This window comes from Diorhabda carinulata, chromosome 2 (assembly GCF_026250575.1).
Source record: "Diorhabda carinulata isolate Delta chromosome 2, icDioCari1.1, whole genome shotgun sequence".
Lineage (NCBI taxonomy): Eukaryota > Metazoa > Arthropoda > Insecta > Coleoptera > Chrysomelidae > Diorhabda > Diorhabda carinulata.
This window is the reverse complement of record NC_079461.1, coordinates 28,425,385-28,547,280: the sequence shown is the minus strand read 5'-3', so window position 1 is coordinate 28,547,280 and position 121,896 is coordinate 28,425,385. Positions and strand designations below refer to the sequence as shown.

Here is a 121,896-nt window from a genome sequence, read left to right as displayed (position 1 = left end):
AGCGATAACATATTTATTCTAGTCGTAACTAACATTTGATTGTGACTTCAAATATCGATATTTCGAAAATTGAGCTAAATTCATTGTCAGATTGCGGCGTCGCGAAAATCGTACTCTCTCCTTAATTAATATCAAATGCCACCGAAAAAATATCACTCTTAATATTTTTTACTACAGATTTGAAATAATTGAAGATATATTACTTAAAAAACTTTTTGTGTATTATAAACCAAATATACAAAATATACGTCTTCAAGAAAACCAATTAACATGAACATTCGTAGCTTTGTTAGAACAATCCTTCCTCTAATTCTTAATTCAATTATTGTTATTCAGACAGATCTACTCATATAGATCAACTGTCGTATATATTTCTCAAAAAAAGAAGACAATTCTAACCTATTTTGATTTGGTAGTTAATGTTTTAGATTGTATGTAGTGTTGATATAATTTCAATAATTATATTTAACGACTTAAACGAATTATGAGTAATACTACTGAGAAAGCTCTGAGTCTTCTTCGTTATTTACCGAGAGTATGTATCGGTAATATCAGAGATAATCCTGGATCTAAACAGGTAAGTGTATTGGAAAATAAATTTGCACACACATAAGACCATATTAAATTATAGCGAAGTAAAAGAGGTAGAGCTCAACATGGAGGAGATTATCATGGAGACGGTAATAAAGGTTCAAAAGCAAGACAAAATTTTACAAGATTAGGTTACGAAACGGGAAATAATCCTTTCTATTTACGTTTTCCTTGGGAACCATATTATAAAGGACATCAGTAAGTTTTCTGTAATATATCAATATTCATCAAATAAACTTCATTTCATACTATAGCTTAAAACGAGAATATCCTCCTTTATCAATGTTAGATCTTCAAAAACTGATTGATACAAACAGAATTGATAGCACAAAACCAGTGGACCTAGTAACAATATTAAATACTGGTCTCTTTAAACTCTTCCCAGATCAAAGACAATTTGGTGTGCAATTAACAGATGAAGGTGCTGATATATTTGAAGCAAAGATAAATTTGGAAGTTCAATGGGCGAGTGAAAATGTTATTGCTGCAATTGAAAGAAGGGGAGGGATAATCACTACTGCTTATTATGATCCCCATAGTTTGCAAGCAATGGTTAATAGTAAGAAATTTTTTGAAAGAGGTAAGTTTTTGATAAAATGACATTTATTTCTTATGAAATAAAAAATCTGTTATTTATATTTTTTACTTCGTCATTCCAATAATTTGAAAATATAATTCAGTCCTTCTTTTGTCTAATACATATAGAGGTGATACTGGAATTTGCCTATTTATAATTGTTAAGAAATACCTTTTAAGTTTATTCACATTAAAAAATTTCAAAGGGAATATTTTGATGTTGTCTGTATAACTATCAATTATAATAGAGTAGTGGTAAATAGAATAGAATGATTTTTCTCAACTTTTTAGATTTTACACGTTTTCATATGTTTTTTTTATGATTTATTATTATTTTAGGTTGTTTTTGATAGAAAATCAGTTTAAAATAATAGGTAAAAATTGATTTGCTAAAAACCGAAATAAGTCGAAACATCAATTTTCACATGTTATTTGAAACTAATTTTCTATCAAAAGGAACCTAAAATCAAGGTGATTGATAACGAAAAACAAAATATAATGTATGATAATTTCTAGGAATTCCAATTCCACGTAGAATGATGCCTCCTCCCGATGCAATTGAGTATTACTCAGATGCTTCCAAAAGAGGATACTTAGCAGATCCTGATAAAATATCAGAAGAACGTTTAGTATTGGCACAAAAATATGGATATACATTACCAAAAATAGAAGACGACCCTCAATATGATATGTTAATGGAAAGAAAGGATCCTCGTCAGATATTTTATGGCTTGCATCCTGGTTGGGTAGTGAATTTGAAGGATAAAGTAATACTTAAACCCCTTGAAGAAGAATTAAAAGAATATTATGCTTCATAGATCATTCTTGTTACTAACTAGTTTGTATATAGAGCAATAAATTTTAAATAATTATTCATAACTAACTAGTGTAACCTTAAATTATCCTGAAATGTTCAAGTGTAGTCCTACAATATCTTAGAATAACCAAATAAAAACTTTATAAGTTTCTAGTGAATGAGGATCACCTTTGACACCTGAGTTCCTTCATTCCGATTTCACTTTTCTTTGATTTTTTAACCATATGCCACCATTCCATCAAAATGAGCTGAATCAACATGTTTATTAGGTAATATTTGTGGTGCCCACAAAAAAGAAATTTAAGACCACACTAATGAGCAGAAGAGGCTAGGATGGGGTTTCCAAAGATGCTACCAAGATTGGTGCAGCAAACCGCATGCTCCTTGCAAGAGATAGGAAAGAATGGCGTTCAAGACTAGAGAAAGTCGATGCCCCCATATCAAGCTGTAGCTCTAGTTATGATGTATACAGGATTTTTTGAAGATGTCATTTTAGTTTTCTTGACAGTTTTGTTCTTTTGAATGCAATACTCAGTTATGGCAGCATTTTCAGAATCTATGATGAAATTACCTATATCCTCATTTAAAATATATATGAAAGGTGTAGTTCACAAATAACTTTTTTGAAAAGTTTGTATAGGAAATTATACCTACAGGAGAGGAATCTGATCTACTAGTTTTTCAGAACTGGATTAGAAAAAGTTTATTAAATTAATACGGAGAGATCTATGAAATCTCCGCGCCCCGATAATTGATAAAAACAATCAGCCTACATTGGGCGAATTAAATGTAACCACGAATGTGTCATTAATAGATATTTGTGGGTATTGCATTGTCTACTGATAATATAAAATGTTTATTTGGTTTGTCCAACTTGTGGAAAAATATTGGATTTGATGCAAAAAAAAGAAACTTCATTTGAATGTGGCTATATATGTTTTTTCGGAATATTTCGGTGAACTAATAAAACTATTATTTCGCTCCTATTTTTCTATTTCAAAGTTATCTGTTGTATTTCTGTGGTTTCATAATTTGTAGTCCTCTATCTTTCTTTCCTTTTACAAAGTTTAAAACTATCGTCAGATATCCTAGGGATTTGGATGCAGTTGTGTTGAAAGTACTACAGTTATATTTGTGCGGAGAGAGCATGTTCTCTTGTATGTGTGCAAGAGCTCATGCGCACGACGTTTGCCTTGAGAGGTCCTAGTTCTATGTAAAATGTTCTATTGTACAGATGCACAGAACATACCACAAATTTAGTTCTGCCACCTACTAATCGTAATATATACTGTTTACACCACAACTGTGAGTGTTGGTGTAAACAGTGTATTCATTATAATATGTCATTTGTCATCAGATTCTGATTTTCCGCCACATTTCATTCAGATTTCGGTATACAGTAATTTATAATTATGATTTTCTTCTTGAAATTCAGTTTGATTGGAGAATATATGTTTCTCAGCTTACGGTCAGATTGTAATTTTATATTATTGAGAATTTAGTTTAGAGCCAGCCAAATGAAAAATTAACATCTAAGTATTGTTTTCTGTAATTTTCCTTTGAATATTTCAGAATGGACTTGTAGGTGTCAAAGTAAAGGATAGTTGTGAATTTCCAGGCTGCAATGCATATATGGAAAGAAAGATAAACATTTTTTTCAATTACCCAAATGCTTTATTGGTATGTGTTCTAAATGGGAAAAATTTTGTAAAATCCAATGCTTAAATTATCGCTTATGTGAAAATCATTTTCTGGAGAGTGATTTTACAAATTGCAATAAAAACATTTGAAGTATAAAGCTATTCCATCTATTCCTACCTCTCATCTGCCTTCATTGTCTACATCCATTTATGGCTAAGTTCATGATTGTATACAAAACCAAGAACATTCATATGCTATTAATACAGTTATAAAGGACACTGATATGATTGTCGAGAACCATCAAGTTGATAGCTCGAGTGTTCAAACCATAACATTTACTTACTTAGGGTATGTTCTGTGTACAGATGTTTCTTTTATTGTTCTTATTAACAGACAATAAAACTTTTTTTATTACGAGTGATTTGTTTGATTAACCATGTACATTAACAAGTTGTACTATAATATCTTCAAGTCCTACATTTTTACATCATCTAGGACGGACGAGATTAAAAAGAGTTTCATATCAACTAGATCTTTGCTTCGCCTGTAGGTTTATAATTGTATTTTGTTAGTCTCTTAAGTAATATCCTTTTAAGGGAATGGTTATTAACAAGTTTGATAGTACTGTCGATATGTCTCTAGTCTTCACTATATTCAGCGAAATAGAAATGTAAAAGTTCTTGAATCTACAATTTTAAACTCCGTGTAGTTTTTTTACACATCAACTAGACGGATCTTGTCAACAGGCTGAACTTTCTAAGTCAATTTATCAATAAAAATTATACTATTTTCATTAAATTAGTAATAAAAAAATTATTTATGTATAAAAACTTTTTATTTTTACTCGTTTATCATTACAGTCTTTTTAATTTCAAGCAATTTTATTATAAAAAGTATATTCAAGTCAAAAATAGTCAAATTAAAATAAAACTTCCATTATGAAGTTTAATAAAAAAAAGTGGATCTAAAATCCTTTTAAAACAGCTTCCGGAATAAGATCCATGTGCATGACTGATCTCTTGGATCTTCTTATACATTCATTGCTACCTTTAGCTCTCTTCACAAATCCTGGATTACATATGCAGAAATTTGGTGCAGCACAATTACCATTTGGACAACCTTGTGGACAATGAGCTACACAAGTCTGGCTGTTGATAGATCCTGGTGATTCGATGTAACCTATTAAAAATCATATTGTTATTAAATATACCTATTTCCATTGTATAAAATTGTGGAAATTTTTATTATAAAAAATTTGGAGTCCAGAATGTTTACCTTGTTTACACGCGCACTTGTTAGGTGCAACACAATCTCCATTAAGACATGGCTGATTACAATGTGGTGAACAAACGGTTCCAGTGTTATCTAGAGACCATCCAGTTTTACAAGAACATCTGAAATAATAACCATGATTAACAATTAAAAAAACACTTTCTAAAATAAACTTTTGTCTTCATTTACACTCTCTTTTAAATTTAATTCAGAAATAATTGAGAACAACAATTAATTATGCTATTATTGTAATTACACAAGTTTTTTTTCCATAATTGTTTTATAAGTATGAAAAAATTGCTTTACCTATTAGGTTCTATGCATTCTCCATTATGGCATCCTCTTGGACAATCTGGAACACATGTGTGTCCAATTTGTTTATATCCCGATTTACAAGAACACTGATTCGGTGCTATACAGGTACCTTCACCGCAACCTCCTTCACAGTAGTAACCACATTTGTTGGTTTTTTTGTCTAGAGCATATCTATAAAATAAAGAAAATATTATGAGCTTGCTTTATGGAATTTGTTCAACAAATACTAAACGATATAAGATATACCTATTTATGGAACCAAAAATTGAGATTGAGAACCATACTTTTAGTCAAATTTCACAATTTGTTATAAAATTGCAATTGATGAGATAATAATTTTAGTATACTTAATAAAAACTACAGCAACAGATAATTATACAATTCTTAACATTTTTTGTAAATATAAAGGGTGGCGCAAAAAGAACGCAATAATTTGAGTTAAGTAGTGGAAGGAGCGGAGGGGCGGGGGTTGGTCATTTTGTTTTGTGGGTTAGGTTATGTTAGGTTTTAGTAGCAATGGCATAATAGACCGTTGCGCATCGCGTTTTCGTTGTTGAACATTTTTTTTTAAATAATGAATCTGAAATTACTGTTCAACGGCTTTTCCGTAAAGAGGTCAATGTTACACGAAATGGTTCGATACCTGATCGGAACACAATACTTCGTTGGGTTGCCTATTTTCGCACAACTGGATCAGTTATGAAGCAGAGGTCGTCTGGTCGTCCTCGCACTGTGCGAACTCCACAAAATGTCGACAGAGTTAGGACATAGGTTCTTCAAAGTCCTCGCCACTCCACTAGGCTCCAATGAACTAAGTCATAAATTGGATAATCTAAACATTGTATTCATGTGAGTCCATTTTGTATGTAACCAAAATAAAGTAGATTATACTGGTTTGAAATTCATATGTTTTTTTGCGCCACCTTGTAGAAGCGCAAAACTTCATACATCATACATTTTGAACAATACAAAGAAATACTTGTACAATGATTCATCCACTTTCAAATAGCATTATAGCCAAATAAAATTATTGTCACCTTACACAAAATCATGATCAATATTTGTAAAAATAATATTGGAAAAGTCAATATTTCCAAGGTCATTTACTTCGCTAAAAGAATTGCTAGGCTTTACATGAAGATGTTGAGTGATGTTAATTACATACCCTGCCTCACATGTGCATACTTCTGGTCCAGTGCAGGTACCTCCTAGTCCGCAACCCCCAGTACAGTGAGGTACACAATATTTTCCGTTTGCACTGAGTACGTTACCAGCATTACACGAACATGAGCCACTTATTGTACAAACTCCGTTTAAACATCTTTCCGGGCATGTTGGAATACAGTCTCCGTGAAAATCATCATGAATCCATCCTCTCTTACATTGACAAACACCTGGTGATGTACAGTTACCTAAAACAATATTGTTTTAAAAATGAAGATAGGTGAAATGAGGGCGTACCTACCATTTTCGCAATGGTCGCAAACAGGATGACATAGTAGATGCGTGTGTGGCACTTTTTCATATCCAGAACAACAAATTTCGATTTTACTGTAACCAGTTCTAGACTAAAAATGATATAATTTCGGTAATTATTATTGAAGAAGATAGAATCAATTTTATATCAACTTTTATTACCTTCAACTTTCAATTAACAATAAATAAATATTCATAATTCTTACCCCATTTCCACGAGGGATTGCTCCACGTCTATCTTCGGGTGACAATAAGTCAATGGTACTGAAAACAAAAATTACATGGAGAAAACAGAACATATTAATTATAACGATTTGTTAAAGATACGATATTACAGTACATTCCAATATATGAAAATTAGATCTCAAAGAAACCCTAAGATGAATTATATAGAAAAAATAGTGGATGGACGTGTTACTATCATTTGAAAGTACAAATATCAACGACTTCCAGAGCATCTCTTATCTTTTATTGGCTGCATGTCGTAAAATTAAGTATATAATAGCAAGTTATTCGACGACGAAATCAAAAATTGAAATATACGCTAAAAAAAGTTTTGATACATTTATTTGCGGTTATTTTTCTACTCCCCGATTCTGCAGAGGAAACAAATTGGATTTCAGGGCTATCTAGGTTAGATTAAGTTGGTACGGGCAACCTCGAACTAGATTGGTCGTGGTTCACTCGGGTGCCCGAGGTCTATTGTGGTACCCTTTATTTTTCACTATTTGAAAGCTCAGTTATCTACCTAACCATCCTAACATCTTTTTCGCCAGCTATAGCTTACTTTTAAGCATTCCCTATCCAAAATAACGGTATTAACTTTTTCGATTTATTATTTTACTATATCATTGATGGTATTTGCTAGCATTTGATACCGTTCTTTACAGTAGTTGTCAGTTGTCACTCCTCATTTCTGAAATCTTGTTCCAACATATGGAGGAGGTATAGAGAAGGAGGAGTAGCTTTTATGGGAGAAAAAACGAAAAAGTGTCCGGCTATATACGATAAATAACAGTTCAAAAACCTTTCAGAATAGCGCTGGTGTAGTCAAAGGGTATGGTATGTATGTAGCAATTGTAGATGAATTGAAGTATACCGAGTTAAAAAAATATAATATCATATTTGACTCAAGCAGTTCATTATTGAAAATTTTAAAGACTTATGTTCTACAAAATAATGTAGTGAATATAACCTAAAAGATATTTATCCTTACGCTAATGTGGCGCTACTCTTATTAAACACATTTCGACGAACCCTTTTCATATACACAAATTTCAATGGTCTTCTGGGTTGTGTTTTGTAACTAAATATTATGTTTTGTTTCTTCTTAATAGATCTTTAACCAAACCCCTTTGGATATCTTCTGTTGGATCATTTGTCCTAATATTTGACTCTGGTTCCTTATTCGATAGTATATTCTATCTAATCACAAAACCAAATTCAGAAGAAAAGCCTTCCAATTATAATAATGTTAACCTTCTTTTATAAGTCATAAGGATAAAAATTTCAATTCAATATATACCTTTAGTCATTTAGCATTGAATTATAGAATTTTTTCATTTATATCTAAAGCTATAACGGTATTCGTTTTCATAGTAATAATGTCAAAGTGCGCACAAAATAATTCATACTAATGCGTTTTTTAAGGATTCTAACCAACTAAAGGAAGACGAATAAAAAATATAAAAATGAGGAAATATCAACTGACGGATTGATTCGTTTTTTTATATTTTATTTTGAACTTTAAAAATTATTAATATGATTAGTTATGAGCAACATAATTAAGGCTTGCGGTTTTTTTACTTTTTAGTTTTCCAACATAAAAATAACTTATTGATGTTGAACTGTGAACTACACATAAAAACTTGAATCATATAATTGAACAAAGGTATATATACAAATAAAAACTAGAGAGGTATAAACAATAAATATAGAAAAATTAATATACGAAACTGAAGTAAGAAAGTGAAAGGATTTCTATTTCAAAAGTTGAGTTTTAACTTTGCTATGTATATCTAAAGGGAAAACGAAGTTCTGAAACTGTGCTACACTATACAGAGCCCAGTCGTTAGTGTTGACGGGGTAGCTCGAGTGCGTCGTGATTTACTCGTTCTCCAATAAAATAGCACGACCTTTAGTTGTCAAGATATCGGTGAGACTTCTTTGTGTTGGATAAAAATAAATTAATTTTTTTCTGCAAAATGGTCCATCAGTTTTTAAATGAGATTGCATAGCTTATTCAAAGTATGCATGTGTCCACTTGAGCCAATGCATACGCCCAGTATTCAGAGTTTCTTCTTGCGCCATTCTATATAATTTTTTAAAATAAACTAAATCGATGAGTAATGTTGTTCTTTGCTTACTTAGCAAATTACAACACTATTTCAATTTGAGCATTGAACTCAAAATACAGTAGCACAGTTATCACATGAGTAGAATTGTTTTTTTATAAATATATTTATATAAAGACATTTTTCATGAATTAAAATGTTTTCCTACATAATTCCAATAGGTGCAATCGTTTAATTTGAAAAAGAAAAAAATTAATCAATGGTTGCATACTCGTCATTTCTTTTAACAGTTATATGTCCAAATACTTTAAAATGATACTTATAGTGTTTTTGTCTTGGACAGGAAAAAAAACTTTCATTTTGGCCAGCGCTTAAAAGTATTTGCCCACCCTTGCCTAGACCCCTCCCTAAATTCGACGCTGGTGAAACCTTACAAGAAACTCATTGTGTTGAAGCTTTTTCTCACTTCGAATGCTTTGATTCGGTCCAAAAACCGACAATTATCGGAATTTGGGAGAGGCGAAGCAAAGTAGCATGAATCGGAGTATGTCTCTCGAAATTAAGCACTACCTAGAACTGTGTATAAATTTTGTACATCGCAAGAAATAAAAACGACTTGGTTATTTATGACAAGTGATCTCATCGACTGATTTAACAACAATAGCGGCCAAGGTTATTGTAATATTAAAATTTCAAACGCGTGTTTCTCCTGAAATTTTTAACGACATTAATGGTTTTTTTTAAACGTTGGACTACTAAGGTTACTGATTGGTATACGGCGTAGAACAGCTGAATAGAATAGATTCGTTAATAAATATATGATGGCGTGTTGGGAAAACACGTCAATTTGTATTTGTATATACGCATTTTTCTCAAGAAAAAAAATATGTGTGTCAAGTGATAGAAACCATACAAACTTTCCTATTTTAAATGCTTCCCCTATATTGGTTTTGAGAATCTTCACTGGATAAGATGTTAATGGACAAGAATTGTCGGAAAACATAGCGTAGGTCCTGTTTTCATTGATGGTAACTTAAGTGGAGTTAAATATTTAGAACTGTTGCGTGCCAATTTTAAAAAACTTATAAATCAAACCCAAAAGTTCGTGCGAATAAAATATGGTTTCATCAATATGTCCGACAGTGTTTGAACCAAATTTATCCAAATCGGCAGATAGGGAGGCGCGGAACGATACAAAAGCCAACAAGATCTCCTGATCTGACACCATTCATTAGACTTCTTTATATATTATGTCAAAAGTTTTGTATACAAAACTAAGCCCCTAAATTGAGATAACTAAAAAAGATTAGTCACGCTTGCGATTAGATCAGTTACGCCTGAGATGTTGAGAAACATTTCTATACCATATTAGCATGTTGCCAAGACATTCGTTGAGAGTATTTTGATCAAATTCTATTTTGACATTAATGTTTGTTATTATTTTATAAAATGTTTTCTTTCTCTTATCCTATGGAATAGTTTTAGTTTAATGGTTTATTTTATGGACTATAAAAAGTTGTTACAAACAGTTGATATCTCTTATATAGTCGTCACGCTAGACCATTAGAGAACTTAATATTTTTCTCGTATATCACTTTATACGTTTTTGCAATTCATCATTTTACAGTACTACATTACTGTTATACAACTTTAATGTACGATGTATGTTACAAATCGTACGTTTTTTTATTAATATTTTCAAAAATATGTATAAAAATATAATTGTCAAATCATATCAATATTATTTCATTAAGAATATTTAGATATCAAATTTAATGTCATTAAGTTATCATTAAGAAAGAGTAGATAAAAAACAATTTTAGAAAAGATCAAACATATTTATTGCTTATGGTCGTAATTTTTGATACAATACATTATTATGACCTTCCATATTTATAGATAAATATTAGTTTACAGAAATCATAATGTTAATATATAATTAGCTGTCTTGATAACATTTCAAATATACATAAATAAATACAGAATCTCCAAAAAAAAACTACTAGACTTAATCAGATTTGTTAAAGACAAAATTTCCCGTTAACAGCATGTAGTACATAAAATCCCTTGGTTAGATTTCCCCGTTCCTACATAGGCCAAACATATCGACGTATTCCCGGTAGAACAAAAAACACTAATTTTCTGTTACATATTCCGATATTACCTCTACCCTATCTCAACATCGTGTCCATAACGAACACATAATTTTATTAGAACCAAAATCATCGTCCCAATTCACTCCTTTGAGTCCAGCACAATTCAAAAAGCTATAGAGTACCAACCTGAAAAAATCCTCTTAATCCACCCCTTTCCAATATCACCAGTAACAATAATAATAACAACTTTTAGACCAAAACTTCTCGAAAAGACCCAATCAGCCAATAAAACATTTCCCGCGCGTACCAGAAAAAACAAAACATGCCAATAGTTCCCCTAAATTCACATAATTCAAACGGGTCGAAACCAGCACTAATAATATTAATGTCACGATTTTGTCGATGGTGAGCATTTTATCTTTTACTTTTATTCTAATAATTATTTTTTAGCTACATTTCCTTGGTTAAATTCCAAGTAGTTAGGCTTTAAAATTAACTGAAAGGGATGACTCGTTGCATAAAGTAAGTAGATTCACACCCCCAAATCGGATGACTTCTTGATAACGAACGAATATCCACCCTATTCTTCTTTGAAAGTAGAGGCCGGAACTTCGATAAGTTTCAAATTTCACAGTGCAACCCGTCAACCTAGTTCACTTTTTCATATATCATACAGAAATTGGTATTATATCCAATGGAGTGTCTTATCCACTTATCACGTAGGATCAGCTTTTTTATGTCTACGTATTGCAATGCGATTTAGTTCTTTTATCATTGTTATGCTTCTACAGTCTTTTCTACTATCTTTTGAAACTCCTTAAATCCGTTTTTGCATGGTCCTCCCTGGCTTTATCTACAACTCGGTTCAATTCTGTTAGGTTTCTTATTATTTTTTCTTCATCCGATTGTATGCATTTTTCTATTTTCACTGATTTCTCCTAATTTATGCATCATTATTCCTCCTCCATTTTAATTAATCTATAAATCTATAATTTTTCTCTTTAACATCTTATTTCCCAAAGGATCTATTGGGTCACACTTTCTTGCTGCGATACTGGGGTACCAAAAGCTTACATCTGATCTGTTAATCCCACTCCTTTGAGAAAATCCAGAATGTGGGATGGCTGTAGCTGCCAAAGAGCTTCGTCTTCTATTTCATACAATTTCACACAGAATACGGAGGTTTCGTCCTCTGTGCAACAAAATCTGCGAGCCGCATTATCTACTAGGTCTATCGTCTTTAGGTGTTTGTTGAGGTGACAATGCCCCGATAGAACTCCTTAGTATTTGTGGATTGTTGTGGTTATAGTTTCCCAGGATAGTCTTTGCCTGTCTCGGCCCTTGTAGGTTTCCTCAATAATTTGTTTTGTTCCTATCGACCGCCGACGTTTCCCCATGCATTTCTATTTTTTGTGCGTACTTTTTTAGTATGGTTTCTATTTGAAGAAAGATCTGTCTCCTAATTGGACTTTCCAACAAAGTTCTCTCATTATTTCCTTTAAAGAAAAATCTCATACTTGAAACTTATTACTATTACGTATTCGTTTCCTCATTTATTTATTTTTTCTGGTTGAACACTTTCCGTGACAATCATTTTCTGATTTTACCTTAGTTTTCTTTTTTCAGCTATTGTCAACAATTTATCATCATCTAGGGGCTACAATTTGTTTCTATTATTAGCATTTCTTTATAAACTCATAAATGTAATTACTCAATTATATTGATATAATAATCAAAAGTTATCTATTTTTTGTGAAGACGAAAAACATGATTACTTAGTAATTTGTTCATAAATTCCCCGAATCTGTAAAACTTGGTATTTTAACTTATGTTTTTATTGCGAGAGCTCATGGATCAAGTACTTACACCTTTAATCAATTTACTTCTAAAGAGATTAGGTTGAAAATTTTAGCAATATTTCTAGACTGCTCATTTTAGATGGCGAGCTAATTTGGAATTGTTGGACGTTGATTCTTATTAAAGAATTCTGGGGCTGTCAGTTAGTGTTATTTGGTTATATAATAGAGAGATCAGGGATTTGGTATTAACATAATTACAAGGAGACGTAGCATGAAATATAAATATATGTTAAGCAGCGTGATTTGATTTGCCTACGCATATATTTATCATAAGTATCACTCATGTTCTAGAATTTGGAGGAAATAATAGACTACCAAATGAGTAATGATAAGAAATTTATGCAAAAGAGATAAAATATACTAAATTCAAGGTCTGTTCTCATTTAGACATTTTGAAACGTTTGTTTAAATGATTAAAAAACCGTTTTTCTCTTTAAATATACGACATTAAGACAATATGTAAAATATAGCAGATAACAAACCGATATAATAGGTACACAAAAAGACACAAACTAAGTTGTACACGTTATATAAAATAACTGAGTTGTGAAAAATACCTAATAACATAATATAAAGGAAAATTGGTGCAAAAAAGAAAAAGGGTAGATTAAAAATTAGTTGTATCGATTAGGTGGTAAAATGAAACGAAAGAATTAAGAATTGAATATGGAAGAACCAGTGCTAAAGATTGAAGAAATACCTTATTTTTCAAGAAAATTTTACTGCGTAAATATCTAATTTCAGAATATACTAATAACAATAACAGGCTAGGAATTTGATGAAACTCGCAACGTACCAACCGAAACGGCAACACTGGTGGCATGCAACTTGGAGTGGCTACAGTTGGACATGGTTTCAGAATTGGAAACGAGACAGATCTACGCAATTCGAAAAAACGTGAATTTAGGCTATAAAAACATTCATTGGGTCCTTATTCACCTGACGAGATTCCTACTAATCTGTACGTCATTCTTGTGGAACATAGAAAACATTCACATAGTTGTAATCGACCAGATAAAAGCTAGATCCAGCATTGCTATGAGGAGTGAAAGGATTATCTTCAAAACTATGTGGTTCCCCAATGGAAATACTTCGAATTTTTGGCCTTATAAAGTTATTAGAGTGGGTTCGCAAAATCGTTTTGTAAGCATCTTTGACAAGTCTCAATAGGATTTATCACAAAATTTGAATTTGTTACTACGATTCATTTCATTATTGTAGACCTCGAACGACCTCTCAGTCAAGTTGAACTTCTAAAATGTCTCAAAATTAATATCTTTTTGACGAAAGAAGGATTAACACCAACACAAATCAAAAACAGAATGTGGATTGTTTACGGTGACTTTTGTCCATCATCATTCTTTCGCTGGTAAAGACATTTATTAGAAGATGATCCACATGTGGGAGATGCTGTGGCAGTAAATACTCCAGAAAACATTAAATTAGCGGAAGGAATTGTTCTAAGTGACAGGCGTCTAAAAACAAAAGAAATTGCAGAAAGTGTAATCCGATCAAATTTTAACAGATTATGAAAAAATGATCTCTTAATCTGAAATCCAAAAGAGATTCCATGGATGTGCATCAGAAAGGAGACCCCGTGCCAAAAAAGCATAGTTCACGAAATGCAACAAAAAAGTGGTGGATACAATATTTTGGGATTCTGAGGGTAACCTTTTGATTGACTTTATGGAATCAAATACAATCGCGAACGCGGCATATCACTCTAACTAAGGCAGTTTTGTAAAAATATTATCTAAGCAAGTACAGAAAATCAGCCCAATTGTGCGGTTTCTTCATAACAATACTCTAGTCCACAATGCTCCGCTTTCCATAGCTACTGTACACGAATATGGCCTCATAGGCATTGAACACCCGCCATACAGCCTTCATCTGGCTACGTCCAATTATGTTTTGTCCGCAAAGTGGAAGATCAAGTTAAGCGGTAAAGGATTAAACTTGAAATTAAACAGACGGTGTAGGAACTTTTGGTCTCTAATTATATAGTTTTATAGTGATATAGAATCTTCAGTCAGACGTTCTGAAAAGTATGTGGAAGTGGAATATATTGAAACATAATTTCAGTTTTTCCATTTATGACCCCTTTTTCTATGTTAAGATGAGTAGATTAGATAACTCATAGAGCACAGTGTGTATATTTAATTCTTTTCACTTGAATTTTATATTATAATTCAAAATATTATAACGGAACAATGGTCTACAAAAACTTGTGGGTAATATTTTCAAAATAAATTGAATTAACCATATTTTCAGAAGATTTTTCCAACCGAAAAAATTTAAAAATTTCCCAAATATATTTTTCCAAACAAATAATATATTTAGTCGTTAAAAAGTATTGTATATGTTTAATTTGCAGTTTTCTAATATATTTATGAATTAAAAAAAATTAATATTGTATTTTATAGATCGGCTTGTTTAAAAAAATAGATTAATAAGTAGCTTTACGCAAAGTGGCCTTCATAAAAAGCAGTTCTATTTAAAAAAGTTAAGCTCTACCCTCTATCTCTAAATTGCCTGATAGAATCCAAAATAAAAGAAAAATAACAATCATCATCTGAAGTTTCCAACAATCCTACGTATTTTTCACAAAAGCCAAGTCACTAACCCACTAAATTATTGAAAATATTTCCTCAAACTCTGGCGCTTGTCTACTTTGAACTGTGCACGTCTTATCTTATTTGTAATTATTATTCAGTTTAATTTCTATTTATCCAAATAATGCAGTCGATAAGTCATCATTTATTTCTTAATATTTGTTAATATTTACTTACACTTTATCTACACTGTTAATCATGCAAATTATCATTAGAAGTTAAAAGTTATCCAATAACAATTTTAGTGAAATTTGTAGTTAGATTATTCTTTACATTGACTTCTCTAAAGCATTTAATTCATTTCATTTCATATTCATATAATAAATGTATTTTGAGAGTCTACAATTTCTTTCATTTATGAAATAATTTTGACGTGGAAGCGATCCAGAACTACTTTAAAACCAAGTTTTTATACTTTGGAAGTTCAAAATTTTATACGTCGGTTCAAATGTTTTAAATAAAAATAAAGATAATACAAAAATAAAATAAGAGTAAATTAGTTTTTAGTTACGTGAATTGGTTATCTTAATTTTTTTATATTCAGAATGAAAATTAGCAGCGTGTTACTATCTTCGCCACAATTAAAACAAGTACGAATAAAAAAAGAAGTTTTTATTAGACATTCACGATATGTAGATAGAATTTTTAACTATAGTGCTAAGTTATTCACACTTTTACTAATCTTATAACACTGGTCATTACATACCTTCAGTTTTTATGATTTTACCTAATAAGCAAATAGCGCCTCCAGTGAAGTTTTCATTACTTTAAATTGTTAGTAAATTTTAATTCACTATTCGACAAATTGTATGGCCTGTAATAGAAATAATTGGCTGTCGGTTTCATTTGAACCATTCATGGTTTCGAAAAATCTATTTTTTGTGCTTGTTTCGATTCTCTGATAAAGTTTATTATTGTTCACACAAAATAATTAAAATAATCTCTTATTTAAAATTATTTGTTATTTATTGATTTATTACATTGCTGCGTTAAAGGTGAACTAGAGAAATTGAAAAAGAAAGTAAGTATATGAGTTATGTATAATATTTAAGAAAGCCCCATTCTAGTTTCCTCATGTTACATAACTAATTATATTCTTTTTAAAAAAATATTTTTTTGGTAAGTAATATAACGTTCCATTAATATACATAAGTTACTTTTTAAAATAAAAATTTAAACTTACGGTACTTCCAACGTACATATTCCTCTTCTAGTTTGGTTCAAAACTCCCCTTGAGTGACCCTGAAGTTGAGCTGAATCAACAAATATGAGCGAAATTGCGAAAATCGCGCTAACGCTTATTATTACTTTATGCCACATGTTCAGTCTTTTTGGTCTTATTCGGAGAACGAGTCCGATATCACCGGATGTCACTATTCTATTTATAAAATGTTCTTCGTTGTTACTTAGCCGTCTGCTTGTTGATATCTGCTGTTGCTTGTTAGCCGATGTTGAATTACAATCTTTTTTGTATATATCTAATAAGTGGGAGTGAACTGAAAGTTATAGTCCAGCACTGTTCGAAAATTTTTGTTTATTAAATGGACAGGTCATCGTTGATGTGACATTCATATTATATTTTGCCAAATTATCAACCAATAACCTTTACAAAAAAGTTGTATAGTTGATTATTTTATAGTTTTTTTCGAGAATAACTTTGATTTTTGATTTATTTCAATCAATGTCGCTAGTTTTTAAAAAATAATTATGATTATGATTCGATTTTTAGGAATATTGAGATATAACATCATACGAATCTGAATTTAGGAACATTTTCTTTCAATAATACGTCGCATTGTGGGCGAAAATACCAAAAAGCTGGTCAAAATTAGAAAAACCGGATATCTTATTGAAAATTGGTTTTTGGGATTGCTGATTACGAATTAGGCAATAGTTTTTCGAAAACAAAAAATTGCGGATCCAATATGGCGACCAGAAAATGACGAAATTTACAAAATAGAAAATAAACTAAACTTAGCCTACCAGTCGCACTCACATTCTTATCGCTGAAGTTTTTTCGGTAATTTCATACTTACGGGTTCCCCTCGTTATTTGGCTTTAGAAAATCGAAAAATTATCCGATTTCGTTGGATTTTTTTTTTAAATCTTTGTTTCTACGGCGGATTTATGAAAAAAATATGGGAATAAAAAAAATGAAAATTTATATTGGTTAGGTTAGGTTAAGTTAGGTTAGGGGGGGGTGTTAAAAATTCAGAACAAATGTTCACAATTGGTCTACTTTTCAAACACCTCCCCCCTTGCCCCTCGCCGCGGTCCTAATTCTCTTTAACAGTCAAGTACGATACCATTTTTTTAATAGTGAACATTTTCAATTTTTCAAAGTTAATTTTCAATATTGTATACTTGATTACAATAAGTGATTTTAAGAATGTTTTTGTTCAAAAACTTTAATGATTACTTAATAAAAAAAGGTACAAACGATTATATGTGAGAAAAGGTCAATTTTTAATTGTAAAAAGATGATAAATCAACATTTTTGAATAATTTTGTTTTCAATTTGTTCATTTTCTTGTTTAGATTATGAAAAAATGATACAACTTCATTTGATTATTTGGAAAAAAGTTATCATCAATTATACGTGACTGAGTGTATTTTCAGGAACAATCAAAGCCCTGAAACCAATAAAAGTTTTCTTTTTTTTAATCTCATAATTTTTTTCGTAAATCCTCGTAAAGATTTGAAACAAAAAATTCATCGAAATCGGATGATTCTTCATTTTCTAGAGCCAAAAGTGAGGGGACCGTGAAAGTATAAAATTACCATTTTTTCTTTACGGAGAGTCAATTTGACTGACGCAGTTCCTCGGAAAGGTAATTTTCAACAATGTTAACATGACTCATACTTATAAAAAGTATACACTTCCGAGTCATTAACACTGTTTCTGCCATCATCAATACAGCTTTCGTAAACAGATCAACCGTGTACCTTCTGGTCTATATTACTAACGTATGAACTGAGCCTATAGAGAAACATGGAAAATCCAGAGAGGGAGGACTGGGGAAAGACGTGCGCTTTTCAGATGTGTACTCATTACAAGAGTTGGCAAATACCGAAAGAGCTAAAAAGCATTAAAAATAGAGTGAGCTCTTCTAGTATTTTTGTATTCAGGGAGGAAGGTATAATGGTCTCCTACGTGCCTCAGAATGAGAACAATAAAAAAATGTGTGTGTCAGCTCCGACGCACGACTGGAATTTACTCGTTAAGTTCGATAGTCTAACCAGACGCAAAAAGAGTTTATTTAACTTAAAAAAGATTGATACTGTATAAAAGGGTAAAATTGTTAATTGATGAAAATAATATACATATATAAATATATATTTATTCAATTTATTCATTTCATATACATTTATTATAACTAATCGACGAAATATTTTACATTAAACTTTTTACAATAGTCAATAATCTCGATAATTCATATTGGGTTGATTATCTAATTTTATGTGTTGTTTTCAAATATATATTTATATGAACTACATCGATAATTATTAAAATATTTAATAAATACAAATTGCACATGCTCATACATATAATACATGAATTATAACGTACCTTGCAACCACGTGTTTGTTAGATGTTCCGGCAATATCATCTACACCTCTTTCTGCCATAGTTATTTGAAAATACTTTCAGTTCACTTTAGTGGAACACAATGATAAAAATTAAAACGTCACAATAACAATATTAATTATTGACATTTATAATAAAAACAGCAATATAAGTATGTCGACACTAACAAATTAGAAAGTTGCGCATCATAGGGTGCGCACCAAAAACGTAACGAGGTCATTCATTTATAGATTTTACTCCTCACATTTTTCTCATACCGGGCCCCTTATATATGCAAATCAATTCTTAAGAAGTAAACTCCAAAAATTAGAAAATTTATAAATGCATAATTATAAAAATTTTAACCGACTTTAAGAAAATTGATAAAAAAAGGTTTTTATAAACATTTTTTTTTAAATTTAAAATATAATATTATCTTAATAATTAACAAAAATGGTTATAAAAAGATAATTATGTCACTAAATCTTTTACATACAATAATAAATAGTACATGAAAATTATTTAAATAAGCTAAAAAATAACTTTTCGAAAGAAAATTATATAAAAACATTATAATGAAAAAATATTGTCGATTTTTCTGATAATATTATCGAATTATTGACTACAGTTTTTAATATTTAAAAATTATTTATAAAATAAATCATAATAACGTGGAAGAATTTATAGACATCGACAAAAAAATTAATTTCACCTCTTTCTGCCATAGTTATTGAAAATACTTTCAGTTCATTTTAGCGGAACACAATGATAAAAATTAAAACGTCACAATAACAATATTAATTATTGACATTTATAATAAAAACAGCAATATGTTGACACTGACAACTTAGAAAGTTGCGCATCATAGGGTGCGCACCAAAAACGTAACGAGGTCATTCATCGATAGATTTTACTCCTCACAGAATGAGCTTGTGCTGAAACTCATTAAAAACCAGGTAGAAAGGCAAAAGTTGGTGCCGAATTTACAACTCACAATACTTATGAAGCTTCAGAAAATCCTCTAAATCCTCTAATCCAGAATCCTCTAAATTGTTGCCGCCCATGTTTCCAAACAAAAAAAATGACTAAAAAAGTACTTCTTCAAACTTATGATGGTTATACTTATGACTTCAGTACTGTGGTTTTGATTGTTCAGACTAGGGATGTTACGGAGATTCGATTCCGATTCCAAAAAGTGGGAATATTTTGAGTGAACTAATTTCGAATGTATCGTTATTAAGTCTAACAGCGCATGGCATGAAAGAAGAATTTAATAGATTGAAAGTCACACATTCAATGAAAAACATACAGAAGATCTAATCCAAGAAAAAATTAATGGAATTTTAACGGAATGGAAAATCACAAATGAGAAAATCCACTGTTTTGTTTGTTAAATATGATTTGCTTTTTCTGGAATCATTTCATATGATTTAATTTACAACCTATATAAGATTCAATTTTTCATGTATTTCCTAGTTCTGAAATTGAAGATGCTAAAATATCTTTGTATATTTCATTTTATTGAACCGGCTCATAAATGTGCAGTCATGGAAAATGATTTTTTAGCAGTTTATCAACATTTTCAAACAGATCGTGTTACTATTTTCCAATAATATTGAAGCTTCATGAAGGATTTTGATATTATAATTATGTATTACTAGAATTCGAACATACAACGATGACAATTAAATTGCTTAACCTTCATTTTCCTCGCCTTTCCATTATTTCATTCACTTTTTTTAGGGTGAAAACAACAATTATATTCTAAGGTAGCTGTCAAGAAGATAATAAACAATGGACAAAGTACAGAAAATCTCTCATCTGCCTCCGACTCCGACAACTCAATTTTCAAAACCCCGACTCCGACTCCGATATAACCATTTCCGTTATATACCTGGTTCAGACGGTTGTGAAACCAACAAAAAGTTGCTTATGATGTGGAAGAGACATTTTTAAAAATCATTTTTCAGTTTGCAAGTTGAGAAAGTCTTATTTCACCTTTTAAAGGAAAAATTCAGTGCAAAATGCAGTTTTAGGATGTCAGTATGGAGCTAGTAAAGCAATGTCATCGCCATTTGTTACACTGGGTGTTCTCTGATGTGGGTAAATTAGATTAATTTAGCGGATCCAAAACGGTACCTTAATAAGCACTTGCGTTCATTAAATGAATCGTTGAATTCAAGGTAGAATTAAAGAATAAGGAAATAAAGTAGAGGAAAGAATTTTCTGATTTTGTAAAGTAGTCCCAAGTACCAGATTTTATCAAAGGCCCGACTTGTATCGAGGAATATCTCGGAGTAGTACTTTTTGTCTTCAAGATATTGCATGATTTCATTTGTTATTCTTTGTACTTGTTCGTTGGTAGCGTGTTCCTCTCGGAATCCAAATTGATGTTTCGGAATAACTTGGTTTTGATTAAGAATGAGGCCTCTCTAAAAGCCAGTATTGGAAGTAAACTGACTGGTCTATTTGAATTAACCTCTTCAGCCGGTTTTCCAGGTATGAGGATTATTCCAGCTAATTTACACTCGCTATTACTTCTCAACCAATGACCTCCAGAGTTGCGGATGGAGGGATTCGGAATTTGGTGATGATCTAATTTTTTAGAGCCTTCCATAATAAATTTTATGTTATTACTCTCTCATTTATAAAAATATATTAAGAGTAAATATTTATAATTTGAAAAAGATTTGATATCTTCAAGTTCCTTAAAATTGATATCAAAATTGTTTTGTGAGATTTGAAAACAAATAACGAAGCAAAATGACGAAGACAACAATTAATCGTGTCAATTTTATCTCACATTTATTTCTGTTTTGACTGCCGACAAAAACAATTCAGCAACTCACCTTTTTACCTAAAATATCATCTAATTTCGAAATGTCAACTTCCCCAATAAAAAAATAAACACACAATACTAAAAATAAATTTAATTACAATTTTGTCCGTCCAAGTGTATTAACATATATAGCGGAATTAGTGTCCTTAGAGCTTTGCTCAAATTCTTTGTACGGTATTTCATCGTATATTGGTTCCGAGCTTTGTTCGATGTTTTGGTGATCTTTTAATTCAATAGGTTTAAATACTGATGCTGCACTTGACACAGGATGATCGTATTCATATTCTCTCACAGCTGCAAAGTTAAGAATCGATATTTCGACAAATAATGAAATAACAATAGTTTAATCAAATATAATACGAATAATTGGTAATTATTAAGTGTAGTTTAATAAAAACTTCGTTTAAAATAATGAAGTTCTAGCTTTTTTTTCTTGGGCTGTATGAAGAGCATCTAAAATATGTGTTTATTGCTGAAAACATCGAAGCTATGCTTGAATAAATTAATTGACATGTGAACTTGAGATTAAGCCACCTTTGGACGTTAATATGAGTAGCAGATGTAAAAAATGTCTTTTCTGAAGCGTCGAGTAGATCTATGCAATGAAATATTCACAATATTTGTTAAAGGTGTGAATTATCTTCCATGTATATCTCCAGCTATACAATAGAAGTAAAGACTATCGATGAAGAAATTAAAACTTAAGTTCTGATTAAATCACCAATTGATTGATAAAACATCGTCTTGAACGGTTTCTTACCCTTATATTGTTTTGATAGTAAACAAATCGTTACTCTGAGATATCTTCTACTACTCAAATTTTCGCGCGGGGACACCGGAACTCGTAATTATAAAAAGGGACGTCTGGTCAGTTTTGTAAGCACTAGACCGATGGGAACAGGGAGCTGAAGACATAAAAGCATCATGATCAAAAATTGAAAATACGAAATTAAATAGAAAAAGTTATGAAAGAGGCATGAACATGCTTAGAATGACCCCAGACTTATTTCAAAGTCAAGGGCACAAGAGTAAATTAACTGAATCCTCCAAAAGCTTACAGATAATACTGTTCACCAGCTGCTCCAACTTGTTCTACCTATTTAAGTCGATCTCGATTTTTTTAGATACTAACTTTCTGTTATTTATTTCAATAGATTAACTGCTTAATAAAATTTTTAATTCAACGATGGAAGTTTAGTTATTTTGATATACTTCTTTCATAACCGATGACAACGAATATTCCTCATATAACTAATACCTTGACCAGTTTTAATAATGTCAAGAATTCACACCATATTGATGACTTATTTTGTAATATGCTTATCAGCGTGTTGACGTCATACGCGTGTAAAATGGGATCGTGTTTGCTTCAAACATTTAACATTCAACATTTAAATAATCATAAAGTAACATATAGAGTTCGTTGTCTCTATTAGTATTAAATTTGAGCCCCGGTGTTGTGAAGTTAATTAGTAAAGTGGCTGCCGATATTGATAACAACTTGTGACAAGTGGTTGATATTGATTATTTCTATATCATTAATAGTATCTTAGTGATAAATATTAGAGACACTGAGTTTCGCAACTAGAATTCAATAATCAGCCCCAGATCCTTAATCTTTCCAAAAACCGGACTGGTGCTACTCTTCTAATGTTAATTTAACAAATTCTTCGTAATCCCCTTGAATTGAAGAGTTATTATATAAAGTGTGCCTCATAAATAATGCCTATTTTCTTTGTTTACGTTGTTTAATAAAGAATCATACAAAAAGAAAGCCCCTCAAATTACATGGCTTAACTCACGTTCAGCAAGCTCTTGATAAAATCATTCTTAGGGCTTAAATGAAAAAAAATGTCACACTGTTTTCACCATATATTTTATTAAATAACAATCTGATGGTGCAAGGTCCTGACTAAATGCTGGATGTGGTAGGACTTCAATTCGACCACGATCTTATTTCATGTAAATTTCGCAGTATGTGGCTTAGCATTTTTTTGTAAGAAAGCCCGTTTTCGGTTGACTAAACCTGGATATTTCTCCGATAAAACCTCTGGAACGATTTTGAAGTAAACTAAATCGTCATAATTTCACCAGACACAACAAGACTTTACGCTCGAATCAACTTCTCTTTGCGACGGGTATTGGTAATTGTCCTTTGTCTGATCACTGATTTTCCGTACCCTGGGTGTTTAGATTAACCCATTTTACATCGCAAGTGACAATGCGTCTAATAAAATAATCATCTTTCGGCAGGGCAAGGAGATGTTTACACACCTCTACTCGACATTTCGCTTGATCTCAGTTAATACGTGTTATACTATTTAACAACTTTTATAGGTCTTATCTAATGATTTCAAATAGCGACGTATGGTAACTTTGGAACGTCCAAGGGAGTCCGATAATAGGCGAATGCACGTAGTTGGATGACCTGGGCCGGTATTCACAGGTTTTCGCTTGGAGCGATATCGATTCATTGAAATCTCGATTCTCATGCTTTCTCCTCGCAATAGGAACGCTTTCGCCAAATAGACAATTCTAACCTATCATTTTTATTGAAACAGTGTTTTAATTTTATATAAAACTTTCATGTTTTGATACGATAACAAAATATCTGGAAGAATCTGTAAAAACTATAGTAGTAAGAACTAGTTTACTTTTTATTTGGTTTTAATTTATACAAACTTATAACAAATATGTAGCTGCTAAAAAAGTTGTTAATGCTCTCTAGATTTTAAAATGAAATTATTTCATTCAGTTATTGGCAGCATTTTTTGGTACTGGTAGTTACCTGCAAGGTGTAGGAAATAATTGTTGTTTGGGTATCTCCCAATCATCAGTGAGTCGCTGCATTCACAAAATTATTGAGGTATTCATAAAATTTCCCCATACAATTTCTGAGTTAAATGATATTAGAAGAAAGGAACGAAAAAATTACTTATGATTTATTTTCAGTTGAATATGAATTTGGAATGTTTGAGGTTCTTTTGAAAATATAATGTATCGGGGTGATTGGATGCATTGACTACACTCATGTTCCTCTACGAGGTTACGAAAAACGGTTTTATTATACAAATTATTCTACATTCGATGCTCTCCTTCAATATAATCCACTATCCTCGCCACACACCTTTCCATACGTTTTTTTCCATTGATCGAAGCAGTGCTGGAAGTCTTCTTTGGTAAGCGCCTTTAAGAGCTCTGCCATTTTTTGCTTCACCACTATCATGGACTCAAATCTGGTCCCAAGCAGATCTTTTTCTAACCTTTCAAGTAAATCTGAGCTGATCTAGATTTTTGGCACCAACTTCGCAAAGACTGTCATGTGTAATTCCTCGTATAAATTTTTTCTAACCGTGTTTTTATCGGCAATCATCCGGATACTCACTCGACGATCTGTACGCATAATTTGGTTGATTTTGGTCACTGTTTCCGGAGTTGAAACAGTCACAGAGCGACCTGGGTGCTGGTCATCTTCAGTGCTCTCTCGGCTCTCATTAAAGCGATTACACTACTCAAAAATTTATAGCACTCAATCGGATCTTTTTTTTATTTTAACGAGAAATTTGAGATTGATACGTTACTCTTGTTTTTCGTCACACATGGATTTCGGCACGAGAAAAAAACACGTTCGTTTCAAACCACTACTGTATAAAAACTATAATAGTGACGGAAACTTGTTTTGAGATGTGCATCGACAAGATATCTAACTACCCAACGCATTACTCGTTTTTTATCCTACCCGTCTAGGGCGCACAGTCTTGTTATCTAATAGCCAATCCTCGAATTTCACAGTTCATAAACTTTTACTATTAGAAAAATGGTTTTACGTTAGCGTTCAATTGACAGCACAAGCACAGGACTATTTTGACAAAATACGCCTATATACCGGTGATGCCGTAACTAGTCGCTCGTGTTACAAACTTGCGAGCGGATGGGTACATGGGAATCTAAAACTTTCATTTCGCTACCAATAAAACCACTCCCTTTGGTGGTCGCTCGCTTGAGAGAGGAGTGAATTAAGAATACCCGCCCTAAGCGGAAACGATCTTCAAGCGTCAAATTCCCAATATAATAATAATAAGTAAATCAATGTTGACCCTTTCGCCTAATCAACTGTGTCTTCCCTTTCAATTCCATAGATTTTCCTTATTGCTACGGCTGCTTTAAACTTTTGATTCCAATAATGTACTAATTAATATAAGAATTTCATCTTTATCGCACCCCATAAAAACGTAAGCGGTCGTCAATAAACAAAGACATCATGATTAGAAGGAAGTTAACCAATTCATAGAATTAGAGACAGCGTTAACAACTTTTGTGTAAATTAAGTTGTAGGAATTTTCTATTATGAAAACTGATATTCCTTATAAGACACCCCCTGTACTATTATTTCTACTATAATACACACAATAATCAAATTTAAAAAACTTAGAACAAAATTCTTATTACTTCTAAATTAAAACCAAAAATTGCTTAAATAGAATATATAAGCTAATAATTTATATTAACATGACTCACCTGGTAACGGCGAGTGGAAAATACTCGTCGAAAAAACCGCAACTTGATTATTTTCGTGTTGAAGAGTTTGATTGAGTTTTCTTTTTTTCATAATATTAATAGACAGAATAGCAAGCACCCCAACGAAAATCGCAATAATTGCAATCGTGAATAAAATTACATCTTTAGAAGGATAATCATTCGTTCTGTTCAAATACTCTTCGTTGCCGAACAATCTCGTTTCGTTAGATGAGGCCGTTTGAAGTTTACCATACTGTATTTCAACTGGAATAAGCAAACCTACTTTCGTCGCTATTGTACCATTCGGAAAAGTTTTTATCGGAAATATATTTTCCGCGGGAAATTGTTTCTCAAGTAATTGATTCATCTGTTTACTTGAATGTTTCGTTGTATTTTTCAAATTTGCAATATCGGTGCTTGATGTACCATTCAGTTTTATTCCATTTGTGAGGTTCGTATTAAATATTGATTCTGTAGTTGGAGATCTAAACTCGTTCTTATCTATTACAATTTCAGGATTATTTGTTAAACTGTAGACCGAAGTTACTGCCTCATTTGGGGTAAATTTGATAGTTTTTACTTCTGCTATTTCGTTGAGCTTCGTCACGACATGTGTAACTTGTGGTATATTATTTTGAACATCCGTAACTGGAGATTCTTCAGTCGTAATCATATTTGTACTATTTGTTATACATAACCCTGTCATATAATCACATGAATTATTGTTACAATCGCACGCTTTTGAACAATTTGGACCCCATTCATTGAAACCGCACTCTGTAAAATATTTACATACATATCAAATATATATGTTACGGTAATAGTAGATATTTACATATGTACATTTGCCTCCTCGTTTCGGTAATGTGCATTCAACTAAAATTTACAATTTCAAATAAGGGAAAATGTACATTGAATTGTGTAAATGTGAGCATTTTTGAAAAACAATGGTACAAAAAGAAAAATGTAAGAACCAACTAGAACAGATTGTATCACAAAAAAACAATTCATTTAAACCAGCATCAGTATGAAAAAATATTATTGGAAGTAAAGGCAGCAAAATTAAATGAAAAGAACAAAAGTGATGTAGATTACCGCCGGCTGAAAAGATACGATATAATAGTGGTAGGGAAGAAAGAAAAATTAATAAGTCCATTTGAAGAAGAAGGTAGAATGAAATATTTTGCAAAAATTGAAGAAACTCGTGGAATTATACACGATGCTCATTTGGCAACTGGCCATGGTGGCCGAAACAGATTAGTGAAAGAAATTAATAACAAATACAACAACATTACTACTGAAGCAGTTGTTGTATTTATCTTTATGTGAAGCATGTCAAAAAAAAAACAGCAAGAAAAAAGGAATTGTGATAAAACCAATATTGACGAGTGAAATGTGTTAAGTGAATCTTATGGATTTACAGACACAACCAGATATTGAATTTAAATTTATTTTAAATTATCAAATCATTCAACTAAATTTGTTGCAAATAAAATTATCCAAGAATTAGCAAATATGTGGGATGGTGCGAAATAATACACGTGAAGCCTCACCATTCCCAAAGCCAGGTCTCGATAGAGATGTTCAAAATATGCTTGCAACCTGGCTAGGACGAAAACTGTATTTAAGAATATTGGGATCATAACCTACGATATATTATATAATATGCTAAGAAAAGTATGCTTTGTTTGTCATTTAGATTTTTTAGTTAAAATAATTTTCGTTATTAAAGCCTTTTGTATTATGTTTATTTAAATAAATATTTTTTACTGCAACATTTTTAATTTTTTTTTTGTATTCCAACTTTTATTAAAACATAAAGGCAAGAGTACACATTTGTCGAGAAATGTACATACATTATATTCAGTTCACATATACCTAAATTTTTGGGAAATGTACACATTTTACGGAAAGAGTGCACATTTCTCAAGAGTGTACATTCACCGTAACATAAACAAAGAATGATTTAAAAGTTTAGTGTAGAAATTAATAATTTGGGGAACAGGAAATGAACGAAAGTCTTACTTTAGAAGTTAGTCCGAGGATACAAACAGATTGAAACTTTTACAACAACAACAACAACAATTAATTACACAATTGAAGCAGATATACAAGGGTTGTCTGAAAAGTTTCCGACATAAAAAAGAAACAAAACTTTTTGTCTATAATCATTTTTATTTTTCAGCATAGTCTCCTTTTAAGTCTATACATTTATTCCATGGTCCAATGGTCTAACCTTTTTAACCTCTCCAAATAATAGTTGCCATCATTATCCACAAAATAGCCGTAGCGATTACGTCTCCATCTGGTGAAAATCCCTCTTCTGCAAGTGAAACTTTGAAGTTAGGAAAGAGGAAGAAGTCGCCGAGGGCCAGTTCTGGTGAAACGGTCGCTTTCTTGCAATTTTTCCCTTTACCTTATCAAATAATGATACGGAAAGCTCTCCTATTATTTTTTAACGTTTTTGAAAATAGTCGATGAGCTCAATCCCAAGATTATCCCAAAAATCGGTTGCCATCACTTTACAGGACCATGAAACCGTGTTTGCCTTGTTCGAAATGGATTCACCCTTTACAATCCACTGTTTTCAGATTTCAGGAGTGTAGTGGTGGATCTAGATTGTTGTAGGGTGAGACATTATTGGAAACAGAAGTTTTAAGCAGCCGTAATCGTTTTTTTAGTGGAAATATAACTTTGAAGATTGATCGCGCTCAGGTCGTTCACCTATGTGGGATATTTAGAAATTTATAATCAAGCAGTAAATCGTGTGACTGACACACAGATGGCGCTGAAATTGTCAAATCCACATGACGTTTGTGAAGTATTAGCCTTCAAAAGACTATGTGTAACATTTCATGACATTTCGTTTAGTAAGTAACAGCCATTTAAGTGAAGCTACTTTTGTTACTTTCAAAACAATTTCGTGTGTTAATTTATCATAGCTTCTTGATGAAAAACAATACTGTACAAGCTAAGTAATAGCTTCAAGAATGTTATCCGGACTCTGCTCCATCGAAAAGAACCATTTGTTATTGGTTTGCTGAATTTAAACGTGGTCGTACAGACGCCGATGATGGTGAACGTTCTGGTCGTCCAATCGAGGTGGTTACTTCAGAAAACACAAATTAATCGATTTTTGACAAAAAAATGTGTTTTTCACGACTTATTGAGTGATATGCTATGATCGTTTTATTAGATGCATTCTTACGCAAGTAACAATTATCAAAAAGGTATCTATTGCCCTTGACGACGGATTGTAGGTCAAATTACTATCCTTGAGTGATAATAATTTATGTTATATGAAACATGTAAACTATTAAAGGTGTTTTCTATATTTGTAGTTGAAATTTAATAAGTACACGGTAGTTTTTTATAAACAACGTTAAACTAATAGTATAATTATTAGAATTATGAACATTATTTAAAAAATTTGTATAAACGTTTTTTTTGTTCACAGTCTTTGTTTGGCACTATTATTCATACGTATTGTTAAGAACTTACGTAGATGGTGAGACCGGTCCTGTTCTAGTATGGCAATTCCTGGAAGGACTTTACATTATGTGTATATTTCTAAGAAGCCTTTTTGTTTCCTTACATCCTAGAAATCCGAATTTTCGAAAAATCTGTTGTGTATAAATATGCGCTTGTTTATTAGCGAGTAGTCAGTAAATAATCTGATGTCATTCCGAACACCACGGGATAGATAAGTAAAGAACGAATTTAAATTAATTATAAAGTGTTTAGTAATAATTTAGTAATTTGTTTGGTGCATAAATAAATAGAGTATTTAAGTATTAAACACCGTGTGTATAAATTGACTCCACGGTATGAAAACTATCGAAATGAATGTGAAAAACATTACAGTATTGATACGTTTCTTCCTTTCCTCTATGTTTTCAGCAGCAGCGCCAATCAATAAGTTTCTCTCAATCTTTGATAATAAACCGTCAGCGTTGTTGATAAAAAAGCAATGCTTATAATTCTATAGATACCGGAGAAAGTTGTACAAGAATAAATTCTGCGGGAAGGAGAAAATTTTATATACTTCACAAGAAGTTAGTATATTTATTGAAAACAAATATTTTAAATACCAACCTTGGTCACAATGTTCTCCTTTGAAACCGGTTAGACAAGTACAAGTACCATTTTCGCAAATACCATGATTACAGTTTATACACGGAGTTACACATTCATTTTGATATTCGATAAAACCTGGACAACATTCTTCTACGGAGCGTGTTTCATTCTTTTCCTAGAAATATGCGACTTTGAATAATATTTAATTTATAATTAGAGAGGTTATAAACTTCATATAACTACCACAAGGATGGTCCTAGAATTACTTGACCTGACCTAGAGTCTATATATTAAGGCAAGTACTTAAACTTGAACCAAGTTGACATGGAGTAGGTTATGGTCACATTCAAAATGATGGCACGCATGTATGGGTAATATAGAGATGTCATTTTCCCTGTACTACTAATAATACTACTCATAATGTATGTGCTGTGACCCGATTTCTTTAATCAGTTTTCGGAAAAGAGCGAGCGTGAACCGGATTAATTTTCCAACATCAGACCAAGATAGTTTCCAAAAATCATCTAATATATAGATGTTGAGCCGAAGTGGTAAAAAAGGAAAATAAGTAGATTATAAAAATTAACATGGTATAAAGTACTTGATAGGAAATGGTTGAGGAGTGTAAAAAAAGCCCCTTTCTATCAACTTGACATTTTCATTATTAATAGCACTGTTAAACAAATTTTGGAGCTCTGGAAACTGTTGTGCAGTGTCAATTTACAAGTTTGCATTCGAATGGCATGTGCTCCAGGAAGAGTAGAACTGTCAATATGTCAAGCTGAATTCGAGGTGTGATCATTAAAAATAAAGTGAACTATTACATTATGAATGGAAGAATTTCTGAAAGCTTCTTTCGAAATAACTTTCATCTGCTTTGTCGTGGTTTTCTTATTATCGGAAATGTTGTCAAAACACTTCCCTTTCAGCACATTTTGATTTGTATTTTGATTGAGTATATAAGGCAAATTTAATACAAACGCATTTACACATTTTCATCTTTTTTTGAGATCAAAATATGTTCCGACATTGCTCGTACTACTATGACTCATTTCCACTTGAAAATATCCCATACCATCTACGAGGATGATCCCAGAAAAACCTGAGCCAATAAAGAAAACACAAAAATTTTGGAAAAAATTATATTTATTTTTCAACGCAATCTCCTTTTAGCTCCATACACTTTTCCCAGTGATGTTCAATAGGTTTCATACCATTTTTATAATAAGAATCGTCAAGCTCCTCAGAATAGCCAGTAACTGCCTACATCACCGATTCATTGTTTTTAAATATCTGGTCTCCGAGAAGTATGGGAATAGAAAATAATCCGAAGGGGCTAAATCTGGTAGATAGGGTGCATGAGGTAGCAATTCCAGTTTTTATTCATCAATTTTGGCCATTGCAATAACGGATGTGTGAGCTGGTGCATTGTCTTGATGAAACAACACTTCTTGGCCAAATGCGGCTTGATTTGTTCGCTCAAACAATGCAATAATTTCGCATAATACTCGCCATTCATAATTTTTCTTTTTTCAAGATAGTCAATGACAATTATCCCACGCACATCCCAAAAAAACGACGCTAGGACTTTGGCTTTATTGGAGCCGGTTTTTCCCTTTCAGTCCATTGTTTTGATTCTTCTTTTGTTTCGGATGTGAAGTGATAAACGGCTCAAAAATTCGGCTTTATTTCTGTGAAACATTGCCAAACACTTTACAACGCTGTTTTTGTTCCATTGTGTCCAGACGCGGCACCCTTCTTGCGCACAACTTTCTTATGTCCAAATTTTCAGTTAATATGCGATGTACTCCCCTTTTTGAAATGCCTACTATGTCTACTAAGTCATCCAGTATCGCTTTGTGGATTTTTTTTTAATATTTCTGGATTCGTCACCTCATTTGATCGACCACTGCGATTCTGGTCTTCGGTGGTCGTACGGCCTTGTTTAAACATTGCTATCCAATATTATCCATATATATCCAATAGCCAGGTACTTCTGGGTCCATCCTCGTATAAATAATCTTCAAATGCATCAACACAATAACATTGTTATTAATGCTGAAGACTGAATGGGTGAAACTTACCACTGCTTATCTCAACATATGTAGACATAGTAGTTGAAATAGATTCATAAATTCTGGACACACTTTTTACACTACCACTACACCAACACTCACAATTACACTGTCTAATACGCGTTTCGATATAAGATGATGAATTCTAACGAATTCTTCACCGAAAATCTTTCAAGTTTGATGGGTATATTCTGAAACCCCTTCGTTAATCATCTGGAAATATTATAACTAGGTGCACAAATTGTTGAATGGGTTTGTGAATTTTAAAGGCAATACAGCTTTCACAATGTTGGGCTATTTACCTATAGCTTATAACTGTGTGTACCGGTTCTTGCAATTTTTAAGTAAAGAAGTTTAATTGTTGGGAAAATTTAGTATGAAACAGGTAAGTCGAGTTAAGACGATAACTTGGTTATCGAAACGTGAGTGTTTAGTATATTTTTTAACATACCTCGTATAATATATAAGTGCTACAGAAATAAAAAAAAATTACTTACAATAACTCTAGAAGCGTTCACTTTGTTGATAGTATAAAATGAACATCTAGGTGGATAATTAAAGCACCATTTGTATTGTCTAATTGTCAGGTTTTTTATATAAAATTCTGTCGAATTAACTAAAAACCTGAAAAATATGAGAAACAATAGAGATTTAATTATAATTTTAAGTCAGAATGAGAAAGTAGTGAACAATATCTAACTGTCGATCGATGTACATAATTTGTACTCACGTTTTTTCTGTGACGCATATATGATCTCCACTCAATTTTCCGTGGATCAACTTCACTTCTATTAGAGTAAAAAATAATAAAGCGTTCCACAATCCAATCTAAAAGTATCAAAAATTTAATAAGGATACAAGATTAACACGTTGAGCTTCGGTGCGGTCCATTGGCCCGCAACTGCACTTTCCCCACTGCCCAGAGAGGTGCTATGGACCGCACGATGTTTTCATTTCGAACCTTATCCACAGCCCAAGGAAACATATTTAAATGTGTTTTTCAGTTTGGTTGAACTGTTCTGGGTCCTTGAAACATTATCTTATACTTATGCCTTTTGTTTTATTTATTATTTTTTTACTGTACCCTACACAATCTCTTCTTATCTTGTGAGTGACTTGGACCTTCTTTTTTCACTACGAAATGCAGTTAGCAATAGTTTTTTTCGTCAGTAACTTTTTGCTTCTGTACCAAATAACAGCTCAAAAGCAATTTTCCTATGCCCCTTCAAGGGCCTTCTCAAAAAAGTGTTGTAACTTGCCATTTGATCAGACAGATCTATATAAGATTTGCCTGTCAATGCTTATTGTCTAATTAGCACACTTTGTTGAAAGCATCATTATCCTTTCATTTCAATATTGTTATTGCCTTATCATTTTCTTTATTATTAATTTCATTTCTTCAGCTTCTTTTGTACAATTTCTATTTCTCCTCAATAAATGGGGTTGGTTTTCTGGCAGCTTTACGGCTAACTCCAAATTTGTATAATATACACAAAATCATTTTTTGCACTTTTTATTCGAAGTAAATCATTTCATAATTTTTCCTTGGATCTACACCCCATATGCAGTGTAAAAACACAAAACAAATTTTGGGCACTGGGGAAAGTTTATCAATTTTGGTTGGGGCTCAAAGTGTTGAATAATAAAAACAAATTTAGGAGTTTTTTAAAGTATCCTGTATAATGTGATCTTTTGTACAATTTATAATATCGTACAACTGGGGTAAGTAGCTGAATAAACTTTTATAAGGGTAAAATTTTTGGCTTACCATTGAAAAGAATAAAAAAACGTTAAAATAATAATTTAAGAAAAAGAACGCTTATTAGTTCGGTCACGCCTCAGAAGTTGATTAAGAATAAAACACTTTTTATAAACCCTGTTAATTATCAAGCTTTCAGTTGAATTAATTAATTTTCTTTATTTGTAGTTAACTTTTATTTACGAAAGGATTTAACATGACAAGATCTTATAAAACCGTTCTATATGTACAGACTATATGCAAACCATTCTTAGTTATTAGAATTTTAGAAAGCATAAATATTAATAATATTTAAACTGAAGTGATTATTTATACACTAAATTCAAAAAGTGTTGAACCCTGTCAAATTATTGTTAAAAACATTTAAAATTACCAATTACTATAAATACTTTCACCACGTATTGTATTTTGTATCAATTAATTTTAGTAAAATTTATTTTTTATTAGTACTTACCATTTTACATATTAAGTCCAGTGACAAGTGATGTAATACAAACTTTTCAAATTCACACTAATTTATTTTATAAAACTACAAAGCGATGAGAAAACATAAATTCAACACATACTTTATTGACCCTAAAACAGTAAGCAAACACAGAGTTCAATTGCAGGACCGACCGCTTCAATCCCGCAGAGGGTCATGTGTTTTTGTTATTAAGAGATCTATTATTTTTATTAAGTGCAGACATTATTCTACACACACATGATTATACATAAACATACACCCACTCCCGCATAACATCTTCCATCTTAATATTTCGGTCGATTAAGGGAATAAAGCGGAATAATTTTATTATAAACATGATTTTGATCAAACCATATTTTTCACTATAAATAAACTGACATTGATTATGATCTATAAATTTATTATTCTTATAGAAAATAGGATATAAAAAAGTAACCAGTGTTTATCTATTATAATAAATTTGTTATGGATCTGAGATTGTATATTATTAAATAGCGAAAACTCAACAAAATATACAATAATTACCTAACTACATTAGAAATGTGTTTAAGATAAGATTGGAATTGAAATAGAATTAGCATTTTCTTCTACTGTATCATGATATTACAACTAATAATTGTTAAATGATATGCATATGTGACCCTAATCATAAGCATAAATTTTACATTCAAAACGTTTACTAAAGTAGTAGTAGTTACATATTTTTTTACTGTCTTGTGAAAAGAATATAAACTCAACTCATCATCATCAAATCGAAGAATTTATGAAAAAAAAAGGATTTAATTGCGTAATAATGTTTCAGCTTTAAGTGGCATTTGATTTGTTTGATAATTTACAGTAATCAGATTTTGTGAACTAACTACACTCGTGGGGAAAAAACTGATTGGGTAATTTTTTGGCAAAGAAAAAATATCAAATGTAAAGGAATGTTAAACAATAAAAAGGGTTATAATTAAAGGGAAAACAAAATACAAGCTCAAATCCATCGAAGTAATAATTTATTGGAAAATAAACATATTTATATTTAGTGTTCCCTCCCCTGGCCATAAGAGAAGCTTCAATCGCTTTTTCACGGATCGAATAAGTTTCTTTACTCGATCTTTTTCGATTCTATCCCATTCTGCAATGAGCGCCGTTTTGAGATCCGATTTCGTGGCTGGTGCACGATTTCCAACGCGAACTTTTCTCTTGAGTTTATCTCATGAATACTCGACAGGATTTAAGTTCGGGTTACGCGCTAGCCAATCCAAAGCGGCAATATCGACCTCCTGTAAGTACTGCCGTACGGAACCTGCCATATATGGACAAGCATTTTTCTACATTACGATGAAGTTTTCACTCATTTATCCCCCAACTCCACCGCCAGTTTCAATAAAAACCAACTCGGCTTTTGCTTCCATTGAAATGACCACTAAAACCATCTAAAAACCTCCTCGAAAAGCAATAGTGTACGCATCCTACTACAGATCTTCTGTAGACTCGTCCTTTTCTATCGCTACCATGCAGGCATACTCTGTTTCCTCTAGCAAATTCTAGTCGGGCTGCTAGGTGGGCTGGGGCTAATTTGGGGCCAGTAGCTAGTTTTGTTTTGTCAAGCCACTTACAGCCAATCCTCTGTGCTCTTGTATGACTTGAATGAACACCAGCCCAATGTACTGACAATGAATCGGCCATCTTTCTCGGGTTTGCACCTTTTTCTTCCGAAGCTGCGTCTTCGATAAAAAAGTTCCCAGTTTCTTGGTTAAGTCGGAAAACAGTTTTATCACTGGTTATGTCCGTGTTAAGGTAGAATTTTTTGTTAACGGAGATGTGTTAACGGATATCAGTTGACGTTTGATGGCTAACTGGTAATGGTGGGTCAGATAGATAACCTTTTATAAGTATCAATTACACCTAATTAGCAATATTTTAAACAATCATAAAAAGGGTGGTTACAGATCGTAGCATATTGTTGAAATGTGAGAACAGACACATTACAATATTTTAAATTATGTTGAAGCTAATACCATTAGCTTTAAGATTTTACAAAGGTCGTCTGACTCAATTTTTTGGCTCACAAGTGTATAAACATTCAACAGATAATACAGAGTAATGCGACAGATGAAGCACAGTAAAAGATCGCAATGGACCGAACGCTTTGTCTCTAAGATAAGGGGTGTAACCATACTAATTAATAAAATTGAGATACGATTTTGTACATCTTTATTACCTGTTACCGGCCAATCGAACCACGATCCAGCTTTCATGGGTGGGCATCATTCTTACCTGTGTTAGGGACACACAAGGAAGAACTTTCACATTTACGAACGATAGGAAGGTCTGGCCCTCACAGGCTGTTGCTCTATATATTTAACCTGTTAATAAGTATGAACTCAATTTTTATTTTCTATTCTCAGGTGTATTAAAGGATTATTACCGCTTTAGTTTTTTAACTGTCGAAGGGAAAGTTTGATTTTTATACAGTGACTGTTGGTGTAAATTATTTTTTTTTAAACAATGCCACGTGGATTTCAACTAACGGAATTAGAGCAGCTAGAACTGTGGACTTGAGAAGAAGTGAGTTGACCTAAATACAATATGAAGCTAATAACTCATAGACAGCATATGGCAACTTTTATTTATATATTGTTGCTCAGTCTGGATGTATTTTACCTTTCAACATTCTCCAAAAGTACGGGCTTGTGGCAACACTGTTTGTCAAACTGAAGTATATACAATTGGAAACAAATACACTTGTGGTTTTAAGCATTTTGAATTCACAGTTTTAAGTACATAATTACGGTACAAATAACTATGTGATTTTTTACTTGTTTATAAATGGAAAGAATCGAGATTAACACAGATTACGACAGTAACAGTAGCTCTAGCACAATAATTGACGAAGCTAACAGTTCAATTGTCAATGTTAATTTTAGAGGCTCATTTAATGGGGTTAGTAAGAACATTTACGATTTAAGCGAATTTGAAGAGACTTCAGAAATTTGTGAAAAATCCTATATAAACAATGAAACTTGTAGTGAACTTTTAAAAGGACTCTCTCAAAAATATTCTCCTGTTGCAACCTCTATTTCATCACAAGCAAATTCAAATCCAATTATAGTTTTATCTGATTCTTCTTCAAACGAGGGTACATATAGCGAAGATATTTTAAATGGAAATGAAATATTTGAAAATCAACAAAATAACTTCATGTCCGATGATAATAACGATGAATTACAAAATAAATCTTATTCAAAAACCAAAAGATTGATCAACAAATGCATTGCTCAAGAAAAAGATATAGAAACTGACAATGGGATTAATAAAATTAAAAATGGGTATGTAATAATCACTATTTATGCATGCTAAAGTTATATCTTTTTTAACTTCTGTAATACCATAAGAAAACTTGACTCTTCACCTATAAACTATCTCAAAACTTCTGTATAAATGCAAATTAGAATAGTTTTACTATTTTCCTTAATTTTTAGGGTTATATATTTCTAATCTCTGATTTATTTGTGAATTAGTGAATTGAAATATATAGTGTGTTTAAAAAGTAAGGTAATTGTACAGGCAAACCACTTTTTCCCCATTCTTTGATAATCTATTCAGTGGTGGATTTACCAGCAGGCTGAAGCCTAGGGGGCGGATTTTAAGGGGTGACAAATGCTTGTTCAAATTTTTTTATTGTTCACACTGAGACAAGTTTAGAAATTATCACAGAAATATGTTATTCATTAAAAATTTTAATATAGCATTATATGCTTTATGAAATATACCATTATGATCATGAATATAGCAGCAACAATCTGATTATTATTGAAATTAACACTTATTCACACCATCCAATCATCTTCAAATATTCATGGTCTAATCATTAAATTAATTCGATTTAAAAAAATTTTTTAGTTATTTGTAAAAAGTGATTCACATTAATTAATTTTTTATTTTAAATATTAAACTGGAGAATTCCCGTCGCCCTAGAGAGGGCAAAAAGAAAAATGAGAAGAAAAAGAACCAGAGTGTAATTAGGATCTTACACAAAATAGTTCTCAAATTATAAATTTGTAATTTTATTGAAAAAAAATAAATAAAATATAAATAATTTAGATATATAGAATTGTAGAGGTGACAAAATATGAACAGCCTGTAGACGGCTTATCTGTAAATCCGCCACTGACCACCTATTAATTTATATACACTGAAAACTGCTTTTTGTTCATTTAAAAGTTATGCAGACATGAAATAATTCAATGAGACTTGTTTGACCAAATTTATTTCTCTAAACCGCAGTTTTAATTGGGTTCGGATTTGGAAACCTATTATTAAAAAGCTCCGATTGTAATTACATTGAGCTCTCATCATTTACTTAGTTATTCTTCCCTATATAAATACTACAAAATATTTTCTATTATTCTTATGAAATGCAAATTCAAATTTGTATCCCATGTTATAGTCTCAAAAGAACTATAAACTACAATGAGAATGATATTGAAGAAGATGTAAGAAAAAAGTGTGACAAAAAGAAGCAGAAAGATCAAAAATTGTCTAAAGAAAAACAAAGAAACATTAAAAAATCAAGTAATCCTGAAAAATTACTAGAAGTAAGTGTTTACAAATAACCTCTTGGTAGATGTTTTTAAAAATTATATTGTTTTAGGATATTATAGTTAATATAGATGAATTAACATTTAATAATGTTGAATATGGAAGTACCATTTTACAACAATTGGAAAATTGTGGAGTTGCTTACAGAAAACATTCTTCACTAACTGGTGTAATTTCATGGAGTAGAAAGATTTATTCAAATGATAATTCAGTAAGTTGATTAATCATGAAAAATCATCATATATATAAGTTTATATATATATATATATATATATATATATATATATATATATATATATATATATATATATATAGGCACAAGACTTGGAGTGACTCTACTGCTTTCCCCCTTTTATTTTTGTTCATGACAGCTTCACACCAGTTCTCTATTACTAATCTTTCTAGATCTTCCTTCAACCATCTTTGTCAATTCTGGCTATATACACCATCCAACAGAGTCTTTTTGCCTCTGATAACATGTCCCATCTTTGTTTGACTATACAGTGCTCTTTGATCTCTGCATTCGTTCTTCTCCTCCACTTCTTCTTAGTACCTTCCTCTCCTATATGTTTATTTTGTTTTCTCCTTTTTTGTTTATAGTCCAACACTCACTGCCATAAAGCTTTGTTAGTTGTAAAACTATCTTGTAAATGTGTATGAAATATCTTTTGATCTTAATAGTTCTCTTAGGGTCCAAATATTTTGTCAGGTATTCGAATTCCTGGACTTGATCAAATATATACTTCCTATGTGCTCTGTCATCACTTTTAATTGATTGAAGATATTCATATTCTTTTCTATATCCATAAATTTGGTCTTTTGTTCATTTATGAGTAGTCCATAATCTTCTGCTTTCTTTTTAAATGGTAGAAACATTTTCTCTTCTTACTTTTTCGTTCTACTTCTATTTATCTACCACATCATCTGTATCAGCGTCATTTATATTAAACATAGTATTTCCTTAAGTATTTTAAGTGTTACTAGCGCCTGAAACAAATTTTTCTACTTATTGGATTATACACTTACTTGGAATTCACAAAGAGGAGCTTCAGTTTTAATCGTTATCATAGCTATTGTTCTTGATTACCTTTAAAATAAAAATTTCATCACTAGTTGAATTCCCCTTTTTGAAATCTTCCTGGTATTCACCCATTTGTTCAGCCAAGTATTTGCCCAATCTATTTCTTATGATTCTAGTTGGGTCTTTGTATATGACATCGAACAAAGTAATCCTCCTATAATTCATATAATCTGGAACATCCCCTGTCCATCTTATGTACTGAGTAAATTATTGCCTTATCCCATTGGTTTGGCATCTGCTGTTCCCATGAATTACTAATCAAATTGTGGTTTTTAGTGAAATATTATTTTAGATACCTGAAGTTACTGAACAGAAAGAGACACATTATTTAATTATTTTACTGCCACACCACTTTGGTTCTCTTCTTCAGTTAATACTAAACATCAAAGAACATACAAATTTTCATCATCTAACTGTACTTATATATAGTCCGAATAAACCAACTTCGTCTCAAGAAGAAGAGATGATCCAATTGGATATTAATTTTCCTATTTTCTGGCAGTATGTTCCAACAAAAGAAGATTTAGCTTCCTTTGTATTTATGGCAACAAAGTCTGTAGCTCAAATTCCTCATAAGTAAGTTTAACTTTTTATAGTAAAAAAATTATTTTTACCTAATAAAAGTACTGACAATCATTCAAATGAGGATTTTTATTATTTGAATATTATTTTTATACTGAAAACACTTTTACTACCACAATACTTGAAATTACACTGTTTGATGCCCGTTTTTATAACCAAGTTATGATCTTCAGGGATCAAAGGTAAAACTAATTTTTATTTTCATACATGCTACACTCACTTGAATTTAATAGAATGAAAAAATTTTGCTTACTTACCTGAAATGCTCAATCTCACAAAATTTTGTAAGATGTTATTTAAAACATGTTAATTTATATGGACTTCTGTCTCTCTTTTATCAAAAAATCACATTTCTAACAAACTGCCACATGGTAGTCGAATTATCTTAGGCCAAATTAGGTGAATATCTCAGAAAATCGACATACCCAGTATATTACATGTAAAAACTTGTATTTTGGCAACCTAAAACTGTTCTCATAATTCAGATATAATTGGATGGTCGCAAGTTTTAAAGTCAGGGGTGAAAGGTCACAAAAGTTGATTTTTTTCACATTTTTACAAATTTCTCGTTTTCTATGGGTTTTACGCTATTATATTGTAGAGAGTTTAATTCTCTACAACTTTTGTATTTAACATTTTTTTATACCTTGAACCGTTTTCGAGATAGGGGGCGTAGAGCGCGCAGTCAGAGAATATTCTCAGGTCAACTGGTAGTCCCGATCAAAAACTCGTAATATTAAGGTTATAATTTATTGCTAAATGTATAATTATCATTTTTTATTAACTTTTAGATTCAGAACTTGGGACTATCTAATTATATGTGAATTTTGAGAATAGTTTTACGATGCCAAAATACAAGTTTTTACGTGGTTGATTTTCCGTCAACTCCCTATAATAACACTGGACTATGGACCTTTCGATATCTTAAGAAAATATATCTATTTCCTCTTTTTTCACTAAATGGTTAGATTTAAAAAGCTAATATTTCTCATAATTAATTTGCATTGTGCTAATAAGTGAACTTAAAGTTTGTAAATAATTCATCAGAATTAAATAGTTGGAGAAATTTGAAAGATTTCATATTATTCACTACTGTATAACCAATTTTCACGAGAAAAAAATCAATGTAATGATGATACCTCGAAGAGAAATTTGTAAAGGTTTACTTTTATGTGAACCAAAATATGTTACCGAGGTAAATCGAACTAGTCCAGGTTAAAATTACATCCCACCATAAAATATAGTATATCAAACAATTTTGTAGCACAGAAACCTCCGACAATTCTTTACAAACAGTTCCAAAAATTCATACTTCATTATACTGTCCATTACTACCTCTTTCCGTTTTTTAGAAAACAACAAGAAGAAAAGTATAAGCTTCAAAGTGAATATTTTAACGATGCCAATAAAGATGTTGTTAAAGTTGATAAAAAAGGCAATGGATTAAGTCGACTTTGGTGTCAGATGTTAACAATGTTTCCTTTAGCTCGATTAGAAACAGCTGAAGCTATAATGGCCGAGTATCCTACTATGTCTTCATTTTTTCAGGTAAAATGATTGTTATCATATAAAGGTTTCCAAATTTTGTATATTACATGGCCTTATCTCCTTATGGTGATTTATATAGAATTTCTTTACCACGTTGAAATTGTAGATTATTTTGTTGTTTCTATTTTAGGCTTATAAAGACTGCGCGGATACAGGTGAAGTGCTTATTCAAAATTTACCTATTAGGAGAGCACTGGGTCCGACTGCAACTGTTAAAAAACTTGGCCCAGAACTCAGTCGCAAGTGTTACCGTCATTTTACCTCGGAAGAAAATATATTTTTATGACTGAATTTTTCAAAAAATATTTTATTCAAATACATCTTTATACAATTATAACGATTGGATTTTTTTCTGTGAAAACCAGGTACAAATTCGACATTGGTCTAATTTAAAAAATTAATAAAAGTATTTAAAATAATGTTAAATCGAAACAATCGATAACTCAATTAATATTGTCGTGATGGCATGAGGCTGACTACCCGTCATAATATTTATACTGTTTGCATTTAGTAATAGTGTAATTGAGAAGGAGAACAACTTTAATTCCTTTCGGTTCTTATCACAAATTGACAAGGTAAGTGCCAATAAGAGACGGAGCAAATATAACCGGCCGGCCATGAACCAATTATGATTTCAAAGTAGATGAAATTGTTGAAAACTCAAATTTATTAAAACCATTATTAACGCAAATACAATTAGTTTGAGGAAATTGTAGTTTGGATTTGTTTTGTGGAGCTCTAATAACATTAGTCATATAACAGTTAACAAGCTCCACTGGAGTAAACTTTTCGAGTGAGAACTTTAGTATGAAATGTTGTAGCTTGAAATACTTTTTAAAAAATTAATTTCAAATAATTAATTGGATATATAAGCCAAATGAGCCCAATTTTTGGGAATCAGTCATTCCAGAAACACCTCATGTCCATTTTGGGCCAAAATGAATTAGACATATTAAATTGATGATGAAGGCTAGATAAATTTAAAATTTCAACTTTATAGTTTTATAACAAGTAGTATGTAAAAAACTTTTTTGGTGTACTCAATGTACAAACTTTTGACTTGAAAAAACCAAAAACTGGTTCTTGGTTTATTCAAGTTTTCAATTTTTCCAAAAAATAGTGCCAAAATGTGTACCAATCAAATAAATCAAGGATATCCAAAAAGTCAAAGTCTACATAACCTGACATTCTTGGTAAATTTTATTCAAAATTTTATGACTGGCAAATTATCAATATAAATGACAACAAACTGAATTGAGAAACAAAGTTTGGAAAATGCATGTATAGCATTTTGAAAAAATATTTTTTTAAATATGACAAAATATCTTTTAATCAGTATTTTGAGAAGCAATACATCATTCCATATATTGTCATACTATCGCAAAAATCAGCTTCAACTAGAATTTCGTAACAATTATTATTGCCTCCGAAGTAACTTTTTTATTTCACGGAAGTGAATTTCGAAAGGTCATTGTTCTTGTTAGTTAGAAAAGCGAAATATCTTCTTTAAAAGGAAATCGGATACTGAGAACTACGAATCGGAAAATGGAAAAATATCAGATCAATAGCCGTTTATATTTTTAAATATAAAGATAAAATTTTATTTTGGTGGAATTAGCTTACCAAATTATTGTAGGAACATAAAAAAATCACAAAAATATGTGATTTTGAATTATGGACCAGCCGGATTTTTTTTGATTTCTTGAAAATTAATTTTTCGGTTATAAATTGTTTCTCAATTGACCGATTCAAGTGGTGCTAGTTTTATGAAAATAAATAAAACAAACAACAAATAAAAAAATTTTATTAGTTACAATATTTTAATGAAATTAAATTTGGTATATAAAGTATCGAAAAGAAAATGTACATTGCTATTGAATTGTCTCACTATAATGGGAATAAATAATAAAAATGTAACCTAAAATTGTATTTCATTTATATTTATAGTTACATCTATTTCAAATTATGAAGATTTTGGTAGAATTATCTTATAAAACCCTTGGAGAAACAAAAAAATTCAATATATATAATATGAGGTTAAATTATGAATCAACGGGATATTTTTTTGATTACATGAAAATTAATTTTTTTGCATACAAATTGTTTCTCAATTGACCGATTCAACTGGTGCATTTTATAAAAATAAATAAAACAAACAACAAATCAAAAATTTTTATTAGTTACAATGTTTAATAAAATTATATTCGGTAAAAGTATCGAAAAGAAAATGTAAATTGCTATTGAATTGTATCACTATAATGGGAATAAATAATAAAAATGTAACCTAAAATCGTATTTCAATTATATTTATAGTTACACCTCTTTAAAATTATGGAGATTATCTAGACTAACGTCGAACGCATAATTTATAAATGTCAATATTTTTTGCTTATAGTGAATTTCGCCATTCAATTTTCAAGTTTGACAAATTACCGTTAGCAAATGAGAAAAAAAATTATAATATGAAATAGTATAAGCGTATAGAAGTTCCTTAGTAGCGCTAAGCTAACAAAAAAATTTATATGTATACGAAAGCATTTTTTATAAAATAATCACAAACTGAGCCATTTTAACATTAGTTTAGCGGTTTTACAAAAAAAATAATATCATTTTTTTAAGTACGGTTAAAGTTCGATATTTACAAAACTTAATTGTTCCAGATTTAAATTATGTTGATTCCTTTCTTAATGTATACAATATAGAAGAAACATGTAACATATAAATAAAATTTCTTATGTCACATTGAAAAATATAACCACTAATAATCTTGACTGAATTATAATTTCCAAAACAGGAAACTAGTTCTTTTTTAAATGAGGGAAATTTAAATATACACTTTCCATCAATAATCTATATGTTTTGACTATACCTCTCAGCTTGGTCGATAACACAGGTAGATATACACAAGGAAAATATTTCAATTGATTCAATACTTTTAAACTTTCAATTTTTTTTGGTTCACTAAAAAAATGATATTCTCAGTACGTCGAGTTCTATTTGATGAAAAAAATAACTTATAATTGTAAAGACAACTATGAAATAAAAATATGTCAAAATACAAACCAAAGATATTTAGTTAGGAAACTTTAAACCACTCAATATAGAGAGATATAACTGTTTACATTTAAAAGCAATTTTCATAAAAGTATAAATTTGTAATTGTGACGGTACACTACATATAATAAAGTACGCCACTTAGTTAACGACCATTTTGGAAAAAAACGACTCTAATGCCAAAAGGAACTGGCTATGACAATACTGTTTTAAATTTTCTATTTTTAGGTAGTCTTTCAAATTTTACCATCACTGTTGCCTATAAGTTTTTTTATTTGAATAAAGACTTTGCTGTGTTAATTTTTAAAAAAATTATTTTAATAGGAGAGGAAAAGCTAATTAATTTTTATGTTTAACTGGTTTCTCAAATAAATGTGTATAAACTTATTGTATCTTTTATATACTGGCCTAGAGTTCAAATTTTCTGTTTTTCCCATTCTTTATTGACAAATTGATGAATTGATATAATGATAGCTGAATGACTGACTATTGGCATTCGAATGTCGATTTAATTGAAAGTTTTTAGGTTAAGAAAATTATATTTCTGGGCATCCTGAGGAAAAATAAATAGACTTCCAAAAAGGGGTTGACAATAGTTTCATATACAACGCAGAAAAATAAATGTGTAGTTTTTATTTCAACTAGTTATGCAGAATAATGATTACACAAGTCAACAAAAAAATGTTCGCTCTTTGTCCTAAAGTTTATATTATATTTTTCGGTCAAGTATACACAAAAACAAGAAGAAAATATCTTTTTTTGATATTAAGTTTGCTTTTGTGATAGTTATAGAAATAATACTCATTTTCCAAATTTTTTTATAAATTTCAATTATTTATAATACATTTATTAATACTGCGAGATCAGAGTAGGGTGCCTCAATATGGCACTCGATTTATAAACAACGATCAGATGTTTAGAAAATGTTAAAATGTCAAAATATAATGCTGATGCATTCTGATTCATTTGTGGTCATAAAATATGAACAAGAGACATCTTACGTTCTCTGTGAACTCTACGAAGCATGTTTTGACTGTCCTGTTCGGTATAAAGACAAGTCATGACCTCCTCATGTTGGTTGTGATTATTGTAAAAGATGTTTGGAAGGAGAGCAATTTTTAATTTATCATTAAATCAAATCTTATATACATATCAATTTTTATTTCTCTATTCCAGGTTGGTATCGAAGTGAAAAAAGGTCTATGAATTTTGCAATACCAAGAATCTGTCGAGAACACAAAAACCAGATCCATAACTGCTATTTTTGCATTGTAAATTCGAGTAAAAGACGTAAAGGAAAAAATGCAAAATCTATCGAATATCCATCTCTCTTAATTCTAACAGAAGTAATTTAGATAACGAATTTTCACCTACACCAGAACCACCACAATACCATCTTAACACTACAGAAGATTTTAACGACTTGATAATAGATATGATTATGCCGAAAAATGAAGTAGAGATTTAAGGCTCTCGTTTAAAACAGTGGAATTTATTTACTGATGTTAATATCACAGATCAGCAAACTAGGCATGAAACGTTTTTAACGTTATTTACAAAATAAGATGGACTTTGGTTTTTTTAACGACATAAAAAGTATTTTCGAAGAAATTGGCATACCTTGTATTCCTAGCGAATGGCGTTTATTCATTGACGGCTCTACATAAAGCTTAAAACCAGTTTTATTACACACCGGAAATAAATTCCTATCTCTTCCAATTTCTCGTTCAGTACATTTAAAAGAAGATGATGAAAGTGTTAAAATTTTGCTTACATAGTAAAGTATCACGATTGGAGATTTCGAAATGACTGGACAACAGAGCGGACATACACTTGCGTTTTGAGAAGAAAACTTAAACTTCTTGGTTAAATTAAATTAAAAATTTTTATTTACGTAAGACTTTATTTGGTCTATTTGCACAAATTTAGTCAATTAAAAAACATAAACACTTTTAGCATTAACGAGATATATTTAGGATTGAAAGAGTGCTGCCCCTAAATGTAGGCAGCACATTATGCAATTTCTTTAAAAATAGGACCCGTTTCCTTAAGTAGCATGTTTTTTATTTAATGGAAAAAAATGAATGGGCATAGAAAAGGTATAGTACGTAACACAAGTTGTAATCCCATTACGCACTCATGAAATTTATGCACTCGCCTCTGCGCGGCTTCGTGCATAAAATTTTTAACTTCGTGAGTAATGGGTTACTTACAACTCTTGTTATATAATATTCTATTTCCTAAGGTATTAGAAGCAAAGGTTAAAGTTGGGGTTTTTCTTGGTCCGCAAATTAGACAAATTGAAGATGAAGAATTTCCAAAGTTACTGAATCGTATTCAAAAAGCAAGTCGGAACAGTTTTAAAGTAGTCGTTTCTGGATTTTTAAGAAACAAAAAAAGTGAAAGCTACGAAAAGTTAGTTGAAGATATGCTAAAAAATGTTAATGCCATGAGCTGCTGGAAGTCAGTGAATATTCATATGCTTCATAACCATTTCGATAAATTTAAAAATATATATGGGAGCGTATTCAGAAGAGCAAGGAGAATGTTTTCATCAGAAAATTATGAACTTCGAAAAGCGTTATCAAGGCCAATACAATGAAAACATGATGGGAGACTTTATATGGAGTTTATTGAGAGAAAGTATTTATAAATATAAAAGAAAAAGTGAACGTGTACACTTATGAAAGTATTTTTTACTTTTTATATTTATTTGTATGGGTCTATCTTCAATTAAACATTAAAACCACAAATTTTGAAAAATATGGTTTAGTTGGTCTTCTAAATACAAAAGCAAACTATTCTCTTTTATATATATATATATTTTATATTTTCGTGTAATTACGAAAAATTACGAAACTATCGAAATTTACATTAGAGTCAAAGTAAAATTTTGTGTTGACACGTGTTATGGTTTAAAATACAACCAAAGGAAGAGTGGATACTATCGACAAATTATGCCCCAATTACTCGGAGAAAAGACTAACAAGATGGCCGAACGTAACTGAGATCAACATGCGGATGTTGTTTACTTCAAGATTGCCAGCAGAAGCTCCTGATTGGAGTAATATTCCTAAAAAAGATTCAATAAAAAAACAGACAATGCCAGATTTAAAAAGCCTTCCCGTAGATGTGGAAGCTTTTCTAAGGATCGTTATCAGAAAAAAGCTGTTGAAGACGTTGAAAAGTCTTCTATATCTTCAGATGCAGTGAAAATTAAACAATACAAAACTGCGTGAAAAGAATTCAGTATTTTTGTATTGGAAACATTCCAAAAAAATATGATTTTTTTTTAAATAAATTAATTACATTTTTTTGTTAATTTATATTTTTTTCGCCTATAAATAAACAATCTTTTTAATAATAGCAAATAGAATCATCATTAAGAGTGAATTGGGAAATGAACAAGAGTTTTACACTGTCCAGAATACGGCTAGCGTATGGTCGTGATACAAAAGCCTGGAAAAAAATAGTTTCACCAAACAGATTAGGGTTGTGAAACTTTTTGTCTTTCAGTCATTTTCTATTCTAATATTGAAAGGTAACAAATAGTTTTTGGATAATTTAAATCTAGATCAATAAACAATCATGACACTTTTAAAGATATTTTGTATAAAAATATTTTTTTAATAAACCCAATTATTTTTTTTTGTAGGAAAAAGATGAACAAAAAATATTAAGCAAATTTATATGTTACATGGAGTATCCCTCCAACAAATATACAATCAATTTATGTTATCATTTAATGATATATATTTAAAATTAGGTTAATTCGAGCAGGGACACTCTATGAATCTTTCCAACAAAATATAATATTTTTTTATACTTGAATAGGCGTTTTAGATATTTGAATAATTAGACTATTTTCATATTCTTATTAGTATTTCATCGAAGTGGAGTCAAAGATAAAGAACTCATGCTACCTAACGATGTATTCGGTACTGACATATTTAATTTTTCCAATTCGTCGTCGACTTGATTATTTCTTAATTCTTGTGTTGTATAAAGAAATTTATTCCATTCATCGTGCCTCGGATGTGCGAAAGTCTAAAAAAAACGAATAAACAAAAATAATCGCAAAATTTTAAGATTACGTAAGATGCAGAGTTTAATGATTATATGGGCTAAAGAAATACAAGAATGGAAGTAAATACCTGTAAAATCAATCTAAAACTCATAACAAGATCAAATTACAAATGAGGTAAGACGCAAAGGTGAGACACAAAAAAGAGTAACGACGTCAAGAAACTAAATTGACAGAGGATGAGCAGATTAAGGTAATACTAGCAAATTGGGAGAATAAATCAATGAAAAAGTAGTAAACATTAAACAAGACCATACTGAGACAAAGAAATATTGGAGGTGAAAATAAAGATCGATATTAGAAAGACGATGCCACTAGTAGTATGAGTTTAATATTGAGAGAGGACAAAGCCAGGATCAACACAGTTGATATGAAGCAACTAAGAAGAACAGCAGGAAAACGAAGTAAGACAAATGGAGGCATGAAGACATAAGACAATAATAAGAGCCACAAAGAGAAAGCAATTGGTTGGTGACATATCTCTAGAATGGAAACAGTGAGATTAACAAGAAAAGTAACGGAAGCAGGAAGTACTATCAAGAGTTGAGAAAAAGTGAATAGACTAAAAAAAGAAGATATAAGATAGAAAGTAAAAGCGCTAATTGAAATGATAAGATCAGCAGCAGATTGGAAGAAATGGATAACACTGGGTACAAGAGGAACGGGAATATTCTTCAAACACGTAAACAGGTAAAATGATGGGAAAATGGAGATTAGTATAAGAAAAGCAATGCCAATAGTAATATATGCAAGTTTGAAATTGCGAAAGAAGATCGAAGCAAAGATTAACACAGTTGAAATGAAGCAACTAAGAAGAGCAGCAGTAAAACGAAGTAAGATAAATGGAGGCATGAGGACATAAGACAGCAATAAGTGCCAAAAAGAGAAAAAAAATTAATTGTTATGGACATATTCTCAGAATGGAAACTGTGATATTAACCCAAACCTAAAGATCAGCAGGAGATGGGAAAAATGGAAACTTAGGTTACAAGAAGGTTCCGCTTACAAATTATTTAATTTTTCTTTGAGTCTAAAGTATAAAATTACCTCTGCTACATCAAAGACCCATATCTTCCCTTGATTATCACCAACTGTAACCTGCAATCCGTTTGGTGTCCAAGATATTTTATTTAAGGCCGGATTTCCTTCTACATTTATACTAGCTGCTGGCACTTCTGTATCTTGATTTAAATTCCACAAATCTAATCGGCCACTTCCGTCAACGGCAGCGAATAAAGCCGGATGCGTCGGGGACCATTTTACATCGAGAACATAATCTCCATTATCTTCAAATGAGTAGATTGGTTTAGAATCCTGAAATTAGAAAAAAAAAATTGCCATATAACAAAAGATAAGAAAAAACTTAAAACTATATCCGCGTTTTGTATTTAATCTGTTGATCTCCTATTTTGTTTCATCTAATAGTTTTGAATTTAAAATTGTTCAAATGAAAATGATTGATTTAGTCGACAGATGACTAACTGCATATTGAGTTTTGAATTTAATTATAATTATTATAAGTATCTAATTACCAAATGGACATTTTCAAATTGTGATTAAGATAAATAAAAATGTGGAAAACAGCTGAGCAGTATTCGAAGAACAAGTATACTTGAATTGACTTTAAACTGAATATTTTTACATATGTAATTTATATGATTGATAAAGTAGAATTTGAACCATTCACAATTTCTCTGTTTCATCCTTCGATTGGTATATCGACCAGGCTTGAAGGACTCAAGGAATCAAGTACCAAACATAATTAATAGAAAATCAATTTCACTTTCTGCTATATAAATGTCAAAACCAATAAAAATAAAATAATTAACTATAAAAGTATTAACCTTAAGGCTCCAAAGTTTAATTGTCCAATCTATTGATGATGTAAGGAACATGTGAGAAAAGTCGATACCTCCTTGAACACCATTTACACTAATTCCAGTAACAGGTCCTTGATGACCATCGTATGTGTCGGTGATACCGGCTTTATTCCCATGTCGGTATGCAGAATATGCTGAACCCTCTTCGCTTCCCACCTAAAAATATATCTATTGTTTTTATCTAGTTTTTCATGAAATTATAATTTTTTATACAATCAAATTAAGATATAGGGAGATATCCCCTCCGCTTAAATCATTTATACTTACCACAAAATTGTTAACGTCCGAATGGGGAAAGTCTAGACAAGTAACTGCAACTGGTTTAGATTGCATTCGATGGAGTTCTAGAATTTCTTGAGGTTGGCCGAGCATATCGAGAGACCACGAACAAAGTCGACCATCAGTAGAAATGCTTATAAGATTATGTGCGTTTTGGGTGCCAACAACGTTCATGCAATATACAGGATGCTAAATAATTACAAATAAATAAATAAAACTATATTAAATTTTGGTTAATGATGACTTACAGTATGTGCTGACGCCGATAATGGCGTTCTTTGTATGGGTGTCCTTTTTTGCACTCTATTGTCCCACAACACTATTTGTCCGGAATAAGTTCCACCTAATATCAAATTGGGATGAAATCTAGCGAACGTGGCTGACAGTACAGCACTTTGACAGTGAAAAACGTACTCTGGTGTAGTTTTCTTAAATTTAGTATTCCAAATAAGAACTACGCCATCCGGATCGTTCGGAGACTCTTCGTTATTATTATAAGCTGCCAGGAGAAGTTCGGGATATTGAGGTGACCAATCCAGTGAGGTAACAGTACGGTTACGTGACCATCGTTCGTCAAAGAAATTTCGATGGAATGAAATACGTTGATGTGATTTTTCGTCCCTATCAATTAAGAACAAGTTTATTATACAACAAAATATATGATGACTGACATTCATATAAAATTAACAAATTTTAAAAAAATGACACAAATTAGAATATTATAGAATAATTATGAAAATAGTTTATAAAGTGAATATAGTAATTTATATTGAATCAGTTTTGAGTCATGTATCCTTTAATATAGTGGTCAAGTTTAATAAAATGGAATAGTTGCGCTGCCATTGTCAAATCCATATGGAGTACTAACTTTCAAAAGACTATGTGCCAAATTTCATGATATTTGGATTAGGTAGTGACAGTCATTTAAATGAAGCTACTTTTGTTATTTTCAAAGCAATTTCGTGTGTTGATTTATCATTGCTTATGGATGAAAAAAATATACTGTACATGCTCAGCAAAGGCTTCAAAAGTGTTATCCTGGACTCCGCTCCATGGAAAAGAACCATTATGATGGTGAACGTTCTTGTCGTCCAATCAAGGTGGTTACTTCAGAAAATACAAAAAAAAGGCAACAAATTTTTTTATCTAATCGTTATTACACCGTTTTGTCATTGAAAAACACGAGAGAATAAATTTGGATGGGATTGAATGATTTCTGCCGCAGCTTGAATTCAAGCTATTAGATCTTGTTCAGATTCGATTATTGTTTCGTACACTAAGGACTTAAATAGCCCCATATGAAAAAATCGATAGGATTTAAGTTAGTTGATCTTAGAGGTCAACAATTGGGCCATCACGACCAATCCATTTATCTCTAAATCGTCTGTTTAATAATTTCTTGCCGCTGAAGTAAAATGAACAGATTTTCCCTTCGTATTGAAACCACAAGTGTTGTCTTACATTTAACGGTACATTCTCCAATAATTCATTCAACATTCAACAAGCGCGTATAAATTTCTCCATTTAATTTATTTGATACAATGTAAGGCCCGATTAAGCAATATCCAACTATACCCACATTTACCGAATATTTATGCTGAAATCCCCTTTCACGAACAAAGTGCGGATTTTCTTCATCCCAAACGTGACCATTTCTAGAGTTGAAAATTCCTTCCCTAGTAAATCTAGCCTCGTCGGTACACAATACATATTTTGGAAAAATTTCAATTTTTACGACAATTTTGTAAATACCAGTTTGAAAATTCCATACGCACCTAAAAAGTTCTAGGTTCTAATGCTTGAATACTGGCCAATTTGTATTAATCATTATTCGAAATTAAATGAATAATTAATTAATTTGTCACGCGTCACTGGTTAAATTTTTCCAAGTTTTGTTTATGTCAAAATATTATTTTATTCAGGAGCATCTTAGTCACCAAATTTGAAAAAAAAAACAGGCCTTTTAAGGGTTCGTTTTCCTATATCAAAATGAATCATTTATTGAGATCTCTCTATGGTAGAGCGTTGTCGGTCGAATATAGAAATACCCTGTATATATAATTACCTGAGAATTCATAAACAGTTATGTCGCGAGATTGCGGGCTCACTCACAAGTAAACAACGAAGCAAAGTGAAGAAAAGGATGTAATAACGTTTAAGATAGAAAAAAAATTGTATCTACATTGTCAAATCTTGAATTTTTCATAATTATCTAGTCGTCGTTGGGTGTCAAATCGAACTTCGGACATTAATTTTACACATTAGCTTTTGATTAAGAACACTAAATTATTAATCAAATTTTACTCCAAATACATAGGGTGTTCTTAATTATGATGGGCCTATAAAGTGGTTGTGTTTCATTTTTTTTAAATTTATGTAAAGATAGAAATTTTGTAAATAGGGTTGAAATAACACTTCACCTAATTTATTATAATTTTATAATTTTTTTGTTCGAATCTTAGCACTAAGAAACAGTTTTAAGGATAAGGAATAACAAGCATTTCATGAAATTACATCTCGTAGGGGTTGCTAATTTCACACTATTATAATGCCGGAGTTTTGAAAAATTACTAATAGTTAGATCTTTGCCATAGCAAAGTATTTATAAAATTTTACATTTACTAAAATAAAATAAAATCAACTCAATTTTTACACCACTATGAGTGATGTGGTTTAAAAGGAGTTGGATGAGAAAATAATTTTATGAGGGCAATCAGCTTCTAAATGTCGTCGTACGAATTTAGAAGCATTTTGCTGATTTAAAAGAAAACTTACAGTCCTTCCTCTCCTAAGCTACCAGTATAATCCATATAAATATCCACACTTTCGCACAGAGCTCTCTCCATAATTCGTCCTGTTCTATCGATGAAATGTTGAAATTCTTCGGAGAGAATAATCATCTGTTTTTCCTCTTCACTCAATTCTCGAACTGCGAAAGCAACCAGAGAATTTTGTTACCACATAAGCCATTAAAATACAAAAGTAAACAGAGCACTTAAAATAGCAAAAAATTCAATTCTAACTAGAGATGAGATGGAACAGCTCTAAACTGACAATGCGAACAAAAAGAATTATACGTTAAACATGAGCCTGAAATAATGACAAATTAGAAATCGGCTGGTCCAGATGGAATACCAAGCGAGTTGTTGATACTGGGATACCCCACAAGAAATGTCTATCCGAATATCCAAAACATCTTATAGATTGTTTTGAAACTCAAACTGGACAATATGTGAAATTTATTTCAAGTCTGTATTAAAATCAACGTTTTACACTAAAAATTGGGCAGGAAGAATCTAAAAAAATGGAAATATTGAGAGAATTCACTCAATATTGCATATTATCGCTTATTTTTATGTAGGGGAGCAAATTATATTGGTGCTGTATCTTGGTTGACATCAGGTATCATGGAAACAGTAGTAATAGCCGGTAGTTTGACGATTTAGACCTGCCTGCACAGCCTGGCCGCACAGCGAAATAAAATTCTCGTGTTTTGCTCTTTAATCGTGCTCTGACCATGCTATGGACAAGATGTCACGTGCTTCGACTGCTGATCGTCAAGCGCGCAGGAATTACTAGAAGTTGACGACATTGATGTAGAGCAGAGATGTCAAACTCAATTTTGCAGATGGCCATATATTAAATTTTGAATTCGTAGGTAGGCCAGATTAAAGAAAAATGAACTGAATTATTATAATATTTTACTAATTAAGATTACTTACTTATAAACATCCATATACTTGAAAGTACGAATATTTAAAACATCCGTAGATGAATCGAATGAAGCTCTAAAAAACATGATTTTTCTTTCTGTGACACATTGCGATCGCGGGGCATTGATACGGCCCAGGAGTCGTATTCTTTGACATTACTGATTTAGAGCAATTAACTACGCTAATGCACAGGACATCTCCTTTATGGGACAAGTTTGATCCAAAGTATTACGATAGAATATTGAAGGCGAGATTGTGGGAGGAAATATATCAACAAATATATTTTACTTGGGAAAATTGGTCGTTGTAAATTATCGAATGATGTAGTACTCATTCTGTAACATTTGAAAAACTTTTTACTGTATTTTCGTAGCTCTTGATATTTTATGTAAAAGAATCCTTTCACGAGTCCCAAGGCCGTAAATGTAAGGATGCTGAAGTAAAAACGTCCCAGCGAAAAAAAGCACCATCAAGAAGATTAGATTTAACACAAAAGTCGAAGAGGTTAATTATACAAAAGTTGCGTCCATATTGACGAGTTTACTATGGTGGTGTCCATTATTTACGTGAGGCGTTCGAGGGAGTGAGGGGGTCTAGCTGAATCTCATCTAATCTTACTTTGGGGAGAGGGAGGTCTCGGAAAATATCATGTAAGTTTTTTTCCGTAAAAACAGTGTAACATTGCGAGAAAAGAGTAATGGTGAAACATGTTTCTTGACTAAAATACGGCCAAATCGTACACAAAAATATTTAACGACAGTTTACTATTCGCATTGCGGGAGTTTTCAGTCTACTCTCTCAGCAATATAATAAATAATAGTCTTGACTAGTCTTAAATAAAAGTATTGATCAAATTATTTTTTTTTCTTTTTAGAATATATCCGAAGCATTTACACTAGAAACATACATTTTAAAAAATCTCACGTGAGATTGTGGAATGGGGAAGAGACAAATCTCACCAGGGGGGAGGGGTTAGGGGTTAAAAAAATGTTTAAAAACGCCTCACGTAATTAATGGACGCCCCCTATCCAAACAATACAACACTCGCCCACTAAGGAAAAGTTACGTAGTATCGTCGTACCCCGCCTATATTTATATTGTTAACACCGATTCAGTAATTCCAGAAGCACAACGAGAGACGAGTGTTGAAATTATTTTAGACGGAGATCTAGCTACATAAAACAGCATCGATTTGGTACACGATCTTTGAGTTCGGAAACCGCTAGATAAAAGTTAGTTCATCACTAAACGGCATTTAAGGCTGCAAATGAAAATGGCAGCCTATTTTCCACGTCGAGAAATATACCGGAAAAACTGATATGATACACGCGTGAAAGTTTTTTCATACAACTGTAGGAACCCCAACTTAGCGCGGTGCAATAGTGCCAGAAATGTACCTGGTTGGAAAACCCCTGCCAAAAGCGACTCAAAATCCATATCGAAAAACCGACAAGGTACACGCGTAAAACTTTTTTCATATTTTCCCGGCCGCGCAATGCGCCAGAAACTCAGTGAGTTTTCATCGTATCAAGGTGATTTTTTTTATTTGAGGTAGCAAAAAGAGATATTTCGAATGGCATATCTACTTTGACATAGTTCGAATTTTTCCGAAGGTTTTCAAACTGTATTTCGGTCAGTATTTAGCCGCTCTTAGATGAGGTCCCTAAAAGCGCATAAACAAATTTTCATTCCTGTACTATATCATTGTTTTTGTATGAATTTTCTGAAGATCGATTTCTAGCATTACTACCCCGCTCTAAGTTAAGGTCCCCCAAATAATATGAAAAAAGTTTTACGCGTGTACCTTATCGGTTTTTTGGTATGGATTTACCGGAACTTTGAGTCGTATCTGGCGGGGGTTTTGCAACCAGATACTTTTCTGGCCCTATTGCACCACTCTAAGTTGAGGTTCTTACAATTGTATGAAAGAACTTTCACGTGTGTACCTTATCAGTTTTCCGGCATATTTTTTGTCGTGGAAAATTGGCATTATCATTTGTGGCCAGAAGTACCGTTTGGTGATGAACTAACTTTTACCTAGCGGTTTACCCCAAACGTCGTGTACCAAGTCGATGGTGTTTTATGTCGCCTAGTTCTTGCACTATTATGGGTGGAAAAAAAGCGCGCAGTTATTTAAGGGCCAACAAGAGAAATAATATTAAACGTGTTTAATTATTTAAAAAATAATAAGGGTGAATTGAATACTTGATTAACAGTGAAAAATATATGTCTCACGTTTGTTTGATATTTGAGTTAGGTACCGGAACGAGAAAAACTGATACCAATTCTACCAGTTAACAACGCCAATATTGTTGTTAGAAAGCATCCTATCTTTCAGTATTGATTTGAGGAACTCATGCGAGAACTTGATCACACTGTATTGTGTTTGCTTCCTATATAATCTGAATTTAAATCCGAGAGAACTGTATGTAAAAAATATAGTTAGGTTGAAAGGAATGGATAAAATGTGTAATGAAAAAAATAGAAAATGAATATTTCTAACGAGTAGTACAGACAGACGTTTATTGTCCTAATCGAACGCAAATGCAAGGAGAGGGTTGAACCGTTGCGTAGAGTCGACGGTTTTGCGTCTTATCAGGAATATTGATGTCGACAAAAGGTCGATGAGATCTAATTCAATATTTGTCGAAGCATTAGCCAGGAAAGTAGTTGTTTTCTCATTTCAGAAATGGTAGACCACCAAATTTTGAGTTATTGAAATTCGAAATAACATAAAAAATAATGATTCATAACTAAATTTAAATTATTCATTTAGTCAACGCCACTGATTGCTTGAAAGGCAAGTTTAAGACAATCATAAATTCATTACCTCATCCTAGTTGGCGTGTACTGTACTAATATTTTGTAAAACTGTTGATGATTATAATTTTAGGGTCAAATATGATTTTTTCATGCTACAGACCCGTAAAATTTGTTGTGAATGTACAAATTATAAATTATAATAATTTGAATATTTATTACTTTATTTACTTACTTTCTTTAACTTCCTCTTTACGTTGTTCTTGTTCTAACGCAGTGACGGCTGGTTGAACTTCTTTAACTTGGGGAAGTCCGTGTGGTAATATCCCGGGCGGCAGCTTGCTTCCTCCATATCCTCCAAGATGTGGCGGTAGACTGCTCTCTTCATCCTCGCCTTCTTGCCCATCGTCATACGTCAAAACTGTGGTGAATAATGGGTACGCTCTTTCACACACTCACACACATGCGTACGAACATCAATCGTGCATCACATAATAATCGCATATAGCTATAGTTAGCTGACAAATTTGTGGTTTTTATTCTATTTTCTAAAACAGATTTGTCTGCTTTTCTAAATACGTTCAACAAAAACAAAATACATCTTGCACACGAGCTTAATAGTCAAAGAATGTCAAAATTCTTAAATTATGCTCAGCTTCATACAAAAATTGTGTGTAATTGGCTTTAAATGTTTTTCCAAATGAAGTAATTGATGTAACAGCGTAAGTTCGAAGCATATACCCACAGAGTTATATAACTACGAACTCGGTCCTCGGAGTATAGTATGGCCATAAGCTTCGTGTTCGAACTTCTGTTTGACTCGAGTGATAAACAGATAATAATCGGAAGTTAGGCGAAGCGACGCCGCACAAAGCGAAGTGAAGTTTGTCTCTAACCTATCTTCTTTGATCGACCTAATACAGCCCCCTCAACAGCAAATCGAAAAGAAATTGAAGGCAAATGAGGGATTGGCCGATCCAAGACAAGAAAGTTTGACAGTGCAATATCGAACCAGGTAACTGAAGAAAGGCAAAATTGGACTGGTATATATGAACAGGAAAGAGGACAAAAGTGACTTTAGCGCCGTCTAAGAAGATTAAATGTACGAACTGTATCCCGTGATTTGAAATTATTTGAGAAATTTTTTTGTTTGAATAAAAAAGAAATTTCTGTTGTTTAAGTAATGAAAATTAATAATAATTTAAGGTCTACAGTAACGAGTATTCCTTCCTCTAGAAACACTTTGTAAACAACGAAGAATGCATTGCATCAGATTTTGAATCACACACATTCCTGCACCAGTATGTCGCGAGAGTCTCTAGAATTTCTAGGGGCCGGTAGATGTCTCCTCATCTCATCCCAAATAGGGAGTCTGGACTGCGAGATGGTCAAACAAATTGCGTGATTTGAACCTCGTCAAGATACCGGGTAATTCGTAAAGATTGAGTCGTCTCCAAGAATAACCATAAATGGTACATGGTCATTTAGAACCTCAGAGAGGGACCTGTGCGCAGTCAACGTTCCATTTTCTAAAAAGACTAAGCGTATCTTTCGCCTTGTTGTCACCACATTTTTACACGTCTATTTAAGCCTGTGAGATGGAAAACAATACGCTATTGTTCAGAAAGGTGTTCTCGTGCAAAATTCAACCTGGCAATCCGGTGTGCACAAAAAAAGGCAGTCCAGAAGATCTAGTTCGAGAAGATAAGCCAACAGCATGAAGTCTCCTCCTAACTGCCCACTCACTTATGTTTATATTTCTCACTGCCGTGACCGTTCGGTTTCTCGAAGCACTACAAACGATAAAGCGGTCATCTCTAGCTGTTGTAGTCCTGCCTCGTCCGGTATCAGGTCTTTGCGTGAGTAAATCAGTCTTTATGTACCGCTACTATATTCTTTATACACCAAGCAGTTTCTCGTTGACCGCGGCAACTTCTAAAGCCGCCACAATTCTGGCCGCAATACCAGAATTTGCTCATTGCGATACACCAATAGTGGTTTTTAGGAATTTAGGTGAGGAGCCCTAATTTGTGAAGCTCTTATCAAAACAATTTTGTTGCATTTTGTTTACTTAACAATGAGTTAGGTAATTATGATACAGGAACAAAAAACAATAAAATGAAAATTTCTAAAATAACTTCAAATTACGGGCTGGTCCTTATTTTATGCTCGGTAGTATATAAAACTCTCAAAATATTTTTGAAAATGAGTTAAAATATTAGAAATTGACGTCTTATTCCATATTTGATATTTTACTAACTTTATTGAGTACAAGATTTCTCATTTATTTTTATTTCTCTATCATCGTCAGCTATCTACTTATATACAATTATTAATTACCAGTTCCATTGTATTTTTTATTTGTCTTATTTGAAATTGATATTTATTTTAATGTAATATGCAATCGAATAGTTTATAATACAAAGTAACTGGTATAAAAATCTAGATTCTTTTGTCTTGAATTTTTTTTGTAATTTATAATAAAGCGGATTACGCGGTTATTCTTTCATCAATATCAACATTTTACACTTACACATTCAACAACTAAAATATAAAAAAGCAATCAAGGAATGAATATTTGTGGAGAGGGAAAACGTTCAACAAGCTCGAATCGACAAAAGGCATTCTATAAGTTAATGATATTCGAATTGTTCAAAGCGTAATTAGAATCGAGTCTACGGAATTGCCGATTCAATTTAAACATAAAATTTTTAATCGAGAGTTTCATACAAACACATGCATATCAATATATCGTGTTAAAATAATACCATGCTATAATTAGATTAGTATATATGATGTACTACTCAATCAGTACAAACGAAATGTGTTGATGAATTTTATAGATTTGAATTCACTTATTTTTGTGCATACTTAGGAAGTGTCTAATAAGAGCTATGGATTCTAAATAAATTATTAAAAATGGATTTGCTCTATACACATTTATTTTTAAAAATAGAAATGGGAAGTTGATTATTAGGATTTGCATGCCTTATTTGTTATGTTATAAAAATGATAAATCATAAGATTATATTTAATCTAAAATCTCATCGCTCAATTCTGTATCCAGATTTTCAATTGAAATTATTTTTTTCATTTTTTAAGGAAGAACCGATTGGGCATCGTATCCACAACTCCCTTCAATTCGTTGGGTATTTTGCATCTCTGCAGAGTTGGTTGTACAAGGAATACCTGGCATGACCTAGAGATGGCGATAGTTGCTTGAAAATGCAACTGTATTAGAAAGTATACAATCTTTACAAGTTTGAAGACGTCACGTTGTTTAGTATTTGTCTGGCAGCCAGCAATAGTGATAGTTTTCAGTGAATTTGTGAACACGGAAAAAAAATGGTCATGGCATTATGTGATACAATACTTTTATTTGAAAGGCCTTAATCCAACCAATATAAAAGCTAAGCAGAACTAGATTCTACTTTGGATGAGACTGCTCCTTTGTTATCAACAGTAAAATATTGGATAGCAGAGTTTAAACGAGGCCGTACGATCTGCAAAGACCAGCATAGCAGTGATCGACCAATTAAGATAATGACTGTAGAAATTTTGAAGAAAATCAAGCGGTGAATTATCGTCGACTGAAAGTACGCGAGCTAGCACACATAGTAGGCATTTCAAAAAGTTATGTACATCGCTTATTAACTGATATTTTGGATATGAGAAAGCTGTGTGCAAGATGGGTGCCGCGTTTGCTCACAATGGAACAAAATCAGCGTCGTAAAGATGTTTCCAACAAGTGTGTGGCAATGTTTCATAGATATAAAGCCGATAAAACCGATGAAACATGAACTGAAAAGGCAGAACCGGCTCCAAATAAGGCAAAGACCGTTCCATCTGCAGGCAAGGTCATGGTGACGGTTTTTTGGGATAATTTTTTCGGTGACTATCTTGAAAAAAGAAAAACTATGAACGGCGAGTATTATGCGAAATTATTGCAATGTTTAAGCGAAGAAATCAAGCCGCAATTGGCCAAGAAGAAAGTGTTGTTTCATCAAGGCAATGCTCATACATTCGTTATTGCAATGGCCAAAATTAATGAATTAGAGTTTGAGTTGCTACTTCTTACACCTTATTTGCCAGATTTAGCCCACTAGGATTATTTTCTGTTCCCAGACTTAGCGATTCTTATTATAAAAAGGGTATGGATCTTATTGAACATCGCTAGGAAAAGTGTATAGATCAAAAAGGAGATTATATTGTAAAATAAATATAATTTTTGTTTTTTGTTTGGTGAGTCACGTACTTCTGGGACCATCCTGGAATTGTTCTGGTGGAATTCACCGACGGCTTTTTGACGTTTATGGTGAAACTATGATAAATGATGACAAATGCTTATAATGAAGAATATTATCAAATTCTTATTGTGTGGATGTCGAAAATGTTGATAGAGTAATGCAAAACAAAGTGAACCCCAAATTCTGGATGATGGCGAGTTTTTGCGTTACATTGTGATTAGTGATAAAACGTGGAATATCTATTACTCTCTGGACCAGTGCCGGATTAACACACTAGACCGCGGCCTAGTGCCGCAAACAAAAGTATTAAAATCGATATAAACATTATTTATTAATATGAAATGTGTCTAATGCTTTAATTCTATTATCGGGAAGTTAAGTATACAGTATAATTGCTAGCATTCATCAATTGGTGATTTGGTGTTTATCTATAAGAAATTCCAACCATTCACTTGTTGAAATTGAAATTTCAATTTTTCACCTATGGGGCGTAATTAGGAGTATAGCTAAATATTCTGTTATTTCATTACTAAACGGTTAAAATTAACAAATGAACAGTGAGTTTGTAAAGTTATAAGTTACCTAAGAAAAGTTGAGCCGCATTTATCTATAATTAAGTTTCGACTAATTAATTCATTTCTAATAAATGTAACCAGAATTTCTTGACTGTCGACTGACGACGACTGTCAGCTCTCAGTCGTCTCAATCAGTCGCATCCCTTGAGTTATCATGTATTTAAAGTCATCTGCTTTTTGTTTAAATTAAATATTATATCAAAATATATATGGTTAAGGAAGGAGAAAAACAGATAATAGTGATAGAAATGGACAAGGTCCGGAGCTCTCCTCTTTAAATGGGTATAAGGAGAAGAAAAGAAACAGATATTGGAATCAACGTTTTTATTATCAAAAATAATATGATCAAAGTGATTACTTCCATGTTTAGAATCCATATCTTTTGTTTGGGACACTTTGTATTATATATCAAGTGGATAGAATCATTACTATAGAACTTATAAGTATGAGAGTAATTTCGAAACTTTGAGATATTAATGTCGTGAGTTATCAGATTAATATTTAAACTAATTTATTTCTGAAATGTTATTAATAATATATTTCATTATAATGTTTATTATTTGTTATATATTATTATGCCGCATTTGGTGTCGATATACCCATTAAAATGAAAACTTTTATTGAATTATATCCAATAACGACGTTACGAACTGCAAAATAGGTCAAAGAATTTGATTTTTTAAATCCATTATCTGGATAATTATTAAATATCATTACCAATGTAAGTTGATTATTCTCTAATCGAAGGAAAGTATAAATTTAATTTTGTCTTTGCTTTAAGAGGAAAGTTAGACCACTGTAACACAACTTTTAGTTGAAAAATATATACATTTATCTATGTTATTCTCAGAATTTCGAAAACATTAAAATTTCTTCTCGGAATGTACTATTCCATTTACTTATAAGCGCCATTTTCATTTTGCGTATCCCAAAGCAAAATCAAGACAAATTGTATCTACTGTAGATACATACATGTACTGCTTCTATTTTTAGCTACTTTTAGGAATCCGCCGATGATGTTCAAAACATTCGTCGCAAACTTAATACTTTCATAGATTTCTCGTATAGAAGCAAGCTGCCAAACGTTAATTTTGGCCGTATGGTAGAAGCTAGTAATATATTGGTAGCTACTAGAACTACAACTAAACAAAAAATAACAAGAGGAAAATTGAAATAAAGACTAAAAACATGAAATAAAATTCAATTAGAGTAAGTGTCTTCTATTTTCAAATCCATCCTTTTTCTTAAGAATCCATGAATTTTCTAAACCAATGGTCGCCAAACAATCAATGGTGGTTTCGCGGGATAATTTTGGGTAGCTCGCGATGACGCTCAGCGCGTTGGCAGCGCTGAGGGTCTGGGAGCACCGCAGTCTCTGCGAAGAGAGAAGGTGATGCAGTTAAAATATCAGTTAAATGCACAACAGTCAACTTTTTTTAAAAAACACTAGACAAGAACAAAGCAGCTACCGAGGCGTAATTCAGAGGATTTCCAAGGTCATCGCTCGACATAGGAAACCAAACGAAGATGGTGAGTAGATTAAAACTGCATTCTTAGAAGCTGCAGCTGCAGCTGCACTGCTAATACAGTGATGCGAGGAGTTGAAGCTATGAGTTCTGATTTAGTTTTACAGCTTAAAACTGGTTTTGATCGTTGTAGTTATTTTTCCTCACAGCTTTACGAATCAACTGATATAGTTGATAAAACTTAGTGGGCTATTTTTGTAAGAATGAATTTTGAATAACATAAGAGCACATGTATTTCAAAGACGACGTACAGAGAACTAATTGATGAGTTAGAATGCCAGTATGGTGATCTGTTGCTTCATACAGAAGTTCGTTGGCTTAGTAGTTGCAAATGGGAATAAAAAAATTATTAGCTTTGCCAAAATAACCTTCAACCAACAATATATTATTCCTTTTTGTGAAAATTAAGTCAGTCATTTTTCAACAAAACATTTAAATTCGCAATATTAAATCCAGGGATTCAACAGTAAATATTTGTCCGAATTGACACATTTCTATCCAGTTTTTTTTATTACAGTCCATTATAATTATGAATCAAACTTCCCTGATCACAATTATTTCTAAGCAAAAACAAAATTTGAAATATCAATTTCTGAAATAACACATAAACTATGAGATATGATAAATAAAAAATAAGTTTCATGGAAAACTACCTTTGAAAATCAAATTCTTTGTAATATATCATACGATTCTTATGAAATTATACCTCACTGATTAAAAATAACTAGTACCTGTGCAAAACCTCATAGGAATGCTTAATAAACTTTTATGTTAAAAAAATCTGTCGAGCAGATAACAGTTTATTTTAAATATATACAGGGTGTTTCGGGACTTCATTTAAAGAATTCGGGAGTGAGTGGATGACGTAAAATAATATTGTGTCATAAAAATATTCTCATACGAACCTTTCGTTTCAGAGTTTTAGGCCTTCAAAGTTACGAAATCGGAACTTATATTTGAGTAAATTTTCTAAATTATACGCTCAAACAATATGAATTTTTAATGGATGACAATGTATGTCCATGTAGTGTGTTTTACGGAATAAATAATTTTACACTACTATTTGAAGGCCAGGGGCGGCTTATGTCCGATGGTTAACAATCCGTAACTTTTGAAGGAACAATCTAAAGATAGCAAAAATTATTTTTCAACCGATTTTTTAACAAAGAGGTACTCGTTGTTTAGCTCGATAAAATTTATGGTTTAGGAGATGTGTAGATTTTTAGATCGTGGTACATGCCAAGGAAACCATTCGCGACAAAGAGATATCCTGCAGAAAATTATCATAAATTGTAATTTTTTATAATACTTAGCCTCTTTAGTCTAGGAGCCAAGTAAAAATTTAGTCAAATAGTTTTTCTTGAACGATAATTAGTGAGTCGTATCAGAACAGGTTTCCAAACTACCAAAATTTTCCTTAAATTATTTCTGAAGATAAAAGCAACAGACATATCATAAAAGAATCTACGCTTGGAGGATATACGTGTTACGCATGTCTGCAAAGGCCCTTTCATGTTATATATTTGTGAAAGATTTTTTTAATAAGTAGAAAAGAGTTTTCGAAATTTTTTTGTCTTTTGTAAAAAAACACTTCTCATTTCAAATTCTGCAGTGATGACTATTAAAATTACAGTGCGGTATTAATCATTTAAAAAAATAAATAAATTGGACACAAAGTTATACTACCGACACAACAAAACGATTATTAGCTGTAACACGATGAGTTTACAGCTGTTTACAGCTTTTATACCGAAATATCGAGAAATAACAGAAGCGTCAGAAGAAGCATCATTGTAGAAATACAATATTTGCCATACCTATGCTTACTTTTATTCAAGATTAGAAGTGTTTGAAATATGAATTCTCAAACATCGGTATGTTCAAGTTTCCCAAAAAGGGCAATCTCTATCATTAATTTTCAAGAGCAAGTCAAGTTTAGTCACAGTTAAAGAAGGTAACAGTAATTTTTATCATTTTATTGATATATTAAATCTGCATCCCAATATTTTTTAAAATTCTTGTCCCGGTAATGAAAAATGTCCAGTTATTTGTAACCAAGTTTTTATGATAAACAATAAATTGTGTAATCTACTTAACCAAATTTGTTTTTAATTATTTAATTGTAGTTTTATTGTGTATTAACTATTTATACGTAAAATTCCTTTCAAGAGAATATTTATGTCAAAGTACGTTATAAAAAAATTTGACGTAATTCATTTCTCCTAGATAAAAATTAGTAAGCTGATTCTAAATATAATAATAAATAAAATAATCAGTATAGATGCTTATGACTTTTGAAACATCAGCTGCCACTTTTTCCACCAAGATAAAGCTAGCTGACGAAAGTATTAGTTCATAGTTGCACAGAATGACCTTCGACGTATAGGGTGAGCCACAATCTAAAAAAATTTGTATGCGTGGAAAGCTATTTTCGTTAATCGCCTTCATCGAGCTGCAGCTGACTTCCAAGAAACTTTATACAGGGTGACAAATGGGAAGTCTCCTTCTATTCTAGCGTATAAGACTGGGCCTTGGTAGGTATTTTCTAGAAAGTTGCCAGTTTCTATTGAGACTCCGTAAAGAGCAGTACTTGTACTTTAAAATGAGTAACCTCAAGAACAAAGAAAAGGTGTACATCATCAAGTGTACCAAGTTTGGAAGTGAAAGAGTAGTCAGTGAAAATACTCTTAGAAGGTAAGAATAAAAAACTATAATTTGACTTTATGGTTTTACGAAGTTTATGGTGAAGTTTGCACATGCAGGTATAGCCTTCGTATTCACCGGACTTAAATCCGTGTGATTCGTTCTTATGGAGCTTATTGAAATATTAATGTTATGAAAAGAAGCCCAAGACCAAATATGATTTAAGAGGAGCTAATATTTCTTCATCTACAATTGAAGACATTTTTCATAGCTATAAAAAACTACTTGATTCTTGTGCCAGATCAGATGGGGAAGTTAATTGTGTCTGTTGAAAATGTTCAGTGACTCAATGTATGTTTTGATTATTCTTTTCCTTCACCTATCTCAATTATAAGTGATTACTTTAGGCAGCTTTCTATTTGTCACCCGTTACTTAGGGTGTTTCATAAGTAATGTCGATTTTCATTTGTGAAAATTCCTACGCTTCAATTTAAACAGTTGATACTAGTCTCTAATTTATTGACGACGCCGTACGTTTTTATAATAGTATGGAATGGGAGAAATATGTCTCTGGCTCCTAGACTATAATTGTTGCTTTTTTTACATATTAGTAGCTACAAAACGTTTTACAAGTTAAAATATAGATTTAAACGGAAAATGCTTATAGAACATAAAAGTTTACTAACTTGCAGATTCAAGTGATATTATTATTATTATTATTATTGTTGTTTTAAAAGTTTCAACGTTGGTTTGTTCCACAATAAAAATTTATCACTCAAATCTCACATTCCTGTTCTAGAACATAAAATTTACGATCATGCAAAGCCACTTCAAAACTACTATATTTAAAAATGAAAACTACTTGGTACCAATACTGAATAATGTGAGTTCAGGATTAAAGCAGAGAAAATCTCAAAATCCAAAATATAAATTACAAAATATTTAATCAGTTATTACATGTAATCTATAGTTAAGGCGTTCATTAATTAAATTTTGACAAGATATGATACTGTTTAGAACTTATCACCACATCTGCGAGACACTCATTGGACCTTTAATAAACATAAGGGACTGAAATCTAGACATATGAACTATGACTAGTATACGATCAAGAGGGTCGAACGTTAAAATAGGTATCTGAAAAATTTATAAACCAATTATGGCCACCGGGTCTAGCAGCGTGCTCCACGTTGACATACACCAACGCATATATTTTATTTTCAGTAATTTTAAACCAAAGTACTTGTTCGAAAAAATTTTATAACAGTTAAAAGTTGGCTTTTCGTCCTTGATATGCGGGACAAAAGTGGCCTATTCTTTCCCGGGAAGAACTTTCTTTTGTTCCCGATATCGTAGCAACGATTCGTTTATCGAAATGTTTACTCTCGATTATGGTTTGTTTAACACGACATTTAGTATTTATTATCGCGTGAAAATGCAGAATTGAAATGAAAAAATAGTTATTTGTATGCCAAGGACTGAAAGTGCTACTTTGTTGGACGAGTCTGAAAATTGTGAGACGAGCGAAGCAAGGCGAGCAACAGACGAGTCCTACACGCGACGTACACAACATTTTTTAGACGACGCATAGAATGTAACAAGAATTCTATTATATTTTTTCTGGTTAAAGTTTTTAATTTTTTTGCAGTGTACCCTTTGTTTTGTTACTTCGGGAAATTGATGAGTTTTGGATATTTGTTCATGTAAACATCTTGTTTTATTACGAGAGTACTTTTAATCATCGACAATGTTGACCATTAAGTAGAACTTTTCCAGATTTTAGATTTTTCTGACAAATAAGCGAGCACTACGTTTTCCGTTGGGTTTTTCGTACCTTGCACGAGATTTATCCGGCAACGAATTAAGAACGACCGCGTGGCTTTCTTAGGTGAGTTCAGGTGGCGTGGATTCGAGTAACTTTTCATCGCTGATGTTTTATTTTTCATCATCTTTCATTGTTATTCACTAATTTAGAAAAAACTTCGGATAAAACAAATAATTTCAGAAACCTAAAAATTTAAGGTTATGCAAAATCATCGAAGTGAAACTGTCCACTGTCAACATTGAAGTGGCTAGAGTCACATTTAAGGTAGTTTAAGTTGTCTACTCCAGAGCGTCCCGAAAGTGTTTTAGACGATTCTAGTGATAGTGAATTAGAATACGTCAAGGACGGCGAGATAAAAAATAGTACATTACGCACCTAGAGGTGCATTATCTGCCCTTCGGCTCGGATGACAAAAATCGCGGGCGAGAATGTTCTATTTTCCTCTCTAGCTGCGTAATGTACTATTATTTCTTTGGTATTCAAAGCAATCGCTTCGGCAGATGATTTTGTCCAATTTTGAATCATCTTCCAATTGGCATATCAGTGATCATTTTCGGATTTCCAGTGACGATTTATTTTTAGGAATAATCTATTGATTTTAATATTTGGGCCCATTCTTGCCATAAATAATATGACAGGACAATTTTCTTTCAGTACAACTTTCTTCAATCACCTTGGCAAGTTCTAGTGAATAATCAACTCGTTTTGTTACGCAACCTTCGTTGTTTGATTCGATACAAAAAAAAGTCAGTCAAGCACCTCGCCAAGCTAATTCTACCGCGGCTATGTAATAGAATTTCCATTGAATTATCGTTATTTCTACGGATCTTAATGTTGTCAAACTTTCCTTCCGTTTACAGGAATCTGATTGCAGTTTTCGACGTATAGAAACGCGGGTAGCTCGCGCTTGTTGAAATAAAACACTTTTGAATGGGTAATTGATAATAACTTTCATTTCTTTGGACGTTTTTCTTTGTAACAGCTTACTTTTCCACAGGGTTTTGACCGTAGTTTTTTTTAAACTCTTTTCTATATTTTCGTCCCAAATCCACAGCCCAATTTCTATCTAATTGATACTCTATATCATTGCAACAGTGCATAAATGCTTTCCTTACACATTTTTTACTGTAAACGGTATTTTTTGGTGTGACATTTTGAAATAATAAATATTTGAAACAGCCCATGGGAACTGTTTTCAGTATAATGTTGTTGTCTTCGATCAGATGACACATTAATTGATATCATTGGATCACTACTGAAGCAAAAAATTTTCTATGCAATATATTGATTGACCTCCTGCCTACTATGGTACGTTAAATAATGTGCGTCAGGATGCGGCACGTCAACGCATGTTTTGGTTTGGGCATCAGTTGAAATTCAACTCTTAAATCGTCATGTAAGGAAAAATGGGAAAATTTTTAATTATCACAGTGGAAATCGAGCTGGTTTATATAATAAACGGGGAGAGTACGATTTCCGTAGTGCCGTAATCTGCCAATGAATTAGGCTATATAAAACGAAAATGAAGAATATCGATATCTTGCTGTGTTTTCGAGATATCGATACTTAAAATCATAACCAAACAACTTAATACTTCGTCTATAATAAAGTTTTATCGCTTTAAATTCAACATGAGTCTTGTAATTTAACAAATAAAAGATTTTTTATTTATATATTTACTCTAATATTCCGATAATATATTATAAAAAGAACCGATTCCTGAAGCAAAAAGAGCAGTTATATATGACTTTCATCCCTCCGCTATAAATATTATGTAATTTACGGTGAATATAGAAATAGTTGAACCTTTTGTAACAAGAATTAATTGTTTATTAGAACCGTTTAAAAAATAAGAAAAATATTTAGCCATAATATGAGGATTCATCGATAATTGAATGTAGAAATCTGCTGTTTCGAGCTTATCTCAGCAATTTTTTGAAGATTTCATCGATAATTAAGTGTAGAAATCTGCTTATCAAGCAAGAAGTACGCTCAGAGTGCTCTCAAAGGCGGAAACCCGGTGACGTTATGTTAGGTGAGTTTAGATTCTTTCGATATCTATAAAACAAAACGAGATATTAAAAAATTTAATTTTTTATTTTCGACTTATTTTGGGTAGATTTACAAATTAGCATAGCCAAATCCTGGTGTCACGGAGATCGTACTCGTGCTTAATAAACGTCTCACTGCCTACAAAAACCCACATACACACGAAGATACTTGGAAAGAAGGGTCACATAAACTAAATTACTATTTCTTATTACGAACGAAAAACATTAATTTGGTATTTCATCACTCTAAAGTATTGGAATTATCGTTCAGATTAATACTACATATTCTCTACATTCAATTGTTAAATGATTTATAGGATGAATCCAGTATCTTGCAGGCCTCTTATCTTAATAAATGTATAATTAGTGTATACACCATATTATTTGCTGCCTAAAAAGTAAAGCGTCGTGCTTAATGAGTAGACTCGCATGTTATTGGACGTTTACCGTTGCCTGTCGTATCTGGTGTACTTCAACGTGCCGCACGCCACCGGACCCAGTGGACTCCGGACTTTAGATTAAGCAAACAAAAGCCAGGACAACGTGCTGAATGATTTGAGAACAATGACAGTTACCGGTAGGGGTATCATTGTCAGGGAACGTATGGTTTGAATCGAGAATGTAAGTAGGTATACAAATAAATACCATTTAAGCATTTCTAGCATTTAATTGGTGAGATAGTTAACTTGAATCTTGAGCTACATATTCAGTAGAGGTGAAAAGTAAATAAAAAAATTGCTCTAAGCGCAACCTACCTGTAAACTCATCCTCCCATTCTAAACCAGGATTAAGATTGTACTCGTCTTGATAAAAAAAGAATAATCAAATATTAGGATCCGGAAGGACGAAAATAAACAATTTAATTTTTTCTTTTGATTATTTCAATATTAGAATTAACCCGATAAGACGATGACGTTAAGAATATACAAAATCAATCTGTTAATTTTGAATTGTACTAAAGCTAAAAAATCTTTAAATTTAATTTAATTTAACGCTTATCATGCCAAGCTTACATTTCCAGTTCAATTTTTAATTACCTAGTTTGTTCGTGGAAACAATTCAGGTATTGATCATTATTACAAAATAATAAACTTGTTGATGAAAATTTTGCACAAAAACTAAAACAAAGTTATTTGAACTAAAAAATTTAATACTTGAATTACGTTATGATCGTTACCATAAATTATTTTATAAAGTGAAATTTTGATCACATCCTAGTCAATTCACTTATATCTGAGCAATCTCCAGACAGAAACGACTACACCATGAAACTTTTAAGCCTTGCCTACACTAGGAGTCTAGTTATTACACATTTATGTAACAAATCACTATAAGAATTTTAGTTTTATTTGGTGAGCATTATTTCGTTGAAAATATTGAGAAAATATTTAACAGAGAAGCAACTTATGATTGCATGTATCAAAAGCCAACTAAGTATTTTATATAATGATTTGATTCCAATATTTGAAACGTCCAATATTCTAAAAAACAAGATGGATGGAGGGGTTTTATGGAATGGCCACCCGACCACCCGATACGAGTTCGTTGGACTATTTCCTTAATTAAAAAAATGTCGTTTATAAAACAAAACCTGCCAATTCTCTTGAACTAGAAAAATTACTAGTAAGTAAAGAAGTGGACATATGTCAAAAACTGTATTAAGAGTTTTAAAAATTGGATGGTTTATATGAAGCTTCATTATTGCAATTAGGTATCAGGAACGTTAATTAAAAAGATAAGTAATCAGTATTTCTTAAGAATTTTGAAAAAATTTCCAATATATAAGTTCATCATAACCAGAAAAACGATAAATCGGATCCCAATATCCGTCAAAATGGCGGATTATATAGGTAATTCGGTCACTTGGCTATGCCAGAAAATATTGCTCCTAACCTCAACACCCAACATACGAGTTTGGAGTGTTGGTGATATTTTATGTCCAGAGAGGACCAAATCCTGAGCCACAGTGCCAGCCTTCTTTATAAAAACAGTTTGATGCTAGTGATATGTTGCTATCTACGATTTGAGTGCTATCCGGGTTTATTGGGGCGGCTGATTTGAACGGTGTCATCAGTGGGCTGTCGTCAGCGAAGCTATAGATCAGGTTTGGAGTTTTGTCGAGTAGATCGTTGTGGTAGAAGAGAAAGAGAGTAGGTGACAAGACGCATCCCTGGGGAACAACAGCGTTGACCTCAAACCTTTTGCGTCAATCTATAGCGACCTGGATGCATCGGTCTAGCTACTAAGCCAGATGATAAGTGAAGATGACAAACCGTACGATCTCAATTCATTCAGAAAGTTGACATGCCAAACTCTGTCCAGTCCGATTGCTTGGGACTCCTCATATTTCTCCATAGCTTTTGTCCATACGTTGGTAACATAGACCAGCAGATCCACGGTTGATCTATGTTTACGAAAGCCGTATTGATGGTTGCTGATGCTAGTTGACGACTCTCCCCATAATCAATGGCTGGGACAAGCAATCGGTATGGTTGATCCGAGTGAGTTTCCAATTTGCAGGGAAGAGACCTCTTTTATATACCTTTTTTTATTTGAGTGTAACTGGGTCAGGGGCGAAAGAATGCGATCAATCTTCGTACTCTAAACATTCGCATCTTTGCTTCTATATTTTGACTCCGTGCTGCGTAAGTTCCAATAAAATAACACTTTTAAAGTGCTACGATAAAAATTCAATTCTTTAGACTAAAATTGCACGGCTTTGACATGTTTTAAAATTTTGTACACAACAGGAAATACTTGGGACTAAAAAATTAGTATTCAAACATATTTTGTTAACATATGGCAAAGCACACACATATTATGAAAGTTGTTGATGGGATAATGGATGAATACAATATACTAGTACTACTAAAATTGACGTTAACGCAAATACTGAAAGCTGGGCTTTTATACTGATGTACATCTGACACTATCTGTTGAAATAATTAAATTGGCTAGGTGTAGTCGGGTTTTCACTCCATTGTTTTCACTATATTGTTCCAACAAACGTCTTTCTAATACGATTGGAGTATAAGAAATTACTTTCAATAATTCAATATAGAGCATAAAGTCGTTTCACATAGTTTAATACAGTTTAAGTCGGCATAAGTCATGCAAAAAATTTGCTTAAAAGAATAATGCGGCGTCAAAATGAATTTATTAAAAGAAATTACAAAAAGGATTGCTGTAAGTGTTCAAATTGATGCCCATCTTGATCGAAGCATGTCAAGCTGACCGCGAAGAGAAATTTTCCTTCAATTGCAGTTCGGTGGTCATCTTGAAAAAACGCGGTCCTTGAGAAAGCCCCATAGGAAGAAATCACAGAGTGTGAGTTCACGTGATCCTACGGGCCTCTTACCGAATCCTCGTTTGCCTATCTATATTCCATCCGGAATGAAATCACTGATGTTCCCGAATTTTGGATCGTTGTACATTTGTCCACGTAAATTTTCGAGCATTTACAGATAACTTTGGCCCGTCACATGACCCTCAAACAAGTATGGACACACGAGACTTCCCGTATGGATACATGCCCACAAATACATCCCGAGCAAGACGATTTTTCGAGAACTTTGCCTGACTTATGCCGACCTCTATCCAATAAATGTGAAGGTTCGAAAACACTTTTTATTCTTTATTCAAAATAAAGTATTGGAAGCATTAAAGTTTTACGAAACTTTTCAAGAGCTAGACAGGTTTATTCCCTTATGATTCGCATAATTAATATGGATGAAACTAAACTAAATATTTGGATACTATAAGACATATAAATTATGCTGCAAAGTAAAGTGGTGCGTTACATCGATATAATTCAAAAATCGATTCAATAGTTTAATACTAACATCGGCGATCCGATTTAGACCTAACATCGATTGCGATTTGCAATTTGTGATGGTAGTTTCAAGTTTTTGTTTCAAGAAATGAGCGAAAATGATTCATGTTTGGCTTCTAAATTGAAGACCCACTAATTAGACAATAGACGCATTAAAGATCGTCGGCAAGAAACGAGTGACTTATTAAGGTACTTACAAAATCCTCATATTGAGACTATTGAGAGTGATAATTCGAGCGACGGTCTCAAAGAATAAAACAGGTTATAAAAAAGCAGATTATTACGTTAACTGAAAGGATAAGAAACAACTGCTAGATTGAAGAAGAAGGTTAAGGGGAAGTTGAGATGCAAAATGATTCGAGAGTAATAGAACTGATTTATCATTAGAAGAAAAACTACAGCTCGTCATATAATTCAATATGAAAAGATTATCATCAGACACATTTAACAAAAGCGTCTAAAATTATCAAACAGGAAATGAGTAAACTAAGAAATATTTAAAAAGACTTGAACTTGAGCGAACTTTTCCAGCAGCTGCATATTTGCCCAATGAGCTGAGGAGCTAACTTGGAGATGAAACTTGGATGGATTATTATTTCTAAGATATTATTTTCGCAATCCAAAGAAGTAATACACGCTCATTTCAACTACTCAAAGTTATGTCACGACACATGTGGTACGTTAACAGGTTAAGAGTTCGAAGTTCTGTATTTTGCCAAAATAAAAAGAGATTCTTAGTTCAGTAAACTGGAATTATCCCGGGAATGCCTGTATGCAATTGTGTATTCCCGGGATTAGAAAGAAAAAAGGTCCGGGATCAAATCCTCTACTTGCATAATCTAATGACATTTAGCTGTTTTTTCAAAAATCATGTCGAAAATGAGTTCCATAAAATGTTTTTACAAATAATTCCATCTAAATATATCGTCGATTAGCTGAATGTTAATAGTTTCATATGTTTGCTAAAACTCCTAAATTAACTTGAAGATTAAGTAACTAAACTACTCCATCAAAGTAGAGAGTATCTTTGGTTCTAAATTTGAAAGTTTGGAAATAATGTAAAACACACGAGACACAAAAATTTTTAAATTGTAAACCGCGAGAATCTCTAATTAGTTAAAATAGAATAATCCTAATCAAGAATCAACCTATCCATTATCTACCCCAAATTTCAAAAGGTACTAACATCGAAGCCATATTGTAGCGAATTATTTTCTTTCCTCATAAATTTTGCATATGAGATTTTTTTAGGGTATCTAACACTCTCAGAATACCCTGATTTCTTAAAAATAAGTTATTTTTTGATAATTATATATATAATAAATAACACACTCTATAATATTGAACGATGTAATAAAAGTTTGACATCATAAGCATATTTTTTTCATCTGAATAATCTTGTATATTGTCATTAAATTAATAATAGTAGTTATCATGCAATTAGTAAGCGTTAGTTATTAGAGTTAGTTTTATATTTACATACATTCGGTAACTCACGATTAAAAATGGTGGGCAAAGTGAAATTTTACAAAAACCTCTGGTTTTTTTCAAACACAGACAAAGCATTGTAGACAAAAGCTATTAGTATACATGTGCTCCTCGTTCCCAAGAAAAACATTGTGCTTCTAGATACAAAGTCTATATAGAAAATTAATTTTCAGTAACGTTTCCTAAATTTCTTTGTCTTCGAAAAAATAGCGGACATTTACCACAATTAAGCTAATTTTTATGGATATCTAGATACATACTTGCCATTTTGAAATTTGATAATCGAAGCTTATGTAATCAAAATTATATTTCCGTTTATAATATTAAAATCAAAATTTGTTGAGATAAAATATAATAAATAATATAAATAATAATAAATTGAATAAACGATACATGTTAAAATCTTCAGGTTTTGGAAAAATTGTTAGACTTAACCTTTGAAATGGTGGTCTTTGTTTTAGAAACTTGACTTGAACTGATATATGTATTTACTAATGGGAACTTTAAAATCGTGATTCAAATTTGAATTTGGGGAAAATTATAAACATGAACATTGAATTGGTTGTTTTTTTCACTTCGAATTACTATTCTTGAAAATTGATGGACATAAACGTTGAAATAATGGTTTAAAATTTCACTATTCTGGTACATTTTTATACGTAAACTTTGAAATGATGGGTTAATATCCCATTTTCATCAGAAATTTCACTTGTCCGGTAAAGCTGTAGACTTTCAAATTATAATTTCAGTTAGCCGTTTCTTTTCAAAAACTCTTAATTTTGTGGGAAAATGTGAGAAGTAAATTTTGAAATGGTAATTTAAGTTAGTGTTTTCTTTGAGAAAGTCTACTTTTCTGTGAAATTTTGAACGTAAATATTGTAAAGGTGGTTTGAGTATTTTCTGTTTACTGTAAATTTTTAAGCGAAATGTTGGGTTTAGTTCAGCTTTTCATCGAAATTTCCAGTTTTTTTAGAGGATTATTGACATTAACTTTGAAATGGTTGGTTAAGTTCTTTTGATCTGAAATTTCACCTTTCTCGTAAATTTTTAGTCTTTAACTTTGAAATGGTTGGTTAAGTTTATCTTTTCATCTAACATTTCACTACTCAAAAAAATTTTTAGACGTAATTATGAGAATGACAATTTAAGTAAAACTTTCCTTCTATAAATTCTACTTTTCTGGGAAAATGTTAGACGTAAACTTTGAAATGGTGGTACAACTTTATCAATTCATTTTCAGCCTCATTTTTATAAAAATTTATAGATGTGAACTTGAACTTTGAAATGCTGATTGAAGTTTGAACACTAAAATATTAGACGTGAACATTAAAATGATGGTATAATTTAGTCTTTTTATTTAAAATTTGATTCAATATTGAATTTTTAGACGTAAACTTTCAAATGTAGTTTGTTTTTTCTCTAAATGCTATAGACGTAAGCTTTGAAATTTATCTTTTCATCTAAACTTTACTTGTCTGGCACATTGTTGGACGAAAACTTTGAGCTGATGATTCAAGTCAATCTAAAATCTGAATTGTCTGTCTTCATATTTATATAAATCAACGAATTTTCATATTATTTATTTCCAGTAAATTATCTTTGTTAGAAAAAAAAATGACTATAAAGTTTAAAATCCAACCTCACAGAACGCGGAATTTAACAGCAATAACAAAAAATATTCACAAGAAAATTAATTTTAATCAAATAAGCTTCGTACCGTTGACACACGACTGAATATAACCACTCCCTCTATTACCCAACTACTTTACAGAAGGCCTTGCACTGGAATACACTTTTTTCGTATAAAACTCATACTAGACATCTTACAACACTTTTTCTTAATATAAATAATATATAGATTCAAGTATTTTTCATACAAAAATAAATTTATTATTCAAGTTACTTTATAAGGACACACATTCGAATTATATTAATTAATACCTATATTAAAATTAATCTTAAAAAAGATATCACTCTATATGAATTTGACGTTTCCTCTTCATACGAAATTAAATTGATTTAGTTTAAAAATATTTCAGTTAACTAACCCAAAGTGACTCTTTATGAAACGGTTTAAATTACTAATGCTAAAAAGATCTTTCTTTTTCTCTAATGAGTGGTTAATAAGTGATAAAAGTCGTTTCAATGACTCCAACGGATGACTTTATGAGTGACGACTGTTTACCGATAGCATTTATGCATTGCTTGTCGTTTCAAGTGCATAAAATATACGAGATATGTCTCAAAAGTTTAGTGAATGACATAAAGAGAAACAAAACAGAAGATACAAATAAATTACCTTTATCAGACCTCAAAGTAATCGCCGTTGTACACAAAAGACTTTTGATAACATTCATAAAACTTCTGGAAACTCACGAAATCTATCAAACGTCGGCCGTAAAACGTGCCCTTTTTAAATCTCCTTCAAGAGGGAAAACAGAAAGGAGTCCACAGGCGCCTGATCAGGGGAGTACGGTGGATGGACGAGAACAGTTAGTGCCGTTTTACATGAAGCGCATATGTTAACACTTCGTTCGGCGGGCCTACGTCGAGCCTGTGCTCTTCATAGTACGATAGATGAGTTCTCAGCCTCATACAGTAGAGTTCGTTCGCAAAAATCTTTTTTAACAATATTTCAAATCGACTTTAGCGTTGTTGAAATTTTTGACCAAAGAAGGATTAACCAAAACGGAATGGGGGCTGTTTACGGTGAATTGTCTCTATCATTTTCAACAATTAAAAATTTCGCTGCGGATGAGAAACATAAAAAGTTGATCCACGTCAAAAAATCATCACAAATCACACGGCTTCGCTTTCCAAGGATACAGTACACGAATGTGGTTTAACATGGCTCCGTCCGCTATACGAAAGTAAAAAAATTTCATTCCGTCTTTTCGTAGTTTAGATTATAAGATGACAAAAACATCTACTAAAATCCTTTCACAATGATCAGCACTAACGATTCGTCCCGACTATACGCTCCTGTGAAAGGGCAGAAACGCGACGTTGAGCCAAGAATTAGCACATTCGGATTGCAGAGAGATTAGATGTGCAGTATCACCTACTGTCCAGCCTGCTTAACTGTGGATGGATACGCCGTAGTAATATAATTTTTTCGTAGAATACGGCGTTCATTGACTCACAGGAACAAATTCCTGATGGATGTTTCCATCGTTGTCGAAGAAGGCGATCAACATTGTTCTTAAACTTTTAACAGCGATACATTTTGGATCGTAATCCTATCGATCCGGATCGAACCGGTATCACCAAGTCTAACCCTCTGTGACGATGTTTTACAAAAAGGATAGATACCGATCTAACAAGGTAACGAAATCTCTCTGATCGTCTGATAGCATATGCGGTACAAATCAGACACAGATCTTCCTCTTATTCAAATTTTAACTGACCATAGTGTAAACCTTGTTCTCACAAATTCATCAATTGTAGAGATAGTCACCGATCTAGTACCAACATCTTTTGTTTGATGTTCTGCTCTTCAACCATGTTTCGTCTTCAGTCGTTTCTGTAACGTCGCTAAAACATTAAAACCATGGGTATATATTCTGGTAACGGCTCGTCTCGTATACCTTCACCATTTCATGTGCCTCCGTAGGCGTTTTTCATTATTTGCAACCGTGGCCATTAGGCCACACATTGCTCCATTGTACAGTGACCCTGATTGGGTTCGATTACCCAATCTTTCTCATGACAGCCGATGTTTTCATCTAGGTGGCCCTTCTTGACAAGTGTCTGGATCGCCATGTGCAAGTGCGAAATCATTCGGCGAATTTTTAAGACACATCTCGTATTTTCAACTCTATACATGTGTCAGGTTGAAATTATTACAATAAAATGATTTTGTAAAAGTTACTAGTTACTATAATTTGTTTTTAGCATGAAGTCACTTTGAATTGTAACCTAAACTACTATTTTTCGAAAATTATTCGTCCAATAGAATTACAAGAATATTTTGAGATTATCCCGATGGGTATTTTACCATAAATATATTTTTCACAGAAAGTTGATAAAGATGGAAGGTTTGTTGGTATAAGCGTAAAAAATAAAATAAACTTACCGTAATAATCGGTCGCATGTGCTGGGAGAAATAAAAAAGTTTGTTAAAAACTAAAAAAAAATTGCTACATTTCGTTTCAATATCAAAAATAATATCACATTATGAGAATATTCCTATTATATCATTTATGATAAATATATTTTGAACAGGGATGTATATCATTTTGAAACTTAATTCCGTCGGTATTTATGTCTTTTCAATGACTGAGACGCATTTTAGTGATAAATGAGCACCATAAACTACTTTTTATATTGTTGCAGTATTTTATATGCATATAATAAATTATTTTACCATAGGCCTGTGTCCGTAGCAAATAATTGATTTTGTAAGAAAATTACAGTGGGATTGAAAAGATTTAAAAGAAGTCAACAAATAAACTAATTTTTATTAGATTGCGGCAATTCTCGTTTAAGCAGCTTCAGTTTGTAATTACTTTTTAGGCAAGGCGTAAATTAGAAATCGAATAGCACGTGTGAGGTATCGTGAGAATTGTTTTCAAATAGGAAACTGTGGGATCTGGATTTGATTGGCAGTTCGCGATTAGCCGGCATCAAAAAATGTCTTACATTTTTGAAAATCGAACAAAACAATTGTTATTGAACTTAAGTTTTGAATCAGAATCGGTTATTGCTGAGGAGGAAATGTGTTCTTCAACTGTTTATCGACATAATACAAAACCGAAAAGGCTATTTTTAAACATTTGTTGTTAAAATAGTAGTAGAATTCAATGGAAAATACAGTTTATCGGTTTCGATAAAGTTGAGGTGGGCCGATAATAATGTTTGTTGTTAAGAAGCCGATATAGATAATAAGAAAAGTAATTGATTATTCAATCACATTAAAAAAGGTCAAAATCAAATCTATTACAAAGTTCAAAAAAATATACCGTTCGAAACACTGAAACAATGAAATCCGCGGCTCAAAAACTAAGAACTGAAATTTATATGAGCGTTATAAAGGAATACTTCAACATAACTTTAAACATTTTGTAAAAAGCAGATAGAGCGGCCATAAAGTTGGATTTAAAATCTACAATGTCATAAGACTAAAAAAATATTTCTGATTTGAATCGGTTTTTTTAAACGGGCGTAAATCCATTTTTTTCGATTTTCAAGTTGATGGTTTTGTAGTTTAAACATCAGTATACATCGATTTTTGTTAAAAGGGCGATTTAATTATGAGTGAAAATGGGTCAAATCAGCATTTTAATTTATTTTAAAAGGGTGCAAGTTCAAAAGAGTTTTTTTAAAAAGGTTCAAGTCCACTTCCTCTATGGATTCTGTTGTTTGATTTCTAAAATTCCCTTTAGAAATTATACTACGTGAGACATTTGTCGGTTAATTGCTGTTAATAGCACGAAAAAGCCCTATTGAGGTTTTCTCTTTTATGAATACCTAAAATCAGTACAACGCCAATACACTGAACTCCGTCTGTTCAAGTTATAACTGTTCATTTTACAAAACTCATCACGGTTTAATAAGTTCACTGTTCATGAGGTTACATCTGACATAATTTTAGATTTCAAGAAATGGCAAAATATGTTTTACAAAAAATCGTGTATATCACAAGAAACGAAAGGAAAAAACGCAGATAAGAAGGATAAAACGTACTTTCAGATTAGTACTCTCTTTATGTTCGTTTATGAATCTAAGTAAAAAAAATGTGTTGAAGCCCTACAATACCCTACAATAAATGATATTATTCATCACAAGTTTTTACTGGCTAAGACAAAAGCAGATACTCTCTCCCTACCTTCGGTTAAGGCTTATAAAGGTCGCGTGCCAATAAAAACTGCAAAAATGGAAGATATTAAAAAACTGAAAGCCTACATTCCAAACGAGCATCGGGGATTTTTCAATGAAATTTGTGACTGGCCAACTAATGACAGATCTTAAGAGATTACCAGCGATTTCCAGGTTGAAGAAACCAACGATGACCCATAAATCAGAAATATGGCTTCAATCTACATCTTTTATTTTTCCTTTCTCTTTTAAAATCATTTAAGTAATTTTACCATCTTTTTAGTAAATTGTAAATATTGTCTTACAATAAAAATAACAGTTTTGACTTGAAATTAAATGGTTTTTTATCTCCCTGCAACCTTTTTTAAAGGGCCATAGATTTTTAGAGCTATATAACTAAATTATGGATAAAGATACAAATGTACAATTTTAAATCATGTTGTGAATTGAATTTCTTTACATGTTGAAATTTTTTGAAAAATATTTTGATTTAAACAGTTTTTTTTAGTTTTCCGAAAGTTTACTTTCTTAGACTAACGCCCGTTTAAAAAAAACCGATTGATATTGTCTTTAAGTTAAGTTTCCGGCTTGTATTATGATCATGGAATCCATGTCTGGTAGTGAAGTAGAAGTCTCTAATTGAAGACATGTTTTCAAATGATAATGAATATATTTTCCAACGAGATAGAGTAATATGGCTGAAAAGTATATACCAGTTTTTAAATGGACATCCAATAGTCAAGAACTATTGCCGATATAAACCATGTGCCAAAACATGAAAAAGAAAATTCGAAAAGAACGTTCCGGAATTGCCAGCTCACCTCCAAGAAATTTAGAATGATTAACAAACGGTAATTGATAGTATACCAAAAGAAATTGAGGGAGAAATTTGGTTTCGTTGATTTTTAAAAATCAGCTTTTTATTCATAAAATATTCCTTTCCTGACACCATAGCGACAAAAAAACTTGACAAAACGATATATTCCTTTAGCTGCTTATCATAATGCCAAAAGAATCGAAAAGCGATTTCATTGTTTTAAGAATGCGAATCGAAAATTCCCTCTAATTGATGTTTGTTCTAAAAGGTGTTTTGCAATTTTTATTTTGCTAGGGAGAATGGGAGAAGTAACTTACATCAGATTGGCAGAATTGTTGAATTTAACAACGATTTAGTATTTAGTGTGATAAATTTTAGATCAAAATTGAACAAATATATTCATTGAAGTTCATGACTTAATTGAAAAAACGGAATCATAGAACAACTTCCCAATGAGAAAATAATGAAAAATGTTTATTTACAGGATAGATCAATTGAGTAGAGTGTTGCCACTTCAAAGTTACCATCGGAGGTAGGTATGATGAGTGAAAATTAGTTTTCTGTAAAAATGCGATAAAAGAATGTTAACATAATAAAAAATTAATTCATAGGTTTCAAACCAAACCGTTTGAGTACTGCAATTTTCGTTTAAATGTCTTACATATAAATATTCGAACAGTAGTTTATGGCTGACTATAATTTCCACTATTTCATTCATCTCTTGGCATCAGTGAAAAGACCTATAGGTAAAAAGAATAAAATCATCTATAACCATACGACTTTCCTTCACCAGCCAACGGATATTGTTAATGGGAAATAAAAGAAACACATTTGAAAAAATAACTATCCCTTCAATATACGGCTAATTATCTTTCAATTGTGTTTAGATTATTTACAGCGAGAAATTTCAAGAAACATCAATTTAATATGATTTCACAATAACTTTGTTAGAAATAAAGTAGGAATCATTCTGGTAACTGAAAATCAATCATCTATATTGTATATATTGTAGATATTATACCACAAAAGAATGAATTATTTTCAAAACTCGATTTATTCAAAACTGAATCGTTTAATAATCTTTGTTTCGTTATTAGAACAAAGTAATTCTCGCACGCATTTTCGTGTGAGAATAGACGATTTTTGGGAATTTTCTGTAATGGGTTGTTGCCCCTGAAAAACAGTTTCATTTTGATAGCTAACTGGACTGACAGTCATGTGTGAGAGTGATGTGAGGTAATTTCAATTTTAAGATATTATTTACAATAAATCATAAGTTTTTAGACAAAGTAAATGTGGTCATCAAATATGGACAAAATATACTGTAGCAAAGAAATTTATTAGAAGGACATAACCTTAAAATGAATGGATGGTTTAATATATTGAAATTTTTATGTGTCACTTTATAAACAGGTAAATTATTTATGGTAGTAGAGGTAACGCCCCGCAATTCTGGTGGTTTAAATTGAAATTCTTTACCCGACAAGATGTTTCTTTTTTGACCATTAAATTAAAGTAATATTTCCAAAATGAACTGTCAAACATCAGTACTACCAACCGACAATGTAATTTCCCTAATGTGTATTTTTTGCAATTTTCTATAAATGGATAAAGTTGAAACAGAGAAAATAGTATAAAACACTCGTAACAGAAGGTCATTGCAGTAACAGTTTCGATGAAACGAATGCTGGAATGAAAAGAAGGCGCGATTATTTCCACCAGCATATCGTTGCAGGCAGTCATTGTTTAGGTAAAATTATTTGTTTAGAATGCGGAGATTTTTCAGTAATGCCTTCTGAAACGATATTTAACACTCCTCGTTTTGTCTCCATTTCAGAAAAAATTGAACCGAGCCTATTAACAATAACTGAAAGATGCTGCCGCGTCACACACAGTGGTGCCTGATTTCGATTATCTACTTGGTGATTCTCAAACTACACAAGTTACAGGATCTAGGAGCAGCATGTTTCCCCCCTGCTCTACGATAGTACTAAGCCACACATCAGTCACACTGGGCAACAGACAAATTAGACCGTTATAAGTTATGAATTTTAAATAAGCATTGAAAACAGCTGTGATTACCAAGAAAGTTCCGGCTTCCTCGGAGATCTGGTAGATCAGTTTTAAAACTAAACGTAAGTAAAGATTAGATCAAAAATCATCTGCCTGCTTAAACAGTACATTTCTACCGTACTAAAAGTCATAAATAGCAATGCAATGATCGACCTAGAACATTTCCAGCTCTTTTCAAAAGAAACGCCAGATGGTATGGTATGGTACTACAAGCCATCCACAGTTTATAAAATTTTGTTGCAAGGTATTGAAATAGTGCAAAAGTAGATTATCCCAGTAGGCGTATTATCGGAAGAGGCACATGAATGTAGGAATAAGAATTACAAGACTTTCAAAATCAGAAACGCGCGAAAAATGTCTCGTATATCTACCAACGGAGACGTGTTTCACAAACTACTGGAGACTTCAGGTCCTTCTTGTTCGAACACGAGACCCGAACCAAAGGAAAAGCACCTGGAAATCAGTAATGCAACTAAGGAACTGTTAATTTAATTTACTTGGAATTGGAATCGTAAGTTTCGTTTCAAATTGAATCACTTTTGACTTTGATTTCATAGTTTTCTTATTTGCAAAACTCTCCAGTTTTTAAGCAGCATTAAATTTTGAGCATTATTCAATTTGAACATACACTTCAAATACTTTTTACATTGTGCGTCACCTGGTATAAAAAGCCAACTGGTGAGCCAAAAAGTTAATGTGCGGATCTTTTGTTCTTATTTTCATTCATAATACTTTTGAATAAATCGGGTTTTGAAAGTTGTGTAAATAATTTAAATAAATGGTGTGTGTATGCACTATGGTGAATTTGGAAATAATGTTTGGTAGTTAACAGGTTTTGGGATAAAAATAAAAATGGATTTTTATATTTATTCTAATCTGGTACTTTTTGTTTAATTCTTAGATATGTTTTATTATTTATTGATATATCAGTTTCAATTTTTAAAATTCCATTAGTTTTGAAAATAATCCGTATTCGTAAGCTAATTTTTATCATATACTATGACTATCTTTTAATTAAAAAACTGTGAAAATTAGTTATTCATATAATGAAGACCTATAGGTCATATATAGGGTTGCCACCCATACTTTATAATAAAGTATTATACATTATGTATAAAATACTTTATTTCGCATCTTCATGGAGAAATCACTTTATTAAACCAACTTTATAGTAAGATGTGTACATATAGGTCAAAAGTTTTTGCCCATCCCATAATCCATTTATTAAATTTCAAAATTCAAAATACTCTTCGACAAATTTCTCTTCAACCAAAAATAACATTGTCTGTTACTTGTTTATACAAGCGCACATTTATATTTTGTCGTTTATTGCGACAAGTTAAAACTTGCAAGTACAGTAAATACGGTTTACGCGATCTCTCTTTACGTTATTAAACGGTTTTTAAAATTCGCGCTAACTGACCTCGCTTTATGCGAACGCATTGATTGGTTACTTAGCGCATGATTGCATTCAACCAACGTGCACTACACACTCTGCTATTATTGACACACAGCGTCAGTCGGCGTTGTGTAACAGCCACATAAACATATCCGCTATTATTGATGCTCCCGCCAAGTGTGAATTGCGAAATGTGATTCGTTTTCTACAGGGTGAAGGCCATAGTGCTGCAGAAATCCATCGGAGAATGAGTCGTGTGTATGGGGAAAACATCATGTCTGATGGTGTTGTGAGTGAATGGCGTCGAAAGTTTAAAGATGGCCGTAATGATGTAATAGCAAAAAGCGAGACAAAAAAACAAAGAATTTCTAAATTTGATAAAGAATGAATTACTCATTTACTTTAATTTAATATTTAATTTATAATAATAATTAATATATAATTTAATTAATATATTTTAATTGTAGAAAAAAAAAGGTGGCAACCCTAGTCACACATAATAAAAATTAATGACGTATTCGTTTTCAAATTTGATACCAATATGACTAAAGTCCCTAATTCGTCATCATGTTGTTAGTAATGTTTTGATTGCATTCAAGTGAATTTCCTGTGCCAAATAAAATCATGGGATTGTTAAATAAGTAATTTAAACATAATTTTTCACAGCCACGTCCCAAATTTACTTATAAAATTAAATAGATTAACCAGAAAATAATTTATATGAACATAACCTCATTGTTTCACATTTCCTCAATCTCCATACTACTTTTAAAGTGTGGCAACGGTGTCAAATATGACGTGTATTAATTTTTATAGTGTAAGACCTATAGTTAGATGATTAAAAATATAATCTCAACTTCAATAATTGTGCTAATTGCTTAATATACCTACAAATTAAAATAAAATCTAAAATATTCCGCATTGAAAGACGATCAATGTTGTCAATATCTAATAATAGACCATTAGAATAAATTAAATAAATAAATAACAGGAAGTTTTAAGAATCAACTTGTGTATTCTGTTTATGGTGTATCAAGGCAATAATACATTATCTTAATTCTTCATTTATACATATCACGGATAAAATTATGAAGTGAATATTTAAAAAAAGGAAGAAGTAGGTGCACATGTTTGCTTTATTTAGTTATATGTTGTTAGGTTTGACCAATGTTGGTATTTAGTTTCCTACTTTCATATTAACAAGCTTAAAGAATTCTTCGATGATGTTGAATATTCTTTTCCAAATGTAAAATTATCTACTTGAAATTATACCAATTATTTTCTGGATATTAGGAAGGGGATGTTTGGGACATGATGATTTTCAAGGTTGGCTGTAAGAAGTTGTTTTCTTTCAAAACAACAAACTAATCTGACTTTAGTTGAATGTGAGGTTAAGAAGTTTCAGTTTTACTAAGGTTTTCCGAAACAAATAAATTAGCTTTGAAAAGTCCAATACAGTGTTAGATTTAATACAGGGGCGCTGTCGGGGCACTGTTGCCTAATGGACACCCGAAAAAGCTAGAAGCAGAGAATAAGGCGTGCAGATTCTGTTGTCCGGAAGACGAAATATTTATCCGATCTCGAAATGTGGGGACTACGGAACTCTGCACTACACCTGGGAGTATATGAAATAGAAGACAAAGATCTCTGGCAGCTATAGACCTTCCAAATTCTGAAATTTTTAAAAGGAGTGGATTCAAAAGATCAGTAAACACTGAGTTCGCCAATAGCGCCATAAGAAGGGGGACACAATTTGGGTCGCAGTGTATATGGTAGCCTAATAAACATATATTTCATCAAAATCTACTAAAAAAGGTAAATAGGAAATGATTATTCAAAAACCTATTATTTTTAGTTTATTTTCATTATTACTATATTTTTATGTTATGATTTTAAGACAAATTTCAACCTAACTTACACCTTAGAGAGATTTGGACTTGAAAAGGAGGTATGGTACAGTGTGAAGAAGAAACTAAGGCTACCGACAAAGTAAAGAGTAAAGCAACGAAAGGATGTTGAATTGACAAATAAAATTAAAACCAAAACAACCAACAGAAATGTAAAGGTCATAAGATAGTTGATAGAAATTTCAGATGTCTATATTCAAAATTATTGTTAAATTTCAGTTAAGATAATAACTATGTAAAAATAGAATTTTTTTATAATTTTTGTTTGTTTAATTATTTGTCTCCTAACAGTGTGCCAAACTTAGGCAGGAAGAATTGTTTCCGAAATTGCAGTTAATATGAAAAAAAAATTGAAAAAAGTAAAATTATACCAATATTTTTCTTATAATGTTTATAAAGCTCTAATACAATTAACTATAGATAGAATCTTAACTGAACTATTTTATATATAGGTATGGTGGATTTTATAGGATATTTGAATTAATGGAAAAAGTAGTAGATCATTATAAAGATATTTTGTAAATTTCTTGATTTTTATATTGTTTGGATCTAAAGAATCAACTCAACCCCATACATACAATACGATCAATATGTATGGAATAAATTCAATTTTAAAATTATGTACTATGCGAGAAAAACCTGAAATAAGTCGATTTTTATTCTTAAATTGACAATTTAGAGTATGAAAATATTTTCCCCTTCCAACATCCCCTAGAAAAAAATTAAATAAAAAAATAACCAACATTGGTCATCAACGGAAAATAATTTTAAATTCATTTTCAGAATAACTATCCAAATTGCAAACTTTAGCTTTCTACAATTCCACAAAGTTTTTTTTTAAATAGCCATTCTGAAAGCACAAGAAAATTAATAAAATTAGGTGCTTATTAGGTTTTAGAGTGTGCATTGTTTTAGCAAAGTTGGTTACGACATCAATTTACATTAAATATTGTTTCTGTTCGTACGCCCTTTATATTGTAATAGCTAATAGTGGATGTCACATTTCTCAAGTTCTATTCAGATTATTTATTGAAATTAATAAAGTTCAATGTATAATACACTCCAATTATTAGAATTAGAAACTTCTTCATACAATTAAGTATCTTCTATTATATAAGTTTTAAAAATTTAACGCAGCTTGACATGATGCAAGTCTCTTGCCATTATATCATGGTTGCCACTAATCAAAATTCCATTAATAAAATTCTTACATTGTATACTGTGGACCGTTTAAAAACGAGAATAACAAAGCTAGGTAAAGCAAACAAGAAAAAGTGTTCAGCTGCTGCCTTGCTTTTGGAGACCGGTAGATAGAGTAGAGCACCCAGGCTATGGTGCGCCAGAACCTAGCTAAATGGAACAGGGGGATACATTTGGTTAGGTTAGCTGAAGAATTGGACGAGTAAACCTACAAAGTTATATTTGAGAATTAATGAAGAAACATTCAAAATACTCTTAAGAAAAATAAAACATAGAATAACTGAGAAATCTCTGGAGAGAGACTTAATATCAGCAGAGAAGAAACTCATTTCTCCCTAAAATTGCAACTAGCAAGCAATAAAAATGGCACCAAACCGATAATGTTGTAAGTGCGAGATTTTGCATGAAACAATCAGCTGCACTTCATCTGCGCATGCTTTTGATAAAGAAATATTTTTTCTTGCATTGCATTGCACGTTGTCTTGCATCATGTCAAGCGGCCTTAATCGAGAAAGTTGATTGTAATGCAACAAAACAACAAAAAGGAGCGTCTTGAAACAAGTTTAGTATGAACTTTATTTTGTCCTGTATAAAAAAATTGTTTTCTTGGTTATGAAAATTGAAGGTTCCAAAGAAAAAATACGATTTTGAAACATAGAGGTATTTCTTCAGTAAAAAAATATTTTTCATTAAAAAGGTTTAGTACAAAATTTCACTATAGATATAGTGACATCAATATAATAGATTATATTCAGGAGCATAGGAACAGTATACAGAAAAAAATTTGATAATAAAAAATGACGTGCACACCGTACCTTTCCTGGGCCTCCACCAGTCCTCCATGTAGCCTTTAAGCGGGGAAGAAGAACAGGAAGATCCTTGTTAGCATTTAGAATATAACAACATCACTTATTTCTAATTATTTTACTATTAGCGAAAATTTCTCGTAATTTCTCTAGTAATTTAATTTAAAACAGCAAACAATTGAATGGTGGTCAAATATTTTCCTTTACCTTATACATACTATTACAATTTTTTTATTTTTCAATATAATTTTGACAGTGGGGTATAGAAATATTTCAGTTTTGACTTAAACGATACAGAACTAGATATTGAAAATTACCGGTGAAAATAAATTTGAAATCAGCAACTACGAAAAGAAATATAATATACAATTGTCAAATAAATAAAAATGATAGATAAAGTTTTATATAATAAAGAAATATGTTACTAAAAATATAAGAGAAGTATGTGGAACAACTAAATTAATAAAGAATCTTAGGAAATTAGCAAAGTTGAAAATAATTCTGAGATCAAACAGTTAATTTTGGGGTACAATATGTTTGCTACAAGAGAATAGAAGCAAGAACATAAGAAACATAATCTAAAGTTTTAGATGTTTACTTCATTATGATAATAGTTTTTTCAAAACTATAGTTCCGGAAAAATAACAACAATTTAATTTTGGGTGGAATATGGAAACAACACAATGAGCTCCTAGGAATAAATCAAGAGTACTAAATAACGTCAAACATTGTAATGGATGTCCCAAAATTAAAGCATGATTTAAATTTGCCGCCATTTATTCAGTAAAATGTTGACAATCCTAAAAAAGAACAAATCAACACCTGACAGTTAAGCGTACGAAACATACCCAAGAAGATGCTCGACTTGCATCTAAATTTCAGCAACACAAATTTAGTTCTGCCACTTACCAATCGTGGCGCTAGTGTAATAAAAATGTGTCACTACTGTCAATGTCAATTGTCAAGATCATTTGTTTCAATTTCCCAAACGCTTTCCTGATGTGGGTTCTAAATGGGAAGAATTGCTCGAGATCAAATTATCGCTTGTGAGAAAATCATTTTCTGGATAGTGATTTTACAAATTTCAATAGAAATCATTTAAAGTATAAATCTATCCCATCTATTCCCAGTTTACCTGTAGAGAATCAATTGGAGTTCTCAAATGAGTTTTCGGATTCCAAAGGATTAATTTTGACAAATGAAAATCGGGTTTTTTGACTAGTAGAAACTAGTAAGAAAAATTTAACACCTAGGGAAATGGTAATCAAGTTCATCGGAATAAAACAACCAAAATATCAAAATTGAAAACCAGTTTGAGGAATAACAAAGAGTAGTTAAGTACATTGAAGAAGATGTGTAAAGTTGAAATTCAAAAACGTTTTATTTCAACTGTGATAAACTGATATAGTCATTTTACAACTAATGTACTGTACTATTTTATGTATCGCTGGTATCAATATTGCGCATTTTTGTCATATATTGGTGGGCAGATAGACTTAAACCTTTTAACACACCTCTATATATAATGTAACTCAATAATTCAAGTACCAGCTTCTGAAAGCCTATGTGTCAAGAAAAACTACTGTGCAAGATCAGCAATGGCTTTAAAAGTGTTATCTGGACTGTGCTCCATCGAAAAGCACCATTTGTTAGTGATTTGCTGAATTTAAACGTAGTCGTACAGATACCAATGATGGTGAACGTTTTTGTCGTCCAATTGAGGTGGTTACTACAGAAAATATCAAAAAAGTAAATTAAAATTGCATGAAATAGCTAATGCCTTACAGATATCAGAAGGCAGTGTGTTTACAATTATCCATAAACATTTAACTATGAGAAAGCTTTTTTCAAAGGGAGTGCCGCATTTATAAAAAGAACAACTTATTGATTCAGAGCAGTGTTTGACCATTTTTACATGTAATAAATCAGATTTTTTGCGTAATTATGTGAGAATGGATGAAACATGGATCCATCAATTTACTCCAGAATCAAAACGACCATCATCTGAGTGGACTGTAGCCGGTGAACCATATCCGAAATAACCAAAGACACAAAAGTCAGCTGGGAAGATTAGGGCTTCAGTATTTTGGGATGCGCATGGAATATTGTTCGTTGACTATCTCCAAAAGGGAGAAAAAATTAATTATTAATACTACATAGAGTTGTTGGATCGTTTGAATGCAAGTATCAAGGAAAAACGGTCTCATATTTCAATGAAAAAACCACTGTTTCACCAAGACAATACACAGATTCACAAGTCATTGGCAACGACAGTGCAATTGAACGAATTACACTTAGAATTCGGTTCACAGTGACTATTCGCTGATCTCAAAAAAATGTTCGCCGATAAGAAATTCAGCTCAAATGAAGAAGCAATTTCTGAAACTGAAGCCTATTTTGATGCAAAAGACAAATCCTTCTACTAGCACGGCATCGAGAAGTTGGAGAAGCGTTGAAATTATTGTATTGCTCTTGAAGGCAAAAAGTTGGTCACACGTCTTAATGAGTGATGTGTCATTAACAAACTAATGTTCTTTGGCTCAATAGAGCGTAATAACTCACACTAAAATGGTTTAAATTGTGTCAAAATTATTTCTTACATCATATGCAATATAAATTATCAGAGTAGATCAATATAGTCCAAGAGTTGATAACGAATTTGAAATTTATATCACGTAATTAATAAGTAATTTCAACAATACCTGCAAATCGCCAGACGATTTTGCCAGTTATAAACAATTTCCATACGTTAATTAAGTTTGTAAATAAGTGCGATAAAAAAGTACGACAAGGATAGCTGATCGAGGTATGCTGGCAGCTGCCGGGGCCCGAGCTCCTCGCGCCAACAAAAAAATTTCAAGTAGTACATATGAAAATAAAGCCATAATGTTTTTTACATTACAATCTAATTTTTTTATGTGGGGATTAGAATTTTTAGAACGCATGTTATTTTTATGTTTTCTTCACTTTTCCTTAGGGTGCAAATACAAGAGAACACAACACGAATATAAGTTGAAGCTGTTCCGACTAAGGATGACAAAATGGCAACGATTTCTCTATCTTCCGAATTCTCAAGCATGCGCAGTATAGATGAAGTGTCTCGAACGAGAGAGAGAATGAATACTGTCAGCACCGTAACGTAGAGAAGTTCCAATTGTCCGTATAGAATCAGGGTTTTCTATAGTACATGCCCAGTACAAGTTACGATCATTGGAGCAGCTGATCCGCACTTAAAAAATCATTTTTTTCTTGGTTTTTAGATGGGTGCAAATAGAAAATTTGACATATTTAGTTGGTACAAATTCAAATAAAGCTATTTAGATATTTACTCCATGATTTAATCAAAAGCTTTCCATTATTCCGTGAGCAGTATACGTTCTTCGTGAGCACGGTTTCTTCTTATTTTCTGCACATTTCTGAGGGAGGGCAAATTATTTAATAGTATTTTTTTGGTAGTACAAATAAGAACGGAACTAAGTTAAACATTATTCTGCCAGGGTTTGTCCGGTCGTATAGACCGGTGGGTAAATGCGATCAGCTAACGGGTTGTTACATTTGTCTATGGTTTTTGACTTTAAAAGTTATTTATTCCCTTTAAATAACTGTCTACCACGTAACATATTATTCGGTATCTGTGCTGTCTGCTATTAATTCTCATGAACAGTGTGAGTTGTATGTTACTGACTTTGGAGTTTTTATACTTTTCGTAATTTCCACATAAAAATAACGTATTAGTATTAAACTTTTCTGCAAAACCCGTATGAGTGGGTAGATCGTTGATAACTGCTCAATAAAAATGATTAAACATTTAAAATTATACAAACTAAATAAATATAATAGAAGACTTAACCTTCAAAAAAGTAATAAAAATCAAAAGTTCTTAAAGATCATGTTTTAAATTTGACATTTCCACTGAAAACTAAGCGCGACCCTCGGAAACTGTGATCTAAATCTCGTTCTTGGTTGGGATCCACTATCAGCTGATAAATGATCTACCTGAATACCTATGCTATAGTTACTTTTTTAGTGATATCTAGTGGTGTGATTAAAGTTTCCTAAAACGGTTTTTTTAGTGTAAAAACACTATTGGAGTGGACAATATATAGTTTTTTATTTCCTTTCTCTCTATCACACTCAACCAAATTAGTTATTTATACAACAAGTGAGTGAAGTGATACTTTTTTTCAAGAGTAGGACGGTTTGACAATTCGGGAATTCTTACGGGTGAAAAAAAGTGACTTTACTCACGAGTTTCATACAAACATTTTTCTACGTCCGTAGACTTAAAAAGATGTGACAAAATTTTTATCGATTTTTATTTTGTAATAGTAATATCAAACGTACAACTGTGAGTATTATTAATTTGAAGTGAAGAAGAAGTTACATTACTATTGGTACTTGAATTGGCAACATTGGGTTTTGCATTTTACATTTCTACACTGCAAAAATAAATGATCTGTTTTGACATTTGTGGCTCGTTGGTATTTATAATTTTTTATAAATGTTTACCAACCAGATATTTCACTAATAACAGTAAATCGACGTTGAGCATGAGTTTTTGTATCAGATACTATGATAATTAAAACATTTCCAGTATAATTCGTTACACTTCATTTTATATAATTCCTCCCTACGCAGAGCTCCTGCGAGTCCGAATATTGAAGCAATCTGAAAGATGTTACAAATAATATCTAAGTTTACATTAAATTTTTTTGCTGTCATACCATTTGCTACAGAAACTTATTAATTTTTTCACGGGCAAATGTAGATTTTTTTGGGTTTATAGCCAACTGATTTATTTTTCAGATATACAATGAGTTTCGAGTATTTACTGATGCCTACGTCGTTATTTACCATTAAGGTGCCTTTTCAGATTTGAATAAGTCGACCAAAGTGTTGAAGATTTCCACATTTTGGATTTAGTTTCAAACTAAGCTAGTAACACTCTTTCTGTGATGCTGTTTATACCTTTTTTAGTGCGCTACTTCATAAAAGAATTAAATTCCTTTAAATACTGTTCCCTGGATTTCTCAGGGAGAAGATTCATAGTCGCTGCAGTTGCCAATTCAACATCTTCTGGTGTGCATTTTAAACTTTCTTCAATATTGCTCTCCATCAATAATAATACTACATTCCTTTTAATTAGACACCAAAGGATCTTCTTGAACAAATATAAAGAAAAAAAATGTGACACGTTACGGCACTTTTTTCAACTCAAAAGCGCGAAAAAATTAAACGCTACGGTACTTTTTTTCACGTTTTTTGACCGATTCAGAAATTATATTCTTTATGAATGCAAAAGAAAAACGTGAATATTATAACGGACGTAGAAAAATGTATTTAAATGTTTATTTATCCATGATATGCACTCCCATTTACTTATGTTTTATATTGACGAGGGTTCACCATATTTTTTTATTTGGTTGGTTACAGTAAGTGGGAATTTGAATAGAACGGCCAATGAACGACGAATATTCGGAAATATTATAACTATCATTTACACATTTGAGGTGAAATAGTGCTGTAAGCACGAGGTTTCTCAATAGCCAATCACTTCGCCTCGATTAGCTACCCTTATCGCATTTACGGCTGCGTGTAAGACTTCTTTATCGCACAAATCAAGTTGCCTAAAATATATTTCTTTTGATTTTTTTGCAAATATTATATGCTACGCAGGAGCAAAATAACCGCTAACTATCTAAAAAGCTTTCAGGACTGGAATCGCCAATCGGCGAAATTGTAATTTTTCCCAATATCAGCTGGCCTAAGAACCTTCTCAAAATTCGTCATCAGCTCTCCAACTAATATGTTTTGAAATTGTTACAAATTTAACGACAGATTTCTCGATTAAACAGTTTAAGTACCGATTTTAGTAGTTTATAAAATCAATGAATAAGATAAATATCACTGCATACAACACCATTCAATTGTTTGTTAATACATTTTTTTAACATCTTTGTTCAATCAATTTGTTAAATTTTCAGAATAGAAGAGATTTAGATTGCACATGACATATACAAGTATACTTTAAAAAAATAAATTGAACTAAATTGAAGGTTAGACAGAAAGTTGCACAAAAATACTGTCCTGCTAATATTATTTTTTTGAGATTGGATTTTGTAATTCGTGTGAATTGATAACCGTGAATTATATAAATATAGTTATAATTCCCTTTCTATAAGGAATTAGAATTACTGCAACTATCATTTGAACTAAATAAAAAGCTTGAGAAATGAACTAAAAACTGTCTACTGTATACTCACAAGACTTTTTCCAAAATCCAAAATCTTTAGCAGCAATAACACAAAATCAGTTTTTAACGCATTTATCAAGCAAATCATTAGCATAAGAAAATATATCTAACATAATTAAAACGATTGGTCAAGTAAAGAAATATTTTCATTGACAAAAGAACTAACTAATCCAAGAATTTAAACAAAAAGTCCAAAATAACTAAACAATTACTAACCATAACGTCAAAACTAAGAAAGAAGTTACTTGGTGTGTCTACTTAATTTCAAAAATTTAAAAATGGAACGATCAGATTATCTTCCTATCATATTCTTTATATTCGTAAACAAAAATATATTTAATTAATTTATTATTGTGACTATAAAATATTCGCAGCAATTTTCAAAAGATTGGAAATATACGCAGAAAAATTGTTAGAAGAGTACCAAGGAGGGTTTAGAAAAGGCAGAGGAACATTGGACCAAGTTTTTACGATGAAACAGCTGATTACTGGCTGTTATGAAAATGAGATACCAACAGAAACCCTATTTGTTCATTTCAAAAGAGCTTATGATATTGTGATGAGAAAAAAGTTAATCCAAATATTACGAGAATTATAAATTCCAAACAAACTAATTCAACTAGTTAAGATGATATTATAGGACACAACCAATATAGTAAAAATGAATAACAAGAAAAGTGAACCTTTGAAAACACAACAAGGATTAAAACAAGGCGACCCCCTTTCAACGGTAATCTAGCTTTACAAAAAGTAAAGTAATGGCCATAGAATAAACAAAAAAAATATAAAAGTATAAAGTAAAAATATCGGAACAAGTGTAATGTTTCAAATATCCTCACATAATAATAAATATTAGTAAAAACCAAGATATAATGAAAAGAACAGAGAAGACCATTAAGACACATCGTTTAAATCAACAAGTATAATATTAAAGACTAAGTAAGATGGTGGTATTCCTAATTATTTTTAGACATTTTCATAAGGAAGCAAAACATGGATACTAGAAAGAAAAATAATGTCAAATAAATGCTATATTGATATAAAGTAGTTACTAGGAAAGACAGAGGTTACTAGGAAAGATAGACTAAAGAACATAGACCTAAGAGCAGTACTAAAAATAAGCAAACCTTATATTCAAGAAAATAATTGAATTAGTAATGCCACTAGGGTCGAAAGGCAGATAATAGAATGGTAAAAGCAATAAGGGAGGTCAAGATAGTTACATGAAGAGACCATGGCAAACCAAATGAAAGTTGGGTTAACACAATAGCTGAAATATGAAAGAATAACAGTAACTTAAACAGAAGAGTTAGTACAAAGTAAAAAAGAGTTAAAAAACTTTGTATAAAACTAATAAACATTTATCCCAACACTAAAAAGTACAAAGGAAAATTGTTGAATTTGTAGATAGAAGAAATAATAAAAAGGAAAAATAAGCATCAACAAAAAAATTAACAGAATTTATTATTTTTTGAAAAGAAAGCTGTAAAGAATGGGAATTAGAAAATTTATTACAATATCGACTAAACACAAAATTATATGAAAATAGATTGAAAGAAAGTTCAAGCGGAATAGAATAATGAATAAGAGTGTACCAAATGGACAAATATATCCCATTCGAAGAGGTAATTAATGACCGCCAATCTTGGGTCAATAAAAGTTTTCCACATGCACGAAATGTATCTCTCTGGTTCACACATAGTTCAAAATTAGTGCAAGGAGCTGAATTGGGCATTTGTGGACTAAAGTGCAAGATCTCCATTCCACTAGGAACTAGGAACATCATTTACAATTTTTCAGATAGAGATGCTAACAATGAACAAATGCGCTCAGGAGTGTTTTGATAGAAACCTTCACATTCACTTATATAGTCAAGCGGCCTTGAGGGTCATGAAAGCTATTAGGTGCACGCTCAAATTAATGTGGGAGAGCAAACAAACTCTAGAAGCACTAACTAACAAAAACAAAGTAACCTTAATATGGCTACCAGGCTACCAGTGTATACTAGGAAATGAGGAAGCAGACAGTCTTGCCAAAAACGATGCAACGACATCATACCTAGAACCAGAGCCCTACTGTGGCCTTATGAGATGTCATATCAATAAAGTATTGAGTGGATGGTTAAATAATCTGTAGAACTTCTCGTGATGACTAGAAACGACATCAAACCGGTGGTAGATCTTCTGACAGGTTACTGCTCTGTGAAACATTACCATAAGATGTTAGGCAAGTCAGAGGACGACATCTACAAATTCTGAGATCAAGCATATACTCTACAAATTTCCTGTCCATTCCACTAAAAAACTTAGGTATCATGAAGGAGTAGTATTAACACTTTGGGAAGTAGGACAAAAAAACCAGAAGAATAGCCTCTTTTGGGAAGAGTCTATATTTTTTGGAAGCAGAAGAACTGATGAAACTGGACAGTACCAGTACCTTAGCAATATTAACACAATTTTGATTTTTAAACTTTAAAAATTAAGAAATTAAATCAAAAAAAACAAACAATAGATATATGGAGGTTGAAACGAAACTGGATATGGTAGGTAAGTTCAGCTTATTTGAATCTTTTTGGTGTAATACTGAGAAATATAATTATCTTATGATATATTAGGTAATATTAAGTATCGGGTGTAGGTGACAAGAAAATTATAGATTAAAAACATTTGCCAAATCTTCTAGCAACTAATACCTGTGTGACAATGTGATAAAACAAAAGTCTCACATTTGATGAAATACTTTTTGTCCTAGTTGTATATACTTATAGGGTGATTAATTTTTTTCAATGCTTAAACAAAATTTAATCTACATATATAAATATAGATTATTTGTGAACTCGCACTGGTTTACCAATAAGAGAAATTTTTTTTTAAAACTGTGCTTTAAGACTCCTATTAGTGAGCCAGTACCAGTTATACATAAAAACACTTAAGTGATTTCGAAGAGCATAAAATTCCCTACAAGATTAATCAAACTGATTTGCAATATTGTAAAAAGTGAGCATAAGAAATTTGAACCAAAAATTTTTTTACATGCATTTTTAATGGTAATACTTTCTATTTAAATTGTATGTACTTAAAATTGATATTGAGAGTTCAAACTTGGTGAAATTTTTTTTTCCTACATGTAGATTAATATTGAGCACTGAAAAAAATGGAAATTAATCACCCTGTATATTATTTTCATTTATTCCAGTTATTTTGAACAAGATAAAAATAATTTAAAAATCATGATTAAAAACAACATAACTGAATAATTTAGAACATGTGAAGGAAGATAGTCTAGATTCTTTTACCCTTATGCCTATTATAACTACAATCTAGGAAGTCTTTCTAAAGTACTACTGGACCTACATGTACGACTGGAATGATGATCTTAAAAAAATTTTATACTGTTAACTTACCGTCTCTAACATCATGACCAGTCGTTGTTGTCTGGGTTTGTTTTGTGTAAACAACTATTTCCTTCGGAGGAATGTTTGTAGTTTGCACTGGAACAACTGTTAGTTGGGGAATCTTTTTCTTAGCTGTTGAAACACTAAAAGAGATATAAATTTTTCAACTACTACTAGGTTAAAATAACTACAATAACACTGGTCTGCAAAAAAAATTTTAATCAAGCCTCGGCACTATTCTTGGTGATTTCTATGTAAAAAAGACTTCAAATATAACTGCCGCTTTTTGCCATCACCCACCATTTTTGTGGGAGCCCTCCATTTTTACCACTTTTCGATAATAATAAACTTATTGACAATGATTCAATTTAAAGGGATAAAAAGAGCTATTTTTGCTGGAAACAATTATAATGTTACATCTCATAGCCTTGTATATGCCAACAGCAATTCCTTAACATGAGTGATATAATCATCACTTTTTTTAATTATTCAAAATTTCTTACACACATTTTGGAATGCAAGCCAAACAAGTTTAATACGCAAAGATAGCAAATAAACATTTTCCTTCAGGGCCAAAGGATTAGTACACAACATTATTTTGAAAAGGGGTAAAAGTTTCTCTCAGAGACCAGTTCTGCACGGTCTAATGTTTGTCTCAGGCTATCCAATTCACAAAGAAAGCAACAATATTTCATGAAACCTGATTGCAGGCCCGTTACTAAAGCAACAACAAATGTGTGAAAAATAAGTAGGGGATGTCCCCCACAAACAGAAGGTGATTGAGGAAAACTGAGATTATATTTGGATCTATGGTGTGATTTTACATTGGAATTGTCAAGAATGGTGTCAGGACTGATTTTCACGCAAACCAGTGTAATTTTTAAAAATATTGTCATTAGCCGAAACACAGTTAAAGATGAGAAATTATAAATAATACTACTCACTTATTTGGTAAACTATGTGGTTGTAAAGAAGTATCTGGTGTGTGATTTCTACTAGGTTCTGGAGTAAGTGAATTAGCACTGGAAATACTAGAAAAAACTTCAGATACGGGAGCTACACCAACTTCTCGAAGTAAATCATCTAGCTCTTTTCTATCGCCACCACCACCCAATATGGTCCTATTTGTCGCCTCTTCAACTTCCTTTAGTTCCTTCTCGCGTCTCCTGCGATCTTTTTCTTCCCTTAAAGCTTGTAATTTTGCTTTCTTACGTTCTAATTCGGCTTTTCTATCTGCCATGCTTGGTTTAGGTCTATCTAAAATTACATCCATTTTTAGTTTTAATTAAGATTGCACTTGCGGTAACTAGTGAGTCATTGAATAAAAAGACATTTCGTTTCAGGGGGCATTCATTACACATGCGTTTCCGAGAGTAAGAAAAATCAATGGTTTAGAGTAGAATCACCAACCCGGCAAATTGACCGACTTAACATTGATACCATAACTTTCTTAAAAAGTGATTTTGAATTTATCTTTGAAGATTATTTGTATATAGTTTTTTAGGATGAAATATCGTGCTTTGTGAATTACCGTTATCTTTTTTTTATTTTTTATAGAATAAACTTACCTACAACGTAAATATTTTTTATGCTATCAATATACAAAAAATACTACACTACGTTAAATAGTATTATAAAAACAGTCAACCTAATTATAAATAAATATTTTATTAACCAAACTGTCACCTACATTCTACATCATATTTTTTTGGTGCTGATGGTGACGTAATTCAGGATTCAGGTTCATTACCTTGGGTGGTTAAGACAAAGCTAAGAGAGTTCCATAAAGTTCAATTTTAGCCAATGACAAACCATAAATTAATTTCTTGTAGAAACAACTACTTCTATTCTATATGATTAGATATATGTTTATAACGAATAAATTTGCACTGCAATTGATAGGTATAATATTCAATATTGGTAGAGGATGTTGGACATCTAATATTCAAAGGCTACTTTCATTATTTTACAATTTTTTATTTAACTATAAAAGATCAATTCCTAATGCAAATTTAGTATTTTGAAGTTATGGTGTATGCACGATGCATAGACCTGTAGTAATTTTAATAACCAATTTTAATAGCCCTATAATCATTTATCAATCACGATTTAAATGAAACAGAAATTAAGTTATTAACCAAAAATTTTTTCGAAGCCCTGTTTTAAAAACGGTAAACGTTTAGCTAACATGTATTATCTATAAGATCCAAAGAGAGGTTTTTTGAACAAGATAATATGCGGTTAAATCACCGAAAAATTTAATCTTTACATATATTATAGCATAATGCGATTATGCTTTTAATCAATTTTTCAATAAATGTATTTTCTCTTTATGAGTTTCTACTTCACTGGAATGTTTTGTTACTTAGTCCCCAAAAATCAATTAAATTATTTGAAATGACCTTAAGAATGATATGTTTCCCTAAAAATAAGTTGGCTGCAATGTCTGCTGCGGCCATGCGGCTACTTCCAATCATAGATAAAATTATACTGATTACTTAACGTTTATTTTACTCATATAAGTGAATTCTGACTGATGTTAACCAACTGAAATCAATCTGACGTTTCTGGTCATTATATACTAACAAATATTTTCTTCGAAATGACCCTAAAACTGATATATTGTCACCCAAATATGTCTGCTGCAATATCTGTTGTGGTCATTCGATTACATAGACAAAACTATAATGGATTATTTAACTCTTATTTAACACAAGTAAATGTTGAGCATCTGACATTAACCTGACAACTTGACGTTTCTTGTTATTACATATAACTTGGTAAAGTGCAATTAAGCTAGGGGAACATTTAATCCTTCTATAGTATAATGAAATAATCTGTTCGTCTCTACATATTCCAATTGTACTCAAATACAGAATAAAGCCGTAGTTTGAAAAGATGTAATATTTTCTCTTTGTGTATTCTTTCTACGCTATGTTTTGTTATCTGGGGTGTTTGGAATGGAGCTTTTAATTTAGCCCCCAGAAGAAATATTTTATTTGAAATGACCTTAAAAATCGTATGCTTGCACCCGAAAGTGGATTGGCTGCAATGTTTGTTGTGGCCATGCGGCTACTTCCAATTATAGACAAAATTATATGAATTATTCAACTTTTATTTTACACATATAAGTAAATATTGACAAACTGACATGAAATTTTTATTTTCTGTCCTTACATACTACTATTTATGTTCTGGCGAGAATACAATGATCCATATAAATACACAAAGAAATCTGTACCATAGATAATTTCCCTCCTCGATGTCAGTTGTCAATCATAAGAAGTATGCTAAGGTTAAGTTATGGATTGAATGTTAATTTAAATTTTACCATTTAGTATTTATATAAAGATGTTTTTATCGAAGTTGTATCGATTTGTTGATCCATTTAGATCAATTAGCCTACCAAAAAATATGTATGCATTAAGTGTTATTCAACAGTTTTGTACAGAATCCGTGGAAACTGATAAAACCAAGAAACCTATTAGTAAGGCTATGAAAGCTTATTTAGAGAGAGCTCGTGAATACGATGCCTTTATGAAAAAAGAAAATGAAGAATTTACTCTTGGTAAAAGATATTTAGCAAACATGATGGGTGAAGATCCAGAAAATTTCTCACAAGAGGATGTAGACAATGCTATCGAATATTTATTTCCATCTGGTTTATTTGAAAAGACAGCTCGACCACATATGAAACCACCGAATGAAATTTTTCCCGAAAGAAAAGCTGCAGAGTTTGATGAAACGGGAAGACCTTACCATTTTCTATTCTACACTGGAAAACCAAATTATTATCAAGCTTTACATAATGTAGCCCATCACATAAACGAATTAATTAAGTTTGAAGATACAATGATTAGAAAAAAATTGGAGCCTGATCCTAATTTAACTTTCGATATTTCCGGATATCAGTGGCTTGATAAAGCATCCCTAGAAATAAAATTGGTAGAAACACTTGGTGAAAAAGATTATGAATATTTCATTAATTCATTTGAAAGATTGACTGCCATGCCTTACTCATATAAAGTTAAAGATTTTATTCTTGAGTATGCAAAACCCATAATTAATAAAGTACAAAAATTTGAGGCCCCGAAAATTCGTATTGATTCTGATGGAAAACAATATGTTACTGTTTATGAATGTTTAAGAAAAAGAGCAAGAGGTGATGTTACTGTTAGAATGCCAGGAACTGGTAAAATAACTATTAATGGTAACCAAGGAATATTATATTTCAAAGAAAACCAAGAAAGAGAACAGATATTGTTTCCGTTGCTTTTCACTAATTTGTTAAATAAAGTTGACGTGGATTGTAATGTTGAAGGAGGTGGGCAATCTGCTCAAGCAGGAGCTTTAAGGTGGGGAATATCATGGGGTTTAAAGAGTTTTGTGGATGAGGAAATGGCTGAATCTATGAGGCTTGCTGGACTTTTAACAAGAGATTATAGAACTAGGGAGAGGAAGAAACCTGGGCAATGGGGTGCCAGACGAAAGTTCACCTGGAAAAAACGATAAATATTAGTTGTTTGATTTTTGTATTTAAATAATGATTAAAGAGATTTATAGAAAATTTTAGTACATATTTTTTTCAACAAAACCAATTAAATATTTTCTTCCATTTTTTTTCATTTCTTGTATTCTCCTTCCAATCCTGAATTCCTCCTTCCATTAGATCTCCTTGTTACTTTACTTACCATCTCTTTTTGGGTCTTCCTTTTTTTAGTGTGCCATATTTATATCGGTTATTTTCTTTGCTGCTCTTGATTCCAGCATTTTCTCAAATATCCTAGTCTTCTGGATCGTATAATTCTGCTAATTTGTTGTTCTTCATGCAGGTTCTTTATTTCCTGGTTTGTCTTTTTCCCCATATGTCTCCCTCCTAATCTAAATAACTTCCTCCCCCAGTTTTCTTCCAATTTATTTAGTATCAGCGTTGTCAGTTTTTTTGCCAAGTCGAGATTTTGGAATTTGTTGAGTGAAAACAGCGGAATTATTTCGTCAAAAGCGGGACATACTAAAACGTATATAATCAGAAGTTTTGAAAAATTTATCTTTTTATTTGAATTGAAATTACGTTTACGTGACAATAGATAGCAAAAGTAGCCATAGAAAATCTATTTTATTAAAAATTTAATTTCAATTAGATTTTAGATTATTAGAAAATTGAGTCCTATTCGTCTTTAGAATAAAAAGAAAGAAAACAAAAATTAAGAAGAGAATAATTGTTTATATAGTTGCCTTTTTCTCTTTAATAAAGATGAAGAACTAACTCTTCACAGGATAGCTATAGATTAAACTGGATAAGTAATTCTGCTTTCATTAAATTTACGGAGCATTTATTTCTGGCATCCAAACATTTTAAATTCATCTGAAAGACAGTAGTTTGAAGATATTCCTGGTATGTTTTTTTGGAACGAAGTGTCTATTGACAGTAAGTATACAAAAGATTTATCAATAAATAATTTGATTGTAAGAATAACCTTAGTAAGTCCTTGGCAATTGGATACGGGTGATTAGGTTAGGTTAGGTTAGTTTAGTTTTAAAATTTTCGTGTTTCTAAGATTAAAATTAGTCCACGTTTTTTTTCCGTGGAGGGTGGTTATTTTCGATCATATGGTAAGATTTAGAGACACTGAAAAAAGCTTCATTCTGATCCGGTTCTATAAGGTTTAAATGATGGCCACGGTTTTTTATGTGGAGGGTGGCGATTTCCGTTCCTCTAAGAGCCACGGAAATTTCCGTGGAGACTGCCAATAGCAGCACCGTTTTTGGAAACTGTTGAAAGAGCTGGTGCTATTTCTATGCGGTGGTGAACACCGATTTTATAGTTTGGTCGGAGGTCAAATTCCGAATCAGTTTAGAGGCTGAGCATGCGCATTTTCAAAATTTTCGTTCGGTAGGGGGCAAAGTCATCGACTCGCGAAAGTAAATTTTGAAACTGCGCATGCGATCTGTCCCTAAATTGAATACGAATTTGACCCACGTACAAAATTCATTAGATGGATGTGTTCATCTATTCTTTAAAAGTAAATATGAAAATGGAAGTAAGGACAAGGAATAAGTAATATCTTAGTTAAGACTGTATTTAGAAACACACGTAAAATATGGTAAATCAAATATTAATCTTTCTAAAAAATAGATTATTTGTTAGTTTAACAATTAACGTTGAAATTAATGGTTATTACATAACTGTAAAAATTATCGTTTTCCTACAGAAATATCGAAATATTTTTAACTCTTCTGTTAAATAAATATTTAATTAGAACGCAGATTGATAATACCTCTAAATATTTTAATAAATTGATAAAATCAGAATCTTTATGTTGGTTATCGTAGTTCATGAAGAAATTTTATATTGTTAATAAAAAAGCCATTAATAAAAAGCTATTCTGGTATGATGTGATATTGATTCTAATAAAATAATTCTCGTATAAAGCGTGTTTCTGGTTACTCCTTACAAGATTGTATTTTGTATTGCCTATGTAGTTTCATTGGGTAGTTTAAGAAACATCCTGGTTGCATACAAGAATCATAGAGAAAATATTGAAGATATGGAGATTGGCATATAAGTGAATTTCTTCAATTGGACGAGAGAGAAAGAGCATCGGTTTACCACCTTCTATCTCCTTCTACCCTCCAATAAATTGAAAACTTGTTATTCTCCTGTTTTGCCATTCCAACAACTTGAAACTTTGACATCATTTCGACTCACGTTCGGGCACACATGAACGTGGATAGCTACAATAGCCATTAAACATTTCTAAATTTTTCACTTCTTCCTTTTCTACTGCCTTATACCTACAGTGCGTTGGTGATTATCTTATGGTCAGATCTATTTATAGCGGCAAGACACAGCTCACCGGTGTTATTTATGCCAGTCTAGTGTTTTATATTGCGTAGTCATGACTTTTGTTTTCGGCCTACGCCTCTCGTTCTTTATATGATCAATTGGGGTATTGTATATCTTTCTCCTCTAAGAAGGTGACCCAAGTATCCAACCTTTATCACCTTGATCAAGTTGGACAACTCTCTCTCAGTCCCCGCTCTTCTTAGTACATCCTCGTTCCTCACTTTGTCTGTCTATGGTATACGCAACATTCTTTGAAGGGTCCACATTTCGAAAGGCTTCTAGTTTATTGATGGACGATATCTTTAATGTCCATGTTTCCATGCTGTACAGTAAAATTGACCACACATAACATTTGACCAATCTATACATAAGGTCAGAGAGATTACGGTTACACAATATCGATTTAAATTGAATGAATGCCTGTCTTCCGTGTTCAATGCGGCATTTAATTTCCTGCTGAGGGTCCCTGCCGTCTTCACTTGCTTGATAGGGGTGTTATCTATATGCAGTTGGGACCTTAAAATTTCATTTCTACTTATTGCCATGCACTTGGTTTTTGTTGCATTTATTTTTTAGCCATCTGATTTCCCAATATTATTTATTTTATCCAATAATAATTGCATCTCGAGTACGTTGTCTGTGAGTATTGCCGTATCAAAAGCCTCAGCAAAGATATTCTCTATATAGAGTTTGAACAGCATAGGAGACAAAATACACCCCTGGCGTACCCCTCATAGTGTCATGCTTAACGGTATCAAACGCCTTCTCGTAGTCGATGAATGTGATGTAAACGTCCTTTCGTTGGTCAATACTGTTTTGAACGAGGGTATTCAGGCAGAAAATTGCTTCGCTTTTGATACCAAACTGGGTCCCTCCACTTAGTTCTTCTAACTTTCTGAACATCCTTGTGTGAAGGATGATCGATGATCTTTGCATTTTACCACTTTTGATGTCTTAATAATCATTATAAAAGTCGAGTAGAGCCAATCGTTTGGAATGTGACCTGTACTATCGATGTTGTTGAAAAGGTTTACCAACTTTTCAATGTTAGCGTCTTTAAACAGCTTTATAGCCTCGGTGGGAGTGTCATCTGGTCCAGTAGCTTTACCTAGATTTGCTACTTTTATGGCGCGTTCTACCCCACTTCGGATAATGGGAAGGCCGGATAAGTTTTCAGTGGGTAGGCTCATGTTTTGGTCTGTCTTCACTGAATACAGATTAAGCGTAATCCCTCCATGTCTTGGCCAGTTCCTCCTGGTTATTTATAAAATTATTTTGGTCATTTTTTAGCTGGGTGGTTTGATATTTCTTGTATACAAGCAAGATCTCTTTAACCTTTTTGTGTAGTCCGAAGCTATCACATCGCCCCTCGTTTGTAAGAGTTCTACTTCTTCGCAACGGTCCTTTATCCAGTTTCTTATCCAGAAACTCTTAGGTTATGTTAGTTAATAAACGAAATACTTGATGTAGACGTGGTATTTCCTAAATATTACAGAATGCCGAGAGACATCACGCGTAGTGTTTCATTTAAAACTTTCTACTTCTACCAACAAACAAAAACAGTTTCAAAATCGTTACAAATAGACTTTTTTCGGGAAAGCGTTTACTTGTTCAACCTGCTATTGCATGGTTCGTTAGATATCAAGATTTAGTTATAAATCCAATTTTTCTAATTAATTGTCTCAAATATGTCATTCCGAAAATATAAAATTAAGGGAATGGTGTGAATATTTATATTGAATATTAGTTTATCAACAAATATTAATCAATTACTATTGCCATTTGTACCCTAAAATAAATATTTATATCAGTTTCACCTTGAACATAAAACTTCCAAAAAATATAAATCACCCTGTCAAGTTTCATCTGGTATTATGTTTAGGTAACAAGAATTTCAGAGAAGAATAAACAACCCAGATGATTAAGAACCTTAAATTATTTATTTTGTTTATCTGCACCCTTATTTAGTACCTATTAAGGTTACATCACAAGTCTCATATGAGATATATTTTGTCCATATGTTACTTGAGAGCATTCACTTCCTTGTCGCTTTAGAATTCAATACATTTTGTAGTTTTTTTTTTCAAATTGAAAGATATTTCAATGTCTGCAAACGTTGTGTTACTAGACCAGTCAATTTGTTTCTTTTCTTGATTAAATTGGCCATATTATAGTAAAATATATATTACCACATACCTAGAGTGACACTAGAATGTACAAGGTATGATTGAAACTGATCCTCGAACATTAAAGAATATGAACGTAATCAAACTAGAGTTATAAATAATATTTTCTGTACACCAATCTTTACTGCAAAACAGTAATGGTGCAATGTGAGTTATTATCTTAGAATGAAGCAATTGTTAATCAAGAAAAATAGAAACTTGATCAAAGTGTCATTTAACGTACTTGACATTATTAAAGTCTTCTATGTAACTCTACAAAACTTACTACTCGATTATAAATCAAGGCTTTAGAGAGTGATATTTTAATGAGAACTATCACTGGTATATAAATAAAAATAAATTTCTTATTTTATTATAAGTTTTATCATGTAAGTTACCGATTTTATATTAATAACTAGTATACAGGGTGTTATGTTGAAAATCTGAAATGACGATCTGAAATTTTGGAAGATGCTGTGTTCAAATATAATTTTGTCCTGAAGTTGGCCCTTCCGGACGTAGACTTTTTCACTTTGAATAGAATCAACTATCTGTTAATCTATTTTCGAATACTACTTGAAATTTAGATAGAATTTGTGCACAAATTGAAATATTTTCGAGATATTTTAATTTATTTCAAAATTTTGAAATAGTCCTGGGCATAGTTAAATAACCACATTTTGAGACGTGACATGCAGTTTTAACCAATATCTAAACAACAAACGCTTGCCTGCTAACTCCACTTATCCAACTCATTAATATATCATACAGGGTGTTTTAAACTTTGTTACCAACATGCACAAATAAAATCCTCTATGTACTGCTTACTTTAAATAGAACACCTTGTATTTTATTACACTCTCCGCTTTATTTTTCTTTAGCAATTCAATTAGTTTCGGTATTCTCAGAACCTAAATCTGAGATATTTCATTATCTTAGTTGAAGCCTAACAACACTTAATTATTTAAATATAAACTATAAATATCAATGTCTAAAAGACAAAACACATGATTATAAGTAAAAATAAGATCACCGGAAGCTATACGAGGATTGGATCAACATCCAGGAAATAAAGGCAAGCACGAAAAGGGCCGATCCACCTTTAACTTCTTCACAATTTCTCTCTTGAAATAAGAATGCTGAGATGCTACGTTTTCCCTGTTCTGATTTATGGACTCGAGTCCTAGACCTTGAATGAAGATATGAGCAAAAAACTAGAAACATTCCAAATAGGGCTTTATAGACGAATTAGTTAAGATCTCCTGAAATGCTCGGCTAACAAATAACAAAAGAATTTAACAAGAACGAGAAGTACTCGTACAATACTTCAGCCAGATATGCATTGCTCCAAGCCATCTTGCAAGGCAAAATATTTGGAAAAAGAGATCAAGGAGAAGACGAACAACTTGGCTTAAGAGCCATAGAACCTGGTTCTTCAAAAACTTGCCTCAACTCTTTAGCATTGCTGCTAATCGCCAACATTCGTCACGTATAGGCATCACAAGAATTCCATTCCATTAGTTAAGGTGATATTTTATTAAAACTGAAAAGTTATTAATAACATGAAAGGATTATTAATTTTGTATATAATTAATCACGTTGACTAGGTATTTTGTATTAATTAAATTAGACAAATTGAAAATGAAAATAACTAAATGTGATATTAAACAAAATTTCATAACGAATGTTCAAAAGAAGCACCATCCACTTCTGAACATTTATGAATCCTTTTCATTAGGTTATGTCTCATAATTTTGATAATATTGTCAGGTGTGAACTGGAAGCAATTAAGAGTCTGTACCCTGATTGGTACATTTGTTATTTTCGAAATAATGTATTTAAAACAAGGTCGTGTGTTAATTTTATATTATTGCTTCTTGATGACAAAAAAAATACTGTACAAGCTCATCAATGGCTTCAAAAGTTTTATCCGGACTCTGCTCTATCGAAAAAAATAATAATTGGACATGGAGTAACGAAAAAAAAGTACTTATAGAAACCCGTATTTGTTAAACAAAATTCTAAAATTTCCATTGGACAGTTATCTAATCAGCAAGTTCTTAGTAGCATTCTCAATGCACTTCAAGAATTAATGGAAGATGATTCCGATGGAAGAATGCAGTTTTGTGAACAAATTATGAATCAATTAAACATAGAAAACTCTAATACATTCTTTTTTGGTGTTAAATTCCGAGGCAAATCAAGAAAATTATCAATATTAGAGCGATAAGAAGGAGGAGGAGTGAAGGTCATATTCACCACCAAGAAAAAGTATATTTTTGGGAAGGAAAAGTAGGAAGCCAAGAAGTTAACCATTAAACCTTTTAGTGAGTATTTCGTATGTCGAATTAATCTCAGCCTCAACGTCGATTGCACTGTACTTCATGAGATGCAACAAGGTGATAGTGCATACGACCAAGTGAAAAAGAATTCATGACACAATTTCTAGAAAAATTTTAATCATTCATTTTAGAATCTTAACACGTTTATTTTAATAACCAACTTGTATGCAATTGATTTTAAATCCAAATATTTTTTGTTTGTTTTTTGTTTAGCTCTCCCACGTCTAATTTTTTTTAACGTTAAGTGGATTAGCTCATTGTATTTCTTCATAAATATTTTGCTGTTTCTCATCGCGTTAGTACTAACATATGTGGCATTTTGTAGCAATAAACGTCCTAAACGATTAGCGCAAATAATAATATATAAAATAATTAAATGTTTTTATGTGGAATCGTTGACGTAAAATATTTATTTTCAGTTTGACAACAATATATCTTTCAACAAATTAAGTCCATGTAAGTAAAAATAGGACTTAAATACGAGGGATATCTTCTAGTTTTATATTGTGTCGGATTCTAACAAGTTATTAGAAAGATTGGGTGAAATCTATATTTTAACCACATTCACTAAAATACCTATCTGAGTTGGCAGCAGTTTCGAGTAATGCAACTGTAAATCGATCGTTAACATTTGGTGGGTTTGCAGATTTAAAACAGACAAAATTAGCAAAATATAATGATGGATGTATTCAATAATGTGTAAAAAATCATTTTTGCATAATAATTTCTCATTAAGGAAAGAAGATATACAAACTACACACATTTAACTGTGAGTTGTGGATTTATTCATAAAAATCCCAACAGTTATTTGTTATTTTGAGGGTATCTACACAAATTATATTCATACAAATATATCCTAATATTTATTTATAAAGAATGCCAACAAAACATCGATATAAAATCTGAAAGGTTATTCCACGACGTAAGGTGGTACATATAGGAAGATTTACTGAAATGTTCATTGTACAAATTGTACCAATTAGCTTAAGCTGGTCTTCAGGCTAGAAAAAAAGTCTTCTTATAACTTGAGACAAATGGTGAGGAAATTAGGCATAATGTAGCTGTGGTGGCTTGTACCGTCTAGATGGGAAGCATATCAGTATCAGGATACGTAGTGGTGATTGGTTGAATACTTGGAAATGCATAGTAAACACGTATATTTATTCATATTTATGTTTTGCTAGCTGACCCGGCAGACTTCATACTGCCTCAATCGATAAATAAAAGACCTAAACTTTTGTATACAATAAACTTAGAACAAACAAGAGGAAGCCTTTTTTTATTAGAACAAATAAAAAAAATGCTTGGTATGAATGAAGAAATTATTATTTTAGATTAATTACACATGGTGCTGCTTACATACAAAACAGAGTATTCCTGAAATACTGGCAATTTGTAAAGTTTCAATTTAATATTGACAGACACGAACATATATGATACAGTCTGTTAATCAATTTCAAGTTTTTTGATAAAATATATTTTCTATTCTGTTGTGTGCTGCATAAATAAACAAAGATGACGGTTTACGGATGCGCGAACACGCGACGTATAAATAATTGTCCATTCGTGAAACAGGGAGACTCCAAGTTGATTCCGCAAACTTCCAAGACTAGCCTTGCGATGTATTTATAGTCATCGCAAAGGCCAGACATACCGGAAATTGTAAACATTTGAAATCGAATGGTAAATCCGGTGGAATCATCGGCATACGTGCCATAAAGACATCCTTTCCTTTGTATTTTCCGTTCATGATTGTTGCTTCAATGACTGCACATTGGGAGGTGGTAATCAAGGCAAATCCATTGAATTCAAAAACTTCGTGGGATAGTTGATTACGTCATCCTGATTCATAACGGTGTCGAGTGATTTGAAGGAAATCAACTGTCCCGGAAGAAAATTCTGAAAGGTCGCATTCAGATCCTCGACATCTTTATTTTTCGCCGCCACCGATATTGCTCGTTCACCCAGCCAATTATGGTTATTGAGCTGTTGCGCTATATCTGGGAAAACACGCTGAATTAGCTCTTCTTTTGAGTGAGGATCACCAAAGTAAAGTTTTCGCGCACCTAGCGTTAATCGTTATTCACTAGATGGATGTACTCTTTGTCTGAGGTATCGATCGACATAGAGTATGGATCGACTTAATAGTCAAATGTCAAAAATTATGGTTTCGTTCAGAAAGCTAGTTTGTGACAAAACATCAAGGAAAAACAACATTTTTTATTCAATTCGGCGTATCTATTCACCTTTTAGACCTTCTCTGGACTTCCGCAAATAATTCAAGACCAAAATTAGCCAAATCGGTCCAGCCGCTTTCCAGTTTTAGCGAGACTAACGAACAGCAATTAATTTTTAGTGTTATATAGACGTATCCAAAGTATAGAAAGATAATCAGATAATCAATTACTAAGGCTATTTAGCAATATTTGTACAATCAGTATCTGAAATAGATATTGTTGCTAAAGTAGCAAACAATCTCAAAGCCTTCCTGTTTTCATGTTATGGAGTCTCTAAAAATGACAACTTGGTTATTGAAATGAGACAAATATAATGAGATCTTATAGAAAGGGGCAATTTATAACTTAAAAGAAAGTTTTTTGGTTTCTTTAGCATTTATAGTTACTCCACAATTAATTATCAAAATTCAAATAAATACGTCGCTCCACTCGTTTTATTTGCAGCAACTCGGCCGGTAAGCTACGTAATCAGCGCCTATTGCTTGACACATAAAAAGTATTATTATTACGAGTACTGTATCCACTTTATCCAGGTGTTAGGACAAAGTGAATAATTTCACATATTTTTCATTCAGTAAAAGTTACTGTTATATTTGAGATATTTGCCTGGTCTTCCCCTAGGTGTACGACATTACAAATTAATGCAGCTCCTCAAAAGACTCTACATAGATCGGAAGGGTATTCGTTGCATTGAAAAGTTATATTGGAACCGAACAGCACAGCTAAAAATAGAAAATAATATGTCCAATACTATAAAAATCAAGAGAGTAGTGCTGTATCTATTTCTGTTTAATTTTTATTCTGAAGTGATTTTTCAGGAGGCTCTGGAGGACCTGAAGATGGGAGTTAAGGTTAATGGAATGGAGATTAACAATATCAGATACGTATACTTGGGCGTATAATTCGAAATATCTATTCCTGCAACTGTTAATTGAGGAAAATGAAGGAAAATGTGAAGTATCAGACAAAGGACAGCCCTACACTCGATATACAGTGGTTAATAAAAACCGTAAACATCCATTAATGGATTAAATTAGAAGAAGAAGATTGATTATCCTACATTTTTTTTTGCATTCCAACTATTATTTCGAGTGTATCTGAAATGAATGTACGTTACATCTTTATATATAATTGTTCAATTTTTTCATAGTAGACAACAAATGTGGAGAAAGAAAAGTACTAATCACATTTAATTTTGTCTTAGCACAATTTCAACTAGTAATGTATAAATAAATCACTACTAGCGATTAACTTTCCCAAATTGCCCTGAAGCAATACTGGTAAGGTAGTCTAGTAATATCTCAATTTAATTACGGGGTTGTGATTTATGGACTTGCGATAAAAATCGCCTTCAGCGTATTTAAAATGTATGTGTTAGGTTTATTTGTGGTCTGAGTCGTCGCATTCCTACATCACAATACCTGACTAGAATAGGATGGTTAAATTTAAATAAAAGGAGACTTGCACATGGATGGTCTTAGTGTCACAGAATTATGTTAACAAAAATATTTCATTCTCTTCATGGGAATATCTGAAATTCGTATTGTACATTACTTACCATCCATAGTAAGTTCATTGGAGTTTTTTCAACATTTTCATAATTACAAGGGTTGTCTGAAAAGTCTCAATTTGAAGACTTGTTAGTACAATTTAGGGAATATATTTACGCATGCGTTGAGAAAATCTTACTAAAATTTCTGCCATTTTGGACGCTTAGTTGCTATTTACAATGTGTAAGAATACATCTCCTCATCATTTACGATCGTAAAATTGTGGAAAGCTAAATTCAAGCGTGGCAGAGTCTATAAAATGGCACTAGACGACTGTCTAATTAATGTTAGAGAGGTAGAAGGAGCTATCTGCGCGTTGGGAACAGCATTTGCTCACTACGGACTTCAAGCACAATCGAATAAACATTTTCCAAGCCTTATCCAAGGATCCCCTCTCTTGAAACAGTCAAGATAGTGGATAGTGAATGGAGAACCTTCTTCGAAAAAGACAAAGACGATTCATCGGCCGAAAAAGTGGTGGAGTCCGTTTTTTGGGATAGCCATGGGATTACTCAACAACTCTCTTCAAAAAGGTGAAAACAATAACAGGATAGTATTGCTTGATAAGTTGAAGGGAGAAATAGCAAAAAGCGAGCGCATTTAAAGAAAAAGAACGTGCTTCTCCATCAGGACCACGTACTTTCTCAAACGATAGCTAAAATTCATGAATTGCACTTCAAATTGATTGATAAACTACCTTATTCATTAGATCTATCACGAAGTGATTTTTTTCTAACCGCAAAGATACAGTAACAGAAGAGATATTTTCATCAAACGCCTATTTTGAGCAGAAAGATTTGGAAGGGTTACAATCGCTGTATGGACTTAAAACGAGACTATGCTAATTATGGAAAAAAATATCTTGTTTCTTTGTTGATGTTAATGAATTCTATAAAGTGTAGTTTCTTTTTAAACACGTACAAAAGTTGCACCGGCTAGACTAAATAGTTACGAGAACAAATAAAACTCGTAGAAATTAGTGGGAAAATTACGACGGAATAATGAGAAACTTGATTCTGGCAAAAAGTTCAGAGGATAAAGCAGGAGTCATTAGACTAAATGTTAATTACAAATATTCAAGTTTGAACTATACTACTGCCTCTTGATTAGTTGATGTGAAGAAAGTAATTGATAAACTAAATAATACGAGGGCAGTTAGACGTAGGTAATAGTCATTTGTCAATATTTTACGTAAATCAGATTATGGAAGAAAGAATTAATTTCGAATGTTAATTAAATATAGATTTTTACGAGGAAAAACAATTAAAGAAACTGAGAAAAAGTGAAATAAATATTTTCCTGAAAGTGCTCCGTCCCCCATAATTATTTATAAGTGGTTTTCTGCTCATAAAAGCGACTATATGAACACAGATGGTGCTGAGCATATTACATACAGTAAATTTTATTTAAATTTTTGAAAAATTTATAGAAAAAATACAAATTTTGTTACTGATATTATATTGCTTTTAAAATCAGTGATCAAATTAGTAATTTTACGGGGCCTCTGCTCATTCGGGGCCTGCGGCTTTAACCCCCTTAGACCCTACCTAAATCCGACACCAACAATTGCAGTTATGCTTCATACCATCTACACCCTTGAGATAGCTAATGCAGTAATTATTATAATCAAATGAGTATTCAATATTTTGTATCTATCTGCCAAGTGCCATGACTCTGGTATTAACAATTCGAATGATTTTTACAGAATATGAAGCTTGGATACACCATTATATCCCAGAAACAAAAATATAATTCAATAATCCGAGAAATATCTTTCCAAGAAAGTGTATTGGGATTCTAAACCTCTTTTTTAATTATTTAGAAAGCTAGAAAACGATAACTCGCCAATATCGTACATTTGTTCATACATTTGCCGGCGATTATTGCTGAAAAATTAGCCAAACAAGGCTTTTAATCGCTTGTATCATGGCATTCTTCTCACTAATCTATCCAACATTGGCTTAACTGATTTATTTACCAATTCTTTTATGTAGTAGTTTACTTACAGTTTCCAGTCCATGGGACTCCAACGTACAGAAGTGCCTCATAGCTCATTTCTTGGTCTAATATGATTTTCAACATTTATACATTCTAATGTTCTCCTTTATGCAAACGATCAAACTATAATATTTTATAGTAAACGTAGCTCCCTTAATTCAATTTAATATAGATACAATTGGTGTGTTACGATAAACATGCATTACTTTATAATTCCCAAGGTAGGAAACTTAACCCCACTTATATTAATTATCGCATTTCTAAGCAGTTCATCGAAGCTGAAACATTATCTTTACTTTTTAATGTATTCTTTTTACGAAACCAGAGTATGCTTCTATGAGACCGTGGGTACCCAAGTAATCAAAATAAATAATATAATAAATAGAAAGTTTGTTAAGTATATATGGTTTAATCTTGATATTACAGTTACAAAGATTTTACTAAAACGGTTTAGCAACTAGACGTATATGTCCTTCCTTGACAACATTGTGACGAATAAATTTGACTATCCATGTCTTTTTAGAATATATTTTTCTCAGATTGTCACCCAATCTTTATTTCATTTTTCTATTGCTAGAACTGATGTTCTCAATGTTCACCTTTTTATAAAATGAACCAATATCACTAGGATTTTCCGGAAACTATGATCGGGTTAACCCGATTATGATTTTAATGTTGGGAAACTAACCCGGATTACGTTCATTTTTGTTCGGAAACTGATCGAGTAAATTAGTTTTTGCCAGCTATATTATGAACGTTTTCTTATTGGGAACGTGGCAATGAAACACCTAAGTAGACTAATTTTAATATATTTTCCGAGCTTTCAAATACTTATGTATTCATCGTCTGGGAAATTATGTTTATTAATTGTGATTTGTGGTGGTTTTGAGAATTTTAACAAGAATTTATACAACTCAAAACCACCACTAATCTCAATTAATTATTTCCTAGACGATGAATACGAGTACATAAGTATATGAAAACTTGGAAAATATATTAAAATTAGTCTATTTTGGTGTTTCAATGCCACGTTTCCAATAAGAAAACGCTTATATATTTATTATACACATATGAAACAAAATAATTGATTCATTATTGTTTTCTTTCTTGTGATAAGCTTATCTTTCAAATCCCCAGAACTTCCCACATGATAGTAATAGATAAAATCATTACGTCTAGTTTCCATTTGATAAAAAATGAGAATATTCGAAATATAAGACAATTTGACTTCTCTAATTCTGTAATTGGAGTTGTTTATTTATAAGATTATCTAGTATGAGAAAAACTTCAAATTTTCAACAGTTTATTATTATTTTCAATTATTTACACATGATGTTGCTTATTTACAAAACAGAGTTTTCCTGAAATACCTACTGGCTATTTATAAGGTTTCAATTTGATATTGACAGACACACACAGTTATGATACATTCTATTAATCAATTTAAAGCTTTCCGATAAACTTTATTTTTGGTTTTGTTTTGTGGTGACTAAATAAACAAAGATGACGGTTTTCCGACGCGCGAAGACGCGACGTATAATTGTCCATGTGCGAAACAGGGAAACTCCAAGTAGATTCCGCTAAATTTCAACGACCGGCCTTGCGATTTATTTACGGTCATCGCAAAGGCCAGACGTAAACGTTTAAAATCGAATGGTTGGGGTCAAGACATCCTTTTTTTGGTATTTTCCCTTTGTGATTGTTGCTTCAATGAGGTTATTTATCATCATTTTCATAGCCAGTCTTGTTCCATTGTACAGTCGAGGTTAAATAATGTCACACAGCATGATGACGTCTGATCCTACTTTCAACTGCAAATTGTGAGTTGGTAATCAAATCAATTCCATTGAATTTAAAAACTTCGTGGGATAGTTGACTACGTCATCCAGGTTCATAACGGTGTCGACTGATTTGAAGGAAACTAACTGTCCAGGAAGAAAATTCTGAATGGTCGCATTGAGATCGTCGGCATTTTTAATTTTCGCCTCTGATATTGCTCGTTCACCCAGACAATTATGGTTATTAAACTGTTGCGCTATATCTGGGAAAACACGCTGAATAAGCTCCTCTTTTGAGTCTGTGATGGGACAGAAGTCTGTGGGTAATGTGATGAATCCATTCGAGGTGTCCACTGTGACTTTATTATTTCCAATATCTAACAACTGCTTCGCAAACACATTTACAGTTTCATCTCATTGCAAAAATATCCGCATGCTAGCAGTAAAGTGTCACTATCACGAAAGATCAACAAAAACGCATAACTTGAAATATCACTATCACAAAGGATCACAGAAGTAAAGAAAGTTCTCGTGCACGTAATCGTAACAAAGATAGAAGGATGCACTCTTTGTCTGAGATATCGATCGACATAGAGGACGGATCGACATATTAGTTGGTTGTCAAATGTAAAATATTATGGTTGGGTTCAGAAACTTAATTTGTGACAAAACATCATAGTAAAACAAAATTTTTGTTATCATTTAATTTGATTGACGAAGTGTGTAGATTATGCCAAAAAATTAAATGTTTTTTTTATAGTAAAATAAGTTTTTTATTTTAAAAAATGTCACGAAAAGTTTTATGTTTTGAATTGTAAATTTATTGATTCAACCCAATTTTAAAACAAATGCAAATAAATAAGCACAGATACTGTTGTTTACAATAAAATAAATTTAAAAATCTAAAAAGCATTTACAGATTGATGGACGGTCTAAATGTAATTTAAAGACTAGAGTACGTAGGTATAGAATTTTAAGTCACTCGATTTAGTTAGCTTGCGATCACTTAAATCACGTCACGCATATTGATGATCGTTGCAAAATGTTTGTAGACCCTTTTGTTCAAAACTAACGTTTTCTTTAAGATTTTCCCAATGCTAAAATTCAATTATCGTTTATTTTTCAATTTATTACTACTCAAAATAGCTTTGATTTCAGTCACTATAAAACTAACATATTTTACAAAAAGTGGCTATATTTTATTATAACAAGAGAATCATGGAATGAGTTCTAGTAATATCAAAAAGTATAATTTATACTTGATAATTGCCGAAAACAAAAGGAAAAAGATTTGAACAGATGCTGCATGGCTGCCATAAAATCATATTTCTGCGTAAAAATAGTTCAATTTTATGGTTATCTAGATCAAATGAATGGCAAAAATAATAAGATATGGTAATGAAAATCTCGGCAACAAATGGTAGTATTATAGCTTAATTCCCTAAAAGAGTTAAAGAAATTTAAAGATTCAACGAAAATAATAGAAAAAAGATGAAAAATGTTAGCGCACTAGTTATAAGCAAAGCCATCTTTAGCCTACAGGTTCTCATCGAGAGATGCAGAGATATAAACAAAGACGCACATCTGGGCTTTATATCGATTTCTCCAAGGTTTTCGATAACATCACGATAAACTTATCGATATTCTTAAAAAAACTGGCATTGACGCAAAAGGTATCCGTATTATCGATAATATGTAGGTACTGGAGTCAAATTTCAAGAAGAAAAGTAGATAATTCGCTCAGAGGAAAAATTGCTGTCAAGAAGGGATTGCGACATGATTGCATTCTGTCACCTCTCTAAAATTTACTCTCAAGAAATTTTTAGAAAAGAACTGGCAGAATTATCAGATGGCATTAAAATCAACAGAGAAGTAATCAACAACATTAGATATGCCGACGACACAGAAATTATTGCAAGTAACAAGGAAAATATTATGCAAATATACACAAAAAATGAAGACTATAGTTTATCATTGAATATATCGAAAACAAAACATACGATTATCAGCAAAAGTCAGCATCCTCTAGTGCGTCTAACAATAAACGCGGTCAAGATACAGATCGGGTAGAAAAGTACACATATTTTGGAACCAAAGTAAACACAAGAAAGTATCAGAAATACGATTACGAATAGGAAGAGATGCGTTTAACAACATGAAGAAACGATATATCAGCAAAGATATTTCTCTACAACTAAAATTAAGACTAGTCAGGTACTACATCCTGTTTTGTTCTATGGTGTAGAGGCTTGGACCACAACCAAGGTTACTTTGAAAAGACTGGAACCTTTCGAAATGTCGATATATCGGCGCATTTTGAAATATCTTCGACGGAGCACATCACCAACATGCAAGTTATACAGAGACTAGGGAAAGAGAGGGAAGTCATGACAAATGCCGCCTTTTGCAGTTGTTTGTCCAATGCAAAAGAGATAGTGAAAGGGGTCTAGAGAGAAGACGGTTATGGTTACACAACCTAAGCCAATGGCTTGGAGTGTCATCTGTTGATCTATTTAGAAACGCAGTAACCAAATAAGAATATCCTTGTTAATAGTCAACGTTCGCAATAGATAAGGCCATGAAAGAAAAAGATGTATCAAAGTCTTAGAAAAAAAAAATTATTTTCCATAATGGAATTAACTCGAAACTTCAAAAATATTCTTTATTAAAATAGAACTGAAATTAGGATCATCAATTGATGAAA

General features: G+C 31.8%; 6 protein-coding genes across 23 annotated transcripts; 3 read left to right on the top strand and 3 right to left on the bottom strand.

Annotated features, from left to right (window-relative positions):
* Window positions 1–392: 392 nt before the first annotated feature.
* LOC130903886 (39S ribosomal protein L15, mitochondrial) lies at window positions 393–2,039 on the top strand. The gene is made up of 4 exons (XM_057816249.1): window positions 393–577; window positions 632–789; window positions 846–1,171; window positions 1,684–2,039. Exons 1-4 carry the CDS (start codon window positions 485–487, stop codon window positions 1,983–1,985), a joined length of 879 nt encoding a protein of 292 aa, XP_057672232.1. The 5' UTR covers window positions 393–484; the 3' UTR covers window positions 1,986–2,039.
* A 2,402-nt stretch (window positions 2,040–4,441) lies between these two features.
* On the bottom strand, window positions 4,442–17,461 carry LOC130903885 (epidermal growth factor-like protein). Its single transcript, XM_057816248.1, has 7 exons — window positions 16,733–17,461; window positions 6,895–6,952; window positions 6,678–6,780; window positions 6,378–6,624; window positions 5,204–5,383; window positions 4,901–5,019; window positions 4,442–4,804 (listed from the first exon to the last, which is right to left on the bottom strand). The coding sequence occupies exons 1-7, from the start codon at window positions 16,867–16,869 to the stop codon at window positions 4,590–4,592; spliced, it is 1,059 nt and encodes a 352-aa protein (XP_057672231.1). The 5' UTR covers window positions 16,870–17,461; the 3' UTR covers window positions 4,442–4,589.
* A 4,571-nt stretch (window positions 17,462–22,032) lies between these two features.
* On the bottom strand, window positions 22,033–35,129 carry LOC130903635 (uncharacterized). The gene is made up of 6 exons (XM_057815858.1): window positions 34,840–35,129; window positions 33,357–33,454; window positions 33,124–33,250; window positions 30,570–30,726; window positions 26,475–27,251; window positions 22,033–22,250 (listed from the first exon to the last, which is right to left on the bottom strand). The coding sequence occupies exons 1-6, from the start codon at window positions 34,840–34,842 to the stop codon at window positions 22,051–22,053; spliced, it is 1,362 nt and encodes a 453-aa protein (XP_057671841.1). The 5' UTR covers window positions 34,843–35,129; the 3' UTR covers window positions 22,033–22,050.
* Window positions 35,130–37,550: 2,421 nt separating this feature from the next.
* LOC130890978 (uncharacterized) lies at window positions 37,551–42,989 on the top strand. Its single transcript, XM_057795462.1, has 6 exons — window positions 37,551–38,168; window positions 39,290–39,437; window positions 39,494–39,652; window positions 40,815–41,098; window positions 42,457–42,652; window positions 42,783–42,989. The coding sequence occupies exons 1-6, from the start codon at window positions 37,669–37,671 to the stop codon at window positions 42,936–42,938; spliced, it is 1,443 nt and encodes a 480-aa protein (XP_057651445.1). The 5' UTR covers window positions 37,551–37,668; the 3' UTR covers window positions 42,939–42,989.
* A 1,823-nt stretch (window positions 42,990–44,812) lies between these two features.
* LOC130890976 (cytoplasmic dynein 1 intermediate chain) lies at window positions 44,813–102,016 on the bottom strand. 18 transcript variants are annotated; one of them, XM_057795443.1, is made up of 14 exons: window positions 101,844–102,016; window positions 101,220–101,532; window positions 100,285–100,418; window positions 96,892–96,915; window positions 90,638–90,670; window positions 80,685–80,705; window positions 72,045–72,092; window positions 58,658–58,843; window positions 54,725–54,878; window positions 52,198–52,570; window positions 51,938–52,138; window positions 51,635–51,826; window positions 50,838–51,104; window positions 44,813–49,753 (listed from the first exon to the last, which is right to left on the bottom strand). In XM_057795443.1, the coding sequence occupies exons 2-14, from the start codon at window positions 101,513–101,515 to the stop codon at window positions 49,592–49,594; spliced, it is 2,091 nt and encodes a 696-aa protein (XP_057651426.1). In that variant the 5' UTR covers window positions 101,516–101,532; window positions 101,844–102,016; the 3' UTR covers window positions 44,813–49,591. The 18 variants fall into 18 exon arrangements, with proteins under 18 accessions (XP_057651426.1, XP_057651430.1, XP_057651427.1 ...); XM_057795447.1 differs by having other exon boundaries at window positions 58,658–58,816; XM_057795444.1 differs by having other exon boundaries at window positions 101,220–101,528.
* Window positions 102,017–103,542: 1,526 nt separating this feature from the next.
* Window positions 103,543–104,842, top strand: LOC130903536 (28S ribosomal protein S9, mitochondrial). Its single transcript, XM_057815689.1, has one exon. It carries the CDS (start codon window positions 103,627–103,629, stop codon window positions 104,785–104,787), a length of 1,161 nt encoding a protein of 386 aa, XP_057671672.1. The 5' UTR covers window positions 103,543–103,626; the 3' UTR covers window positions 104,788–104,842.
* Window positions 104,843–121,896: the final 17,054 nt, after the last annotated feature.

Bases quoted from the DNA above. Each gene is read 5' to 3' on its own strand.
- LOC130903886 (XM_057816249.1), top strand. From the start codon at position 485: ATGAGTAATACTACTGAGAAAGCTCTGAGTCTTCTTCGTTATTTACCG. The intron at 578-631 runs GTAAGTGTATTG...ATTAAATTATAG, and splicing joins ATAATCCTGGATCTAAACAG to CGAAGTAAAAGAGGTAGAGC. The intron at 790-845 runs GTAAGTTTTCTG...TTCATACTATAG, and splicing joins CCATATTATAAAGGACATCA to CTTAAAACGAGAATATCCTC.
- LOC130903885 (XM_057816248.1), bottom strand. From the start codon at position 16,869: ATGTGGCATAAAGTAATAATAAGCGTTAGCGCGATTTTCGCAATTTCG. The intron at 5,020-5,203 runs GTAAAGCAATTT...TTATTATTTCAG, and splicing joins GAATGCATAGAACCTAATAG to ATGTTCTTGTAAAACTGGAT. The intron at 4,805-4,900 runs GTAAACATTCTG...GATTTTTAATAG, and splicing joins CAAGTGCGCGTGTAAACAAG to GTTACATCGAATCACCAGGA.
- LOC130903635 (XM_057815858.1), bottom strand. The intron at 33,251-33,356 runs GTGAGTACAAAT...CATATTTTTCAG, and splicing joins ATATGCGTCACAGAAAAAAC to GTTTTTAGTTAATTCGACAG. The intron at 30,727-33,123 runs GTAAGTAATTTT...GCATATTTCTAG, and splicing joins TGAACGCTTCTAGAGTTATT to GAAAAGAATGAAACACGCTC.
- LOC130890978 (XM_057795462.1), top strand. From the start codon at position 37,669: ATGGAAAGAATCGAGATTAACACAGATTACGACAGTAACAGTAGCTCT. The intron at 39,653-40,814 runs GTAAGTTGATTA...ATATTATTTTAG, and splicing joins TTTATTCAAATGATAATTCA to ATACCTGAAGTTACTGAACA. The intron at 42,653-42,782 runs GTAAAATGATTG...TTTCTATTTTAG, and splicing joins CTATGTCTTCATTTTTTCAG to GCTTATAAAGACTGCGCGGA.
- LOC130890976 (XM_057795443.1), bottom strand. From the start codon at position 101,515: ATGGCAGATAGAAAAGCCGAATTAGAACGTAAGAAAGCAAAATTACAA. The intron at 96,916-100,284 runs GTAAGTTAACAG...TTGCTGCTAAAG, and splicing joins TGGTCATGATGTTAGAGACG to ATTTTGGATTTTGGAAAAAG. The intron at 49,754-50,837 runs GTAATTTTATAC...CGTTTTTTTTAG, and splicing joins GGGTCTTTGATGTAGCAGAG to ACTTTCGCACATCCGAGGCA.
- LOC130903536 (XM_057815689.1), top strand. From the start codon at position 103,627: ATGTTTTTATCGAAGTTGTATCGATTTGTTGATCCATTTAGATCAATT.